Genomic DNA, 144,179 nt, shown 5'->3' on the forward strand with positions numbered 1-144,179 from the left:
AGCAGAACTGTAATCCCTTCCCTTCCCTTCCCTTCCCTTCCTTCCCTTCCCTTCCCTTCCCTTCCCTTCCCTTCCCTTCCCTTCCCTTCCCTTCCCTTCCTTCCCTTCCCTTCCCTTCCCTTCCCTTCCCTTCCCCCTTTATCCAGCAGCTGTTTGGTGCTTGTGTTTTAATCCCCAGAGAGTGAAGTGCAGCTCTGAGCTTCTCTCTGTGCAGCACTAAGGGGTCCATCTGACCAGTTCATGCAGCGCTTTTATTCTCCTCCAGCCCTGCCCACCTTTTTTTTTTTTTTAATTTATCACTCCTTTCCCCCTGTATTTGTCTCTAACAGTGAGAAGAGGCATCCCAGTCACCCAGAGAGCACCAAGCTTTCTGCTCCCAGGGTCTGGGGTTTGCTCCTTTGAAACAAAAGCATGAGAGGCAAAGCAAACTGTAAAACAAGTAGCTGTGGATTAGACTGGTTTTGATTGCACTGATGAAAGAGTTCAAAAACTTTATTGACCTATAACCTGATTAGAATATGCCAGATGAGAACCAAATATTGTACAGAAAGTTGTACAGAATTTTTTTTTACATAGAAAACTTTACATATCTGTACCATATACATTTTGTCCATCTGAAAAAAATTTCTACATCCATTGTAATACAGAATGCTTGACAATCTCGTCTGTTAACCATCAGAGCACAATTCACAGTATGAATACATTTCCAATAAATTTAACCATCCCCAAACCATGCCAGATTTGTTACTTGAATATATCCAACATTAAATTCTGTACATAAGAGTGAAATCTACATCAAACAAAAAACATCTGACAGCAGACACAACCTAGACTTGTTTGCAGTGATTCAAGTTCCAGTCCTTGAAGGATCATCATTTCAATGGCTCGTTATATTTCAAAGCCCTAAAACAAGTATATTACAGGTAGTTATGTCAGTCGTGATATTTCTACCGCTGTTCTTGACAAAAGTCGGCAACAATAACTTCTGGGCTACAATGAAACAAAACAAAACAAAAATAACAAAAAAGGAAGAAAAAAAAAATCACAACCCAAAAAAGAAACCCAAACTTCTAGTGCATTTGGTAAACAAGGAAGAGTTATGGGCTTTCAACAAATCAGTATTACAGAAATAAAATCATTTGGGAAGAACTGTATAGTGTTAAAGAGTTTATATTACAGATCTGCATCTCTGTACATTTTCACAGAAGGATGATTACCAATGTCTCAGACAGCCTGAGTGTGCAAAAATCTTAGAATATCAGACATAGTTGCTAAATATTTTTTTCCATGAACAATAATCTCCTTTTTCTTTTCACTATAAACATTTTATCCTTCAAAATACAGCTCTCCTGAGTTGTACTTCTCGCAGAAGCTCAAACCTTTACATATATATGTTTCTTTGGGTACACTTCACTTTCACACCCGCCATAAACATCTGTTGCTATGCTGCTGTCTAGGACAGTAAAGGACACTGCAGCCCGTGCTGACAAGGGGGACTGTGCTATAAACTGGCTCTGTGCTCAGCAGGAGCCAGGCAAGAGAAACCGATGGGAGAGAATCTGCCAGGAAAGAGAGGGACTGGAGTGCTGCAAGCCTTAATTACAGTTGGAAGCGTCTGTACCGTTAACCCTTGGATACACACTGCCAGAGAAAGAAACCATTTACATGGAGATCCAGACAGAATGGCCCAGCTACCTGGTCCTTTTATTTAGCTGAGGAATATAAACTTGGAAACAGAGCATCACTATCTGCTAATGCTTGCTTATCCCAGGCTCTTGTTCTGGTGGTTGGGATATCTGGAAAACCACCCCGATCCGCAGGAAAAACCTTCGCAACACAGCCCGGAGCTCAGGAATCAGGTCAAACTGCATGATTTCACACAGCAAAGGGTAGTAGAACGAGGCATGGGCCTTGAACTGAGGAGAAAACAAACAAAAAATGACTCTGTTATACATGAGTACACCTCAGAAAGCACACTGCAAAATCAGAATATTAAATACTCTCCCAAATGAGGGTGAGAAACCCAAAGTGACAAGTAGAAACACCTTTACAACTGATATTAGCAGAATTTCAGGGCTAGAACAAGGCTAAGACAGCTGTGATATACTCTGACAGATGCTCACCAGCTACACAAAGCTCCTTACTAATGCTTATTCTACAAGAGGAAATATTTTTCTATTATGAGCTTTTTTCTTGCAGTTGGCCTTTTTCATCACTTAATTATTTCAGCCAAGTGTTCTTAGAGGGAGATTAAACAGGGATTTATTTACTGCAGAACTGCTTTGGAGAAGGTCAAGATGTACGTGTACCTGCAGCACTGGCAGCAGAAACAAGAGTTAATTCTTTGAATAAAATATCATCACTAATTGTCTTCCTCAGCAGGAGAGGGGTAAAAAACAATTTAACACACACTTCTAAAGGATTCCAGCATCTTTAAACTTCTCTGGCACATTTTATTTTATCACTCATTGCACCTTCACACTGAATTATTAGTGTCAGTATCTGTCAAGTGCAGTTTGAATGTATATTCCCTCAGCACAAGAGTGGCTACAGAGCAGCAAGAGCTTTTAAAGTCAAGTCTGTAACTGTGTGTGATGAACCAGTCTGGAACTACTTCTTACCTGTACATGTCATCTGAAACATCACTGCAAACAGTTACCTACCCTTTCATCACTTATCTTCAGGACTTTAGTCAAAAATAAGAGCAAAAGGTTAGTCCAGGCTTCCCGATGGCTTTCTGATGTAAGAGTGAGGAAATAGCTCAGAGCCTCGCTGCAGACACTGGAGACAAAAGACACAAAAATATTGTAACTCACATTTCCTTCTGAGCTCTACTGCAGAAAGAGAGCTCTGGCTTTGCAAATTCTGGCAGTGTAAAGCCCTGGTGTAGAACAGCACTGCTTTATGAAAGCTGCTCTAAGCCTGCCTAATGACAGAAAGCAGTGACCTTGTTTAAGTCAAACCCAAAGTCCTTGGACTTCAGTAATAAATAAGCTGACAAAATGTGATTATGCTGTCTGTGAATGTATTTGAAATATATCAAGTGCTCTTTGAGAGGCATCTGACAAAGCATCATGTGGGCTTTAGGAATATCTCATGTTGAAGTAACAGGCAGCTTTCAGCTCTGCTTCCTAGTCTTCAAGTCTTAGCCTTAAGTGTTGCTGTTGAGGTTTAAAGCCCTCCCTTATTCTAACTGTTGCTTGAAAACTTTATAAACAAAAAACATTCAGATCAATAACCAAAGAGCCAAAGGCCTCTGTATGCTCACAAGGCTGCTAGAGCCCAGAGTCCATTTCTGAAAATGAGAACAAACAGTGCCAGCTGTCTAAAATACCTGAGGTCAGTGAAAGAAAAAACAGGGTTTAGGTGATAGCTGCTTTCCTTTTTAAAGAAGAGCCCCCACCTACCCACATGATACAAAACAAGGTGAAAAAAAATCTTTGTTCTCCCTGCAAAACATGCAATGGGAACAAAAAGGAGAGACAGCATCAGTAGCTGGAGGCCCAGCACTCTCCACAGAACATAAAACTCTTAACATTAGCAGTGACCACCACACACAGGTGTTGGCTCTAGAAATTTACTGCAAACAGAGATGGTCTGTCCTTTTAAATAACCCACCCCCTTTCTTTAACATGAGAAATAGCACCACAGGCTCAGCTCCACGGGCCTTACTTCAGCAGCCTCTGCTGGACCTCCTCCCAGGCGCTGGTGCGGCTCTCGTCCATGTACATGCGGAACAGGATGCGCAGCCCGCAGGCCAGGCTGCTCGTCTCCTGCTTCAGCAGGTTGGGCTTGGATTTCCCTTTGAAACCTACGGGAATTCCAAGCATCCACTGAGATTTTTGGTTCAGTTTATTACAGTCCCCCACTTCTCTTTTTTAGCATCTTCTGCACACAGACAGAAGAATCACCTCAGTTAATTATTTTCTCATAATATTTATTACAATGGAGCATTGCTAAAAATCAACCTATTTATACGTGCCAGAATTGTGTTTGGCACCCATTTTTAGTATCAGCTTATAACTGGCTGTGAAACCTGTGCTTGTGCCTGCAGTTTCCAAGCATGGGACTCACACCTACAGCCAAGAATCAGCTTGGCAGCTGTGCCTCAGTGAAACCTTAAATTTTCGGAAATCAGAGATATTTGCACCTCCACAGATTAGGTCTCCTCCCTTTATGAGTCCTACACTTATAGAGCCAAAGCTTCAACTTTTACATTTAGCATCAAAGTACTCCTGCCCTATTTTTGGGTCAATTCATACTGTCACAAAGTATTTCTTCAGGAGGACTGACTCACCTGCTTTCCAGAGAGCAGTTCTTTGTTCATTGTTTGAATTAAATGCTTTAGCAAATCTGTGAGATTCCAGCAGACAATCAAGAAGTTTGAAAAGCTGCTGTGATGTTAGGAAACGATACATCCCTTGATCCTGTGTATCCACATGGACATCAAAGTCTACTGCATCTCTCTATTGACAAAAGGGAAACAGGAAGAAAAAGATTTGAAGTAAAAATTCACACCTGTTTTCAGCAAGTTCCTGAGATAACTCAATCCTACCCTGTTTACATCTGCACTTGTACTTAAACTTAACACTGCATTAAAGGTGGTATCCACATCCCAGATATACAAATCCCTTTCAGCAATACATGTTTAAATCTCCACAGAGCTGCCCTGGCACAGCAAATGCAATGTAATGGAAGCTGTACAAGATCTCAACAGGCCAATGGAAATTCTAAAATGCATGTAAAAATTATAAATTAGCAGATGCTACAGGAGTTCGAGAAACTTAACACCTTTGGAAGAAAAGTTGCTAAAAAGAGAGGTACCTATCAGTTCCACTTACTTGTGCTGCTGCTAGATTCTCTGCATCCTCTTTTTTGCTAGTTGCTGGGAAGAACACAATGTTGTCGATCGTCTGAATGAGTTCCAGCTGCACAACACACTTGATCAAAAGAGCAGCAAATAACTTCTGTTCTGGAAATTCTTTAAAGGAAAGAAAGTTACTTGTTAACTAAAGAACTTTTCTGAGCTGTTTTGAGGGTATGTTGAAGAACAGTTTAACTTCAAGAACACGTGTAAAGCAAACCTGGAATCCACCTGCTGGAATTACTAACACCAGGAGAGATCACCATGTTACCAACTGGAACTTCTTAAAAAACTGTTTCCTGAAGTTGTCTGTGATACATTGGATCAACCTGGTTTAGTGTTAACTAAAAATCACCAAAATGAGTGACTTGGACCTCCAGTGCAATAGCAAGGGCCAGAGGCTGCTCCCAGGCAGGAGGAGGCTTAGCACAGCATTGGCACCATGCTTGTTTGCAGCTGTGGCAAGTACTAATGTACCACATGACCATTTTAAGCAATGAAACACAACTGCACAAGGATCTCAAATAAGGGTTTGATAAACTCTCCTCAAATCATAGACAGAATTCTTTTTCAGCTACTGCTTCTTTTGCATTTTGCACTGAAAAATCTCTGCTCCTAAGAAAAGAAATTTCACACAGCACTGTAAAGAAATTACTATTTTTAATATTTTGCTTTGGGTAAAAAGCCTAGAAGCTTGCAGTTGAACTCTAAGAGGCAAAAAATGTGGACCCACAGGAGTCGAAGAGAATTCTATCATACTACAAGAAGACAAAAATTTAAACAACGTGATTTCTTCCCATCATGTTTCTGAAATCACAGCTGGGGCTGTAACTAATACATCAAACATCCAGTTCATACTACACAGATAAAAATTCCAAACCCCTGCAGAGTACACACTTGCTGCTGGCCTGGCTTTAGTTGCTTCCTCTGCTACCGTGGCCCCTGTGCTGGGCTGAAATGGGCGTCCATCTGAAGGTCGAGGCTGGATGGAGTCATGGATATCTACTGACTTCTGGGAGATTGTATCCTGAAAAGAAAAAAAAGGAAAATTAAGTAATTAACTTACAGAAAACTTCTAGTAATTGGTAATAGTGCTGTGCTCTTCAGAGCTCAGGACATTTGCTGTTTCAACACTGCACTTTCATTCACTTGAGTCATATTTGCTATGAGCATTCATGAAAGCTGTACCAGAAAGATGAGCTACTAAGAAACAACTGAAAATTTAACAAGTAACAACTACTTAAGTACACAGAAAATGCAATGAGCAGCATTTTTCAGATAGGTTTTTGCACTCCCTCCAAGCATTTCTTCTGTCACTCAAGATTTACCAGATGAAGAGTAGGAGGTTTGCTGGCAGGTTCCTGTAAAGAACACCTCAGCTTCTCATATAAGCAGATAACCAAAGTTTTCATCTCTACTAAGTAAAAATATATATTTTAATAGGTATCACGTCTACTGATAGCAAAACACTCCATCATATTTGAGCAACCTAAACAAAAATGCAATGAAACAATCCAAAGCCCTAAGATTCTATCCTACTAAATGAGATAGCCAAAGTATTTTTCCTTTAGTATAATTTATTACACAAGTTCTGTTAATTCTGTTAATTTTTACACTGAAGACAAAAATATTTTTTAAAAACAATAATGTTAAACTATTTCAAAGGAAAAAGATCTTTCAATTTACTCAAGACTAAGACATTTATGCATGCTATTATATTTGACATAAATGGATCAAAAATATAGCCAATATGTTTAGATCAAACCACTATAAATGAGTCATGGTACAGAACAAAGGTACAATACCCATATACTGAGAACTGACCTTCACAAACATTTACTTTGTTTAAGTTGGTAACACTTCATAAAGATAAATGGAGGATGTCAGGCTCTCTTAGTAAAGCTCATCTGGACCATTAGCCTTGAGCAACTTGTATCAAGTGCTTCATTAATCTATAAAGAACTTTATGCAGCAATCTTGTGAGAATGTCCAAAAGCTAAACTAATTCTCATCAGTAGCAAAGCAGCTACAGGAGCTGTCACTTGCAGGCAAATCCAGACTTCACACCAGTTTCTTCAATCAACACTAAGAAATCTGGTGGTTATACATATTTTCTACTTTAAATTGATATTTAAGGTCTTATTACAAGAGAAAATTTGGAGGCAAAAAAAGTCAGTCTGCCAATCTATTCCTCTTCAGCAGTTTCTCTTCTTTCCAGTACAAAATGAAAGAAAACCATGACCCAAACCACAAAACAACTCAAAGCCCAAATACAGTATTAGAGAAACCTGCCAGTCACAGGACAGTACCTAAAACAAACACAGGTAACTACCTACAGCCAATTCATGGAAGTCAACTTTGCTGCAAACAAATACATACTTCTTTATCAATTAATTCCTGGCCATTTTAAAACATTAAATAGCACTTGAGCTGGAAAAAAAAAATCACATAAATCAAAACTGAAAAATGTATTTAAAGCAAGTATATTTTCATCTATTCTACATCACAACACATTTGTACCAAGCTCTTGCAATCTTAAATTATTGTTTTGTTTATTCCAGCAGCTTACCAGTTTTTCTTTTGCATCAGAAGCAGAGCCAGAGCAGAACTCCCCACCGACTGGTCTCCAAGTCAGCAGCCTTGAAAACACAACACCAGTCCCAAATTTACCAAGTTTCAAATATAAATCAGAACCAACACTCTAAAAACTCCCTTCAACATGATGTGGGGTTTTTGCATTAATTTCAATTCTAAGTGCACCTTATTTCTTCACACATTTGAAAGTGTAAGTACTGTGCTTGTTGAACTTCAACATTTCTGCCAACTACCTTGGATGGACAAGTAGACTATACTGAGGTGGATTAGCTTTTCTCAGAAATACTATATTTGTTTTGATGCAGAGTTTTAGTGCCATTAGTGGGCCTCTTCTCCCACACTGCCTTAAACTTGATCTAGAAGAAAGAATGAATCTACTCCAGAAGAAGCCTCATTAACATTTGAGATGTTTTGCATTCTCTGTCTGGGGTATATTCCAGGATAATGTTTCTATTTCCAATTAAAATTTCATCACTTCCACTCAGGATTCATTGCTGTTATGAGGTATCAAATCACTGACAATACTTCTGATCTCTTCCCTGCTGGTTTCCTATAAGACGCCGTTGTCTTGAGGACTTTAACCTTAGCACTGAAAAATTTCTACACCAATTGTAACTTACTGAGGATGTCTGTACCTGCCAAGAATTGAGGGAAATTGGATTAAATAACCTAAGCTGTCCCATCATTTCTTGTTCCATCCAATCTACTTCTGCAAAGTAAGATCAGAATTACTTGTCATTGTCATGGTCTCAAACTCTTTAGTCTCCATCTGTGCGAGGTAACACATATTGGACATTTGTGTCTGCATTTCCTAAGGGAAAGTTTTTACACCAAGTTAAGCTTCCTAAGTGAATGTACCACTGATCTCCAGAAAACTGAATACTGGATAACTAAAAAGACAAATAAGACAAAAACTTGAGGCATGTAATAAGGCAACAAATAGAATAGAGAACTGATTCCTGAAAGCTGCAAGAACATAAATTGAGGCATTGGGATAATGAGCCACTATGAGCTGGTGGAGGCTGGACCACCATAATCTGTGCAAGGAACCAATTCTAACTCTTGAGTTTTTTGAAGATAAGAGGGCACTCACACTGGATTTCTCAGCACCAGAAAGCCAAGACTCGCTCTTACGAAGCTTCAGAAAATTTAAATTAACAAAAATTATGAACAGAAGAGAAATTAAAGAGAAGTTAAACTAAAAGAAAAATTAAAGAAACCATTACAATAAGCAAAAATTGATAGGCTGGACGAGCAAAGAGGTGGACTGCAAACTGACTGAACAGCTAAGCCAAGAGGATGGTGATGAGGTGCCCAGAATCTAGCTGGAGGCCAGTGGTACCGTGGTCAATGCTGGGTACAATCTGTCCATCTTCATGGACACTTCAATGGACAATGTCCATCACCCAGATGGGGCAGAGAGCACTCTCAGGATGCTGGATGACACAAAGTAGGAGGAGTGGCTGATACACCAGAGGGTCATGCTGCCATCCAGAGGGACCTCCACAGGCTGGAGCATGGGCTGATGGGAACCCTGTGCAGTTCAGTGAGGGCAGAACAAAGTTCTCCACCTGGGGGGAGCAAGGCCAAAGACGCCAGGACGTGCTGGGGCTGCCCAGCTGGGGAGCAGCCTGGCCTGCAGAGAAGGCCCTGGGGATCCTGGCGGTCACCAGGCGGGATGTGAGTGAGCAGGGTGCCCTCGCTGCAGGGAAAGCCAATTCTAGGCTGGGCTGTGTGAGGAGAGCTGCCAGCAGGTGGGAAGGGGACCCTGCCCCTCTGCTCAGCACTGTGGCCAGTCCTGGGCTCCCCAGTTTGAGAGATGGACCTGCTGGAGAAAGTTCAGCAACAAGCCACAAAGGTGAAGAAGGAACCAGAGCATCTCTCCCATAAGGAGAGTCTGAGACAATGAGGACTGTCCAGCCTGGAGAAGAAAAGGCTCAGGACAACTTATCAACACACTATAAATATCTGAAATGTGGGGGCAAAGCAGAGCCAGGCTTTTTCCAGTGATTCCCAATGCCAGGACCAGAGGCAATGGTACAAACACAGGAAGTTCCCTAGGAGCATTAGGAAACAGTTTTTCACTGTGAGGGTGATCAAGCACAAGGCAGAGGTTGCTCAGAAAGGCTGTGGAGCTTCCCCCCTTGGAGGTATTAGAAAGTCAGGACATGGTGCTGGGAAAAGTGCTCTGGGGTGGCCATGCCTAAGCACAGGGGTTGGGCTACAAAACCTCCAGAGCCCCTTCCAACTTCAGCCATTCTGTGCCATTCTGTATGAGTATCTCCAGCTGTCAACACCTCAGTGACCTGCAGAAGCTTGGCAGCAGCATGGCCTGTGGTTTTCTAGTAACTGACCCTTGCAGAAATTGGTAGCTGAGTAAATAGTATAGTACATTTTCCAAACAAGGAAATATGATCAACTCTCTCTGCAAAAAGGTAACTTGCCAAGAACCAGCAGAGGCTGATACTGCAACTAAGAACTAATACTGCAGCCAATGTTGCAGCTCTTAAATTAGAGAAGCTGCACAACACCTGGAAGATGTTTCATATGAATGCTAAAAAAGAACAAATGAAACTCTACCTGATCAGACTAATAAGAACTTCTGCCAGAAGATACTTCACACTCCAGAGATTCACAGCCTCTGACTATTTGAAGACAACTGGCAATAAAGCACTTGCCCATAAAGTTTTCAAATATACCACTGTGTGATTTGTCTGTCTCCATTTCAACATTAACTACTGTGTTACTTCCAGGCATGGAAAAACAAAGGTAAAGAGATCATTTGCCTTCTCTAAGCATTGAGGCAGGCACCACAACAAGCTGAATATTAGAACTGGGTGGTTTTATTAAAACTGGTAAATTAAAACTGATAATTTTTTTGCATTGTCAAAAAAATAAAATAATAAAAACACTAAGGATGGGAGGGGAGAAAAAGTTCCATTGCAAAAGAAAAAAAGGATAATAGAGGGATTAGAAATAAAATACAAAATGTCAGCCAAACCAGGAGTCTCAGAAAAACAACCAGATGTCATAAAAAGAGAGGCAAAAAAGAAGTATCCTCCTAGGACCCAGAAAGAGAAGGAAAAAAAAAAAAAAAAAGATGTGTACCCTTACATAAAATCAAAATAAGACTACAAAAGTTGGGAACCTCCCAGAAATTTCAAAAGCAATAACATAATGAAGTTCTGAAAAGATGGTACAGAAAGATTAAAAGAGAAAGAAAGAGAAAGTTAAAGGAAGGAGTTGGATACTCTCCTAAGGAAAAGAACCCATTGGAGAAGCAGAAGGGCCTCAACATCAAAGTGAATAATACACATATTTCAAATTAGATATAACTAAAGGCAACAAGAGTATTTTTGAGTATGTCTAAATATTAAGATATTCAAAATGCTGCTCTAGAAAGGTTTCTAATATTCAATTATAAGAATACCCAGAAATGTAAGTTTTGACCATAAGCTGAAACCAAAGCAAATGTTCTGCTAGTGAATATTAACTTCAAAATCTTTCCAAGTACAGGCCCTAATAAATTAGGGTTAATTCAGCTGAACTTCCACATCCAGAGATGTGGCTTCCAATTTTATTTTTGGCAGTTACCAAAATACAGAAGTATCTTGCTAGCTCCCAAATATTTCAGCTTCATTTTAGACTTATTTATGGATGGAATTAATTTATACCTACTTACTTAAAAAAAAAAAAAAAAGTGAGCTAGTGACAGATTTTATCTTTTAATAGATGAATGAAGCTCTCTTACAGTGCTATCTGATATGCAACTCTAAAACTGGAGGAATTTTAGAGGAAAGGGAAAGACTGACATGCAGAAGGTTTCTTTTGCTTCAGTTTTCTACAGGCCTAAAGTAGGTCCCAGAAGCAAAGACTATGAACTGGATGAAACACAGCACTTGGAATGGTGCAGCCTTACTTACTCCAAGAAACCTCACATAGAGTTATCATACGAATGGAAAGAATTACCAAGCAGCCAAGAAAATTTTCACAAAAATATTAAGATTCATACAAACATATGATGAAAATTAACCATCAACCACACAGACTTAAATCTGTAGGACTGTTGCAGTATTTTAGTATTTTATGGCAAAAGCTCCACATGTAATTACAAACAGCAAAGCCGGCATCTTCTATTACCAAAAAAAAAAAAAACAAAAAAAACCAAAAACATCATATAGTACTTCTCCAAAAATCCAAAACCTTAAAACTGATTCATATTACATTCTGGAGGTTGTTGGACAGTTTTTTTGCTTATCTCCTATACAGTATTTTAGTTTTTAACACTTCATCATTAACAATACAGAATACCTACACCTAATTTACCACCACCTTGCAAGTAAGTCTGTTTCTCTTTAGTCCACACTTAACAGCTTTTTGTTCACCCCACCCATGAGATATCTAAGAGTTTGAAATGGGTAAATCATCTAGTTAAACTATTGCACAAAGTATTAATATTAACAGTTGTCTTACGCATGAGGGATTGTAGTTTTGAAAATATCCAGCATGCAAGTGCAAGTTTTATCCCAGATTTCTAGGGTGAACTTTTCACCATTAAGGATGACAACATTCTCCAAACAGTTTGTACCAGATCGTGCCAGTTGTTCATTGTCTGTAAGAGACAAACAGGGTATTTGTTCATTCACATTCAACAGTAAATGTTAACATTGTAAAGTGTTAACATTGTTTTAACATAATTTGTGCAGTTCCTACCTTGCTGCACACACCAGTAGAGCTGTGCAAATATATCATCCAAAAGAACATCACTAAGTACTTCTAAATACTGTGTAAATACATCACAGATTGCATAAAGTGCATGGTTACAAGTAGTTGTCATCCATTCAGCTTTCTAGGAGTCAAAAAAAAGAAGAGTTACAACCTGAAGGCGAAACTTCTGCATAAACATATTTGTATTCACTCAATTTGCTTTATAGTGACATGAAATTCATTTCCGTATCTCAAAACCTCAAAATCTGGAGCCTCAACTCCTGCTTTGCTAACAAGCAGGTTAAAAAGAACTACAGGAACAGATAAACCAACAGTCTTAGTGTCCAATCCTACTCAATGATTTAACACCAAGCTAAAGCCGTGTTTAAGCATTTTCCAGGGGGGAAAAAAAATTATTGAAGTGAGACATGTCCTACTACAAACAGCCAGACAAAGCCTCTCAAACAATTGACAATTTTGATCTAACTTCTAATACTAACAATTTACACATTAGTTACATTTTAAAGCCCATTTCAGTTGTTTTTCAGAGCAGTATCTGGTTCTGGTTTGGCAGATCAAAACCTGAATGGCTGGTCAAAAGTGTGCAATGACAGCACAGTGCTGTTTTGGGTGGTTTATGTTTGTCTGTGGGTTGGTTGTGGGGTGCTGTTTTGGTTTCACTTTGGCTGAGGGGGTTTTTTTTCTGCCTTGTCATCAAAAATTTTGAAGTAACAGAACTTATTTCTATTAATTGTGACTTCACTGCTGACTACAAGCCTCACTCAAATGAGCATGCTGTGCGTCTCATATTCCAAACATCATATGTAAAAGCTACAGCTCTGCTTACAAGCCCTAGAGACATTGCATTTTATGCTATTCTTCTGCTGTTCCCAGTGTAAACTACCAGGTATTTTACAACTATGGCTTTAAAAAAAATGAAAAAAGTGACAACACCTGCCAACAGAATGCCAATAAAACAAAACAAGGCTACTAGAACCACAGGTCCACCATCCAAGTTTTGAGGTTTACCCTACATTACTTGACTAAGTTATATTACAGGTTTTCTACTGTAAATGTAGTTCTCATGTAAATTATCTTCCTCCACTTTTATCACCTCAGTCTGCTGTTCTGGCAGTTTCATGTTGTCAAATATCCTGAAGACAATCCGAAACAAATCTTGCCACCAGTGTTTTTCATAAGTATGGCCATATGTCTTCATTATTTCAAACATTACTGTTAAGCCCCTGAAATGAAGAAAGAACAGCTTATACCAAGAGTTACAGAAAGACATGAGCAAGACCAAGTAAGTACAACTACAGCAGCAATAACAAACTCAAAAACTGTTTAGAAAAATATACATACACGAGTATCCAAAACATAAGTAGAAAATCAGCTTGTAAAAAAGCACTTTATAGTTGCAGGCAATAGCCAAAAATATTTTTGAGAGCTGTGGTAAATTGAAATTAAAATAGTAAATCAACTCCTTTACCAAGGGCCACAAAAATTAATAAACAAATATTTCCAGTTAAAAAGTACAAAAGTCTAGTTAACCTTCACCAGCTATAAAGGGAGTCCAGGTGCACAGCCCCATGCCAATGTGTAAATTTAAAGTTATTTGTGTACAACCCCTCATATTTCACATCAGAATTACAACTGAATATGCTTTACAAGGGAAAATCATATTCCAGAAAAATAAGCAAGTTTTACATGAAATCAGAGTACAGCTTTGCTTTTTTTAACCATTTCTGCAATCCTCAACCACTTAATGAACCATGGTATAAAACCAGTTTTAAAATCCCCACGGTAAGTGGGATGAGCCAGACAGAATGCAATCACAACTACATAACTTTGTTGCTTATTATAACAGAAAATAAAAATTTAAAATATACAGAACACAGACTTAATTGCTATATTCCAGTGTCTATTTAAAGGGTGTTTGTTGTTTCCACAGTGGTATCATCTGAATTAAATACATAAGTGATTTTACATTTACCAAGAGTTGTTTTTGTTTCAAAAGTACAAAGTAAGCCTTTTAAAATTTGAATTACAAATACTGATTGTTACCTGGTTCTTACATCTAATTTGCATCTATTGATGATACAGGACAACTCAAAGAGAATTGGGAACCATCCTCGCACCCACACTCTGTCTTCAGGAGCTACATTCATATCATCACTTGTGTATTCCTTGAATGCCTTTAGAAGAAAACAGAGTTAGACAGCCACAGAAGTTGGATACTTAAGAATAAAACACAATTTGGAGTGTAAGCAACAATCTCTGCTGCAAGAGTATTATACCCTGATAGCTCAGATGAGTTGGCAATTAAAACAGTAGCACTGGGAAACTGAAGTGTTTTTCAAACTAATGCTTAGAATATTATGATGAATGAATTTAAAAAATAAACAAGATTACATATTCAAGCACCAGTTTTTGCTTGCAGTTCAGTGTGAGTTTCTTGCTCTCGTTTTTTTATAGAGATAGCTCCTAAAGTGAGGACCTAACCATAACATTTTGAGGATATCAAACATTTTTGGTTATGGCATTATCCATTTCTTCACATTTCCCAGCAGAGAGCAGATCTTGAGATACACTGATTTCCAACAGCTCTCAGGAATGCAAGCTGAACTGGGTGGTAGGGAATGGGCAAAGGGGAATAAAAGAAGAATAGAAAAATCACTGATAACTTTCAAAGCCTGTGGCATTTTATACTCCTATTGTTTCTGAATAAAGTACATTTCTCATTAATCCATGAAACTTGAAGGGAAGCCAATAAGTTTAGCATAGCTATTTTTTCTTTAGCATAGCTATTTCTTCTCTTTTTCTTCTAATTTAGTTAACACAGACTATACCTGAGGCCTGTCAGACACATATTTTGCACAGTGGCGAATGAGGCGGATCGCTTCCATACTGGTATCTGGAAATGCTGCATTGCAGGCAAATTCAGACAAGCACTTCACTGCATCCTGGAAAGAATCTATGGTTGCTGGGAAGTGTTTCTCAAACACGATTGCTGAGAGGAAAGTGTGAAAAGGAGAAAAAAAAAAGTGTCATGCTTTAAAATTTATTAATTCTAATATGAACTGTCTGTAACAGAAGTCATGAGAGACTGGTTCATTGATTGCTGCTGTCAAATGCCTGAGTAGTAAGAAAAACTAAAGAAAAAAAAAGTAATATAAAAAAAAAATTACCCAGAGGGCATTTCATTTTGACAGCAAGTATTAAAAATAAATTAAAGTAGAACCTGGACTAAAGCAGGGAAATGTAATAGTTAAGCAAGACTAGAGAAATAGGCTGTTTAACACTAGTCTGTGTCCCCACAGCTTAGGAGGGACACATGAAGTATGGACTTCCATCTACTAATGGACCTCCTCGCCAGCAACATGATGCCTTGTTTATAAACAGCTGCTTTGGAAGAAAAAAAAAGTGCTTCATCGAAGATGAAACAGTTTTATAAACTTGCAGATGCTCAGACAGAATAGATCCCTTAAAGCCTGGGATCTAGATTAGAATACAGAGAGAAAAAATTATCTAGTGCCTCCCTATGTCAGCACTTCCTCCTAAATGGGCCTTACACAAGCACAATGCAGAATTACAGAAAAAGATAAGCAAACAACATATTAGTAAAATATGCACTTTTTTTCTTCCCTAGGGGAAACCCCAGAATATTTAATTTAAATAAAAATGTACACATTAAATCAGAATTATCTAAGGCCTGAGTTGTTTTACTACAGAATGCAACAAACAGACAAGTTTTTTTTAAAAGGCATAAAGAAAACCAGTTAACTCTACTCTTATTGAATGACTCTGGTAAGCATTTTCCCAGAGGACCAACTGGAAAGTGTAAATCATTGGTTCCAAGACATGAAGCAGGCTCTCATATGCAGGCTGTGAGTCCACAAAGCTTCTTGGGCTCTGGAGTGACACTCACTTCCATGATGTCTGAATATTGTCCATACTCACTGACAATGTGTCCTGTAGTCTGGAATGCCAGCTCCACTATACTTTCATCCTGATCTGAGGCTGCCAGATGAAACACTGAAAAAATGTTTTTCCAGCCAGAACGAATGTTAGCAGCCTGGGAATTCACCATCTGTGCAATACACCGTACAACCATGTCTCGAATAGTAGGAGACCTAAATTAGGATAATAAACAATAATTTTTGAAACTAAATTACATAATCAATTTGAATAGTATAATTCTCTAACGACTGATTTTACAAAAGCAATTTGAAAAATTAATTGCAGAAGTTGATGCTTGTGATGCCAGGCAATTCAGTTAATTGTATGTTATTACCTGTTTCTCTTCATGATATGTTCAAACGGTCTTAGGAAGTCCTTCTGGAATCGGAAATTAGCAAGTTCTCCTTTCTCCAAGAACTTCATTGACAATTGCCTTAATGAGTCTACTGCAAAAATAGCTACATCTTCATTGGGATTGCAGCCAACCTGAGAAGGTAGAATAGAAATGCAGAGTAAGCTTGCATCAGAATTTGTATGGATTCAGCACAAGCTGCCTTTATAGTTGATAACAGAGAACTAAGTAGTACTGAAAAATTAATGAAATTAAGCAGTAGTCAACTCTAGAAATCACACTGTTTATGCAATGCAATAATCCCTAATTCCAGCTATTTTCTATGTTAAATAACCTGGCATTTAAAACCTCGCAAAAATAAGCAAGCCATCTAAAAAAGACTTCAACAGCTGTATTAAAAATGCATGTCAAACATTCATTTGATAAAAAGTCAATTTAGACTTGAAGACAACCTCTTAAACCAAGCATCATGAAACACCCCCAAAAATTACAGCACAAAACTAACAGCAGCCAGTTCTAGACTGAGGTAATGATAAATAAGGTAATGTATACTTCTGGTTTTATATTTATTATACTGTGCCCCTCAGCCTTTTCACAGGTCTTTCCTGCTTTACAGTTTTTATTGGTTTAAGCTTACAGAGAAGGATAGAAAAACCCCTTTGATTCATATAAGCATGATTTTCCAAAGTTCAAAATAAAATAATCTGTATCAATAACTGAAGGAGTATGCACTATAAGCATTAAGAGGGATACCTTGTTAAAATGATCGCCAATAACTTCCCAGATCCTAGACCACTGTAACCTGATCCGGCCCATGTTGTAGTAAGAAATCTCTACTATCTTCTGCAGACTGAACATTCGAGGGTGGGTGGCAGACAGCAGCTCATCCATAGACACAGCACAAAGCCAGCGAACAAAGTCCACTGTTAAATGACCACAGGTTTTAATGCAATATTTTTCCAAAGTTTAGTTTACAGGGACGGGGAGGGGTAGGGAAGAGATGAAACTTACCAATAGCATTTCCATCCAACCTTGTAGATCCCGTAAATATTCTGTAAAGTGCAGTTAAATACATGGTTAAAGTTTCTTAAGAAAAGCACCTGTTAAATGTTTTCAAGCCTCCTTGTCTTATTTTTTAACAATATATAGACAGTCTCTGATTATTTTTATTTATTAAAAAACAATTAGTTTTTCACAACTGTAAAGACATAGTGAGAGTACTGTCAGCTTTTATCATTCCTGATTGAAATATAGAACTCAAATGTCTCCAGAGTGCATAATACTCATTTGCCATGAAAATTAGATATTTGAAACACTACCCATTAAGAAGCAGGGAGGGACACTGCAAACCTAAACAGCTATGGTGTGTTTGACACCAAGCTTCCAGTGCACTTGATGTGATTTTATTGCAAGACAACTTTTCATTGAACTGACATCGATCTTGCTGCCTGTACTTCAACCAGAGAAATGTTTGTAAGCCTTCAAAATGATACCTCTTCATCAATTTTGACAACCATTAAGAAAATTATATGTTCTGATTTCTTACATGCTGAGCAAGCAAGATCCATGAACACTTCAGTCTGATCACTACTGTATGATATAGACAGGGAATGTTCATAATATGTATTCTGCCTAGCCAAATCCAGTTAAAATAAATGTGATTCATAGAACGGAAGACTGGAATAATAATTTTGGTCATTTCAGAAAACATCTACATAACCTAGAGGAAAGCAGGGAGTCAGTAATTACATTTAGGAGAAAAAGAGTCTGACAATAATGCCCTCAGTACTAAGGCAAAATGAAATTTGCAATCTGTTACTATATACAGCAAATCAAGATTCAGCAGACACTACAGCAGACTCCATTCTGTAAGTCTTCTGCAGTAATGTTTTTATCAGTAAAAAAGCTTCTTGCCTAATCTTTGCCCTGCTCCTTCTTGCACAAACACCCATGATGCAAAAATAAATCCACCCTGCTCTAACTGAAACGCACTTCTCTATGGTAGTTTTTATATAGGCTTTTTCCAAATAAATTAGTAAGGTCCTTTTCTTAGCACAGGGTATTCAAATACTGCTTGAAAAACTTCAGGTGGCAACAAGAAATTTAATACAGTACCTGTCTACAGCAACAACAACACTCTGGGAGCTAGTTTCTCCAATGGATTCCTGAATACTTGCTATCTGCTTCCAATCCACGTTTCCACCAACTGCAGTGAGAAAAAATTGAAAAATGGGTAAAAAAGAATAGAGAATGAGTTGGGAAGAAAGAAGAATAAAAGTTGTGCCACTACCAGTATAATTAAATATATTTTTAATTCACAAAAAAAAGAAGCACATAATGAATTTCCCTTGCATGAGCTGGCCATCTCAGTGAACAGTTGCATGTTGGGGTAAGTCCTAATTATCCTGATTACCTAATTATTATGTCTCTATCCATGTATAAATTATATTAGTCCCTAAAAATTGTCCACATTTGGAGCAACAGATACAAGTGAAAAAAATAAAACCCACAAGAATCACCTTTTTCCTCAATTTTTCAATGAAACTTTGGTAACCTTGCCACTTAGAACACACAACATATGACTGACAATATAGCTTAGAGGAGAATTTTTCACACTTAATTAGCATCAAGTGAGTAAATCCATCCCAAAAGATTTCTCATCATTCAGAAAGAATAGCTTCCACCAAAATTCCATCTTTAAGCTACATCTCAATTACAGCAAAATTATCACCCCAAAATAGTGAGAAATATCTATAAATAAAACCAGCAATTATTTATTTTGGAGGCTTGAAACTGTAACCCACATCTGGGAAAGCTGGTATGAAGAAACTGTTAACTTTGCAGTGAGAAAAATTCTGAAATTTTTAGCAATCTCCAAAAAAAAAGCAATCACCATCAAAAAAAGCAGGAATCTTGCAATCACTTTGGTTAATTCCACATACTTTGTATGCAGGGCTTTTTTTAAAGCAATATAGAAAAGAATAGAAGACTGAAAGAAGGCAAGTAGTTCAGATCTCAGAGGTTTGCTGAGAGAAAAACTTCTCATGCTTCAGCCTGCCTCAGAGCCTTGTTCCATCCACAATAGGAGGTGGCTGGAGATGAGTGTCTGTCAAATCTATACAACCTTACCTACCTCAAGTACTTTTCTAGGGCATTTATGGAACAACTTTTCTGTACATACATATGTAACCTCATGCTGGTATCTCAGCAATGTAAAACACCACTGCGTTTAAGACTTCTCTTGTAAGCACACAAGCTGCCAGTGTCAATTAGCTTGAATGCTGGTAATGAGTGAGCTAAGAAATATCAAATGAGCAGCAGAGTGTGAAGAGAATCTGAAGGGCTATTTGCAAGGAGTCAGACCCGTAACTAACTTTACCAGCTTATGTGAGAATTCCTTGTTATCACAGGATTTGTAATTCGGTGCTTGAAAACCTGAACAAACAGCAGATTCACACTCTTAACAGTTGTGAAATCTTTTACAATCAAACACAGCAGTCAGCTAGGTAACTCTGCTTTACAGAAAAAGAGATTTCTCAGATTCCCCCTGCCCAAGGAGGATTTCTGGTTACGCAGGAGCCCACATACTTTGGCTATGACCTACTCACAGCAGCAAGTTTTGTCTTCCAACTTTGTGAACAGAAACTGACATAGGAGAAATGTGGATTTCACAATTACAGCTCCAAGTAAGGCAATATTCCTACCAAAGGAGCAATAGACTAGATGCTTATTCATTCCTTTACAACCCCCATGCTTGTGATGCTTTGAATTTCCAAGTACAACAACAAAAAAGGGCCACAACAGGAAGGTTGATAAAGACATTTGAGTGCAGATGCCTGAACAGCCACACCTGAATTCTTGCTGAGGCAGAAAATGAGCAAAGGAGCTTTTGGGTCTGGTTTTGTTCATCTTTGTTATTTCAGAAAACACATTAACTTCAGCAAGAAGAGTGAGTGCTGCCGCTTATCCACATCTGATTTTGCAAGCAGGTCTGAAAGATGGAGTTTCTGTTTCACCAAACTGCAACTTGACTCACTCTAAACAACTATTTTCCTGTAAAATATGTGTCTGTGTATATGGACATACACACTATGTGTTCTTCACAGGAATTTAGGTTTCTAGAAAGCTTGCTTGAAACCCATAGTTCCAATGCATACCTTGGAGTAATCATAGAAAATTAAACTATCTGCAAAAAAGGATTTGTGGAAAGACGTGAAATAACTAAAACAGTTGAGAAAACGTTCTAACAGCCCTTTAGTGCATAAAAACCAAGTTAAGCATTTTCCTATAAGATTGAAACAATGTTATTTAAAAAAAAAAAAAAAGAAGAAGAAAATGGTCAAGTTTCCATCTGTGCACTGTAATAAGCATTCCAGAAACTGAATTCAGAGAAAAACATTTTATGCATTTGGGCATAAACTGTTTTCCCTAGAAATGTAGCTGACAGCAGCAAAAGGTCTTTATGAGCTGAACCTATAGCAATGAGTGGCAAGTATGATTTAGGGACACCTGAATACCACTTGCATTCTTGAGTTATGAGGACTTAAAACTTTTAAAGGCCAGTCACTGCAGAATTGAGAAACTGCCCCACAGAAACTGCCAGGATTTGCAAGTAGCCAAGTTGCACAAGCCATCAGGGAATACTGAAGGATGTATATTGGAAGGGCAGGAAGAAGCTCAGTGTATGAGATGTTGGCAGACTTCACTGATTTCCAAGCCCAAATTTTCCCTTCATCAATGCTTGGCAAGGTGAGGGGAGTACAGAGAGGCAGGGAAAAGGGGAGCAGAAGGGAAAGAAAAGGAATGACTATAGAAGAAGAAAAACTCTCTGAGGAGAACACAAACCTGGATGATTAGGACTAGTTTGGGGTCTAAGATCAGGAAAAACAGAAAATTATCATTACTCCAAAAAAATTACATGAAAAACTGAGGGAAGACAAAAGCTTTTGTTTGGCTGTGAGTGAAGTTCAAAAGGCAAGAGATACTGAGCATCACACTATAACTGAAACTGCCTCATAGTCAAAAAGATTTACATATTCACTTTGATGCTTCCAGAGTTTTTAAATCCTCTACACCTATATATCTTTAACTGTGTTCCCACTTAAAACAAACAAATAAACAAAACTCCCAACATTCTAAAGATAAATTTAAGGTAAGTCTTATACTTTTCTAGGAAGATAAGAAACATAATCTCATTTTTGCAGTATATTTTGGTGCTCAAGCCTAAAAGAGGCACTTACTCAGTACCAAAGTAACCAGAAAAGGAAAGAAATGAAATTCCAGAATTTAAGCTAAATTAATCTCCCACTTGGTTTGAATTCTGTGTATTTCTCACAAAGCTCCACAACAGATGCTTAACCTACACATACTGACTTGCTTGCTTGGTAAAATACTTGGCACACTAATGTTGCAATATTATTAAACCTGGTCATACCATCTGCAATCCATTTTTAGTTGCAAAATGATATTTTAATAGAAGTGAACAACATATATAATCTTCTTACATTTTCCACCCTAACAATAATAACAGAGCAAACTAAATATTCCAGAAATTGGAGTAAGTCTATTCAAAGCGTAAGTTTTACAAGGACTACTTCATGGTCTTTTGTCAGAAATTCACATAAAAACACAGAACAAATTTAAATAGTTCTCTGAACAAAACCAGTTGAATGAAATACTTAATATCTGCATCACTTACCCAGTCCCAGCCCCACAAATTCATCAGGTGCCTGATCCTTTGTTCCAGTAAAAGAACCTTCCCTGCCACGCACTGTCCCTGAGATGTAGCGAGGTTTTACTCCAGTTCCTATTAACTGTGCCAGTTCAAGCTGACTGATGCATTTCAGAATCTATTGCAGAGAATAAAGAAGTTGTTTACTACCCAAAAGGAGTTTGAAATAGTAAAAAGCAAGTAAAGCTCCTTAGAAGGAAAAAATTCCAATACTTGAGGTCAAAAAAATCTGGGTTTTTTTCTAAAATGAATATAAATTTAAATAATACTGGATTAGTCTCTCTCAGTTTTATTTCTCACTTAGACACGTTTTGCTACTTTAAGAAGTATACATGCAGCACTTAGCTAAACCCCACTGTGTTTATGCACAGACAAGCACACTACTGTGTTGAGAACCAGTGAACATGCTTTGTTACAGTTCAAGTACAAATGACTTGTACCTCATGCCAGGAATTTCCTAAATAGTTTCCATCTGTATGAGCCACGGTGATGAGAGTTTTAATGGTGTCAATGTTCTTCTGCTTCATTTCAGTAATACCAGAACTCACTGTCAGCAAGGTAAATCTTGCTAATGCTTGAACATAGGCATCTCTTTCAAGCTGCAAATGGGAAGGAAAGAAACACAAGTCTCATAAATATTTTTGCCATTTCTTGTTCTTAGTACAATCTGTATGATTTAATCAACTATACCATTTAACTTTCTCTTCCTAGAACTGAATTTCCAAAGCATAGTGAAAATATCTCAAGTTCTTCACCAGTAAGAAATCAGGCTCCTTCTACTCAGGAACATGAAGTGTAATGTCTGACAGCATAGGACATCTAAGATGTGCTTACATTTCTGGTTTGGTCTTTTTTGGGGAAAAGAGGATGCTGCTTCAGAAGAAACATTGCTAATTAGCTAAGTTTTCAATATTCTTGTACCATACTCAGACCTACTCTGAAAATGCTGCCTTAAGCAGACTCCTTTAAAAAAATGCTAAATGCTTTAGCATTTTTTTGTCATAAAATCTAAAAAATGTATCTAAAAGGCAAGTTATGCCAATTCTATGGAATTGCTCAAAACCTATTTGATTTAATTTGCAGCATCTCAGAAGCTTCTGAAGAAGTGTCATGGGTAAACATCAAGTGACCAAAATCTAGACAGATCTCACAAAAGAAAATTCCACCCAGTTACCCAATTTTTATGTGTGTGGTATCTATAAGCAACAAAGGGAACTCCTCAGATTTCACATGAACCCATTACAATGGTAAAAAGGGGATTACAGTTGAGCCCACAAGTGCATTTTATTCCCCTGTTATGTATAAACTGAAGGCTGTAGAGAGAAATAGTTGTACACCAGATAAACAAATGACAATTATGAAATATATTTAACTGTTTGGATACTTAGGGCTATTTTTAAAGTAAAAAATCATTGAGCACAGAAAACAACCAAATATAAAATAAAAAAAAAAAACCCCAAGAAACAATGGGATTCCACAGAGAAAACACTAACACCACAATAGTGGGCTATGGTAGAAGGGACAGACTGCCACTGAGCAACTGACTGCAGAACAGCTGTCACATTCAAAGCCAACCATTACTGCAGGGTATGCTGGCAAAGGCAAAGAAAATGATGTAGAAGCACAGAAAAATGAAATCTCAAAGAAAGAGTACTAAGCAATGAAGCTTTAGACTCTACAAACTGCATATTTTCTGTAAAAACAAAACATTTTCAGTCCTACTCATTCATGCAGGTATTCCCCCCTCCCCCCTTTTTCTAAGCCACCACAGGAGAAGACAAACAACTAAATAATGTGTCCATCATCCAGAAATTGAAACTTGATGATATAAGTAGATTAGGTGCATCCTTCTGATGCATATCTTTTCTCAGATACTTGAAAACAAAAGTCAGACTGTGACAAGTCTAAGATTAAAAGTATAAATAATTAAAACCAGAATCTATAATTGAGGTTTTAGAGGTGAACATGCATAACTTAAACTATATTGTGCACTTTGGAAATTTTCTTAAAATGAAAGGAATCCAGGTCCCTCCATTATCTCTCAAGGTGTTTTGTTTACCAACAAAAAGCAGTTTGAAATATTAACTCTTAATAGACACCAATCTTCATTTCTGTACATTTACACAATGAAAATTGGAAAAGTTGCCATCACTGGTTAAGCACATAAGGAAAAACTTCATTCCAACAGACAAGATCCTTAAACCAGCACAAGCACAGACATACCAGTCTCCTTCACACCATCAGAGCTATCCGGTGTCTGCAGTCAGACAATATCCCACCTAACCAAGACCTTGTGAACTGGAATCATCCTCTAATACTGAAATTACCAACAAACCAGTACTGTTTTTAATTATATCAACAAAACAGAATTTCCACACAGAACCAAGTAGTAATGCTTATACTGAAAATGCAAAAGCAACACTTCCCGTTTTCTGAAATTTAAAAACTTGTTTTTGGAACACCTCTAGTTCAATCATGTCCCAAGCCAGTGGAAGGGTACAAATGAATCACAGGGATCTTGGAGCAAACATGTCCTTGCCCTCCCCAGCAAGGCTGACCGGTGCAGCACTGGGAGCTAAACTCTGCAGCTGCTGAAACTGGTATTGGTACCAGTTCCACTTCTGCAGCTTAGAAACAAAAGTAACTGGAGTGTGTTTCACTGAACATCTGCAGGCCCCAGGGAAGGCTTTGTTAATCAAATTTTTAAGTCTGCTGAGCTCAGGAACAGGTGGTCATACAGAAATTAGGTGGAAAAACAGAGGAAAGAAACCTCACATGATCTTAAATGGGCTTTTTTAAGCAGCTGTATCATAGGTCCCGATGTGCTTTTCCACATTAGTGGTAAATGTTATCTAACTTGCCAAATACAAATACAAGGGGAGAAGGAAGGAAAGCATTCCCTACTATATCATGGTTCAACATCTTCTATTTAGTTTTATACAGTCAGTTTCTGGGTTGGTTGTGTTCTCTTGGTAAGCATTTTCCACATACACAAGAAATAACACAAAGCCAAACATACGGATTTTGCCTGCCCCTCTCTTCAGCTATGTCTGTAACAGACTTATGGCAGACCAGTACTTCATTTATTAACTAATAATCTACAATAACATAATTGTACCTTCCCTACCAAATTGCTTCTAAATAGAAAAACAAAAGCCAAAAAAAGCCCCAGTTTAATCACCATGGCTCTCTGGAGCCAGAGAGTCTGCATTCTTGGCAATGCGCTTCATGCAAGATCCATTCATTCATTACATCAGGAATGCCATTTTCAGTGCCATAACTGTTAAAAGGGTACCCATTTAAAGACATCTTGGATTAATATAATCTCTCTGAAGTTGAGAACAATATTTCAAATCCAGTTCAGAGAGATACTATTTTACAGGATGGAGAGACTCATGTTATAAAACAACAAAACAAACCTAAACAGCTTTGTAACAATGCTAGAAATAAAATACTTTGACATAAAAGTAGTAAATTTCTAGGGAAACCAACATTCAGTGCAGAAGCAAGGAAGCACTTACCACAAAACACCAGGAAAAATAAAAGTCACCTCATGTACACTTCCAGTCAAATATCAGATGAAAGAGTAATGTCAGAAGCAGGCAGCCTCTATCTATTGCAGCGCACAGCTTCAGCAGCCAGGACACATAGAATCCCACTAACATCTTGCTGGTACATAAATCAAAGCATTGTGTCAATCTTACATTTTTTACCTGAATGTTGAAAATGCAAGCAATGCGGATTGCACATCGTATCCCCTCCAAACAGAGAGAGGCCACTTCGGTGTCATCGCAGTCCTGCAGACCCACGCTGAACGCAGCCAGGAACGGCGTCCATGCCAACTGCAATGCATGCAAAGCAAGTGTTATATCACCTGCAATTGAGCTACTTCAGAGCAATGTTATGGTTTCACCATCTTGCTGAAGTGTAAATTCCATTCTTAACTTACACAATCAACCTTGAAGCTGTCTTTTGACAAAAATGAAACAGAATATACAGACATGAAACATGTAATAGTAAAAAGTGTGGTTAGAAGAGACATGAGACACAAAATGAGGCAGAAGTAATGTAGAGTGAAGCTCCTCTCAAAGCACAAACACACAGCCATCTTCAGATAGCTGTAAAAACCAACTCCTAAAGCTATGTCAATTAGATGTCTGTTAGTTTTAGCATTCACAGGATGACTTTTATCTCTGCACATTGAAAAATAGAGTAAACAGTTCTTGTAACAACCAACACACCATATAACAGATTTATGACGAAAAGTACTTAAGTAAGACTAGCTTATCCTGATAACACCAGAAAAAACCAACAACAAAAAAGGAGGGTAGTAAAAATAAGGCAAACTTTATTAATCACACTAAAACTATAGTGTGCCAACAACAGCAACAGCAAAATACAGGACATGACTCTTGCCTTATCTCCCTACTACTAATTTTGTTGCCCTTTTCCCTCCATCTTTTTGTACCTAAGCCACAACTGATGTTTCCTGTTCCTTTTGCCTTAAGTGCCACTGAGTACTGCAAGACAGACCACACAGTCTTTCCCTTGTGGTCAAGTCTCCCTCTCCCAAAGGCAGAAAAACCAGTGAGAAGATGCAGAGGATCCTGCTGTAACTACACAGAGTTACAGAGAGGAAACACCGCGGAACCCAGAATGATTTTAGAAACAGTTTTACCTGAAGTCACCCCAGATGAAATACAGAGTCAATGGGCACAGCAAGGAGCAATAGATTTCACACATTCAATTTCATAATAAAATGATGTACCACAGAGCTTTGGTTTCATTTAAGGCAGCAGCTCTAAAAGCACTACCTTCAAAAAGCATTTAATGCTTGCACATACCAAACTGTAACTGGGGGACAGTATTAAAGGCATTGGATCAATTCATAGATTCAAGATTTAATTCCCTATTGTATCACCTTTAAAGGTCTGTTACAACCCAAACTATTCTATAATTTTATGTTAAGAAATGTATGTTTTTTCCCAATGCCTTCCTAATTTTCCCTGCTATTGTAACCAAAACTAATCTTAAAAAAATTACAAAACTGAAATAATTTCTTAAGAACTATCTAATGGTCTGTATAATGTGCTTTGTAACTAGATGTATGCTATTATTTGTAAGCTGTTTTGTTAATACAGGTGAAAATCAAGCCTCAAAACCAGACAATCAATTCTGGGCTGCTGAGATGGGTGGATAAAGTGAATTTTTGCTGTTTTAAAAATTCAGCCAATGTACCTGCAAACACAGTTACAATGATCAACTTTATGGGGACATCAATGGGTGAAATACACGGAAATTTGTAAATTTTTACTGAAAATTAAAGTCTAAATAAAAAAAGGGAAATTAGGTATTCAAATTCCACAGTTCTCACTTGTTTTTGAGAAGAGAGCCCTCTGGTCAATACATTACACTACTGTCCTCAGTACTTTATTAGTTCATGAACATCCTCAAGTAACTTCAAGTAAAAACTTTGTATTTTTTGTACCTTCAGGAAACATATTTAGGGTGGTAATTTAACCAGGGTGCTTCATATTTTGCTCTTTTGAAAATGAACTTTGAAAATACACTTTTCAGACAGTTAAGGGCAGGAAGTATTAGAACTGGTATCTTGAAGAAAATCACACTATGAATTTTACAGATGCCTGCATGTGAATTATTTAATTTCAGCCTTCAGCAAGTCAGCAGAGAGAAAGTATAGTACATCTCTTCCATGTGATACCTTGAACAGCCTAAAAGTAAATTTTTAACAAGGTCTGTGCTTAGTGTTCCTCTGTACAAATCAAATACTATGCTAGTTTTTTTAATAAGGTGACAAAGAACTCATAATTTTGCTTTATAGACTGCAATCTTACACAGAGAGCCTCAGTGTGCCCAGGTGGCCCAGAAGGCCAATGACATCCTGGCTTGTGCAGCAAGGGTGGCCCAGGAGCAGGGCAGTGCTCGGTGCTCAGCACTGGTGAGGCCACGCTTTGCATCCTGTGCTCAGCTCTGGGCTCTCACTGCCAGACAGGCATGGAGGAGCTGCAGTGAGTCCAGAGAAGGACAATGGAGCTGGGGAAAGAGGACAATGGAGCCAGTGAAAGAGGTGGGGGTAGATCTCTTCTCGCCAGTAACAAGGGAAAGGATGAGAGCAAGTGGCCTCAAGTTGCACCAGGAGAGGTTTAGACTGAATATTAGGAAAAATTCCTTCACAGATGCAGTTGACATAAGTTGAAACAAGTTGCCCAAGGAAGTAGTGCGGGCACCAACCCTGGCAGCATTTAACAGACATGTAAATGCAGCACTTCAGGTCATGGTTTAGTGGTGGACTTGGCAGCCCTGGGTTAACAGAAGAACTCAAAGCTTTTAAGAGTCTATTTCAGCCTAAATGTTTCTGAGTTTCTTGGGCCTGGAGCTCCATCTAACCTCACAGCACATCCCCCCAGGGAACCATTTGTTCATTCAGTGGGAGAGGTCTTTACTTCCCTGGAGCAGCTCACAAAGGGGTCATGTGAGCACCATGACTTGAACCAGGGCACAAACAAGAGCCCTAACAATTATCTCAAAGCCTTAACAATTTATCTCAATGGCAGATGACTGCTGTGAGTTAGGTATGCCAGAGACCACATCCAAGAGCACCCTACACTGCTGAACATACTCTGCCTATGAATCTGAATCACTGCTATGGAAAAAGCATTTGGGATGCAGACAGCTTTGCACTTACACAATAACAGAGAGGTGCTTAGAATAATAGCTTAATACAGGTCCAGCTTCCTCCCATACACTGGACCAGAGCCCCAGCTTTCTAAAGCATTAATTTGTAACAGACGACATTAGATAAAAGCTTTTCCTGATAACTTCTCCATTGCTTCTTGTACCAGCACAGAAACTTCTTAAATTCCAGGGTAAAGGAAACTAGATTAGAAGGCTCAAAATCCCCTCTTTCCTGAAGCAAGTTAAATAACTCAGAAAATAAGCAAAGCACAACAGATGCAAATCCTTAGTATTTTCAAGAAATCCTCTCAGTTAGCATTTTGTATTAAGAAACTGTGGTATTCTACATGATTATCTAAACAGGTATCTCACCTTAAACATGGGTCTCACATGCTCCAGGTGTGTTGCACTGGTAAAAGGGGCCTGAACGTGGCTCACTGCCTCCATAAGAGCTTTAGCTGTTTTAGCCATTTGTTCCATTTCCAAGTTATAGAGGAGTCTTCTCTGCTTCTCACTAGCAACACCTGCAAACACATTTTTCTCTCATTTGTGCATCTTTAGCAATGGTGTCTTTAGAAATATAATAATTTTACATTTTTCATTAAGTACAATATTCGGATGCATTTTTGTATTATCTTTCCTTTCTGAAAATATCACACCAGCCTTCTCATATTTATTTTACAGATAGATACAATTTAACTTCAGGCAAACTTGTATTCAAAATGCAAACTATTTTTAAACCTTTACAGAATTTTCAGAATTGAAAAACAGAGATTTCTTCTCCATCACCTCAACTGACAGCATAAATATCACACCCACAAAGTCAAATTGAAAATGAAGAGATATGTCATAGGAATCCATCAGCAGAGAAAATAACAATAAAAATAACTGGACATCCTTTTTCAGTGTGAGAACTACATTAAACCTTTTCATTTCCATAACAGAACCTCCATCTCATGAAGACAGTGAAACCCAAGTATCATGTAACAATCATCTTTTTAAAAGTGACAATAAAACATTATGTCAAATGAATGAACGCTGAAAATGAGAGTTGTTTTTTTTCAGATGCAAATTTCCTGCAAGCAATCTGTTCGTAAGGCTAACCTAGGACTTAAATGATATAAATATGCTGTGAAAAAGTTAAAGCTTTCAATGTTCTCTGTAGAAAAGCTAGAATGAGCAACATCTCAACATTCACAATAGGCAAAACAACAAAGGCTTTTCTATCTGAGAGAGGAAAAGATAATTAATAAGTGCACAAACTGGGGCCCTAGGAATCAAATATTACAAAATATTTGAAGACAGATTGGTTACTGAGGGAAATCACAAGTTACTTAAAAAAAAGAAGACACACACAGAGTGTGTGTGTTCTGCTCTGTACCTATTGGCTACCATGTAACTTCACAGAGCCCTCAGATTTCCCTGTGCTGCTGCTCAACAGCAACACCTGCCTCCTCCATGGTGAATGCACTGACTGCCAGGAATTCAGATGCAAAGGGAAGGGGAAAAAAGCAGTTGTATTTAATGCAGATTTGAGGTCAGCATCATGCATTTATGTTAAAAAGAAAAACACATGAAATTAGAAACTAGGACTCAGTGTGAGTTAAGTGAGTGGTGCTTGCTTCATTCAACTCCTGTTTTAAAAAGGAGAGCTTAATGAAACTGAAGAGCCAACCCTTGAAGAAATCTAAGAATACCACTACTTACTTTGTTTACTGGATTTTGTGGGTATTGTTAATTCTTTTGTTTCTTTCATTGAAATCTTCTTTCCAGCTATTTCATTATAGATAGCAGACAAATATTCTTCAGGGAGATCTTTACTGTCATTGATACCTCTATTCATTTTAATATACTGTTCTTTTGTCATTTTATTCTTAACCTGAAATGCAGAAAGTAGCTGTAAATACCAACACATGAGGCAAGCTTATAATTTACAATCTGCCTATAAAACTGTCCAGCCCACAAGAAGTTACCATCAGGGATAAACCTGCTGATTCAGAAGACTTTTTAAAGTATTCAACATATCTAAGACTACACTGTCAAATCTACAATATACCACAAAGCCATGAGGACATTCTAACACTCAAACATTTGGTGCGATCCACAGATCAAATGTATGTCAAATGTGATGTACATTAAAAAAAAAAAAAGAAAAAAAAGCTTTTTCTTGTCATACAGACCAAACTACCTATGAGGCAGAAAGCTACCTTACAGAAAGGCCTAACCAAAAAAACTTCAAAACCTCAACACCCATGAAACATAATACCGTTACTTAAAAAGATGCACTAATGTACACTACCTTACTTATTACACACATACTGATGTTAAATTGGATATCAAGCTCCAACTACATTGTCACAATGCCTGAAAGTTACATGCCTATGAATTACACAGATATTTATTCCAGCAACATACCTGTGGACTGTGAAGATCTGTTGTCAACATGATAATTGAGTAAGCTAAAACATATGCAGTATCTGCACTAGCAAAAAGAGTTTGCCTGAAGGCAAAAAGGAGAGAAAGAATAGCAAATTTAATTTATTAGGATTTTTTACTAATGACTCAGCTTTCCAAAGTTCTGAAAAAGAAGTGTATCTTACCCTTGGTTACATTCTAAATATCTAGCAGCAAATTTCTCCATTAAGCGATCAATTTTTTGAGCTTCTCCGGGCAGACGAAATCCTTCTAGAAACATGCGCAGAGCTGAAACGAAATCCTTTCCCGAAAAGTCGTGCTGGTCTACATATGCATACATGACTTCTTTGTTAAATTTATCATTGTCTCCCAGGAACTCCCCAACCTGAGTCTAAAATAAGAGTAGAAAAGATAAACTAGTGCATTTATATTTGAAAAATAAATACCAACAGTCAAGAGTTGTACAAAAAGAGGCGTGTATTGCAGTTAACTGAAACATATTCCTGCTTCTCCTCTGTTGTCTGAAGCAAAGTATTTTGGCCATTATTCCATCATAATGCTCTTACATGCTCACATGTATCTGCCTACATTCTTCCTTCTCTGCTTTTACTCACATGCCATTTGTTTGTTAGATGAATTCCACACGTGTACAAGACTAAGTTTGTATCACTAATGATTGTACTCTGCTGTAATGATGTTTGTAGTTAAGAAACTTATTAGAGGAATGAAAAGCTCACTAAACTTAACTTTTTTCCCTAGAGTACTGATCTCAAACAGATGCAAGGGATGCTCAAATAAAGATAGCTGGTACTCAAAATACATCTGAGTTGATCACTGTCAACACAACACAGTACAAGGAAAAAGAGCATGCATTCAGATAAAGATGCCTGGATATGTAAAACTGAGGTTAAAAAAATGTTTTCATGTCTGATTCTAAGCAGTAATATCGAAATTTGTGAATTCAGCCACAGATGCAAACATGGGCACCAATGAGTGTGGCCTTTGTGCATAATGGTGAAAACTGCTGTTTCAGAAAGTTAGGTATCTCATGACAATATTAACATGAGATATTCCCACCCATATTGCAGGACCCTTCCAAGTCCAGCAACAGCTGCTAGCTGCAAATAAAATCCAAGAGCTAATCTCAATTAACTAACTTTCCTCTGGGGGCAGAAAAAAGTGCTTTAATGATGTTGCACCACATTATTATTTTCACCATCTCTGAAGGACAGATACTTCTGTCAGTTCCTTACTAAAGTATATAGATTTACTAAGTTGCTTCAAGCTATAGTAGCAACTAAGTACAAGTTTTGAGTCAGCTCAAGCAGGTCAGTCTCTTGCTTTACAGGATGCTGAACCACAGGATGCATAGAGCACAGGGTAGAGCTCTACTGCACCCTCCAACTCAGATTCCTTGAACTTACAAATTTTAGAAGAGAGAAAGAAAGGTTTCCTTTTCTTCATTCCTCAATAATGTGATACACACTCTGAACACTATCAGCTGATTTGCAATTAGTAAAAACACATCAGTATAAGCACAGACAACCATCAGGAAAACAGTTTCCTTACTGAATCTAATCTTTCCTCTTGATGCAAGAATTGAGCAATATCTTCAGGGGTAGTGCCAAGCATTCCTTGCTCTTGCAGGTACTGAATCCCCCTCTTTGGTTTCTTGTTGAATCTGTACAATGAAAAGCAAGACGAAACGAGAGTTAATCCTTTTACTCATGCAAAATGTTGTACCAGCCTAAGTAAAGAAATTCAGACATTTCAGATAAGATGCTGAAAAATCTACATATTAAGTATTTTTCCTTTATCAAACTGCACATTAGAGAGGAATGAGCCATTTCCATTTACTCTGGCACTCATAAATAAAAAAATATTCCACAAAGACAGCAAAATCTTGAAAAGAACAATTATGCTGTTGATTTTTATCTTAATCTGTATGAAACAATCAACAAATCCATTAGTTGCCTGTAAAAATGGAAACATACAAAACATAGAACCAGGAAACTGAAAGAAACTGAAGCCCTGAAGGGCTAAGGCATATTTGTGCAGGGTCCCGGAACTGAGTGACAGGAAACTTTCATTTTTGCATAAAAATGACCTCACTGAGGAGATTAAGGTGATAAAGATAAAATCACATGGAAGATTCATATCAGACTTCACTGAGAAATTACACTATGCTCCAGTTCTAATTATGACAAGTTAATTAATCATAAGGACTCATCAGCATAAACATACAGGAATTTTCACCAGTAACATGTACATTAAAATGGGTCACATTCAAATGATCACGAGTTCAATGTTCTTTTTATCCAAATATAAAAACCTTATTTTTAGACAAGCAGGTCTGGAGAAAAAAGAACAAACATTCAGAGTACTCATCTTCTAGCTGTGAGGAATTAGGTTAACACAAAACACTGTTGACAGGCTCCAAAGGGGACACCATTCAGCACTCTTTCACCAGAGGAAGTGCTGTTACATCCAGAGTTTTTTTCCTAACACAAGATGAGTATCTATGAGGAGAAGGAAGAAAAACCCAGGAATCTTCATGGCTCCAAAAGAATCCACCCTCCCATGGGTGATAAAAGGGCACTCACAAGTCAATTCCTTGTTCTATTATTTCCTTTTGCTGCTTTAGGACTTCAAACTGCTCTGGGTTGTCAGTGCCAGACATCTGTGTGCTGTAACTGCCAATTCCTGATGAAGCAGTAGAATCCAAAGAATTTAAGCTTCCATATCTGTTAATTGTCTCAGGGTGTTTGGTTTCACTGCTGTCCTGTTCTGTGGGTTTTTCTTGGCCTATAAAGTGGAAAGGGTTACATATATCCAAAACACATCCAGTGAAAAAAAATAAAAATCATTACAACATATCAAGGAGAATTCTGTCAGTTCATCACATACTGAAATTTAAATCTTAAATTAAAACTATAATTTCAGGCACTTGGGAAAAAAAAACACGTCAGAAAACCAACTACAGCTTTTTTATTTTATTTTCAAATCCAATGTCTCTTTTAAGCTGGAGCAACTATTCTAAGGTTTAGAAACACAGTGTCTGAAAGAATTCAGGCATGACAAGGAGCTGGTGCTCTCAGTTCACAAAGACAGCCATGCTAACCACTCCTACAAAGTTTACTACTTCACCTACCAACTTTAAAATGCTTAATCTGAAAATTCTGGCATAACTTTAGGTTGGGTGAACACAAGATTAAAACAAGAAATTATTTAGTTACTTCATGGCTTACAACAGTCAAACTTCTACAACTATATAACGTATATGAAAGTATTCAGTAAGTAGGTAATTTTAAAAATAACCAGTAAATAAATAAAAAATGCTCTCTCTCTATTCAGCTTGCTTTAGCAGTTATTTAATCAATATGAAATTACATATAAATTAGGGGAGCTTCAAAGAAAGTTTTGAGGCACTTTTAAAATCAGAAATACAGAGAAAAACAGGATTTAGACATTTTTCAGTCCAGTAGCATTCCAGGAATTCATACAACTAAGAAAAGACAACTAAGACAACTTGTTTAAATGACACCAAACTTATCAATATTCCTACCAAAGGAAAAATAGTCTGGACATTAACGGCATCAGAATACTGGAAGAATACACTGAAGTCTTTTAGCACCTCATTACTGAAGGCAGAAGAAACACATCATATGTCTTACCAAGGGTTGTCTGGGAATTGGGATTTACATATTGATCCTTACTCCACTCCACCATGCATTTCAAGATCGATACTAAGCATTCCAATCCTTTTTTCCTCAAACTTAATTCCTAGAAAAGATTTCATAAACAATTAGTGGACTGGAGAGTTTAGTCTCAAGCTATCATGCCAAGAAACATGAAACTTCATAAAGTTTGGTGCAAATTTTACCTGAACATTGGACATGCCAAGTTCTTGGCTACCCCTTCCTTGAGCAATCTTTGATAAGTCATTAACCAGCCTTTCAAATATATTTGCTGCATTTAAGTCACAATCATAGTTCACGTAGATGTCCACCACACTCTGAGCATCTATAAATAAAGTGACATTGTCAACCTTGGAACAAAAAGTAAGTAATTTAATGAAAGGCAAGTACAGTTTTATTCTTTGACATAAAAAACAAAATCTAGAAAACAACAGTCCTTCATACCTGCACATATCCTTGTCAGTGTTTGTATAACCATCCACTTATGATCAAATGAGCTAGTAGAAGTTTCCAAGATATATAGGAAAATTTCTTTGAAGAAAACCTAAAAAATATTCCAGGAAGAGGGAGAAAAAAAATCTATTAAAAAACAGTTACTAACTTTGATGGTCAATTCTGAAAACAGCACTTTAGAAGTACAGGAAATAATGAAAAGTCAGAAAAAAAAAAAGGAGGAAAGGAAGAAATACAGCCTACAATTGATACATGCAAATTAGGAATTTGAATTATGTACTTATGTGCTTCTGCAGTGCTGCCCAGGTTTATTTTCTAAGCATTCAAAAGCAGAAGAATTTGGAATTATGTCAAATCCTGAAGGACAATTCAGCCTAAGAAGAAGCCTAAACTGCTGTTAAGAGTTTCTTTGGGATTTTGAAAGAAGAGGTATTATTACCTCATGACAAAAATACTTTATCTGCAAGATGATGACATTATGACACAAACTTGAAGTATTGGACTTTCATTAGAAGGGAAATGCCTTGACACGGAAGAATCACTCTACAATATCAGATTATTACTGGAAGAAGGGGAGTGATCAGACACAGCATGCAGCACCTCCATTAATAGGAAAGCTACTCTTCACTAGAATACAGATAAGTTTGCTCTGAAACTATTTTAGTATAGGTGCTGTTGTTTGGAACAGAAACTATTTTATCCCCTATCAATTAGCTCCTCCCCAGACTCATCAGCACCATAGGCTGACTAATTCAGCCAAGCTTGCTTAGCAGCTGAACTAAAGCTTCTTCTTGCTTCTTCCCTGGGCAGCAGCAACTGCTGTAACAGCACCTGAGCTCAAAAGTGAACAGGGCATTACATCACCGTTCTGTACTTCTGAGAGCCCAGCTCTTCACAGCCACCTGCGGATCCAAATCCACAACACAGTTTTACTGGACAACTGCTGAGAGTCTCAAGCCATTCAACTTCTCCAATAGCATCACACAAATATCCAAATATTTAACTACCCTCGTTTTAGCACTGACTGTTCCTTCATAACACAGATTTTTTACAGAGATTTTTATGCTATGAGCCAGGTAGAGAAAAACATAAGGCTGTCTCCACTTTAAGTCATACATCTGGGGAAAACCAGCAACACTGATTTTCAGGCAACTTTGGTGGTAAGCTACTTCCTCAAGCAAAATGTTCTAAAAATAGTTATATTTTACTAATCTCTTTAGAGAAATAGAGGCACACAGCACAATGTCAGCTAACTGTCTTAATAAGGAAAGCATCCCTATGAAACCTAAGGAGTTCAACACATAACAATTCCAAGACTTGCACACGCTTAAACGTGCTTAAGCGTACTAGACTGATTTCAGCCACAACTTCATGTAATCAGAGAAAGACAAAAATTTAATACATGACATGCTGTGAGTAACCCTCAGTTACACATTTGGTGTTTTCTGACTTTTATTGAAAGACATTTTATATTTCTCTGCAACTAGCAAAAGTATTTCTTTTCTGGTAGAAAATTTTAAAAAGAAGTCACTGATGAAGCAGAGAAAAGGTTTCAGGGGCAAAAACTAAACCCAAATCTAAGCTAGAAGAGAAAATAGCTGGAAGCACTGCATACTATCAAGGCACTTCAGATCTTTATGCCTCTGAGACCAAGACAATTTCTTGCTTCTGGTGTCACCTTTGGAAAAGCATATCCTGGAATGAAGAACTTCTCAAAACCATAGTTATAGTTTACATTTCAGCTACTTTAAAATGCTGTTTATCAGTTTATAACTTATGGCAATTCATATCACAGAGTTGAGACTTGATTCCTAACTTACTGAAAAGTAAACCACAAATTATTTATTATGTTTGGTCAACTGAAGTATGAGTTTTAAGGTATTCAGTTAGGAAAGGGTGGTAATGGTAAGCACAGCTAAATGACACCCCAACTCCTCTGATATCTAGGATTTGATTTGCTGCGAATATATTCATGAACCCCTTCAGAATTACTGTTACAATACAATTAAGGTACAAATCAAACTATTTTACTGTCAGAGGGCAGTGTTACCTAAATATGTAAGTCAAAAGGCCACGGGAGGGTGACTTTCAACAGAATCTGAAACTTTTCTTTTCAAACACGCCAGAAAATTCTTACACAGATGAAAAATGCAGCCTCAATCCCAAAATATAGAGATTTTGCATATTGTAAATCAGAGCATATGGCTCTCTTTACAGCTTCAAGACACAAACTGCATGTGAAGTTATCTACATTTCTACCCACATCTTCAGAATAACCTTTAGGATCAGTAGCTGAAAGAAGAATTCTTAGCTCACAATCAGGAAAAAGAAAGGAGTTTCTAGAAACTGCTGTACCATGTACTTTGTAAAAAATGGGCACTTCAGCAGTATCAAATTTTTGGGTTCGCTATTCACAAGGAGGAAATGTAGCCTTGATATGTGGTCATGGCCTTTAGCATACTCTAGGACCTGCTACATTAGTGCAAAGCATCCTATAACCAGTTTGCCTCATATGTCTTCATTTTCTATTAGGGATTTGTGAAAAGCTGGCAGTGATGGAAACCTATCAAATTTCTGTCAGGAAAGCCGACTGCAATGTGTTCTCCACCTACATGCTGACTTGTAAGCTCTCTGAACACAGCAAGTCCAACACTTTCTGGGAGGGAGGCTGTGGGACTGAGAACAGCTCCACCCAGTCTGTCTGATGTGCCAAACCCTGCACACACACCACAGTCTTGCTGAGCACACAGTTGGCCTTGAAGCTTTTCAAAATGCATCGTATTTTCAAAGCACATTCAATCATTTCTATCCAATCTATGCTCAACCATACACTGTAAATCTTACTGGTTTTCCCCCACAGAAGTATCAAACTGGTAAGTGATCACAACACAATTTTTTCACATGCTACTGTCAAAATGAGGTCCTTCCTCCAAAGCTGCCATAACACATCAGTTTATTCAATGACATTCACAGATGAAGTGAATTCCCTGAATTCAAGGTCCTTGTAACAGCAAGATTTATCAACATTTCTAAGCATCTCTTCACATACTTAAGCTCCACATGGATGGGGCAATCTGTCAGCTTCAGTATTCACACCTGAATCTCCAGACAAAAAATTACTAAAATAAACAGCAGGGACACACTGCACACAGCAATACTTTATTCACCACAGAATTAAGATCTTTAACACATGTGACACCACAAGAGGCTAACCTGTGGTTGAACAGAGTTGCTCTGAGAAGCTGCTTGTACCTCATGCGCAGAAAGCTGATCTCAAGAACAAACCCTCCACATACTGAATTATAGAATATTCTGAGCTGGATGGGATCTGCAAGAATCATTGAGTCCAACTCTTAAGGGAATGGCCTCTATGGGGATACATCTTCCTTTGCCCTATGACTTAGAGCCGATCCACTGAAAATCCACAATGCCTGCCAGGACTCAGAATTTACTGCAAAGAATATGGACTTCTCTCCATTTATAGTCCAAGGAGTTAAACTGCGTGCTCACATTCAGAGGAAATGAGATCTTATTCAGGACATATATTGACAGAGGCCCTGATAAGCAAAGGGAAGTGGCCACAATGATGGAATAGCTGGGACTTGCCCAGAGAAAGAAATCTGTTCAAGGGATCACAAAAAAAAAATCCACAATGCTCTTCATGGCATTAGTTTTTTATTCTAAAGATCTTTTGCAAAACCATATATTACACAGTCTTTTCCTCAGTGTTTTCATTTTCCTAATTTATAATATGCAGAGCTGGGCTAAAATTTCTTAATCACAATATTGAACAGTGGTTGAGCTTAGCCACAAACCTACTCAATTCTGAGTTTCAGCAACACTCTGCAATAGTACCATGCCACACCCAAAGGAAAACTTCAAAATAAGGAAAATCTGGCAAGTCTTACACAAAAGCTGTGAGTCACAAAGGAAAACAAATTTATTTAAGCAACACCAAGCTACACAAATATAAACATATGTTCACTTAACACCTCCCACACATTTAATTATAAATTAATGTAACATACCTCAATCTGCATCTTTAGATGAGTCTTAAAGTTTGACAGGAGGGTAAGAAATATGGAAAGTGAAAGTTCAAAAACTTCTGGAACTGATGAGACTCCATTTTTTGACAGTGCAACACAGAGGTACTGCTTTATAGCATTAATGAACATCTCATTTGTCCTGAAGACTGGTCCTGCATTTTGCAGAATGGACAGAAGCAGCTGCAATGAAAGAATCTTTGATCGCAGTTCATGAGATCTAGAACAAAACAACACAGCACATGAGCCCAGTGTAAGACATAAAAAATAAAAAACCATTCTCTTGAAAAGTCAGTACAAACCACAATGGTTTTGCAAGTGGAATATTAATGAGAGAAACTCAAATTTGACACAACCAGTTGCAGAAAGGGTCATAAAAAGATGTTTGGTCTTTTTTTGTTAAATTGTTCATTTTTCAACCAAGAATGCAGGCAAGACCTTTTCCAGAAAAGGAAAAATTACTATTGAACCACTCTCTCTTCTGCACCACAGAACAGCAGGACCAAGAGGCAATGCTGCCCTTTTAGCCAGAGGATGAAGGACCATTCTTTCCTGTAAACAGAGCTTTGGAAGATCCCATCTAAAATCCAGCCCATCTACCAAACCCTGTAGTAAAAGGTGGAAATTCCTTCTCCTCCCCTATTTCCACCAGCATGGAAAGAGAATTGAAGGACTGTAAACACAATACTTCCTGCCAACACTGACATCTCTCTGCTCAAACACAGCACTTATCAGTCACTGGGCCCATCCCACTCTGAGAGCAGTAAGACACAAAATGTGCCTCTCTGAAGCATGGCATCACCAAGTCAGGCAAGGGCAGTGTTGCCAAGTTCTCCACAATAACATTCTTACAGACTCATGTAAACCAGAATTCATGTCAGAAACAGGGCTACCTACTATTTCTGCTCCACAAACCCCAGAACAACAAACACAACAAAACAGCCAAAACCCACTGAAACCACATGAAAAAAGCATAAAGGAAACCTGCATCTATTATAATCCAATGCAATAAGTAACATTCCAGGTGAAACCATTCTCTCCTGAGACTCCTGATGCTCCTTCTCACTCCTGATCATTTCAAAAAAAGGCTGTATCTCTCCTGAAGAGTGGGTATAGACACAATTGGCTTTCCAACAGGACAGTCCCCAGCTTTCATTAAACAGCTACCCCTGACAGAGGACAGCTTTGAAACACAGGGAACAATGACAGGAAACTTTTCATGCAGTACAGCCCAGACACAGAAAGGAGTGCTTCAAGTCCATCTGCGACACACAGAGCAGCTGGATATTTGCTATATATTGCAAATATAAAAGCTTAATTAAAAGAAAAAGTAATTCCAGTCTAGCTAAAACAAAAAAAGCCAATTAGTATCAAGTATGTTGCAAATAAATAAACTCAGTGATTTCTGCCCAACAAAGTCAGATAGGGAAATCAATCTGCAAACATTTCAAACTCAAAATATAATTCCATCAGCAGACTTTTCTTCTGAAGATGCTTTTGAGAAGAAAAGAGCCAGTCAAACTGAGTGAGGAACTTGTCCCTCATATTTCTCCTAATGGGCTACAGGTCAAAGTCAATCCAAAACTGCTCTCTGTAAGAGTTCTTCAAGAAATACTTGATGCTGGCACTGCATGAACACTGCCATAACAATCTGTTTTGATGCAGAAGGCTTGGTTTTGTATCACATGGTACCAGATATGCAGATAGCACATGACCAGATTATACTTTGCTATGGAATATAAGATTTTAAATATGAGAAGAATTTCAGTAATAAGTAAAATATTAAATTTTGCCTACTTCCCACAAGTGCCAGCTCCCACCTGAAATCCTGACACACTGACCTTAAAAATTTTGTATGATGTGTAAAGCTCACTTAACTTAGAACAGGTTTAAGGTGAAAACAAAAACCAGCAAGCAAACTTTTGAGCTGTATTTCACCCCTATCTTATTTTATTCCAGAAACAAAGGAAACAAAGACATTAACCAGGTTCCCAGAAAGCAAAATGCTGATCTTAAGTCCCAGACTTGCGATTTTAAGCTAAAGCTTCAAGTTCAGTTACCTAAAATCTAAAAATACTTTCATTACAGACTTCGTAACAAACTTCATTGAAAGTAAGATTTTTAAAGAGGCAGATAAGACTTTTGAAATGCCATAGATATCCTATGCCTCCTCTTCCAATTACAGCATGTTTGTAATAGTTCAAAAGCCAGCAATGCCTCAGAACCATTGATAAATTCCAGGCACTTCTCCAAATATGGCATATCTTCAAATGTATTGGAGTGAATTTTGGTTGCCCTAAATGCCTTTTTCTCCAATTTGTTTTTGCATGAAGAGCTTTGCCAGTCCTAATATGAATGTCAAGGACTCCATGGATTCAGATGAGATTCTCCAAGTGCCTCAATAGCTATTACTGCTCTTGCAAGGCAGTTAATCCACTAAAACCGTTAATAAATGGGCTGCTTTAGGCTCAGAGTACTAACTAAAACCACAGGATTTTCAAGGCATTTCCTGGAAGACAATTCTCAGCAAGAGTGAGGAAAAACCCTCATGCCCCAGTCTTCATTCTCTAATGTCCTGACTTTTCAAAATACATTGCTAGATAATTTTAAAAGGTTCCTAGATTAAATCTTCAAACCCTTTTGACTACATCATATCTTTTCAACTTATTAAATCCACATCACTGATGTAACTAAACTGTCTTAAAGTTACCTCCTTTAAAAGCTAGACTCAGACCAGTAAAGCTGATTTTAATTTGAAGAATACCAGGCCTTTCACTGTCATTTGAAATCATATTATAGTTTCAATTTGAGCTCTTAACACTCCTTAGAACAAAAAAGCACTCCTCTTGAAAATTATCAGCAACTGTTCCTAATGTGCAGATCAAATGTATATAAATTATATGCATATAAATCCAAGATCAGAAAGCAAACCTTTCTGCTGACACTCAGAATTTAATACTGGCACCCATCTACAGAGGAGATTCTGTATTTGCTTTATAATCAACAGTTCTATAAATGAAACTGAAGACATCTTCAGTCAGAAGAAACAGCCACATAAAATCTTTGTTATCAAACATTTATGTTTTGATTAAGTAGGCTGACAGAAGTGTGCGACCTGAACAAAAGCATGGAACACTTCTTCATGAATTTATCATAACGAGTTATCAGCTCCAGGTGAGGAGTTGATATTAAGTAGAGCTGAGGATGTGTACTGGACACACAAATGTGCTGGTTTCAGCTGGGGTAGAGTTAATTTTCTTCCCAGTGGCCAGCACAGAGCTATATTTTGGATGGAGAGCACTATGCAGAGATAAAAGAAATTCTGGGGCACAACCAGCAATGGTTACAAACCTAGAAGGTACCAAAAGCAGAGTAGTGTGTGCAAGACCAGAAATACCTGATAATCTTCTATACAGACTCTTCTCAAATGCATTATAAACAGCAACTAGGAAGAACATGTTCTACTTATAAAAGGACAGGTGTTAAGAAACTTCTGAACAGGTATACAGAAGATGCATTAAAACATAAAGTATCTTTCCAAAGTTTCTACATTCTTTTAACTATACTGTTAGTTTCTCGTTAACAGGACTCACAAAAATATTTATATAATTTTTTTTATATAATATATATTTTTATTGTTAGATTCATTAGGAAAACTTTTAAATTCTACTTACTTTGGATCTGGTGGTCCATCTGACAGGGGCTTCATGGAGAGTTTACACAGTGACCTGAATACAAGGAAGGCATCCTTTTGTAAAATGTGGGAAAACTTAGCACCAGGGGTAGGTCCTGAAGAATTTCCAGATTCCTAAGGAAGTTAACATATTTCAGTATACCATTTTGCATTAGCAGGGCATGCAGGGAAATCCCCACCTCTGAGCAATAAAAGGTTAATATATTATACAATTATAACCAACTCACTTTAGCTATATGGTCTCAAGATTAAAAAACAGAAACATTCTACAGTCCAACTGAAATAAAAATCACTACTGAAAATGCCCTACTCAGAAAGAAGTCAGAATTAATTAAAGAGCATAATGAAATTAGGTAGGTCAAGTTTAAGTAGGGTAATTTGCAGTGAATTGCTGCCAGGCACTTTCAGTAGATAGTTTAAACTAGTTTAAAAACACCCAAACACCAGACATATTAACAGATTATGAATAGTTACCTATCTGCTGCCAGATACATTTGATAAAATGCCTATGGTACAATAAACACGCCTATTACTAATTTCTTGCAATTCTGTATTATTGTTCCATACATAGGTAACAGGTTTAATGTTAAGTCTTCTATTTGTATGGCTACATGACTGTAACTTTTTGAACTTTAAAATTATTATTCTCAAACCTAATTACTCAGTACACTCTGACAGCAAATATTCTTGGTCAGCTGACAAGTGTACACATATCTCATACAAGAGAGGGAGTGTATTTTCACACCTATTTTGTTAATGAAAATCAAATCCTCTCAGACATGAAACTCTTCATCTGAAATCACTGCATTAAGATCATGCCATCAGCTTGAAATTTCTATTTCTTGCTTGAAAAGAGCACACTAAAATTACACGGGCAAGTGTATTATTGGCTGCATGTTTCACTATATATATTGAATACTAGTTTTACAGTTTCTCAGAAACACTTCACGAAACAGGAAAATGAGTTTTCTTGAACAGTAACTCCATGGGACAACTAAAAACATGCTGGGATAAAAAAGACATCACATGCCAAATTTATTCCAAAAAATTTCATTTAAGTAATGAATTGAAGTAAAGCAACATGACTTAATTCTTGAAATTCATCTCAGTAACCTATTTTATGGAATTATACTAATCACTCTGCACAAGCATTGGGCAACATTTAAAACTTAATACTTTTTTTCAGTATTTCCCAATTATATCTGCTTGTACCTGAGTATCATTGGAAGAGACAGATAATCTGTCATCAGGTAAAGATGGTGTATAAGCAACAGAAATTGGAGTTCCTGGAATTCCATTTGCCTGAATGTTTTCACTGTCACTGCCATCCTCTAATGATACAGTTGTGCCATCACCACCTGCAGTCCCTTCCACATCTATCAGAAAAGATGCAAAAATAATTAACAAGCATTATATGAGATTAAAAATAGCTTTTAAAGCCAACATTTAAATACAAAAAAAATCATAAGGAGGAGCTTAAGACAGAATTTACATGGCACTACAGAACTATAAAAATTGCAAATATTCTTAATTCCAAATAATGAAAATTACAGTAAGAAATTTGATTATAACTAAACTTGTCAGGGTCACCACTCTACCAAGTTTCCAAGAATATTGGTATGGGACATCACCCATTAGTCTGATAAACAATTTACAACGAACTGAAAAGTACAGTGAGACACTGCTACTGGAGAGAGGGACCATTTCTGAAGAGTGCTTATACAGAAACAAAATAAAATAATAATTAAAAAAACAAAACCAAATTTGTATTTTAAAAGAACATTAATTCTCCAATATCAAGTGTAAATCCATATATGAAATCCTGTCCATTTTACTGTTAAATAATGCACTGCTGAAGTCTGACAGCACAACTGTCTTCTTCAGCATGCAAGTCATATTTAAATGATGATAAATTTTAGTTAAATATTTGAAAGTGGTAAAATAATTCTTAAGGTCAAGAACCAGACCGCAGTTGACTTGATAGATATTAATATAATACCTCCAACTACTATGTTCACCATTTCCTGCACAATACTTTCTACAATTTCTTGTGCCTTCTCTTCACACTCATTGCTTTCACCATCGTAAGTTCCTCCATCAGCTTTAGAAAGATCTTTAAAAAGAAAAACAAACACAAACAAGGATTAATGAGAAACTCTGAAATTAAGATGGTACTTTGCTTGCACTTAATATTTCAGAATAAATGTTTGGATGCTTCAAAAATAGGTATTTGCAGAATGCAAGAACTCCAGTGGTTAACCTGAAATGTTAATTATTTGCCATTGTAAATGGCAATTAATCTACAGGCCTGTGCCAACAAAACACATCAATTTTGTATCTTCATATACATTAAAACATGGAAAACTTGAGGGTTTTGAGATGTTCTCAAAAACTTTCACAATATTACACAGAAGCAAAAAGTAATTTTTGATTCAGACCTATAGAGTGCAGGACTTGAGTATGCTCTTGAAGGACAGTGGTAACAAGGACAAATGGGCATTTTGCATTACTCAACTATCTGAAAACTTATGCCTGTATTACTCCAGATTTGGGATAGAAAAAAAAGACAGTCCTCAAGCCTTTGTTTTAACAGACCTTTTCCCTCCCTCCATGAAACAGAAATACACACTGATTACTTTCTGCTGCTGTGGCTTGGTCAGCTTCTGTCTGTTCATTTTCAGCACTAGAAATGTCAGATCCATTTTCTGCCTCAATATCTTCTTGAAGGCTCTTGTCCACATCGTTTGTGCTGTGGTCAAGCTCTCTCTCATGGTCTTTGGACAGCTGATCAGCCTGTGCTGGAATATGTCTCAAATGAGGTGATTCAGGCTCATGATGGCTTACTGGAGACTGTTGGAGATGGTGTTGCTGTCTGTGTCTCTCCTTTTCCATCTGTTTGGCTTCCTGAAGCTACAAAAGCATTGCAAACACAGAAGAAATTCACTATCAAAATAAAACAATAAGATATATGCATTATTTTATAGAGAAGAGATATCTATTGTCTCTGCTTACACAGTAGCAGTGTAAGAAAATGCATCTTTGTTTAATTATAAATAACTTCAGTATGGTGGGTTAATCCATTGCAAGAGGGATGCTTCCCGACTATGCATGTAGCTCACACCTTCGCTATCAAAGAAGGGATGACCACACTACATAAACCATAGAGCCAAGAGTTGTCTGCCTGCCCTATTAGGAAGCTCAGGGAGTAGATGTGACAATAAACAAGGTGTGTTTGGAAAAACATCAAGGCAAACTCTTTTTTGTGCTCCCTTGTTCTGGAATCCCCAGAAAGGGAAGAATTTCTGTGACTTCTGTACACCACCCCCACCCCAAACTTCATAGTTTCCACCTATTTCAGAGGGCAAAACACAAGAAGAAAAATATCAGATACCAGATTCTTTTTTCTCCCCAAAGTACCCAAGTTAGAAAAGCCAAAAAGCCTTAATAATGATGAAACAAATGTCTCAAGCTGGTTTGCTTTCAAGAGGTAGTTTCTAAATAAAGACACTGAGATACTCACTGCTTGATTTTCCATACGTGCAAAAATGACATTCAGCATTTGTGTTAGAGTGGCCTTGGCTGTAGTTTGATTGATAAGATTTTTGCTCGCTAGGTAGATATTGTAACATGTTCTTACAGCCTGTAGTACTGTTCCTTCGTGGATTTCTATGTGTTGAGATGTTACTGCAGTGAGCAAAGCCTAAATAAACACACATAGATACATTTACCAGTCAAAACATTTATCAGTCAAAAAGTTTACAAATTAATAAATACCAAAACTGGACTACTTCTAAAATATATATAAATAAATATTTTGAATACAATTTAATTATGTTTTCCTCCATACTCTTGTACCTATATTGGAAAATCATACCAGTTATATTAAACTGAGTGTTTTTCATCAACATATCAAAGTATTACATGTTTCATAGCACGTAACAGCATGAAGCAACCAAAGGAACCATCAGAGAGGTAGCTAATAGAAGTCATCCTCAAATTTTCTAAACACAAAACAGGAACAGACTACCCATTAAAGCCTGGAAGGGAAGCCAAAGGGTCCAAAAGTTGTTTTAGAAATAAATGTAAATGTGATGAACAAAAATTGAGTATGAGGTTAGACAGCTATACTCAGATAACTGCCTTTTACAACAAGCTCTTTTTGGTAGATGCCAGAAAATTGTGTTGGCCCCTCTGTAGAAATTTGGTTATTTCTTCCTGATCCTGGTTAGCTCTGCCTCTCTTCAAAAAAATAAAAGCACGTAAGCCTGTGGAAGATCAGATAACACAGAAGTAAGGAACAAATTAGCTTTATGTGAGGCAGAGGCAGGCTGGATTAATAAAGGGCAGAAATAGAGGCACATAAAATCTGAGGACAGGGTTTGAAAACATTGTCAGGGATGTGTGTAGGAGAGTGGAAGGAAAGGGGGAGAGCCTGGTTTGCAACAGTTTGTATCCATCACTGTAGTCCAGTAGAAGGAATGAGGGAATTTTGAGCATTAAAAACTTTGACAGTTACCATTCAATGGGATGTTTGGGGTAAGAAAGAAAGAACTGGAAGCACTGGAAAGCTCCTATTTTTTAAAATTTGTCACAGTTAAAAAAGATAGCTCAGGTTGGATAATTTACTCGTCAAACCACACCTCGCATCTCTTACTGACATTGTCAGAACTTCTATACACCCAAGGCACCAAGAAGTGGAGAAATAGTACCCATCTCTCACTCAAACCCCTTAAAAAGTAACATCAGTCACTCTTGAAAACAAGCTGAACAGCTATTTTTTCCAAACCACTACCGTCTGGACCCAACACAGTACATATTTAGTTAATATTTCTTTCACTCAGTTACAAATTATATCACTGATATATGTACACACACATACTCAATAATACAGTAGTTTAGGAACCACCTACAGCTCTTCACCTGGAAGACAAGGTCTCTTGCAGCCTAGCACTAGGGACACTAATGAAAGGTGCAGGGGGCTCCAGTCTCCATCTCTGGTTCTGGTGATATCATTCATAAAGTTAATGTCATCTTTGTGTCATCTTCTGTCTCCTGCTTATATTTGGATGAGTAAGAAGCTGATATTTGAAAAGTCAATTTTAACTTCCACCTCAGTTCAGCAAAATCTTATGATGTTTTTTCACCCAACTTTTAATAATAGAAAGTGGAGCCAGCTATTAGAGAAAGGTGACAAGGCTACAGATAGATTATGTGCTCTTTTGTTTTAATTGGCTTAACAGCTTCAATTTCCTAACTTTTTTCAGTATGCTTGTTATGAATAGCAGAGCCTGGTTCTTTTCACACCACCTGATTAGAGGTGTGGAAGCAAAGAAATGCTTCAAACACACACTGAGACATACCTCCTTAACATCTTAATCCAAATTCACTGAATAATATTTTCTGTGCAGCCTGAGGAATCAGGGTTTCTACAGGGCATCTCCCTGCAGATATCAAACTACCAAGAGTTTACAGAGCTCTTGATAGTCACTTCTTTGGGTTTCTTTCCTTCCCAGGCACTAGATACAAATCTTAATGACTACCATGCACATTTGCAAACTGATAAGCATTTTTAGCTTTGATCTTTTGCTAATATCTTCCATCCTCCTTACAATTTAGAGTCATCCTCAGGCTATTAGTTATTCTAATTTCACATTTCTCTTCTGCTAGTATGCCAGACCAGTAGAAATATGAAAACAAACGCAAGACAGAAAGAATTTTACAATCACTTTCTGAACATCCTTCCCTCTTGACAGTTTCCATTTAGGGCTCAATTTGATGATATGCCCTAGACAACATCACTTGATTCTCTATCATAGAAGAGTGTATCATTATCACAATGGCATGACAGCTAACTCTGAGAAACCACACGTTATGAGCAGTAGCAGTATTGCTCCTCTGAAACCCTTGTGAACTCACATGTTAGAAAAATAAATCCTTCCTTTCTCATTTTAGTACTTTTCTTCAAGTTACTCCCCCTTACTCTGTGACCAAGCAACTACTATGTTCAACACAAGGAAGAAGAGAGGGGTGACAGATGAGTAGAGGACAATTACCTTAGCTCCCAGAAAAGCAGGAATACTCAAAATCCAAAACTGCTACAAAACACAGGTCCTTGAGAGATGGAGTAACAAAAGCTCTGCTTTCCTCCCAGCCACACTCTTACTCTTATTTTGCAACAGGTACAGAGAATGAAGCCACTTGTACTATTTTAACAGCAACTCATCAATACAAGTAAAAATCATCGAAAACAAAAAGCACCCTCAGGTGGTTCTCTGGTGTTTAGTTTTGGGGTTTTGTTTGTTTTGAAAGTGGCTTCAGTACATGCAGAGTATTAAATGCTTGCTAGGACAAGGGATGGGGTAAGGGAAAAGTCTGGGAGCAAAGCCTGGACAGACAAATGGCTCCCTGCAGAGGTGAGAACAGCAAGCTACTCCTATGGAGTCACAGCATTACATTGCTCTTTTTTACCATGTAAAATTTTGCTCTTCAAGGCTTTTTGCAATTGAGTTCCCACTCCTTCTGGTCAGACTTAGCTCATCTGCTCCCACAGTATCCTCACTGTGAGCTAATAAGCAAACGAAAGGAAAAAAAAGCGTACTTTATTTACTCCTCCCCTTTGCTGCCCTTTAGAAACAGAAGGAAACCTTTGTGAAAGGTTAGAGCCGCCTCATTCTCCTTCAGGTCCTTCCAAGGAAGCTTTCTTTGTCACAAAACTTGCAAAAATACCAACAGCCACCAAGCCCTCTTTGCCCTGAAACTACTGGCGACGATTCCGACTGTGAGTTTGTTTCCTTATGCTTTCCCTCCAGTCCTTCATACTTACTGGTCTGTGTTTGGGAAAGACCTTACAGTTCTGTGCTGCCACCTACTTACTATAAATAAGGCTTATTAATTTTTATAAACAACCATTGGATGGCTTTGGGAAAGGAGAAAAATCCCCAGGATAACTTCCTGAGTTACAGATTATCATATCTTTGTGTGACACTCACAGTATTTTTTTCTTTTAGCCTGAAGCACATTTTCCAAGTGAATTTTCTATTATTTAAAACAAATGGATTAGAACAGTTCAGGAAGTATCCTGCTTTGTGAGGCAAAACAAATGTAATTTTAAAAGTAAACTAAATTAACAGTAATCTTCTACTAAAAACACCCAGCATCCATCTATAACTCTACACTTTTGATTCCTCTCACACTGAATATTCTATAAGAACAGCATGGTTACAGCAAAATAATGTGACTACAACCAGGAGAAAAATTTTCAACTCAGGGTCAGTTTTTTCTTCCTCTCAGCCAACTCTGATCATCTTATCTTTGGAAGATTTATGACACAGTACAGCTGTCATCTGATCAGCACGGGCCTACTTTGTCTTGATTTCGTAATTCAGTTGCTTGGAAACTCCTGAGTACTTGGAACAGCACATAAAACACAGTCGCCCTAGCTCCTCTCTCTAGTGTGAATTAGCTACTAGAATCACATAATTCTGTTTCCTTTGAGAGCATCTACAGAGTTATTTTCAATTTTTTTTTTAAGTTAACTTGCAGTCCAAACACTTACTTATCACAGAGTAATGCGTTAGCATGGATCGACTTTTGAAAAACACAGGAAACTGAACTCCTTAAGTCAAAGCTCCTTAAATCAAATAACCTGCATAGATATATAATTTTTAAGTGACACTAAAAATAGTCACTAAATAACATTCAACTTTTCAGACTACAGCCATCAAGTACACACAAACATAAGTTAAGCTGTAAAAGTACCTATATACTTTCCATATGGCAAACCAAGGAAAGAAAACACATGAGTGTAAACAGTTGATATCATATTAAATACTCCCTCCTCATCCTTATTCATTCCCTATAAATTAAAAAAAAAAAAAAGAAAAAAAAAGAAGAAAAAAAGACAAGTTTTGCCATAGTTTTAGTTCTGCAGGCACCAAAAGGCCAGAAGACACATAAACAGAACTTCAAGACCTCTGCAACTGTCAGTGCAAGTCTGCACTCACCCACCACAAATGCCACAGCAGCCTTAGGAAAGCAAGCCTGGAGGCAGAAAGATTCAATCAAGGGATGTTATTTCACACAATTTGAATAAACCTCTTTTAATTGCATGAGCAGACTAATTACTTGCATTATTTCTGCCACAACAATCCCCACCACAACAACTACACAAGAAAGCTGTGTGGCTTCATATCAGAATTACACCCGAACAAACTAAACTACAAGGGAAATGAAGGAAAAGGCCAGTTTCCCATTCTGGTTCATCACAGAGTCTGTAGATGAAGAACAAGAGCATCACAGCAGAGAAGAGAACACGTGAGCGATAGGAGCAGAAAAGTTAAACTGGTGTCTCTTGTTGCAGGACATGACTCTAAAGCTTAGATAGCTAAAAAAAGACAAAATGCACTTGTCTGTGTCAGCAAGAAGATTATTTCCTTGGTAGTCAGCAGAAAGGTCTTTTCAGAATGTCTGAGCAGCTCTGGCAGTTGGGAACTGGCTGAAGATGACTCCACCCCGGAAAGGCACCACGCAAGTAGGAAACCTGCAGTGCCTGTTGGCTCTTGCCCCATGATGGCTCCCAGATCCCAGAGTGAGGGCAGCACGCTACCCAAGGGCCGCCCATCCTGCATGCAGAACCAAGACAACCCTCCAGAGAGGAAGGCGTCCAAGTGATCAAAGTTCTCAGCTTTCACTGTGGTGTTGGTGAAGCAGCTGCCCTGTGGGAGTGCTGCTTATGTTGAGGGTAACAGCCTGGGAACACCAGCAAAAAAAAAGCAGGAGATCCAGGTCTGCTGCCTTCTATCCCCCTGATGGAATTAAGGTTCTTCAGACAACATACTAACCACCAGAACCACGGAAGAGTCTAAGAAGATCATCCTTCAAATCATACTGGAGAAGCAGGGTCCACATTCATCTCCGAATTGAAGTGTTAGGAGGCCTAAGAGAGTATGACTGACTTAGAAGTTTCATTATTCTCTCAAAGTCAAAAGTTCTGGTCTTTGCCAAGGTTATTTAAAATTTTCAAGCTTTTTATGGTGTTCTGTGTGTTGGACAAAGATGGAGTCATCTTTGTCAAAACAGCACTCTCAACTTTCCCAGTTACTCTAACATGGCAATTAGCTACACAAAAACAATAAAAGAAATTAAGGCACTAAAAGAGTGTACACACTTAATGCACTTTGCAATTGTTGAAGAACTGACTTTCTCAAATTTTCTCCTGAACAGCAGGAATATTAGCTCTTAAAGCCTCTTCAGGCAGGGAGGATTGGAATAAGAAAGCATTCAAACAGACAGTATTACAATGCGAGAGAGTTATAATAGTTTCAGCCACTGAAAGTTTAAATCAATAAAAACTTCCCTTTGCAGGATGGAAAACATCTTAAAGACATGAGCAAAACAACACAAAAAATCTAGAAAACAGCAGCATGAACCAACATTTGTAACAACCATCTGCAGAAGTGGAGTGCAAAAAAGAACAGGGAAGGTTTGAGCTATGAAAAGGAGAAGAACAAAGTACATTCTTTGCATTAATACAAGTAAGTACAATCTGCAAGAAATGTCAATGCCTCACGATACATATACACAAGATTATGAGGTAACAAATACTCAATTTTGCTTAACTAACTTCAAATGTATTCTTCACTCCTGTTCACCATCACAGTTATTTAAAGACTGCTGTTACAGGAACAGGGTACAGCATTTCCACTAAGCAGCCAAATTCTAGTACTTGGCATAGTAATTTCCTGAAACAAATACCCATAATTAATGGCTGCAATCAGAAATAGGTTCCCCAGAAACATCTGTACAAACTCCACATGCAACATTTATATAAGCTGTGGAAACAAACCCTGGACCTCCTTCAAGCAAAAGTGTATGACACAGCAGTACAAAGCTACCATGGTAATGTCCAACTGCCGGGTCTAATTGCATTTCATCAACAAATTCCAAAATGGATTTTAAGATCTGCTGCTTAATTACCATTTCTCCCACTGGGAGTGCAGGATTGTTTGACAGTAATTCCTCACAATTAGAGGCTCCACAGGTCTGCTGTGAATGAATTTCACCCAGTGGTCTATGTACCAGACTTAAGTCCACAACCATGAGTTCACCCAAAATGCAGTGGAAGAAATTAGGGGAAGGGCAAAGAATAGGGAGTTTCCATCTCCAAGAAACAGGATAAAGAAAATATTTTAACACTACCATGACATTTACAAATTAAGCACTTCTGGTTTTGAACTCTGAGGTCAAGAATGTCTTCCTGCTGCCACCACTATAAATACAGGAAGTATTAAACATGTTACCTTTATTATTTGTAGCTGAACCCCTTCGTCTGTTTGAGGGCCTTGAAAACAGCCACATATTGTCTCGATAATTCTATCAATTAGTTTTTTTCCTGGAGCTGTACTGTCTGGAGCATTCCCTGTCAAGTGCCCATATGCTATAAGTTTCTGGAGAGAGGAAAAAAACTCATGTAAATAAGAGCTTTAAAAAATTAAGCCAGCTTTTTGTTATAAATAAATTCACTTGATAGTTCTAACTCGCACAGAATAAATAAAACAGCACCTTTTACCCCATGTATCATAAAACATCAAGGATTTTTTATATATCCTCCAGATTTATTCAATTTTCAGTCAGCAACTGCTATACAAAGTTTGTCAGCAAGTTTAAAGTTTTGTTCAGCAGTTAATGTTCTAAACCAAACAGGATTCCAAAAATTACATCACAGAAGTCTTTATATATAGTCAATATGCAAATGCTTTTTATACCAGATAAACCATCTGCAAACGCTCTCTATTTGAGCTACTAGCTGGTGTTCTATTTTTTAGAGTTTTTTCTGGGGTTTGGTTTTCTAGTATCCTTTGCTTTCCCTAGGTCTTCAATAGTTAGAAGTGAAATTAATTACAAAATTAGTAAAATCCTCTTCTGAACACTTTAGGCACAAGAGTACTTGTAAATCCCCATGCTACACAGAGTAGCATCATGGCACAAGAGCAGGCCAGGCACACATGTGCCTGTGACTGTAAACTGAGTTCACTGTTGGGCTGCTCTGGAGGAGTGAATGGCTAAATACAATGTTGTAGAATTTCTTCTGAAAACATTACAGGAACCTCGAGAGTTTTGAGAGACTAGACATCTTAAATTGTAAATATTTTGCTGCAATTATAAATAGTATAAAATGAATTTCTAATGCTATACCTGCTGTGTTTGTTCAACACACATTTAAACACATGAAAATAGGTTGCTGTACATAATAACCCAACCAGGAAACCCTGGTAAAACACACAAAGAAAAACACACATACGCTACACAATAAATCAGGCATACATTCATCCTTTGTGACAAACACATTCTGTAAAGTAAAATAATAAAAACCCCATGACATTATTTATTTCATATAACTACTCCCCCTCCAAAGCATCAGGATTTTACAGTTGATAGTAAAAACTCATCTTCATACAGACCTGTAAACAATCTAGAGATGTACTGACAATCCTGGGGCACTTGGACTGGCAGGCCAATTCAAATGGTAGGAAGTATTTGTCCGCTTCAATGAAGCTTGTCTTTGATTTCACAGGTGGAAGAGTGCTTGAACCAGACTTTGCTTCTCCATGAGGGGGACTAAACAGAATGACTGTATTAGAATACTGTAAAGTGATCACACAAATTGTTCTCACCACCACAATGTTTATGAATGAAATAAAATATCAAAAAAATTAACATTAGGAAAGACAAACTTCTAACAATAGTAACCCATGAAGTATTCTTAACACCTTTTATACTTCACGGCTCCTTTGTGGACCAGGCAAATTGACCCACTTGCCCACTAAGGGGCTATCCAGTGGTACCTGCTGGTATGGAAGCAGAAAGACTTGCTTCCTCTCAAATACCAAAGGACTCCCCTTACTAGACTGGCAAAAGCACCAAACTAACAGAACAAAATGAGCAGAACCTTTATCTCAATCTCTGCTTCAGGTAACATCACTTAATTTAACAGTCGAGTGGTTACCAACATATCTCACTTGGGTAAATTATCTGAAAATACTAACTGTACAAAAGCAAGAAAATTCTGAGCTGTTGAAGTTTTATTGATTACAGCACCTTTAGAAAGGTCATGATCATTAATATCACAAAAGGATAATTAGGAATGGGTCATTTTTCACTAATTTGAGTGCATCAATGCAGTTTCGCTTTGGCTCAAAGCAAGATGTTTAGATTTTTCATTTCATAGAATAACTCATCACCTTTATATAAAGCATTCCCAACCTTTTTTTTGCACTCATAGGTACCTTTAGATAAAAGGTAAACAACACTGGCTTGAAAAGCAGTATTAAAAAAAGTGCAAAGTGTCACATTCTGTAGTGAAGGCTCACAGAATTCTTGCAGTAATTCAAATAGATCTTGGTAGAACAACTGCACTGAAACACAGCATGCACGTTGCTAATTAAAACAGATGCTTCAAGGAATGCACTCAATTTCATGTTCCCAAAGTAGAAGAATGGACTGCTAAGAGTTCATTATAAATCCACAGCATGTCTGCAGTCTCACACATTATAGAGTGGGCCTTAAACTAATCAATACAAATTAGTTTCAGCTTTTCAAGGAGCAGGCTGGATTGTCCTTCAGATTATATCTGTCACCACATTCAAATAGATCTTGTTTAGGTTGCTTAAAAAGGGCACCCAAATTCAAGACTTAAGAGTGAGTAATTAGTATTAAGATGCTACTTTTTACTGGCTACATCTCTTTTGAAGGTTTAAGAATTTATCCCTATACATTTTTTTCCTGAAAGAAAAAAAAGAAACCTCTGAAGAAGGCCAGAGTTGTTTTGGGTTTTTTGGGGTTTTTTTTGTTGGATGCATAACTTTATTTATTGCCCTGTATTTTTCTGCTGGAAGCAGAGCTCTTTTGAACAACACGCTAATCAGATAAGCTGCAGAGGAAGTATTCTTGATTCATGATTCTTCTATGTTCCTGAATCTCTGTGATACTCCCTATAAAAGCTTTACTCTGAGGAATGAAAGGGCAGTTATCTGTTGCTTGTGTCTTATGACAAGACCGTACCTCATCTAGCGATTATGCCCATTGAAATCATCTAAGTTAAAAAGACCACTCTGAAAATAAACCCAGAATTGTTCAAAACAAGGAGCAGGCCATGGTGAGATTCCAAAAATTAAGAACTCATGCCACAGCAAGCTGCTACATTAGCCTGGAGCATCTCCTATTCTCTGAATTGAAAGCTATTTTAAAATGGGCAAGATATTAAATATGGAAGATGATGCACATTTGTCTCTGGAAAAGCAACTCAGTAAAGCTCTTCACACTGCTGGGAATGCAAGGGAAGGGGATAGCAGAGACAGGAGAAGAGAAACTCAGAAGGAATTCTTAATGTCAGTGAATGGCTTCTTAACCCAGCAACGATTCCCAACACCTTCTTCCCCCAAGGCATCTACAAAGCATGGGAATTATGAAATATGCTGGTATTTATGTATTAGCCATAGAGAAAGGCTAAGGTATGTATCAAATAATGGATTTGGAAATTTATTTTGGCAGCATTTGCTGCGTAATGGTTACATAAATCAGCTTGTACTTTTTTATTCCCTTCCCCTGCACCCCACTACCAAATACCAGTCCTGTTTAAAAAATAAATAGCAGAACAAAATGAGCTGTTTTCCATGCAAAATTTCTGGAAAGTGGAAATTATCTACTCTTCAGTTCATTCTAGGTTAACTGAGATCAGTTACCTTGAACAGGGACTGGAAAAATTTAAACACTCACCATTAAAAATCCCTTATTAGGACATTTGAATCTCAATTACAGAAGTAAGATCCTGAAAATAATTTAATAGACTATGAAGTCTCTCTATTCTAGGGCCTAGAAAAACAGTATTTTCTACTGCACCTAAACAATTTAACTCTACACTAAGAATAGAGAAGTCCATTCACAATTTCCAAGACCAGCAAAGCCTTCACAGTAGCAAAAGGTTACTGTCAAAATAACGACAGCACCAAAGAAACCAAAATCTATTTAGAAAATGGCTATAGGAAGATAAGACATACCAATTCTACTCCCAAAAAGATCCCAACTTCAGATATTGATAGGGCAGAAATTATGCACTGGAAGTTCAGAAATGGCTCAACCACATTTGTATAAATTATTTTAATTCTGTGGTCTCATTAGTTTTAGCACGGTATTTAACTACAGGATATTACTTTTCCTTATTCAGTGCCCAGAACAAATATCTCTCACTGAATATTTAACATAAAGCATTTTTTCTTATCATGCTTCACAATGTGGACTTCTGCTTTATTTATACCACTCTAAGAAAAACCTATTATAAATTCCTATTATTACTTTCTGTCTGAGACAATCTTGTAGTGCTGGATGCAATGTTTTCTAAACGCTATATAAATATGAAATTTATTTTTACAATCTTACTATGAGCTCATTGTATTGACTTCATCCTGCTGGGGGAAAGCAAAGCACAATTTCAATCAGATGCACCCTTTAAGTTTTACAAGCCCAATTTTATAAGCTGCAAGACTAAATTTTTCAGCATATTTGATTTTATTAAGTTTTCTTTTACATCTTCTTAAACAAAGTTCCCACTGACTTAATTACTGCTGGAAGTGATTCTATTTTCCAAACCAAAACTGTAAATTTCTGCTCAAATATCCAGGAGATGAAGCAGAAATCCTTAGCATCCAACTTTGACAGCTGTGGTTTTAATGATTTGCCCAATACTGAAATCCAGTTACAGGGCAGAATAGAGATCCCTAAGCAGCACCCAGCTGCCTAAGAACATTTTCATCCTCAGTTTCACCCACTGATCCAATTCTCTCAACAAGTGGTATGAACAGTCTTCACCTCCCAGTCCTGACTCAGAGTTAGGAACACTGGATGAGGAAGACAACCCTGTGGAACATGTAATGAAATGCCAATAACAGATCCCACAGCTCAGCAACACTTAGAAGTTTGCTGACAGCAAAAGACTGCTGAATGCCAATTTTTGGTTTTACCACCACTTGTAGAAGAATTGCCTTCACAAATCTATTCCCTAACAAGGTCCTTTCCAGACACTACCTTTGCCAGTTACATTACTTTTTTCTGCTCACTCCCACTTCCTCGCCCCAACCTCCTCCCTCTGATCACTCCAAGTATTTTACCTGCATTCTTCCCCCTTCTCTGAATCTACTTCAAGGCTCTTCCAGCAATACATTGAAATAAATTTCTGTGCCATCCACGAAGACCTTTTCCAACTCTGATCCCTATTTCCTACGCTCCCAGGCCAGAGAATGCCACCCTGCTCCCTTCTAAGCCCTGTGCCCTGCACCAGAACAGCCAGACACATAAAGCAGCACTATCTGTACATTTCCAGACACCACCAACCACCCAAAATACGCTGAAAATGTTTTTCAGAGAGAGTCCATACTCCCCATGCAGAATAAGTATGGTACACATTTTAAGATGTTAAAAGCACTATCACTTAATACAATGAACTATCACATACCTTTGCTTTTCTGTTTCAGCCTTTATTTCCTCTGTAAAATGAAACAAAGGCATAGTTATAGAAATGGCATCATAAGCACATTTACAAAATTAAATAACAGAAAACTACTGGATAGCAAAACTATTTAGGCAAACATTTGAAACCAGGATTATTATAAAATAGAAAATACATGTTTACAGTTTCATAAGTACCTGTACTCTCCACCTGCACTGACTGCAAACTGTATCATAATTACTTTGTTAATCTGTATTCAAAATTGGATGCTTAAATTTGCATCCAGTCATGCCAGCTAAACATCATGTCCCTGAAATGCTTCTGTGAAGACACTGGCCAGCTCTTTTCACAGCTGATGTATATAGAAATAATAAGGAAAACACAAATATTATTCAAACTATTAATTTACCCATAAAGAATATAAAACATATACTGCTTGATAAATAAATATTATACAGAAACACAACCAAACAATCCACTGCTAGTTCTTAGATGAAATCTGAATGACCAGTTATCACCCCTGGTTTTAAACAGTGTGAGATACCACAGTAATGACTAAGGGAGAGGAAAAAAGTCTGTAGCACGTCTATTTCACATTATTTTAAAATATATTATAACAGAAGGATGAATAGTTGGCAAACATTTTCAGCAATTTTTTAACTATACATTTTCAAAATAATTGTAGATTACTCCAACTAATTTTAGGAAACATCTTTGAGTCAAGACTAGTCTTGTCTATTCTCTAGTCATTTTGCATGCTTAAATCACAGGGAACTTCATAAAGCCTAGGTTATCCAGTGCTGAAGCAATACATACTTAAAATAAACTGTACAGGATCAAGAATGAAAGAGTGTGTGTGTTTTTAAAGGAATCTCAGGAGATCTATTCCAGTATCAAGTCCTGCTCAAACATGCAAAGCCATAATCAACTAAACCAAACACTACCACTTTGATTTTTGTGTATAGGCCTTGAACTAGCGGCACGAATTGATTCTGACAAAAACCACACCAACTTAATCTTTCTAACCAAGCTCCCATGCAGCAAAAGCACACTTTGTCTGCCTCCTGCCCTTCATTTGCCATTTCACATGGTCATACTGATTCACTTACCAACACAGGCTCTCATGCTTGGTATTTTATCACAAATCACTTGTAGCAAATACGTTTACTAACTCACTTTCTCAACATCCAGAGAACTGAACATATGGAATGCACATCACCTAAAATCTGTATCTTACTTCTGGTAAGACTGATGGTCATATTTACACTGAGAGGTTAGCAGGTCACTGGTTCATCCCAGAAACAGCTACTCCAGAAGTTGATCAAATCTGGGCTACCCAGGACTAGACAAAACATAAAAATAATTCCATATTCTAGGCACTAAGTAAGTAGCAATAATAAGACTCATGGTCTGCAATGTTTCAGTAAAGTATACCTTCCTCCCAGATTATGACATTACAACTTTTACTCACTTGGAGACAAATTCCTGACCAACAGAAAGGAGAAGAAACTCTCTTCCTCCCTTCCACAATCTCCATACCTTCCATTATTTTACCTCCCACCTTAGCATTCACATCCAGGAACCCTGCTCCCTGAGATATGCTGAAGTCTGTCCATCAAACAACATTATCAACCAACAGATAAAACTGAACGACTTCCAAGTTTACAGTTTCCAACAAAACTGACCAGAGGTAAAAAGCTTTTACAAGTATCATTCTAATTAAATTACTACCATTTCAAGCAGCATTGCCTAAGTCTATTCATGTGAAACCACTGATTTTATAACATATGTTAAATAAAAAGAAAGGTTCTTACAGTGGCTGATATCAATTATTTTTACAAGACTAGAATATTTGTAATTGCAGAGAAGCATGATATAATACTATTAGTATGAACAAGGTAAAACAGCAAACTTGAACTTTACTTTTACCCTTGAGAATAGAGAAAATCTTATTTCTTTCACTGTCTGATTGCTGCCTCTGCTCTCAGAACACAAGTTAATCACAGCACAATTTCACGGTCACGTATCAACTACATTCAGTAGGAAGCATACAAAAATTCAAGAAGCATTATCACCAGAAAACCAGATTATAATAAAGGTAACTAACAATTCTCATGTGAGGTAACTAATCTGTTAAAGACAGATGAACCAGAACAGTTACTGATGCATTCTTTTCAATGGGAAAAAGTAATCCCTGCAGAACTAAAAATTAGCTGGAAAGATGAAGCCAGGCTTGACAACACTCCTTAATTTGCTCTCCCTCTCTCCAAACACACAACCAAAACTGCAACAGAGAGGATCTCAGAGCCAGAAAAGCTTATTATCTCAGAATTACCATTCATTCTGGGAGAGAAGAAATAAAGAGAATGTAAGATGCAAGAACAGGGGATGAAAACTGTAGGGAAGGACAACACCTTCCTCTGTATTTTTTGTGATGTAAACACAGAATTACTATGAAAACCAGCTCAGATTACTCTATGGTACTGAAACAATCCCGTGCCCTAAAATGGAACTAGTTATCATTATTTAAAAGTGCGGCAGAAATGACAAAATAAACCCCTTCTGAATCTCCCCTTCACACACAGCTCCAGAAGACCTCTTTACAGAATTCTGTGACCTCTATGACAGAATTAATGGAAATACACAAAGCTTTTGCACACTGAAGCTAGAGCTGATCAAAGAAATATATTATTTTGCAGTTTTACAATGGCACGTATCAACCGTTTCCCCAAACAGGCAAAATGAGTCATGTCCATGAGTTGCAACATAATTTTCCATTTCATCTACACTTTTACAGACCATCATCATTTCAAAGAAATCTCTGAAAACAACTAAGACCTTTGTTGTTGGTTTTGGTTGGGTTTGAGTAATTTTCTTCACAGCAGGTTGTAGATGGTGCTGTTTTTTGTGCTGGAAACACTGTTGATAACTCAGGAATGCTTTAGCTAAGCAGTGCTGACAGAGAGTCAAGGGTTTTTTTCAGTTTCTCACTCCACCCCATCAGTGAGTAGGCTGGGGCTGCCCACCACAACAGCCAACTTCTACAGACCCCAGGGGTATTCCATTCCCCAGGGTGTCACACTCAGCAATAAAAAACTGGGGCAAGAGGCAGGGGGTGTGTGTGCAGTTTGCCTGTGCTGCTTGGAGGCTCGCTGATAATTGCACCACTTGCAGTGGTGAGCTACTGAAATTTTTGCATCACACGTTTCTTGTGTTTGATTTTCCTTGTCATTTCTCCCTATTTTCCTTTTTTTAAATTAATCTGTCTTTATCTGAATCCAAAGTTTTTGCCCTTTTACCCTTCCAACTCTCTGATATAAGCCAGTTAGTTGCTGGCCAGAGATAAACAGCAACAGGCATCCATAATTTCATTCTCACCTCTCCAGCTTTAATTCACTACTTTTATTATGACATTTGAACACTTTTCCTTACTCTCTTCAGACTGCTTACAGTTTTCAGTATAAAAAACCTCAAACTAGTTTCCAGTTTTCCCTCTTTTCCTTTAACACCTTATAACCAACTAATCTCATGTGCAACTATGAAATCAACAAATTTCTCTGTAATGACTAACACCAAACAGCAATATCAAAATGTCTAAGCAGGTCAAGTAGGTGCTGTGGGCAGTACTGGATTGTAACACTGAACAAAACTCCAATTTAAGAATAATTAACTGTTTACCTCCTATATCCAATTCAAAGTGTGATTTAAACCTTTAAAAGCATTTCGAATAACCTAAATTTCAAATGGGTATCTTTAGGTACTATTTCCTTCTGGTTACCTAAACATGCTGTCATAGTAAGTGAAGTAAAAATATTCTAGAGTGATACTTTGGCAGAAGTCAAGGATAACAGTCTCATCAAGTAAGGAATAACTAAAATGTTATCTTCAGGATTGCTACACAGAGCTAAATTCTACGATATCATCATCAAACTGTACATTAGATTACAGGAAAAAGAATTCTTATAGAACTTGCACTTGGGAAAAATGCAAACTACCATGAAGTGGAAAAATACTTTACAAGTTCATTATAAAATATGATGGTAGGTAAACCCCACACATCTAAAAGTACTTAATACATCTCATTCTATTTTTCCATTCTTGCATCAGAATTGTATTCAAGAACAAGTATATATTACATTCCCACAATACTGTATTCTAAACAACTGCCAGAGAAGCACATGCATAATTCTTAATTCCACAAGAATCTGCACATCTAAAGCCTAATTCTCACTGTAAGTATCTGAATAAAAGCTTATTAAATATAGAATGAATTCAAGACAGAAAGCAGTGGCATTTTAAAGAACTGTAACATCTTAGGTAATCAGAAGGCAGAACTATCCAAAGCAGCACAGGCTGCAATAATTCAAGGAAACAAGTCAATGTTTGGAGTTCACATGACTTCTACCATAGAAAACTACTGTGAGAAGGAAGCAATTTGCATTCAATTCTTTCAAGTCAAAGCAGGTGGATAAGATCCAAGGAACAAGCAGTGAAGATGAATTTAAATTACACCGCTATCTATATTAAAAAAGGTGAAATCAAATTAAAGCATTAAAGCTTTGCTTGAATTGACTTTGCTTGCATTCTTCCATCCAAGTATTCTAGTGACTGTCTCCAGTATCATACAAAATATTGTGGCAAATAAATGATTTAAAGACTCCACATTTTCCCTCATTAACAATACAGAAAATACTTCTCCATTTCAAGGTACACAAAAACTCTGTAATATAAGCCTAGAAATTCCTTATTTATTTGAAAATAACTTCAATTAACTACACTCCTAACTATGAAATAAGATTATTACACATATGGTAACAGTTTAATTTTAAAAAAGTACCAAGTTTGAACTTACAGTAGTAAAGCCATATAACTATGACAGGGACAAAAATACCAATTTCCCCTTCAAAGAGAAGAAATTCCAAACAGATAATGCTGAGTATGTTCTTTCCTGAACTGGGTTATTAGAATTTATTTCTGAGGAAACATCTCAAACTTACTTCATTTCTGCACATCTGTTAGCTTCAAGCAGTGTTGAAAAATCTCATCTATTCAGCTAAAGTACTAAGACCCAAAAGGCACTAACAGACTCCAGGGAAAAACCTAAAATAATTACATCTAAGGAGCCCAAATAATGTAACTGGAGAAACATACAGCTGTTTTTAACTCAAATTCCACTATCCTAAAAAAATTATAATCCAGAGATGCCCTCTGTGGGCAATTTTTGCTAAGTCAGTACATTTAAGAAAAAACAGTAAGTTTATGTCAAAATACATGCTGCAAATTTAGCACTTGCTTTCACCCAAACATTATCCTTAACATCTAAGCCACTTACAGATCATCCACAAAGCTGAAGATTTGCCAAGAGACAGTGTCCAGAGCACACACACAGACTACTGAGGCTTCCAGCTGACCACTCTTCTTGCTCCCACAGAGCCTCTGTGCCACTGCCTCTGAACTACCCCAGTTTCAGTCTGTTTCCTTACCAGAAAGGAATGAAAGGAAACATACTAAGGAGGTATGGAGAATGTCCAACCCAGATTATGGTATTTTCCTGTCCTATTTGATTTTTAACTGTAGCAGTTAAATTAACTACTAAGAGGTGTAATTAACTTCATGAACTTTTAATACATCTATCTGCAATGTCAATGGTGTATCAGTGTATGCAATAGCAAACAGACAAAAAAAAGAAAGCTTTATAAAAAGCCCCATTGGGATCTCAAAGCAGCACAGAATAATTAAACAGTTTAGTTTAACACTGTACTAATCTCTTCCCCTAGATTATCAAATCAGGTTGACCTGCCTAATACTGGTAATAGTGCAATGAAAATTCATTACAGGAAGACAGTACTGAAATGATTTGTATTTTGGGTTGCCTGCAAAACAAATCACTCATTATGTAAGCTGAAATTGTTTCTTAAATGGAATTCTCAAGATACATATCACAGCACTATGTCTTCCTCTAAATCCTATAAATAGCTTTTTCTGTCATATCTTCCAGGAAGAACAGAGATCTCCCCTCCCTTCCCTCAAACCCCCTTCAACACAGTCTCTAGAAAAGGTGGACAAAAACCTCTTATTTTTGGGAGTCCAAGAACAGGCTGATAATGGCACTAGGGTGCAGCTTTTCTTCTGTTTTAATCCAGCTAATCTAAAGAAAAATGGGATTGGAAGAAATGCAGATGCAAGTACAAGCACAATATAGCATCAAAGTGTGAATTTTAACTGTGTACATCCTCTTCATTGTATAATATCATGAGTGTTCCATCCCTTTAAAAATTCCTGAGCTCAGACTTTAGCACAGGCCTTCAGTGAGAGTTTATTCACACATCTGTACAACTGCTAGTTCTTGCTCGGGTTCCTTACACCTTTTCAGTATACTTAGTTTCCTCTGTCTGTAAAATTATAGCTCACACAGCAATGGCACAGGGACAGAAAACAGCAAAGTTCTGTACATTTTTAAGAAAATCACTGCTGTGGTCTCATTTAGCACGTATATAACAGAAAATAATTCTTGTACAGACAAATAAAAGAATCTCAGGAGTATATTTGAACACTTCCACTTGCTTTCCATTCCAACATATTACACTGTTGCAATTTCATGTTTACAGGTATCCAAGCAGTAACCAAGGAAGCAGGTTAATTTAAGAAGCAGCATTCCAAACAAACAGCAGTTATATTTTGAGTCTGATAACTGTTGATGAAATTCTGTATAAATCCTCCTCGTTGTGCTCTACAAAATCTTGAAATCCTCTAATCAAGAGAAATGCTTCCTTGGTATGAGAAGTCATATCTCATTATCTTTGAAAAACATGGAGGAATAACCTTTGAATCATGTAGAGAAATATTTACATATACATACACACAAAGTCAAAACTCAGAAGTCACAAACACTGACTTAGGTAGCATGCTTCAACTTTAGATGACACTACCTCCTTTGAAGAGTGCTAATACAGGAAAGGAACAATATCTGTTGTTACTTCCCATGCCCTATTTTCTGATATGCTACAGATTCACAGCAAATCCTGTCCAAGTGTTTCTCTACTTTTACATCTGCACTTCAAAAGCTGTTATGTCTCATGCTCCTTATTGTTTTGGGTATTTTTAAATCTTTGAAGCAATCTTCTCCTTTATTCTCAGTTTTCTTTTTAGCCATTTTTAGATGGCACTAATACTAGAACTACAGGCTCTCCCCAGCCCTGCTCACAATATACCATTCAGGAATATGCAACTCTGCTGTAAATTTAGAAACCTGAATGCACAGCCTGTCTTGGTTCAGTCAAACTTAGAACCTGCTCCTTCAGTTTATTACATATGACATTTTCAAACACAGAATCACTGGCAAATTATACAAAAACAGAAACTACTCTAGTGGCCTTATTCTGCTTAAAATTAATTCAGAATAATTCAGTCCACAGGGGTTTTATAACTGGATTTTCTGTAATAATCCTTCTATTTGCTAAACCAAGTTGAGACTACTGTCAAGCTGCTTCTCTACTTGAGGAGCAGTGACACACATATAGGTCACACACTGCCAGGGATAACTGAACACTGGTCATTCTTAATAGTATTTATTTTCTAACATGTGGCTGAAAAGCTCACTTCCTACAGCAGTAAATCCTCTGCTTCCCCTCATTACTATATGGGTCATCCTTTATTAAATCTACAGCAAACTCCCAGCCACACCCAAATGTGTGGCTTTTTCTTAGATAAATATAAAAGAAGAGAAACAGTTAAAGAGGTCAGCCATGCAGATTTAGTTTAATCAAGATGGGCATACTTTTCAAATACCTTGTGCCACCCTTTGGCACCTCTTCCCACAATCTCTGTGAGTAAGTTCCATGCTCAGAACTGGTGGTACAAGTTGCTGAAAAGGTCCATTAACATACAAGCAGCTTGGTTGCTTACCAAACAGTCACTTAACCAGACTGGAAAAAGGATCTTGCCAAGAGAGACAGTTTTCCAGTGTGCTTTAATCCAGTCTATCTGAGGGTGGCCACCAAAAAAGCATTTCCTCCTATTCCACTGTCTGTGCATATCTGCACTGTCCTTAGACAATAGCTACTAAGGCACTGCATTTAAATAGCCTGACAATATTAGTTTTCATTAGGTCAGAGAGCTATTTCAACTCACTGGAGATCTACATGACCCTGAGTTGCCATACCTCATGTGCATCTCATGTTTTGGGAAGGAAAAGCTGGAACAGAATTGCCCATTGCAGTGTACACCAAAAAATGCATTGGAATAAATACACTGCAAAAGGTCTATAAAGTCTACCCACTATGTCTCATCAAGAACAGTGCTATTTTTATAAAATGAAGTAAAGTTTTGACAGGACAATAATGTTTCTTTATCACATAATGGGGAGAAAGCCTGCAGCTGTATATTCTTCTTCACATTCACAATGTGTATAGTTTTTCTTACTCTTCCTTCTCACGTCACATATTAAAACACTTGTGAGCTGTGTAAATTCTGCTTCTGTAGCCTACAATTCCAGCAACACAGCAACAACTATTCAAATGGAGACAGGCAGCACATTTTGAAAACAGCATAAACTTCATGTGGATATTTTTATTACTTTTTCGTAATTCTTGCTGCTTAAAGAAAGAAGGTAGCACACGTGTGCTATGTACACAAATGAGTCAGCTACAACTCAGAACAAAGAAAGACTATTCAGCAAGAAAAATTTACAATGATGTTCAATGTCTGAACAGCAAAAAATAAGTTACTACTTAACATCTCTTTCCTCCTGCCTGCATCATCTATCTATATTAAGTCAGTACAACCGTCTTGCACTCCTGCAATAGAACTGCAGATGGATTTTACTAGTTAAAATGTAACAAAGTAAAACCAGATTAAGAACATAAATTTTGATATTTTAACTTAAATTTTAAAAGACTTTTTCAAAAAAATCCCACAACATAAATGAGTTCCTACACCTGTTTTTACCATGTGGTCAAGGATAGGATGGGGAAGAAAACAAATGCTTTACTCAGTATTACTGCTACTGCTGGGGAAGTACAGGTTTGTAAGTTACAACCAACTGGAATAACTGAACAGAAAATGAAATTCAACATGGAAACATGAAAATGTGCATTGAGGAAGGTCATTTATTTCTTTAGTAAAGAATATGAGGGGAAAAAATTTTGCAGAGAAACACCAAAATAAGACAGATCTCCTACAAGAGTTTGATCAAAGGCCACACTACAACTGTTCAGGTCCAAATTACTACAACTTAAAGAAAAAGCCATTTCACTAAGTGCAACAGTATACAAAAAGATTCTTACCAGTATCTCTCACAAAAATAGCACATGCTGGACTAAGAAAAGCAAGAATTCCAAGTCTTTGGAGATGAACAGACAAAACAAAACCTAAACAAACCATAAAAACCAGCTTCTCTGCCTCAGGAATTGATTTTTCAAATATTCTTGCAAAGAAGCGTAACTGACATTTAAGCAGCGCATAACAAGGTAAATGAATCTGACTACCAATGATAAATTCTGTAACATAGTGATTATAATCAGCATAATTCTTGTCAGAAGCCAGACTTTATTTACATCACCTCTGTCAATGCAGCCCAACATTACAAAGCACTCTGTGTGAATTCCTGCAAACACTTGTAACCCCCCTAAATAGAGTTGGGAATCTACTAATTGAATTAAGTTTCAAATTTAAGGGAGAGGGCAAGGTTAAGCCACAAAGGATGACAGAATTTAATAGTCTGAAGTAATATATAACTCCAGCAGTCTCTATAGAATAGTTCATGCAAGATAAGGGGACTCAACTCAACTCTTGTTTACCTGAATCAACTGATGGCACACATTATTTTGTCAGCATATTCATCAAAGAGAAAACAGAGTAAAAAATCAGGACAGACAGAAATTCTCAACAGTGTATCCTGCAGAGAGACTCAGTACATCCAGTCCTGCTATCAATTTTCTCAAGCATTCATTACTTCACTTGATTGAGTATTTGCTCCAGTCAGAAGAGCTGCAGCTTGTGCTGCATGCCAGAGCAGGGCTGCAGACACTCTGGGCATGGTGGGTTTATGCTTCCTCCAAACCACAAGGAAACCGACAGCTCTGTTGTTTGAAATGGTGAAGCATGTTTGCCTATTTCTAGAGAATGTGAGTCATCAATAACTCTTGATTTGCCACAGCAGATTGATATGTTGCCCTGTGAAATTTTGAAAAGTCAAAAGCAAGCCTCAGTTCTTCTGCAAACTTAAAATAATATAACTGACTACGTATGACATTTCTGGTGAAAGCCATCAGACAGGAAATGTAGTATCATGTCCTACAGAGAAAAGCTTGTGATAATGCAAGCTTGTGACTTTTCCATATCAAGTTTGGCTTCCCCTCTTTCCATTCCTTTAACTGCATAGCTTGGCTTCCCTCACTATTAGAATCAGAAACTCAAACACATTGCTTTGCTTGGAAAAGTGTGGGTTTCTGTCAAAAATAATAATAATAATAATTTAAAAAAATAACATAAATATATGTAGATGTATGTCAGAGGTGGAAACAAACTTTGCAGACAGAAGATTACATTTGAAGTAGGGACAGCATTTTTAATCAATTTATTTTCATGTGTCTGATAAAGCTTATCTGAAATGAAATACATCTACAACAAAACCCCGTGATTTGTATCTCATCTGAAGGGACACAACGAGCTTCTCTCTCATTTTTAAGTTTGACCTTTAAGTTCAAAGCAGGCAAACATGAGCAGTCTAACTAAAAAAAAAATCAATCAAAGATCTGATAGTGTGAAATAGTCTCACCCTCTGCAATGTAATTGCTGGATTCTTCCACCATATCCATCCCTGTAAGAGAGAAATTTCTGCACACTCACTTGAAGTCAAGCAATGCAATAAATGGAAGGCTTAACAGAAACATGTCTCTTAAGTACCTAACTCTTAAAGTGTAACTAGCATTTTAATTGTTTGCATTTACAACTGGCAAAGTATCCCAAACATTCATCAGAACCTACATTTACAAACACAAAATGCTGCATTCCAGCTAGGATTCAGTTTGCTATATACGATGTTTCTTCCTGCATGTTTTCATGCATGCTGTCTGCCCGATCTCTAGTACATGCCAAGTTGTCACTGCAACAGGGAGCTGAGGAAGCTGAGGTGCGGATGGACCAGGATGTTGGCTTCAGAATTTGCCCAAGCATTATCCACAGCCAGAGAGCTGAACAATAATCATGAAATACAGGAGATCAGATACACATAAAGGCCTCTAATCTTAAGCATCTCACTCTTTAACCGTCCCCTGCTTCAAGAGGTTATGCTCTCATGACAGCATGAAAAACATTGTAACAGAAGTAGTAAAAACCACGAATTCAAGTCACAAAGTCAGTTTCTCAATTTCTCCTCAGCACAAATACCCTCATATTTTAATGACAGTATTGCAGTTACATACATAAAGTGATGCAGTTACATAAACTCAGAGAAACTAAAAGAAACAAAAACCATTTTCACTTACATACTTGGGTTCTTAGTGAACCAACATTTTAAGGCCTAACCAAACCTAACTTGCAAAGAATCAAGCTACAGTATATTCTGCAACAGTCGAGCTCTCCCTGCGTTATACAAGCATTCTGTTCTTCCTGCTTCAGATGTAACACAGCTTTTTACACCTACATGCAAAGTTTAATTCTAGAATGAGTGTATCTTCAGTTTATAATGCCATTCCCAGAACATAAGTATTTTCAATCATCATTCCATGTCACAAGTCAAGCATTTGTATGCAGTAACTCCAGTCCATTTAATTAAGAAGAATTTTTTTTCTTTGTAGCTAACCATGCATTTTCATACATAAATTAAAAAAAATAATATAGTTTCGAACTTTTGTACTACCCAGATCAAAAGCTATTTCACCATAAAGTACAGACATAGTAGAAAAATAAACTTCAAACAAGAGGAATGAAGGTATCTAATACAGTTTGATGGACAATGAATGTTTCATGAAGTACATAAGCAAATCAGAATCCAAAGATGCAAATAAAAACAGATCAACCCTATACCAGATTTTCAATTAAAGTTAATGAAAGCTTTTAGAACTGGGGAACAAACCCAGAAATTAAATCTAAAAATAGTTGACTGTATCGGACAGAAAGATACAAGAACAGCAAGTTTTTCTTAAACCCTTGATATCCAGCCTTCATTTTGCTTCCAGGAATGGCCAACAGCATATGCTCAAGTAAATGCAGATTACAAAAGCAGGGCAGGAATGCTGCAATAGTTCCCTCCTACCAGTATTTAGCCATCTGTGGCTTACGCTCTTCCTGTGCGGAGACTGTTCCTGCAGGTTTGACAACCCTTGTTAAATCTTCACTTAATCACTTTTCAAACAATTTTAACTTTTGGGAATGAATGCAATTACAAGCTTCAGGAAAGAATTTTTTTTTTGCTTTACTTAAATAAACTGGGTTCTTTACAAGCCCTCTGTATCTGCATTATGAGAAATTACAATGAATTACTCTCTCTTCATGTCTATGCCACTCACAATTTTACAAACTTTACCAATTTTTTTCCCTTCAGGGAACAAGAAGCACAGTCTGCTTGATCACCTCTGCAAGACATTCCACACTTCCAATTATCTTTGCTGACTTCTGTATCAAGAAGGCAGCAGACAGCAAAATTGCACATGGAACATGTGGTATCTTTATAAAGCAGCCTAAAAGCTTCATTTTTTTCTCTATTGTTTTCATATTTGTCTTTTTGACAAAGGAATCAATATTCTGACGGAATCAGTCACAATAATTTAATGCCATGCACCCTCGTAACAGATGTAAGTCCTATTTAGAGCCCATATTTGTGCACCCACAGTTCTGACCAGTTTCCCCCTCCACACAGGTCAGTTTGCATTTAGCAGCACCCTTTGATCAAGGAGTGGGTCAGTACAGCACAAGTGCTGCCTTTGGCAGGTTGTTTCCACTCTGTTAAGTATTTTCCTTAACTAACCTTTGTAACCTCACCACTCACCCCCAAACACCACAAGCCTCTCCAGAACTGAAATACCTCTTTGGAGGGAAAACAGGCTATGTCATCCTTGAGAGCTCAGAACCTTCAGGAGCCGTGGATGAGCAAGCTGGTTGAGGCTCACTGTTAAACTGTACTACCTGACACATATCCATACACTCAATGGGTCTGCAGATCTGGGATGGCAGGTGTCCCCTCAGAAAAGCCCACACTGATTCCTCCTCACCACAGCACTCATCCATTCTGTTCTCCACAAGCTTTATTCTTTGCTACAGGCCAGACTTGCCAGACTGAAGCGCTCAAAATTTCTTCATCCCTTATATCCTTGGCACCTTTTTAAAGAAAAATAAAACCAACCACTGGCTCTAGTCACATTTAGTACCTCCCATTCCTTTGTTAGCAACTAATGAAATTTAAATCTTACATGTTCTATTACACAATCCAACAGTTTCAGATTTGAGGCCCTTTAAAAACTCCTAATCCTAGCAAGTTAATAGGAGCTTTAGTTTAGACTTCAAATTGAGATTTTTTTTCCCCAAGTCATTAATTATAATTCCTCTATAGGAAACTTCCTCAGCTTCCACAAACAGCAAAAAGCTATGTTTTCATCTACCTCAGTACCTTTGTAATCCCCAAATAATTTTGTGATACTGTTATCACTTACAAGCAATATGGATATGGGTGTGTTTTCTCTGCTATTAGCTCGTACTGGCTTTATCACAAAGCTTGGAGGAGCTTTTATCAATAGCTGATATGCACTAACTGTTAACAAAATACGTGACAAACAATCAGCTCTAAGATTCTGCTCCCCATTTTGATCCCTCCATCTTGTGTTAGTCTTTTTGACATAAAAAACCCACAGTCTTTAATGAGCTTTTTCATTACTGCTATAAAGCTGATTTTGAGACTATGTTTGAGCATACAATGATGGAATTGCTCACAGTTACAGGTGAGCTCTTCAATTGCTACATCTTAAACCAATTCCTGGGTACTTATCTAGAAGGACACAAGAGCTGCTCAGTACATCTTAACTCAGTGTTACCTGTCAATGCAGTTGAATTTATTTACCTACCCTGACTAAGCTTTCTGTCAATTACACATTCCTACCTTCATAATTAATGCTATGGAATTAAGAACTTTCCACAAATTATCCCTTCCTGGGATTCCTTAGGCATTCCTGGCCTAAGACAGCAGCCTCATTTTAAAACCACTGATACCTTCTCAGCTGACTATTTTTAAAGACTTCTGGCATTCATACATAAGCAAGCATACATTCCTTTTTGACAGAGCTACCTATTGATAAAACTATTTCTTGAGACTTCTGTTATTTTCTACTGTGCTCTATTTGACTTTTGCTTGGTTGGTGACAAATGAAGACTGAAATAAATGTTTTATTAATGCTTTGTATTTATTCTGGCAAAGACAGGCTGCTGCAGAACAAGGCTGTCATTATGTTTCTCAGCCTTGTTTCTGGATCATTTGGCAGCATGAACAAAAGCTACATGTCCCCTCTTCACACAGCCCACCTCTTCAGTAGACTTTGTCATGTAACATGATGCTTTGAACATTCCTTATTCATTTTTTTTCAGCAGTAAGCACACACACAAAGCAGTGATAATGCATCCTTATTCCATACTTTTTTAGAGTATAGCCAGCTACCACAAACTGCTATCATATACAATTTTCACAGATCACCCAAGGCAATAAAAGTAATTACACCTCTGCTGTGCCCTCCATAAGCACAAGTATACAACATATTAAATAGTTGTAATTTACATACAGAACAGACTCATGGAATAAAAGAAATCCTGGAATAAATGATTATTCTATGCCAGTAACCTGAGCATCTTCATCTCAAAACAGGCATTTATTTTGACTGCTGGAATATTTTTAAAATAAAACTCAGATTTAAAGCTGATCAAACTATGGGTAGTAATCCTTCCTACATGCTGCAAAAAGGGAAGGCTTTTTAATTATCCTCCTGACAACATGGACAATCATTTGCTGTATCATTTTTCAATATGGGTAAGCTCTGTTTCTCTTCTGTGAAATGACCAGAACCATGATTTGCCAAAAACAAGATACAACCAAGTACAGTAAAGTCTTGTGTGGTGTCAAGGTTTATGAATCAAATTAAAAGATCCCTTCATAATATGGGGGAAATCTACATTTTATTTTTAACCTTGCTGTAGATATTTGAGTGTAATTATTTTTTTCTCTTTTGGAAATGTGTAGTTTAAATGGTAATTTAAAAGTTGAAGATTACTAACCTTTATTTCAGACTTTAACAGAAGGTAATTTTAAGCCCATGATACCGAGAGAAATTGCAACAAAAACCCCAAACAAACCCCCAACATATTCCCATTAAGCAGCCTGCTCACTACAATAACTTCAAAAGCAACAAAACACATGACACTGCAAGACTCTTATTCATTTCAGATACTAAAACTTTAAAATGTCACATGTAAGTCTATACATGAATTATACTACTGGTAACCTTCTAATTAAAAGAGCACTAAACCATTTCCCTCCTACTGTAGCTCTAAATTATAAGAAAATCATTATCTTTTCCAGCTACAAGATGATGGCCAGAAGACTACAATTTAATGATTGTTTACAAAATTCACAACTCATAGTTATATTTGATAGAGGAAACAAAAAAGGACGACAATAAAGTATGGACTTAAGTTTATTTTTTGTCTGTGGTATGCCCCCCAAAAAGGTTACAACCATATCAAGACGGTAATTTACACCCAAACAAAAATTTGAACTTGTATTAGAAAGCTCCAACTTGAAATCAGAAGTCCTGACATGAGCTCTTTTAAACAAAGCATTCAAGGTGACCATACTGTTACCGAAGTCCTGATTTCTTCATGAAGTGCTGATATAGGATTATTGAAAGCTCCAGTGTGACTGCCTTCGGTACAATATATATACATTCGTTATTAATACAATTAAATCTTAATTTTCCACGTTCTTTACATTTATTTACAATTTATTTTTCATCCAGTAATGTTTTTAGAAGTTCAGACTGCATATATTAAGACAATTACCCATATGACAAGTATTCTTCCTTTTCTCAGATGCCCATAATGCAGCAAGTGGAAGGCTACTTAAAACACCACCACTACACACTATTATTAGCTCTACTCAAGTATTATTAACCCTAACTCATGTTGCCAACCATGCTACAAGAAGAAAGTGCTTCTTTTACCACTGCTTACCAAATTGTGAAAAATTTCAGGCATTCAGTTCCATATTTACTGGATCCACTGCATCCATAGTTCTAAATACAGTATTATGAAAAAATGTATTTGCATTGATTATGCAAATTCTTTTTATTTAACAATACAGCTAAATTTACAGTTCTTTAACAACATGTCCTAAAGTGCTCCTAAAGAACAAGTGGGAAAGGCACAAGATCAGTGAAGGAGAAAGAAAAAGTAATTACTATTAAATAAAAACTGTTACAAACTACAGCAGTCAGTCAAAGAAATTGCCACCTGCCTCAAGCTCATCACTGAAAGGCCTAGAGAGCAATCAAGCAGACAGCAGCTTCAGCTTTCATGTGATAAGAAGATGGACAAGGAAAGAATGGTGCAAGTGCTGCCTTTCCTTCAATATAAAAGGATGTTAATAATTTGAACATTTGGATTTTGTTCTGAGCAAGACTCTGGGATGGAGGTCAAACTTAGGTGCAAGAGAGGAAGAGAAAAGGAGCTAAGATACAAACCTGAAGCTTCTCCAAACATCACTAACTACCACAGACTATAGTGGTAGGTATAATTTTAAAGAAGCAAACTATTTCTCTTTACTGCAAAATTTCTAAGCTTTTAACATCTATTTATATGCACAATCACACAAAATCAGGTTTCATGTCTTAAATCACAAGTGGAGAACAGCCAAGTGTCTAATTTTGATGCAGGTGAAGAAAATTTGAATCACACTTCTCAGACACTCAGTTTTTATCCAGCTTTCAAACTTTCATGCAAATGTAGCTGCTCTATTCTAGCAATTTTACTTAAGGTCATAAAGCCCAGTCTCAATTTCAGAATAATAGAAACAAAGGTTAATTTATTCCTATCCACTTTCCTACACTCCACACAAGACCCCTGCCAATATTCTTGCACACATCACAGTCCATCAGCCAAATTAAGCAAGCCAAGTTAGGACTCTGCCTTTTCCAGCTTTCCTGAGCTGCAGAAAGAGCTCTGTGAGTTTCTGTTGGCTGCTGCACTCTCAGTCCAGGTCACAGTCCCACCCAGATCTTCATACACACTGTTAACAAGGTCACTGCCCAGGCATGCAGCAGTGTGTCACTTTCACACACAACAGAACCACACCTTTCCAAAAAATATCTCCACTTGGTATTCCCCTTATTCTTACAACCTGCATTAAAATGTACAATGCTCTGTGCAAGTACATCTGCATCAATTCATAGAACAGTTTGAAAACCAAAATAGGGTGGGAAGCTACCAAAGAAATCATACCAGTAGCACACTTATTTTTAATTTACAGATTTGAAACTCTGAAAGTCTACCCCATACTATTCTCAACTGGACAGCTTAGACTATAGTGCAAAATGCTGTCTAATATCTTCAGTAAACCTCAACAGTTTTATCACAATTTCAAAGCCTAAAAATATCTCCTCCCTCATTTCTCTCAAACTGCAAAGCTGCACATTTCAATGTGAAGGATATTGGTCATTCAAACCAACTGCAGTGCAAACTGACACCTGGGGGTAACTTCAAGTGAAATAAAAAAAAGGAGTAAATCACTCTTGGATCCAGCACTGGCTAAAATATCTTCATGTAAAATATTTACCAATGTAATTACACTTTTATTTTTAACTGAAAAGTAGGAATAACATAACAAACCCTGTTGAGATTATTAGAACAGCAAGTGCTAAAGGCAGTATGTGCAGAACTGCTGTTATTAATTTTCTTGAAATTTATCTCCCTCTGTGTTTGAGTAGACAAAAAAAGAGAGCTTGAATAAACCCATTTATCTCAAGCGCAAGTAACTTCAATTCTGTTTAAAATCTAATTTTTCTCACATAAGAAATACATGAAATGAAAAAAACCTGAAGAGCACTGAACAGCAGACATAAACCATTTGAACAAAAACAAATAATACACAGCATAACACCAATAACTATGCCATCTTATACCTGGTGAGTATATATGATACAGTATCAGAAACAGCGGGACAGTGGGAAAAAAAATAATCAAACCTTCTGAAAGTCATTAATAAAAAAAAAGTCCAGAGCAATCATGCCCTAAATGTCCTATTAAGATACCTTTGGTTTTGGTTTTGGAAAAATGTAGCTATGCTATTAAACTGTTTATACAATTCTAAAATAAAAAGCGTGGACTTAAAAGAAAGCCATCCATGCATGACAAAAGAGCTCTAAGTTGTGTATGGTACAAAGTTAGTACAACATCCACGTTCCCCATCCCAGCTTTTAAGCTGTTCTTGACCACAGCACCATAACAAGAGCTCAGCCTCCCTCAGGACTTCAAATTCTTTTAAAAGTTCATGCCTCCCAACTAAAATCTCATAATCTACTAATACACTTAAACTTCAAATTAAAGAAAACCAGCAAACACCACCAAATCCAGAAACCCCTGAAGAAACCCAAGCAAAATCTCCAACACCAAAAAGAATACCTAAAAGCTAAGACCAAGGGTAGACTAGAAAGAAGCAACATGAAAAACAGGGTGGAGGAAAATACCAAACCAAACTAACCAACCAAAAATCACAAAATAACCCCTCACACCAAAATCTGTTAGTATTTATCAATGCAAATGAAATGTTATCAATAATTTTTTTACCAGTTTGGTAATTTTTACTTCTAATCATTTTAAGTTAAGAATTGAAGAACATAAGAGTTACAGAAGAATAACAAGTGGTGAAAATGCCTTATAACCTACCCCCAAACTTTAAAACTGGTAGATGACCTGCCTTTTTTGAAAACTATTTTTAAATCTTTCTCAAATCCTTACTGGTTGCCAATTTTGTTCTCACTGACATTGTATCAGTCACTCCAGTACTTTGCCTGGGATCAACCTTAAGCCAATACACCAGTAATTACCTAGGTCATCCTTGTAACCATGCTGGCACAGTAGCAGATGTCTTCCAGTCCTTTGGAATTTTCTGAGCATCCCAAGACTGATTAGAAATCAATAAGGGAATTGTGCCAGGTATTTCAAACTCTTGGGGTTTGACAGACCTATTTTTAGTGTCTCTCTACATTTATACTGAAAATGGAAATCATCCAATAACAAGTATCATCTACCTTATCTCTCAAAAGGGATTTTTTTTAACACCCCCCTGCATTCCATTACAGATTCTATAAATTATGAGCTGGGTGGTAGTGTTTGGTAGGTTTGGGGTTTTGTGTTTTCTTCTTCATTTTTGGTTACCACATTAAGTGCTTTTCATAGAAACACCAGCTACTATTTGCCCAATTATCCTTGTACAATATTCTCTTTCTATAAAATCCCACAGAAGCATTTTAAGTTCTCCCTGGTTGTTTGGAGACTTCTTGTATGTCATTCTTCTTAAAGGTCTGTTTTGCCTAGGTATAACTTACAGTTTCTTCTTCTAGGTACTTACAGGAAAGAAGTACAGGCTAACTGGACTATGTCTGTATGCATCTAACTAGCACAGCTACTACACACTATTTCTGTCTTTTAAACACACACAGTAAAGATCTGCCTCCTTTACAGATAAAAATTATCAAACTTCTTACTCAGCTTATTCCCACGATATCTCCTTCCTTCCTTGAAATCTGCAGAGCTGTTTCCCAAGTCCCTTCAGCCTATAAAGCTCAACTGGCAGTAGCTGTCATTCACAGACCAGAATATTTTCTCCCTGCAAATCATCAATTTACACATCATACAGGAAAGCTTTCCAACTGGATATATAAAACCCAAAACTCTTTTCCCCTGCCTCTTCAAGTCACTGATCACTAGCTGTTGCAGAATAGAATAAGTAATGAACAAGTTTCCAGGTCTTGCTTCCCAAGCTCCTGGCAGCATTCATTTAAAGTACAAATTAATCAGCAACCTGATAAAAGTATCAACACCAATAAAACCCCCAAACTGAAAGCTGGGTGCCCCCACAAAAAGACAAGCCTTACTTACCTTTGTAAGTCCATGATTTCATCTAGGATGTTTGCCAAGAACAGGAGAGACTGACTAGAACACCAATGGTTGATGCCTCCCTCTTTATAAACACCCATAAACACCAAAATCCTTCCTGACAACTGCACAAGTTTACAGATTTAGAAAATCTTATCAAAATGTTATCTCCACACTGACTGCTTTCTGAAGGATTCTAGAAGAATTCTGCAATGTACAACTGATGTCAACAGTTTTTCTTTCATTTGTATATGAAGAAGACACATAAGAACAGACACAGTTGTCATCCTGAATGAATGACACAGCGGTTAGCTGGAAACAAGAACCAAGAGAAAAAGGAAAATATTACAGTCACAACAGTTATACACTAGAAAATAGTACAGGAAGAAAAATCAACTAGACCAAAGTCCCACAAGACAGTAAAGGTAGTTCTTATGAGAAACAGATGCATTCTGGTCACAAGGCAACAACTTCCCACTTTAAGCTTCAAAATTCTAATTAGGGCTCTAAAACATGCAGCACAATACAGGTATTTAAAAGCTGTGTCACAAAGATATGTTGAAGTCTTTCAAGATCAAATTTTAAAAGATAGAGAAAATCAATGTTCAAAGTTTCAAAATATGAAAGGCTTTAACTGAACACATATTTCAGGATAAAGTCAAAGTTACCTAAAAGAAATACCATTTTTAGCTTCCAAGACAAAACTCAAGTATTTGATATTCACTCTCCATTAACATTTTTCTGACCTAGATAAAATCCACCATGTTTTCTAGAAAAGTGTTTTTACATATATCCTGCCAACCACCCCTTTCTCAAAAGAGATTAAATCTCATCAGCACTGTCATTCTGCACAGCCAAGATCTGATAACATCTGAAACAACAGAACAGCTAAACACACACAACTTTCCTTAAATTAGCTCTACACAAACAGCACTTTACATATCAAATGCAGAAGGCAACTTGCAAAACAGTTTATAGGGCCAACTAATCCTTATTGTTACCAAGCCAAGTTTTAAATCTTTGCAAAAGTAGACGAGATTTTAACCACACTGCAAGTCTGCTAGTTAAAGTCCAAGTTCAGTAAAGCAAGCAAAAGGAGGGAAGGGCAGCTGTAGTTTTCAGGGCTTTTGGTTTTTAAAAAAACCCACATACATCTTGGTTTTTACTAGCATGAAATTTCAATTTATCCTTCTTGCTTACAAACAAGTGTTTCAGAAGGACAGCTACAACCAGAAAAAAATTTTTATGGACAATAGTGACTTGTAAATTCTGAAATAAATGCCTATAGCACACGAAGACAAGACAGAATACTGCAACACCAATCTCTTTGTATCCAGAAAGAAAAAACTCCAAAAATTCTGACCTTCAGTTTCTACAAAAGGACAACTAGTTTTCATGAAAAAAAGAAGGTAGCCTACCAAGAACAGCACTATCCAAAATACAGACAGGAATGCATTTTTAACTGTTTATTATAGTGTAGGAAGGTATTTTCCAATGCTCCCAGAGTTCCCTAGACATACACGGTATCTACTAACCACACTCATTCTTATGTATCACAATTGCTTGCATATGCAAAGGACACAAGATGAAACTGGGAAAGGTAAAAAGGGAGACAGAAAAACTTAAGTAGATGAGATGTCATTTGCAGACCTGCACAGGTAAGGACAGATGAACCTTCACACCTCTAGGTTAGTTCTGCTCCAAGCATTATCTGTTTCCAGAGAAACTGTTTATCTATAGCCCACTGCTCCATCATCCTGCACACACACATAGAGGCAGCACAAACTGAACAGAGATCCCACTTCCACATGCATGAGATCTACATCATTCAGCAGGATCCCTGCATGACAGACTGAAATAAACAATACAAGGAGCACTAAAGAACCTTCTGGAACTAAGTTTTGGCTCTCTTCAGGTGGTAGCTCCAGAACTTCAGGCAGCATATGCATAATTTTCTTTAAAGTAATACTAGGGACATATCTGTATCATTTTACATCACCTGTGGCTTGGAGTTTTATGGAAGAGTTGCTTGACTCCTGATCTGCAGTTGAACTAGCAGAATTTATACAATCAGGGCATTCTGGTGTGCCCAGCTTAGTGCTCTGAAACCTCCTTTTCAGGCAGACAAATCCATCTTCCAGATTTTGACATGAAGCACTGACAATTTTTTTTCAGTCTATTAAAAATTGTACGTTCAGATGAGGATTTTTTTCCCCCAAGACCTTTCACTGTTTATGCAAACACAGTGTTTATACAGTAAGGTTTCCTAGACTGTAGCATAGCTGAAAAGCAATACAGAAACAGCAGTGGAGGTAACTCAGTGGAAAAGGAGCTTCTAAATCCAATAATCCTTCTGACAGCTGGCTGGCTCCTGCCTTCTGCAAGTGGACAATTTCAAGGATAAACTCATTCCTTACACAGATAAGAGTTGTTGCTATGAAAGTGAACAATACAAAGCTCTAAATTAACTCTACTTCATTAGGTGACTAAAGAAATCTTATGTTTTCCACATAGAGAGAAAACATCTCAGAAAGGACAAAGTTAAATGAAACTCAAGTGTTCTGTATAAACCCAGACACAACCTGGTGAATCATCAAATACAGGATGCTACAAGTATCAGGCTTAATTTCATCCCTGTTAAAAAGCTAAAGGACATCTATAATTCAGGTTGTTACTTAATTAATGTTTTGTTTTCTTATCTTCTAATCACTAGAAAAATGGTCATACTAGAAGGACCTCATCTTAACACCTGTTCAGAGGTCAAACTACCACAGTCTGGAATGTTGCAAGGTTTTTCTCCCTAAGACTCACAAATTAAAAATAGATTATGTATAATCTTAATGGAATGCAACAGATTTATAAGAAAATATATGGGGATTAAAAATGACAAAGGGAGGGCATTAAAGATTCTTAAAATACTGCTTGCTAAATTCAGTCTAAAAAACAGAGCTATTAGTTTGTCTGTTGTACAGGGATACTGTATTTCTGATCATTTTTTACTAAATACTTCAAGAGCAGATAATTTTATACAAATAATATAAAACAATGTAAATAGTAGCTTTAGAGAATGGAATAAAAAGCCTGAATTAGTAACAACTACTAGTTAGAATATCTGACCTATTATTGTTATTACCACCTAGCAGTAAATAAAAAGCAACATTTTACTACAGTCAGGCAGCTGGGAAAAATGTCTTAATGGAGCACACAGATAACTTCAGTGACAACTAATCAAATATTCACACTGGAAAAAAAAGTTGTTGATTTGGAAGATATGGACTTACTGCCATGATTTTTAAAAGCTACTTTTTATTTAACTACCATTTTAAAAAATCCAATAAAACCCAAAGCTTGGCTTTGCCAGACTTCGCACCAAATTAAATTCAACTCTAAATTACAATTTTACTGATGTTTTATCATTAATGGTGCTGCTCTTCAAAATAAAGCAGTAAGAAGTCTGTACTCCTTGCTTAAGGTAGCAAAGAAGCATCCAGCTGTAGTCTGAACAGATGAGGAGCTAAAGGAACAGAGCACAACACGTGCATCCTATTTCACACACTGCTACAAAAATCATAGCTCAGCTTTAACAGCTAACTGTACTCTGGGTGAAACATGGATGATATGTACTTTTGTCCAAAAATTTTCTTATAGATAGACATGAGCACTACTCAGGACAGAGTAATCAAGAGTAACCAGACAATAGACCATGCTAAATTTACAATCACCAACTATATTTTGTTGTGCTGCAACTAAAAAACAACAAAAAAAATTCAATAAGCCTCTGCAGTAGTTAGAGGCTTTTCTACCAAAAAATACCATGCCTGTTATTTTTCAAGCTCATGAAGCCTCTGTATATACGTAAGGCAGTACGCACAACCTTCCATTTCTTCTTTCCTGCCTTAATGATTTTTATACCCACATCACATTGTTTTCCTGTTTAAGCCCCAACCAGATCCACAGGAGAAGCATTCAATGAAGCTGTAGGATAGAAACCACTGGGATGTGTGCTTGAGGGTCTCCTCCAACAAATCAATTTCCATGACACAAGAGGCAGACTGTACAGTCTAGAGGGCTTGCTTTGTAATCTGTGAAACACAATGGAGCCATGCTTGGAGGGATCTGGATGATACTTAAGATAAATCAAGCTACTGAAATAAAGTATGGCAGAAACACAAGATTAATACCAGTGTCTAATTCTATGGATGACACACAGACTGGATAGAAATTCAGTTTAAAAATAAAAAAACATTTCTCTGTTTTATTTCTAACTTGAATGCACAGTCTAAAGTCAACAGAAGGGCCAAAGGGTTATCAATTTAATTTCATCTGCATAAATCATAAGATTATTGTTATCCAGTCTAGTGATATATGAAAAATGTAATAATTAAAATCGATGCGAAACAAGTTTTTTAAGAAGAAATAAACAGCTGAAGTATGGTTATTTCTGCCCCTCCCTTTGTCAGGATCTTTCATAGACAAAGAAATCAAGAAAAGGATGGGGTTTTTTTATTAAAAAAAAGTAAGCACTAACATACAAATTAATAGAATGACAAGGGAACAACTTCAAATTACTTATACTCATTTTTAAAACAAGCAAGTTTCAATTTAACATTATCTCATCAAACAAATCCATTTAATCGGATATTACTGTACAAAATCAAGATAATTATCTCCAAAACAGAAACAATTACACTACAAAGGCAGGGACATAATCCATTTAACGTATTACTTAAATGAAACAGGTTTTTCTCTAGAAGTCTTTCAGTAAGTATGTCAGTATTTTGCCACATAGGGTCAAGGCCCGGCTGTGCTCATCATGTCAGAATCTGAAGCCCAAGTTGTCCTTTTAAGCCGCCTGTAACTGGATGCCTGCCTGCGCTTTGTGCTATCCAGCCCCGGTACTTCCCTCACGCTTCCAGCCGAGGCGGCGCTGACACAGCTGCACCACAAACCCAACACCCTTCCTTCGGCCCGAAGTGAACGTTCCCACATATCGGGAATCCAACAACATGGGGGTTGGACTAGGTGATCTCCAGGGGTGCCTTCCAACCCTAACAACTCTGTGGTTCTGTTATCATCCTGGCCGCTCCAGCTCTGCCATGCATGAAGGAAGCTCTTCCCCATCAGCTGCGTCTCCACCAGGAACGACTCGCCTAAGGCCGTCCCTCGCACATCTCCCGGACCATGCTCTCCCTCTGCAGCCCTCCTCCCGGCTCCGAGGAGCCACCAGCTCCAGACATGGCCCGATGTCATTGTCTCTCGCTCTCCGCCACCCCCTCTTCCTCACCCGTCCCTCCGCCCTCACCGCTGCCTGTCACCTGCTCCCTCCCCGCCGGCCGTCTGCTTCCAGGTCAGCTCAGCTCAGCTCCGTGTCTGCCTATTCATCCTGCGAGCGGGGAGGAGGAGGAGGGAAGGAGGAGGAGGAGAAGAGCCCGGCGGGCGCCGCAGCGCCCTCGCCGCTGCTGTCAGCAAGGGGCCGCTCCCGGCGAGGGGCGATGCTCGCCCGCAGCCAGGGCGCCCACACCTCCGGTGGGCTGTGCTGCACGACCCGAACCTGTGCCACGGCTCAGCCCGCAACCGCACCGCCCCCGGCCCTTCCCTGCCGGGCTGCTCCTCTGCCTCGTTCCCTCAGAGACCGCACAGCCCCCCCGCAGCACAAACACACACAGGCAAAGCGGGCCCCGAAGCGCACCCCGACCTCTGGCCGCCCCTTCCCTTCCCTTCCCACCCGGGCTGCGCCTCACCTAGTGCCACCTCGCAGGCTTTGCGCAGCTGGGAGTGATGCGCCTTCTTCACCTCCTTGTCGGCCAGGATCTTCTCCAGGGCCCGGGTCAGAAACATGTTTTTCGTCTTCTTCCCTTCATACATGGGCGCGATCGAGCCGTGAGAGGAGGAGAAGGGTGGAGCGGGGAAGTGAGAGCGGGGCAGGCACCGGTCTCTCCCACCGGGAGCGCTGCCAGGGGCCGCGGCGGCCGCGGGGGAAGGGCTCCCTCGCAGGGCGTCCCGACACCCGCTCGGCGGCTCCCCCGGGGGAGGCTGGGGTGGGCCCGGGCGGCGCCGACAGCCAACCCCCGCGGCTGAGGGAAGACGAAGCCTTCTCCTCCCTTCTCCTCCCGCCCCCGATGCGTGTGTGCGCGGACGGCGCCCGTCAGTCCCCGAGCCGCCCCCGGCCCGCGCCCGCCTCCATCAGCACCGGCGGCGGCGGCCGCAGCAACAACCTGCCCTCGCCATGTTGGAAGGAAGCGACGTCAGGGCCGCAGCCGGAGCGGGAGGAAGCGGCGGCCGTGTCCCGGGAGGCAGGGCGGGCGGAGGGAAGCGGGAGGGCGGGGGGCAGTCGCCTTCTGCCCGCCCCGCGGCCGCGCTACAGGTGGAGCGGAGCCGCGGGAGGCACCGAGCAGGGACGCACGGAGATGGCCGCTGCCACCTGGGAGCTGGATGAGGAGGAGGGGCAGGGCTTCCCTTCCGGGCCACCAGCGCTACGAGGTGGAGGAGGAGACGGAGGAGGAGGAAGGCTCTCCCGGGATGCGCCACCTGCTCCTAAAGGGCGGGCTTCGCCGGGGCTGGGGCAAGGGGTCTCCCTGGGGGAGGAGCTGCCCTTCTTTCACGGTCGCCCTCCCTAATGAGAAACGCCCGGGGCTCCGGCTCACGGGGAGCGAGCGGAGAGCAGCCCCCTGCACCCAGGAGAAAGGACGGGAGAAGCGCATTGGGGTGTGGGAGGTGTCCGGGCTCCCTGGGGCAGTTCCTCAGCCCCTCCCCGCCTGTAGCACCTGCAGGTTCGCGTAGTGCCCTTCCTTTATCTCCTGCATCCTCTAACTAAAGCGCTGCCGTCCCGCGTTTCTTCCCACTGCACGTGCTCTAGGAGTATAGAGCACTGAAAAAAGTAATAAAAAGCTCAGATCGACCGTGCCTAGCTGGTAAGCGGCGAAAACATAACAGGACCACCTTTTGCACTCAGAAGTACTAGTGTACATATATTTAAAAGTCGAATTTGGCGCTAACTGAAAGCAGGTCTGGTTTAGAAAATTTTTACCTGGTTAAAAAAAAATCTTAGACATTAATCTGGAAATGAAAGAGCCGAAGTTCTAGATGTACCTTTGAAGCAGAGTGGGACAAGGCTATAGATAGCATCAGTGTGCGGAAAGGAGGGATGGTTGTGGAAACCAGGGGGCTCCTCTGACCTCGGAGGACAGAGCCAGCACACCACAAAGAGGTTATCCCCAGCAAGCCTTTTCAGTCTGTCCTCCGTTCCTGTGCTTCTCGTGGATCAGTCAGGAGCACAACCTTTGGAAGTTAATCCTGACACCTTCCTCATTCAGCAAACCTTCCCAGTCTTTTCTTTATTCCTGTGGTCCTGCTGTATCAGTCAGGAACACAACCTTTGGAAGTTAATCCCAATGCTCCTCATGGAGCATTTAAGAGAGTTTGCCCAGGCTGCCATGCCAGTGCTAAGGCCTCATAAGGAATTTATTTGAGCACCTGTTTCCTTATGTACAACAGAGCCATTGTAGCTGCATTAGTAAAGGTACAGTGCTGTCAGCTTCCCAATGCACAGGCAGCTAATGCTACCCAGGTTGCATAACCCAAATGAGAAATTATGTGTGCCAAAGTGACTTGATGCCTTTCAGATACCTCTATTTGACTTTTTAAGGAACACCCTGGACCAGGAATCCTGCTAAAGCTAGAGGTGAATGCAAGACTTATCTGTTTGAGCAAAACACTTGTTCTGCTGAAATTACTGTATTTATTGCAGTGGCTTTTTCTGGTTCCTGGCTATTTTACCACCCAACTGATAAACAATACAGAAAATAGTAAGAGGGTGCATCTGATTTTAGCATCATGACAGCTTTATGAGAGAGTTAGCAGTCAGATCACCAAGCACATTGATTCCTGAAAAAAGACCATATTCAGATTGTGTTGATTTATTCAAAAGACCGTGTCTTCAGCAGCAAAATTGCTAGCATACTTGAATTATTTCTAGTAATTTATTTAGGGAGAACCATTTGCCTATCGACTAAATATTTTTTTATTATTATTTTTATGCATAGGTGCAAGTTCAAAAATGCAGATGTCAAAATTACTTTGGTCTTTCAAAGCTGCCTGCCAGTGACCACATGGCAGAAGTTAAGAATTTCCATGGAGTTCTTGCTGGTAGGTTTGCCCAAATCATTTGAGTCCAGATTCCCTTAGCCAAGTCAGGGCTTACAAGTTATTTAGCAAATGGAGTTTACAATTGATTTTCACAGTCCATTTAGCAGAAATAGACTTGCAATATGAAGGAAAAGAGTATCTGCATGTAAAGAGCACTGCAGTTATCTGTTTTGTTCATATTAATGTCTATTTCATATTCTGCACACAAGATAATTTTACATGTGAAATGTGCTTTAGTTGAGCATATAGAATTACTGCTGAAGCATCTGGAGAAAAAGACCTGTCAAAAAGAGACTCAGCTCCATGTCTTTCATTCCTGCTCTAATATGAATACTTGTTTTGGTTTGGGTGTTTTTCAATGTCGTTTGAATCTTCAAATTCTGTTCTCAGTTTCAAACAACTGCTCTGTTGACTCAATTTGTAACTTGGCACAGCTGGTAATCTACTACATCTACATTCCAGTCACAAGAAAACACTACCTAAACTCTGCCACAGTGTAGAGCCTGCTTCTGAAGTTGCACAGGGAGATCTTATTGTAAATCCCCTGACCTGTGGGTTAACATTCAGTTTCCTTCCCAAAGCTGAGTCAATAAGGATGGAAATCCCAGGGGGAATATTACATATGTATTGGAGAGAAAAAGTCCCATGCATCAATTTAGGGAGGAGATATGAATGGTGATCACCTTGTGTGCTGGGTCCCAGAGCTTTGAATAAAGTTAGTTGTCATAACAGCTTAATTTAGCAGGTGAGCCAGCTACTAAAATAATGTTTGGTCGATTATAAAAAAAGTTATGGAGTTTGAGGAAGCATTTTGAGGGGAGATTTTGTTACAGAGACTACAGGAACGTGTTTAACTCTTTGCTGATTACTTTTAAAGCTAGTGGTTTATCTCTAGTGAAAGGAGAATAAGAAAACTCATGAGAATGAAAAGGTGAAGATTTAGAGTATTTGTCTTACATGGATCCCTAACTAGAATCATTTAAGTTGGGAAAGACCTTTAAGGTCATTGAACCTAACTGTAAAGCCAGCACTGCCAAGTCCACCACTGAACTGTCCTTAAGTGCCACATCTACATGCCTTTTAAATGCCTTCAGGAATGGTGCCTTAACGATTTCCCTGGGAGGGCTCTTCCAAAGCTTGACAACCTTTTTGGTGAAGAAATTTCTATTTCTATCCAAGCAACCTGTGGTCGTTTCCTCTTGTCCTATCACTTGTTACTTGGGGAAAAGCCTGACACCTACCTGGCTACAGTTTCCTTTCAGATATTTGTAGAGAGTGATAAGGGCCTTGCTGAGCCTCCTTTTCTCCAGGCTGAACAACCCCAGCTCTCTCAGCTGCTCCTCACAAGACCTGTGCTCCAGACCCTTCACCAGCTCTCTTGCCCTTCTCTGGACATGCTCCAGCAGGTACCCCTCTGCCTTTCTCTCTAGAGAGGGGCTCAGAACTGAGCACAGGGTTCAAGGTGTGGCCTCCCCACTGCCGAGTACAAGGGGACAATCACTGCCTGGTCCTGTTGGCCACACTATGCCAGTGACCTTCCTGGCCACCCAGGCAGATGCTGGCTCGAGTTCAGCTGCTGTCCACCAGCTCCCCCAGGGTCCTTTTCCAGTGGGCATCTTTCTAGCCATGCTTCCCCACCCCTGTAGCACTGCATGGGATTGTTGTGGCCCAAGGGCAGGACCTGGCAATTGACCTTTTTGCCTTGTTAAACCTCATAAAGCTCACTTTGGCCCATCGATTCAGCCTGTCCAGAGCTGCAGAGCCTTCCTGCCCTGCAGGTGATCAACACTCCCACCCAGCTCAGTGTCTTCTGCAAAGTGACTGAGGGTACACTCAATCTCCTTGTCCAGATTGTTGATAAAGTTATTAAACAAGACTGGGCCCACTACAGAGCCCTGAGGAACAGATTGTGCTGTAGGGCAGCAGTGCCTTGCAAAGAAATCCAAAATGCTTGTTGTGTACAGATTCTAATGCCTGAATTGTTTTGGTTTCAGCATGCAGATCTTTGCTTTGCTAGTAGATGTCTGACCGAAGAGCTGTAATCCTCATAGCTGTGGAGATTCCTATTTAGTTGCTGAAGTCCTGAAGATATGGGAAAGGACTGTTTATTGCTTTTTCTGCTCAAACTGCTAAGCCTGCTGGCAACATGATGTATGAAATGTTATAGTTGTCCAATCAAACCTGAGAAATGTTTTCTGCCCAACCTAAAAGAAGCATGCAGTATGTATGCCCTAAAGCACAAAACCATCACTGTTTTTGTGGAGCCTTAACATTTAAAGATAGAGCAACACAAGAGAAAAAAATTGTATTTGTGAAACTCTGCAAAAATTACTATCTAGTACATTTTTATTTGGAGGTTAATTGGAATATTCTAGAAGCTATTTATATTGTTTCACATATTTAAACTGTTTTGAGTGAGCATTAGATACTTGTTTAGTAAAAAACTGTAGAGAACTTTCCATGTGAGAGGGAACAATTGGCACCTGCTTCTGCTGGCTTTATGTACCACAGTTGTATGTAGTGCTTGTTTAAAAATGCTGATAAGTAGGACTAGAAGCCTTTGCTTAAAAGTCAGATGAGCAGTAAAAGGGAATAGTAAAAGTGCAATTTCATGCTTAGAAAAATCTAATGATTTTCAGCTGTTCTGCCTCCCAGAGGGAACTCTCAGCTCCCATCCACTTTCTTGTGTTGGTCCAGCTATGTAACTGTGCCATCAGTTATTTCACCTGTGGTTCAGCCAAAAATCGATTTTACAAGAAAGTTAGTTTTCAGTGGGATCAGTGAATTGATCAGACTTACCTGCATGTTCAGTAAATCTTACACAAGAAAGGAAGTGGGGACGGTGGTTGATGAGGAGGACTGCTGCTTGTGGTGGCACTGTCTTCTTAAATCATCTTGATGAGCTTTGAAACAGCACAGTGATAATTAGACTGATCACTTTAAGCTTGAATAAAACAGAACTGCTACTAGAAGATGCAATCCTTCCTGCTTCTACCTAAATGTTTCCTACTTTCTTTGTCAGTGTAAGCATTTGCATTGCTGTGTGGTGAATTATGTGCTGAATTATAGTCAGAATTTAATTAGATTGAAATTAACTTGACGAGGAATAGACTATTTTGAATACACATATATTTCATATCCCAATTTAACAGGCAACCTCACAGATGTTTGTGTTAGGGGCATGGATAACACAAGAGCAGGAACACAAAAATAGGTAAGAAGAGGTCAGGCTTGGGGTTTTTTTGTTTTGCAGGGTTTTTTTGTTTGTTTGGGGTTTCTTTTTGTATGGTCTTTTTGTTGTTGTTTTTTGGGGTTATTTTGTTTGTGTTTTTTTTGCTTTTTAATTGCAACAGTATCAGTGTATGCCAGCTTAAAGTATGGTTTAAACTACTACTTTTAATATAAGTTTTCTTGATTGTTTCTATAGTGCAAGAGAGCCCTCACTCTGTATGTAATCCCATATATAGGATGTTACTCTCTGTGTGTAGCCCCATATGTAGAATGGGTAGGTCCATAGACAGGACTAGTGCATTCCTGCCCCTGCAATTGAACCTTTAATTGTGGTGGCTCACTTGTCACCTTCTTTAGCTCCTGCATAGGACTTTGCATCTGCTCCCATCCTGTTTTCATGTACCAGATGCAGGTAATCAGTGCGTAATGGATCAGAGTCCAGATGGATCTGACAGATGGGAACCTGGAACAGGAGGGAAGCTGTGATCATGTTCTCAACTGCAGGGACCTTGGTGGAGAAGTGTCCAAGATTTTTACTGAGTGCATAAGATTTAACAGGTCTGCTGGTGGTGCTTGGTTGTGTAATACTGAGGTACAAACCAAGCATTCCTTTCAGTCCCTTTATGCACTCATAGGGCTGCCACCCTTTTAAAGTTAGGTGAAGCATAATCCAGAATGTTCAGTGTATCTGTTATGCAAAGGATCACAGTCTGTCAACCAAACTGCAAGAGGTACACTCACCATAAATGTACTTCAATGTTTTAAGAGTTTTTATGCTGTTTTGGGCTTTCTTTGCATAAATTCTGGAACTGAAGAGGTCAGTTTGTTCATTGAGTGAGTATTCTAACAGGTTGCAGTATATCCGGTCTTGCACTGAATGAGAAAAAAACCAAGTGTTTGTTAGCAGAGGGAATATGCACCAGTAGGTAGTTTTTTCCAAATATTTGTAGAAAAGCATATAACACCCTGGAGTGACCAGTAAGGAAATAAACATCCATCACTGTGAGGAGGCTCTTTCAAGGTGACAAATTCATACCTTAAAGCTAAAAAGTACAGACTCTTGCTGTATTGAAATACATTCCTGATACTACAGCTCAGTGACGAAACATACTCCTAGCAAAACATGTAGGAAAAGAAATACTCCTAGAAAAACATGTTGGAGAGCAATGAAGAAAAAAATTTCACCACTTGTGGTTGATGAAATAAAGTTTTGAATTGTGGCTGAAAACTGTGAGAAGATATCAAAGGCCCCTGGCTGTAGCTTGAATTTAGGTACTGGAAGTTACACCAGTGTGTTTGATGGAGTATGATTGATTCCTTTTTCTAGTTCTTTTTCTGCAGGAATACCTTTTCTTCTAGCCTACCTATAGGAGTTTTCAACTTGTTGTTCTGCATGTTGCTCCTGATAACAGATGAATAGTTCAGTTCCCAGCTTCCATGGCACCTCAGCATTCTGTTCCTTAGTACTGTGAATGAAGGAGTGTAAGTATCCATCTTACCGACAGAAGGAAATACAGTCACAAAAAAGGTCATTCAGAGTTTTAAAAAAGTTTCTTCAGTAGTTTTTCTAACTTAAGGGCCTGATTATGTTTGTACCAGCCCTAACTGGTGATTTTCTGGGACACTGTTTAAGAGGGTGCTTTTTGGGGAACATAGTCATGAATAGCCCAAATTCACCCCGAACTATGAAGCTACTGTACAGTTATTGTTGTATGTGAGACTGTGCAAAAGTAAGTTCAAGCCAGTATATTTGCCTTCATGATGGCAAATATTTCTGTCTCTAAATGGCAAGAATATAAAGCTCTGGCAATTTCCTGAGAACTTTTGCACTGCAAAAGAAGACATTTGGAGAATGTATGGAGAATCTAGCAATAAGATCCCCTGATTTATTGCATCTCCCAGCCAACTCCAGAAGATAAAATTGCTAAGGAACTATTATTGGAGTCTAAGGAGATACTATTGAAGAGGAGGAAGCCACAACAGGATTGCCCTTTTTCTTGGGAGATGTTGTCACTACCATTATGGATTTCCTGGATTACTCTGTGGGTGAGCCTGGTTAATTAGTTACCACCTCAAACACCTGTAATAGGAAGGACTATTATAGTATATAGCTTGTCCCACATTCCTAATCTTCAGTGTTAGTTGAAGAATCGGGAATAATCTGACAAATGAGAAAAGTGACAAATTTACTGAAAATGATAACTGTTCCACCTTTATATCCTAGCTTCAGTCTCTTGAAGGTCTTTGTGACTGTTGTGACATGATCAGTGTAAAGCATGCTGAGTTTTCCTACAGATTAGTAATTAAATAGCCTAGATATAGAGTGCATGAAGTATTAGTCTGAATCTAATTTTTATATGCTGGATGCCTCTTTTCCCCTTGATCTGAGGTGAATTTTCACTGTAGCACTTTAAAACTTGAGTGTTTTCAAAGGTTTATGCAGATGTCTTTCAATGAGCTGTTAGTAAAGAAAAGTTGAAATGGAAGTTGAAAAAAACAGTTGAAAATGGAAATCAGCTGAGAAAAGTTGAATGGAATTCAGCTGGAGAAAAATATCCCTTAAATCTCTAGGCAGGGTAAGTCAAATGAATAACAAGGGTGGTTTCCAAGTATTTTAATATCTGTGTTGAAACACTTAGATAAAGAGGTCATAAAAGTTATGTGAATTAAGGTGCAAAAGAATGAGACTGAAGCAGTAGCCACTTTTAAATGCCACAAAATGAGTTTTGAATCTGCCTGATTGTTTCCTCCAGCAACTGCAGTGGGTCATTTCCTGTCAAAAATGCAGCAACTGATGTTTGAGCATATACTCTACCAATTGTGGTCTTCATGACATGAATGAAAGATTTTTAATATGAATAGCTTGAAAGATAAAATTGAATGGAAGTTATAGGTACTTTTGCCTAAAAGAAAGATATTAAAGAAACACTGCAGTGATTCATTCTAATATGTCAGTTAGCTAACTGTTTGCTAGGCGTGTACTCAAATATTTTTACAAGACATTTTGAAACACCTGCAATAATTTTGATTAGGCTCCCATTATGTTTCTAGCTTGAAGTCAAATGTCACAGCCCATGTGCAATCTGGATCAGGAAAAACTAAAGTGGCTGCTTCACAGTATGTACAATGGGTGGTTTTTCATGACATTGAAAGCTGCTGCTGTCTGGGTTTTGATCCAGGTAGATCTGGAGTGTTAAATTTTGGTATTTGAAGGTTTATATTCTGCGCTGTTTCTTTGTTTTATAATTCTAAGTCTTTCCATACAGAAGTATGGACAGTGGCTATCAGAGAATTTTGTTGAGCCAGTGGTACTGTTGAAATTCAGTTTATAATTTTTGTAGCTAAGAAAGTGAAACAAACATTGTTAGGCTGGTACAAATCTCATTTATCGTAGTTTGTGAGACATGCTGCAGATAGTTTTATAGGGCCTTTGTAACAGATACATATTATCATAACAATAACAAATCAATGCTACTCATAGTCCTTATGGTGTTTTATACATACCTGGACCAAACTTACTTCCTTGGCTAGCTCTGGGACTAGATACGTTTAGCAATAAAAGTTGCTTAATTTAATAGCAGGTTATAGCATGGAGCTTGAATTGGTCTGCATGGGATGAGGGTCATGCCTCTGAATTACTGCAGGTGTCATCCTTAAAATCCTCCCTTGACAAGCCACTTCTGTTCATTAGTTTCTGCTTCCTGAACTTTTCCTGGTTTAAACTCTTGTCAGCACATTGCTTCTCTTTTGCTCACCATTCTAGAAGAGAAATAATGTATTATTGTGCAGAAGGATATAATAACAAGGATATTAATGTGCACAAATGGCTTGAAAACATATATAAGAAGGATGCAATATGGTGCAGTTTTTCAAAATGAGGCATGCTGGCAGTGAGCTCTCTCACATTCATGAAGTCAGTCCTGGTGTGGACACTTAGAAACCAGAAGATTCAGCATGGGCACCTGGAATTTCTGGGTTTTTTGGTGCAGCAGTATGTATGGTACCTTCAAGATAGCTGCCTTAATCCTAAGGCATAATAGTTCATGGAGAAATATTTAAAGGAGGGTACACAATCATGCATTACTTTATAATAGCAAATTGAGGTACTCATGTCACATAAATGAGACCCCATCAGAATTTTCCCTGAGTTTGTGGAGGTTTAACTTCCTGTTTTCACTTTTTACTGTGGTGCTGTATCAAAGGTAAAAGACTAAAATGCAAATTTGCTTTAAATTCACGGTGTACTGTATAAGAATGAGGCTGTGTCCTTTGAAATAGGTGTGAGCCCTCTATGGAAGCTGTCTGTGCTCTGGTTTAAAAATCCAAGAGATAACAGCTATGTTTTATAGGCAAGCTTTGCAAATTTGAGCACATTTGATAAATGTGGTCACTCTGTGAAATATAGTGTTAAACCAGTCTGGTGCATATGCAAACAATAAATTTTATTGCAAAACATTAATTAAAAAAAATCACAAGACAAAAATCTGTAGTCACTAGTTCTGTGCATAAATTCTGAGGCTGCTTTTACTACACCTTTTACTACAAAGTATTTATTTCATACATGCAAATCTGTTTTACCATCAACCTGTGACTGCATTTTATTTTACTTGCTCAGAAAAAATATCGGAATGAGTTTTCTTTCTAATGAAGGTATTGAATTTTACAAGAAAAAGATTGGTTTTGCAGTGGGAAGCTTAAGAGGTTATAGCTTACTTTGAATATTTGTTTACTAGTCTCCATTACTAATAATTTGCATCAAACGTGGAGTTCTTATACATTCTTACAAAATTAAAATAACATTTTCACTTTAAACTCAGTATCCTTTAAATATCATAAACAAGGAAAAGAGAGAATTAGCAGAGGAGACTGACTGTTTACAGGGGCATTTACTACGGATTCAGCAGGCAGCTGACAGCCAGGCAGCTGCTGGAGCTGCTGGGGTAAAATCCACAAGGTCTTAACAACCCTGGAAATTTCTGTTTTCAGTGACAGGTTTGGAACTGCCCCATGACAGAATCTGAATACTCTGCATTGTTTGATTATTCATGTACTTGTATACTGTGTGTCTTTGGTATTTTCTGTATTCTGTATAGTAGGGTTTGTTTGACTTCTAAAAAGTCTGTCCAGGAAAAAAAAATAAGAAGAATTCACCAAGCAGCTAACTCATTTGATTCGTGTTAGGTGGCTAATTGTTATTTATGGAGCCTCTTATTGTTATTTTTGGCTCTCTCTCCAGCAAAATAAAAGGAAGAAATGAAATGTGAATGTAGAGTAACAAAAATAGCAGGCGGGATTAAAAGGGACCTGAGAGACAGAAAAGGAGAGATGTCTATGGTCCACAGCACCTGAAAGATGCCAGGCTTCACTTGTGGTGGCTGAAGAAATTAGGCCTGCCTGAGTTAAAGTTGTGCAACAGAAATACAGATAGACAGTTTGCTGATTATGTGGACATTATTTTTTGTTAGAAAAATATTTAGAGCCGAAGTAAATAACATTTATTTTGAAGACTCATAGGCTGACTCTGGCTATGCAAAAAGACTGACATCTAATGAGTAACTCAGGCAGTACTGATGGCACCAAGTCTAAGGTAGATGTGGCCTGTCATCCACTACATCCTTTCTTTTTCTCTACCAACTAGAGGGAACCAAGTCAATTTAGTTTAGATAAATAGCTTTGACACAAAAGTCAGATGAGTTAAATCCCACCTTCAGAGCAGAAAGACCATGAAATTTTTTTCCCAGACAGGTGAAAGTTGAGGCCTGCCACCCCAGAGAATGAATAGAGAAAAACAGAAAGTGAAAGGCAGCATTGGTAAGCTATAACTCTAACACCTCTTTGTTCTTTAGTACCTTGCATTACCATGCCCCAGCAGAAGGTACAAGGGTGCCTGTTTTTTTTATCCAACATGTTAAGAATGGGTAGATTTATTAGGATATCTCAGAAATCTGAAGTAAAGCTTTTGGCTGTAGGATTATTGCCAATTTTTTGTCAATATACTGAACTGTACTGACTGTGCTGTTAAAGGTTTGGATCTTTTTTATGGTGGTGTATGTAATTGTCAGGGAACACCTAATGTGAAGTACAGTGAGAGTTCATGATTTAAGTGTGTGAGCCCTGATATGTTATAATCTTTTGTATAACAAATTTGCAGAATTTAAGGATTATTTATTGATAGTTCCTTTTTAAAATAAATATATATTAGGCAAATGGACTGACCCTGGCTGTGTTAAAATAATTTCCCACACTGAATGGCAAGTAAAATGATACATATCCAATAGTTTTCACATTACTTGCAGCCTTGACTTCTGTACTCCAGTGAATCTGAGCATGAAGTGTGATTTAAATAGATACACATTGTTGAGATTTGGGGAAGCCTAAGAAAGGCTTCCTTAGAAATAGTCCTGTGTAAATCTCATCTCCTGGGTTGCAATGCTGCTTTTTGCTTGGAATTTATTATGTCTTTAGTTTCATACTGTATATTGGTTGTGTTGCAATTTTATCCTATTCAGCTGTGGTATCAATCTGTTCTTGAAAAACTGTTTACTTATGAAAGTGCATTGAAATGCAGGAGAATTGAGAATAATCATTGCTGCATGGCATTATGGGTGTTTAAAGAAACGTGGAAGAAGAAATGCACTTCTACTTTGCAGTGCGATCAATATTTTGATGAATTCTATTGCAAGCAAGACTTTCCATAGAGGAAGCTAATTTAACCCTCTTTCAGTTTCTAGTGCCCTATAGGAGCTCCATGATTCTTTTAATACTTACGCATGTTCTCTTGTGGAAATGCCCCTTGAATATAATGCAGACAACTTCTGCTGCTTCTGTATGGAATCCACTGCTCTGCTGCTTCACACGGCAGCTTCCAGCCTGGCTTGGCTGTGTTAGGCTTTATCCACATGTACAGCTGGAGAGGTAAAGTGCAAACTTACATGGAGGGGGAAACACTGGTATTGCCAAGTAAGGTAGTAAGCAATACTAGAGAGATACCTTTTACCTCTTTCTAATATCCACAAACACCCAAAATTAATATGTCACAAGAACACTGAATATTAATCAACACTGTCCTCATAGGTGTACTCAAAAGGCAGGTAATTTTATAGATAAAAGAAGCTTCATTATGGCCTTTGACACCATAAGATGAACAAAGAAGTGATTTCTCTTCATTTTAGTGTCTTCTTCTTCTGTGCTTGCTACTTTTAAAAATAATCCTGGCAGTATCAGTTTACTTTACTTTTTCAGGATGAAGTTATTTTTATCCTCCTCACAGAGTGTCATTCAATCTAAAATGATTAATCTTTGCTTGTTTGCCAAATTTTTTCTAAGTTTTGTTCTTCCACCTGTTTGTTTGGTGACTGATAGCTGTTCACTCTCCCAGTGTGTCATCTGACCCAGCAGCTCTGGATTTTTCAAGTATCAGCATTATTCAACATTATTTTATTTCATCTTTCCAAAGAATTGCTGCTTCAGTGATTTTATTCCTGGTTAAAAATAAAAATGCTTTTTTATACAGCAGTTAATTTCTGCTGCTCTTAGGGCATAGTCTTGCTACTTAATTTGGACCTTTCCTCTATTCTGTGTTATAAACTTCTTTCCTTTGCCCTTATTTTTAGTCCTGATACCAAATGAAAATAGAAAACATACTCCCAATGTCCCACCTTTCCTCTGTGCATTCAGAATTAGGCCATGAAGATGATACATACTGTACTTGGTTTAGTTTTGGATAAAACTTTCCATTAATCTTTTGTCTTTTGGGATTATTATTTCCCTCATGTACATACAAACTGTTAGTTTTCAACAAAATGGAAATTGCTGAATCCAAAAAGGAATTTTACGGAAGCACCTTTTTGTATGACCTTCAACAGACTCCTAAAGGAGAGAGAGTTATTCTTGTGCATATTTAGGCTTTAGCACCGATGGGTTGTTTATGATTTTCATAAAGGCAAAAGAAAAACAAGACAGAGATCCCATCAATTTCAAACAACCCTGTTTCTGATGGGCTGGGTGCCAGTGGATCTGCAGCCAGGCACAGCAGCAAAGGAGCCCTTCCCTGGTGCTGTGCAGAGGAGCGTGAAATGAATGGGGACCTTCCTTCCTCTGTTAAAACTCTGACACAGACTAATGTTTTTTTGAAAAGTGCAGTCCTGACAGCTGTGAAAATGTGGTGTTCCTACTCTCAGCTCCAGAGGCAAGTGTTGTAGAAAAGCTTCCCAACATTCATTAGCCAGTCTGCATCAAAACTGCTGTCTGAGGAATATCCTGGTCTTCAGACATGTTTGCAGCAAGGTCTCTGCAGAGGCCTCTGCTGAAGGTTGCACTTATTATCTGTGGTGTTGGGAAGTGTGTATTTGACAGGCAGTGGGCTGCATCCATTGGCTCTCTAAACAGCCTTCACATGACAGCAACTTCTTATTATTTCTACCTCAGCTTCTCTCAAGAGACTTAATTTCTCAAAAAATAAACCTCATTAAAATAACTACAAAAACTTCAAAGGAAAATTTTGTATGTGTGTAAGATAAAGGGTTTTTTGGTCTCAAGTTACTATTTTAAAAATGTAATCCTGAAAATGGTTAATGTATAGAAGAATTGTTCATGGGCTGAAGCAGTTTCAAAAATCCTGGGGGCAGTTAGTATGGGCCTGTAGGCACTCCAGTGTTCTCCTTAACACTTCCAAACTTTCCAGGCACAATCTCAGCACCCCTTTGTTCACTCTGGGCAATGGTATGGGACCTTCTTCATTACACACAAGGTAACAAAAGCTTTCTGGTTCAGGGATGCAATCTACATTTGGAGTAGGGGCATAACACCCTCTGACAGCCTCTGCCCTAATGTTCATAGTAGCAAAAGCTGACCTCTGAGCTCTGTGGGGTGCAGCACACAGCGTGTGCCATGAGGGGAGCTTGTAGATGGTGTGTTTGTCAGCAGTTGGGGCAGGTAACCCACAGAGACACACTGCAGAAGTGAGAACTTCCTGTGTTGCAGCAGTGAGATAGTGTGAAATGGCTTTTAGGGAACTGGCCACATGAGCTGAACTAATGTGTGCTTCCAGCAGGCAGAGGAGAGATGCTGAACACATGCTACCTGCCATCAGCAGCCCTCTGGTTGCCAAGAATTGCAGCTATACCATTACATAAACCATCACACAGTACACACTGTGCAGCCACACAAAGTGTTTGTGTGTGAATGGTTCTGCGTAGGTGTGTGGGGAAGTTCGCACATGTTAACAGGTTTATGTTTTAAATTTAGTGCCAAAAGTTAGGGTCTTTTATAGCTTGAACTCATCACCAGCAGACAGTATTTATGGTTTTTTTTAATGGAGAGATAAAAATGGAGGTGCACGTAGCACGATAGAGTAAATTTGTCCTGTTAGAGAAGGCTCAGGTACAGATTCTGTGCTATAAAGGCCAAAAAGCAACTCTGTTCTCCCACAACACTCTTAGGCATGTCACTATTTTAACTCTTAGAAAACTGGCTGGCTCACAACAAAATAACAATAGATCTTCCCAAACCATCTCTGTGAGTGTGATAATCTAATTCAAACAACGTAAAGCAATTAGTCTGTAAAGAACTTAAAATAGACAAAGCTACTTTTTTGTTTTTAAAGTAGCTATTTCTACCTCATTAGGCACAGAAAAATCCTTTACACTCAGCTTTTTGACTGCACTCCATCAATTCAGCCCTATCAACAGATTTTCTCAATCTAGAAACAAAGCAAAATGAAACAAGGGAAATTAAATAGTGAATAGATCAGTCATCTCTGCTCAGCTTTTGAGGCTGCTATAAATGTTTTTTTTCAGTTATGACATGCTGAAAACAATGAGCCACCTGAAAACTATGGCTGTGATTTTAACAGCTGCATTATTTTCAAGAAAATTGAAATTCCTGTTTTTAAAATACAACTTTATCCAACTCTTTTGTATGTATTTTCAGGTCTAACTTGCTGTTCTGCTCAGAATTGGGGTAAAATGTTTCATTAATTGGTTAAAAAAGAGACACGCCTCCCATTATTGATCCGTCCTGGTATGCGGAGGAATAGCCTGGCACATTATAGTCAGCAAAAAAGACTAAAACACCTGCTCCCAGTCATACCACAATATTTATTTCAGAAGCTGTTATATATTATTTTACATAAAATATATGCTCCTACAGGCCTGGGGGTAGTTTAAAATATTTCATTGTTATGGCTATTCTGCCACATGTCTTTTTCAAAAAGGCCAAGCAGTGCTAAAGTGACTGGACTTTCTGAGCAGGCAGGACTGATGGAATATATTACCCCACATTTTTATGGCAAGGGATGGATTTTCCTTGTCACAGGCAAAGTATGCTTTCTACATGGCTGGGGATAGTGGCAGATTTTTTTAATTAACGTTTGAATCTATTATTTATGAGTGCATTCCCTGATGTCTGAATCCAAGGGCAAACCCTGCTGTGCTTGATGTGGTCTCTCACAAGAGGGCTTGAAAGGGCCTCCACCTTACGAGTGGAGAGACCTGAGACTTTCTGCCTGACTGACTGCTCCTGCCTGTCAGGCAAGGACAAGCATTCAGGGACTAAAGATTTCCCTGTTCTCAATGTCCTTGCCCCAAACATAATTTTCTAAGGAGAATCGTGTTAGCTCACTGCTAGTTCCCAAACTTGCAGATGTTAACAGAAGACCTTGTTGTTAAGGCAGGCCCTTTTGACACCAGGAGCAGCCTAAGGCTGAATTTCTGACAAGCTGCTCAACCAGCACGTCATGCTTAGGGTGACAGGCACGTTCAGCCAAGAAAAGTGAAAACCACTCTGGAGTTGTTCCACTTCCTCCAAGACAGACCCACCAACAACATCAGTTGGTGCTGCTGTCAGGGCTGGAAAATCTATCAATGCAGTCACTCAGAAGGCAGCTCTTTTTCATCCTGAATAATTATGAGAGTCAGGCATACATTAAGCACATGGCAAATAATCTACATTTTCTTTGGACAGAAGACTTTTAAATTTCCAACAAATTTACAAATTATTTTGTGTTGCGAGCATTTAAAAAGTGTTTTCAGGTAGCATAACTAATGCCACAGTGTTTATATTTAAAAAGTCTTTCTGTAATTTTTTAAAATTTCTGTTCTCATTGTGTTTTCTACAGCAGAGCAATAGTTATATCTCTCTGCATCTGAGATATTCTGGTGTTTTACCATCACTGAAGAACTGCTTGAAGTTGGTAATATGTGGCTTTTAGGCACAGCATTCAAAAACACTAATGCATGTGTGACACTGAATGTGACTGATACAAAACAGTGAGCTATGGAAATGATGTAGTAGTTTTGCACAACCAAAGGAAAGGTCAAAGTGCTTACAAAAATACTTATTACCCTACCCATGCTACCAAGTATCTTATTCTTTAATTGCCATTAAAATGACTGTAAATATAAAAAGTGAAGGGATTGTTTAACAGAAATAAACTGGAGCAGTTGAAGATTAACTTATTTTTCATAGGAAATACAAAAGTTTCTTCCCAACCTTAAGAATTAGACACAGTCTTGTCCACCAATGGATATTTTTTGCAGTCCTGGAGTAGGCAGCTCAATCTGCAGAATGCTGTTTCCTATAAACAAGCAGACTGGCTCTGCATATAAATGCATGTTGACATTCAAGGTCATTTGGACTCTTCCATTCAGATTTCAGAAAAGGTATTGCAAAGGTATTTCAGAAAGGAATTGCAGTTTTCCATAGGCTTTATATGTTACAAGTGACTGAATACACTGACCTTTCTGAAGCAACTTCTGGAAAATACACAAGGAGCTTCACCCATCTGCAGTGGTCTTTATTCAAGGTTTGCAACAAAGCTCAATACTTTTTTTATCTCTAAAGGCATTTTTTAAAATCAATTTATGAATGATGATTTAATGTAATAAATCATTTGTGATACTTGTTTTTGGGGAGGGTGACTGAAGAGGCATGGACCTGCTGGGTTACTAAAACAGTGTTTTGCTGTTCATGTACTTTTTATTGTGCTAAATGATAAACTGTACCTATGATCAGAAAATAAATTCACTTTTCTTAAAACCAGCTTTCAATTCTGTTGTCCTGTAGTCAATAAAATTTGCTGAAAAGTACAAAGGGAAGAGAAGCAAGCAATTATAGAGATAAAGAAGAGCTGTTCTTGACAGGTAACATTATAAGTCACAAAAGCTATATGATTTCCTATCCAAATAGCTGGTTGCCGTTAGTCTTTTCCTTAGGGTAAAGTACTCCATTTAGAATCACTCTTTTGATGAAAAATTATCTTACAAATCTTTTAATTCAGGAAACAGAGTTTGTTCTTTCCTAGTGACTGTCTTTCCACTGGCTTTAATGACCCTGAAATTAAAGGGCTCAGAGACTGTTTACACTTGTATTCAGCTATGGGGCATTAAATTACCCTGCACAGGTCTTAGCTCAGAGTTCTCAGTTGCATGTCATAGATAGTATTCAAGGAGAGTCCATCCATATACTAGTGTGTAGCTTTATTCATAGAAAGAGTTTGATATCAAGTACTTCTTAATGTCAAAGCGTCTGAGATAAATCTAAGAATACTTACAGTTATTCCTGTCCAAGAAGGTCAAGTAGGTCTAAAATGTTAGGTCTTTTTGGTACCTAAAGGATATTTGTTTGTTTCCCTTCCTTGTTTCAAGAGTTCAATTGCTTTTCATTGCCAGTGCAGTTGTAATGGTATGAAGACAAAGCTGAAATATTTCACATGTTGAGCTATTGGACTGTGAGCAGGAGTCAAACCATCACATAAGAATCTGGCTGCTCCTGGTCCAGGCTTGTAGTGTAGCAATTCAGAGGTAAACCTGCCTCATGCTAATTAGACATCCCTCATTCATTCTCTTCTTCAGTCTGTTATATCTTTGTAGTAAGTTCAATCTTGTCACCTAAATTCAGAACAACACATAAGGACTGGTGCTAATCATTTATACTGCTGTTAAGGTCATTGGTCAGGAATGTGTGCATAGCAAAAGACAGTTATTGCTGTGTTCAAAATATTTAATGGTTATGGACATAAGCAATTGGAAATTACTATTTTGAGGGCTTCTGTCCCCAAAACATTTAATAAACCAGAATAGAAACTTAGGTTACTCAAACAGGACTGAATTAAACAAATGTGAACAAACCTACAGAAACTTGTGTAAAATAAACACATTTATTAACAAAATGTTAGACAAATAGAATGCAATTCTGTCATCTTTGTTCGCTGTTTGCCTTTTGCAGTCCTCAAAACAATGATATGTTTAATTAAATACAGTACTTCAAAGATTTATAAAGATTGCCCATTTGCTAAGTTCAAGTGCTTATTTAGAGAGGACTCAGGTTTTTTCTTTAATTCCCCATCCTTAGCATCAGGAATGTTTTACAGACAGGTAAAATTGCTACATACTTGAACTAAAGTTTTAACACTTAAGTAAAATATGAAGACTACTTCAAAAGTCTTTGACCATTTTATTAACAAATATGTTTTTATTAATATGTAGTGGCATAAGATTAAATTCAAAAATCATTAAGTAAAATATATGCTTCTGCAGATATAATAAGATAAAAAAACTGTATTACTAAAAATCCCTCAAAATGTTATCTTCTCTGTACTTTCATTATTCTTTCAGCATGGTGCTTATTCACTTTATTTCATCTGTAAGGCTTCTACCTTCACCTCTGTGTCACTTAAGAATCCATTAAAAATTTATTAATTCCTTTAAAACATGCAAAACAATACAGCTTCCAGGAAGAAGAGCCACATAGCCAAAGAGCCACAGAACTCACTGCAAGAATATTGATAAATAAAACATCAGTTAATTACAGTTTAAGGCTAAATCCTTGGCTGGTGGAAATAGGCAGTCACTATCTGCAGCAGAGATCCAAGTCATGGCAAGTTGCTTTGTCTCTTCATAAAGCAGAACATTGTCTAGCTCAATAGTATTATAATTCTTACACATCACTAGGAAAGTTACATTTTCAATGACAGTATGTTGATTTTGAGTCCACACCAATTATATACATTTGAAAGTAGATTTCTCTGAACAGTTAAAAGAAGCCTTGGTTCAAATTATTGCATAATATGAATTCAAAAAATCACAAAAGTGCATATATATATGTATGTATGTATGTATGTATGTATACACGCAGAAGGAAGCCACACTGCCACTTGCAGTGCAGCCAGCTACCACTATAAGGCATTTATTGCTGTAGATACAGGCCTGTGCTGGGTCACAGGGTATATTTACATGAATGTAAACTTTGTCCCTTGGTTCGAGAGACCCCCTGAGAGGTCTTCATATTAGGGAAAGGCGTAAGGCCTGGAACTGCCTGGCAGTGGCACTTTATTTTAGAACTGGCCTCACTGAAATTGCAGAATAAAGGTTTTATTGCAAAAATGTTCTGCGCCAAACTGGTAACTAAGTTAGTATATCAGCTTTATGGACTTTAAAAGAGCAGATATTGAATGATTTTTTTTTTTCCATTTTCCTCTAAGTTAATTTGGCAGAAACAATATCACATTTCCTTCCCATTAGCTTCTGGAATTCTGAAGTGGCCAAACTTAGAATGGCAACTGAACACACTGAAAGGCAACAACACTAGGAGTAAAATGTTTACTTCCAGCTCCTAGAAATCCATCTCAATGACATTTCTTCAGCAAGTGAAGAGTTATATTTTTAACTGCAAGCATGGTCTCTGTGCAGGTTGGTTTGATCAGCATTTCAGGAAGCAAAAATCCGAAATGGCCAGTGTCACGCAGCTCGAATGCAAATGCATATGGGATGCCATTTTTGTAAGCCCAGTCCATAGAGCTGCCAGAACTCACATCTGAAAGAGGAAATTCAGAGAAAGCATTAAAAATGTTAAATGCAGATCATGCTGAAATCACCAGAGGGTTCTTGTGGCATTTTGTCTCTGGGACTCAGTGAGTATTCTTGCAACTCCAGCTGTTGCTTGCCCTGATCGTGAACACCCTTCAGAGAATCACTCAGCACCTGGTGAAATGTGCTCAGCACAATATGGATTAGTCCCTTCATTTTCATAGGAAAAAATTATTATAACTGTTTTGTGTCAAGCAAAACTTTAATAAAAGTGAATATCTAGAACAAAGCCTCAAAGTGTTCCTGTCTCCATCTGAACACAGTCTGATGCTTTCTTTCCACAAAGATCTCCCAGCTGGACTGGAGAGTTCTGCTGCTCCTAGCTTTAAATTGGGTTTTTTAGGTAATTCATTTGCAGTGAGAAGGAGGAAAGTTGGTAAAGTAATCTGCCATCTTCTCTTTAAAATGCTTTTAAAATAATTTTCATTTGTCTTATTTTCTCACCATTTCCCCACAGCATGTGAGCATTTGCATAGGTGATGTCTGATATTAAAAAACCTTCCTGAGGAAGTGTGCTACTTATGTTTTTGTTGTCTCCATATGTTGATTATCCAAGACACACTTTTTTATATCGATAAATCTCTCATATGCTGTAATCTGTGCAATTCTGGCATCAATTCCCACAGCTTTTCCTTTGACACAGTGACTGACTGCAGTGTAATGAGCACAAGATGATGACTATGCTGTGAGATGGAAGCCCATGATAAGTGGAACTGTAGCTAAAACACAGCAATGGCAGAGGAGATGCAGGAGGTTACTGAGAAAAGTCTTTAGCTTTTCACTTTTCTCAATGTCTGTTATCCTTAGCCACAGCATTCAGACCTCAAGTTTTCAGTAAAGAAAAAAGTGTCTTGTTAAAACCTGTTGAACTTCTTTTTGTTTTACCTCTGTACAGAAAGCTTGCCTGACATATGCTGTTACAACTTAGTAGTGCATTTGCAGTATCTGATAAAGATATGGTTTTTAAGACCTTAGTTTTTATTTTTTAAAAAACCCACAGTTCTATATGATATGAATATATTATTTGCTGGCTTTTGACTCTCAAGTGCATTTTAATCTCTTTTATTGCATCAGTTGAGTTAATCTTACTGCAATCAACTGACTGAATCACTTGCAAAACTTTCTTTTGCCTTCCTCACAACCCAAAACCAGAACAAAGTTCACTTTAAATACTGTTTGCATTCTTTGCTATAATAAGGGTTTTCTCTTTCTTACTGTAGGAAGGTCAAAGTCACAAACCTGCAGAGGGAACTTACACAAAGTGCTGGATGCAGGGCCATATCTGTATCTTACACCATAGGCTGACTGGAGAGCATTAACAGCATTATAGGCTGCTGATTCCTGGGGAGAAGAAAAAAAATCAAATACATAAATTAGATATTGAATTAAATACTGTATTGTGATTGGAACCTGAGTCAATGGATCATTGACCTGTGGCACAATGCTGTGTTCCACAAGTCTGTGGCAGCTAAGTTAAAATGATTGTAAAGGACAAATGCATTATTTATTTTTAATGACAGCAATTCCCTGGAAAACTTGTTTTTGTATTATATAAAAGAGCTCACTGCACCATGAATGATCAGACGTTAAGTGTTTGTAATTATAGGTATGTATGTCAATTTAGCAACACAACAAATTTAGATGACATGTAAGACCATGAGATGAAATAATCTCTTTTTTATGCCATTTAAAAGTCGTGCATGCATTTTCTGAACGTGAATTTCCCAGTTCACTAAACCTTGTCTCTGCTGGGCTTGTGAAGGAGAAATGATGTCTTGTTGGCACTCACAGTGGTTCAGTGAGCAGAGTGGGAACAAGGAAGGAGACAAGTTCCACTCCTGAATCTCTGATCAGCAGGTAAATGTTCACTGCTGGTCTAACTTTCTCTGGGGCCTGATGATGTAGTCTTAGAGAGCTCTTTGCACTATTTCAGATATGTGATTTCAGTCCTGTAGAGGTAAAATCAGTGCCTATATTGCAGCAGCTTGCAGCTGAAAGGCTGTTTAGGAGGTTCATGGTTTGTCCTGTGAAACTGTGTGCAAAAGGCCTGGCCCATGGAAAATTCTGAGTCACATATGGATAGTGCATCGAAACACACAGAAAGGAAAAGGAATATTACCCCAAAGAAAAGGATATAGGCAAATATACAGTGAAGGCTGGGAAAACACAGTCATCTCTCTGTTGAGAACAGGAAATTATTATCTTTGGAGCTAGAAGCTCTGGACTTTGAACCACTGCATGAAGCTGCAATAGTTGTTTTAGTTTTATTTCCTTGAACAGGTTTGATTGGTTTATGTGAGTTTTCACGAACTCAGTCCTTACCTTGTTATTCACCAGGCACTAATTGAATACACTGGAGAAGGATTACCCTCTAATTGCCTTCCATTGATATGTTTCTCCTAACCTTCCACTAGTTTGCCCTTGTCAGGAGTTGGGATTCTGACTTAATCCTTGGTCTGACTCTGGCTTCTCTACTTGGACAGAGGCTTTCTCTGTCCAAGTAGAGAAGCCAGAGTAAACTGCTTTAAATGTCATTCCAGAAACAAAAATAAGTTCATTTTCACTTCCTGATGTGCTGGTAGGGCTTTGATGAGTTTATTTTACACAGTAACTCCTCTTAGCAAATGAAAGAGAACATTTTTATTCCATTACAAACATTTGTTAGGCAAAAGCAGAGTTTTTGGTTTTTTAGCAGAAGGACGATGGTGCGGGAGACTCTGCCCTTTTCAGCTTGACTTCTTTCCACCTCCACTGGAGAGTGTGTGGAGGCAAGGACTGCTTAACTCAGTGTTGCTGAAACTTCAGCAGGGCTGGGATGTGGTTGCCAGCCAGTGTAAGGGGCAACCTACGACTCACCCTAACACCAGAGATGAGAAGCACCTGTCCTGTGCGAGAGGATGGAAGTGCTGTCACTTGGCACTCTTCCTCCAGATGCCTTGACTTCTGAGTTGTGACACACAAGACCCATGATGGGATTGGAGTTGCTGGACCCTGTGAGGGTGGTGGGGTGGCAGTGTGAGGTCACCATGGTGGCTGTGGCTGCACAGGGCCTGGGAAGGGGAACTCCAGCTGCAGCCAGGAGCTGTTGTCTGGTGCCTGCACTGTCCCAATTACGAGACTCTGCTGCTCAACCAAAATCTGCAAGCAGCTGTGCTTACCATCCCAGGGTCTTGGTGAGGAGCTGGGATGGCCTGACAAGAGGCCTGATGCCAAGGGAGCAGGAGACAGGGCTCAGTTGGGAGAGCTGAGAAAGCTGGAGATCAAAGTCCTGATAAATGCACCATGGCAAGTAGAACATAGCCACAAATGAGAAGACTCCCTGTGCATGAGTTACTCATTGTACAGCAATGAGACAACAGATAATCCTGTTGAAATCTTTCAAAGAAATAGATTGGCAATGCACATTTAAAATCAGCGCAACAGTAACGGGTTCTGTGCACAGGCAGAAGCTATCTGGAGGTCAGACCAGGAGCACCCCAAGTCCAAGTTCATCCTGGGCATCCCTGGGCACTGTGAACTTTAAGCTCTTAGCCTTGAAGAATGCAGCTGGCTTCCACTGTTAGACCCATGTGGCCCAACAAGGGACATTTCTCAACTGCATCATACTGTGCAGGTTGGATCCTGAATAAATCCAGGCAACCAGTCTTTGAACACCCTCAAGGAGAAAATGCCACATAAAATTACCAGATTTTTGCAGAGATGTACACAAACTCAGTCATGCCATATAAGTTCACTGCAAACACTAAGGCAAATGACAGTACAGAAAGAAAAAGGATGAAAATCAGGTGAAATTTAAAACTCTTGAGATGGATGTGTGTTTCTGCTGGTGTTTTTTTCAATCTAAGAGAGTACTTTCATTTTAAGCATCTTAAAAGAGCAGATTTCAGGAGAGTGCTAATAAGAGAGTTGTGCCTAAATTAGAACAGAATATGCATGTTGTGATCAGTACACAGCTCTCCAGTTTCAAAGCAGCTCTGAATAATTGAACACTTTAATTGAAATGGTAACTGACAGCTCACTAGAATGATCTGACCCAGACAGAAACAGCCTTTCTTCTGCTCAAAATTAATCATAGCCCACTGTTAGCACCAAAAGCTATTTATCTGCTATGCATGTGGGGTCTTACTGTTTTCCACTGCACACCGCCCACATAGACCAGCAATACTTGTTCCATCAGTGGCAGGAAACAGAGATCTATCACTTTCCAGCTGATTGCAATTTCCAAGAGAACTGGAGAATCCAAAAGCTCAGCCTAAGTCATCACTTTTGGGACTTAAAAACCATATATTTGTGAGCCACCAGGTGATGGAGCCTTTGGCTGTAGGCAAGTATTAAAACACACAAATAAATAAGCAACAAGTATTCCTTAATTTTCACTATGATCCCTATAATGAGCTTTATAAATAACAGGAAATTACTTCAGTTTCCTATTTCAGCCTCCCTCTTGTTTTTGACCAACCACAATGAAAAGAGGTATGAAGTTCAAATACTGACAAGATATTTAGAATTGGTATTTGGTTTTCATTTGTCCATGGGGAATTGTTTAAAATAGTGTCTTTTTTTTGTTCTCTTAGGTCTGTGCTCCAATCCCTCTGATGAGAAGCCTGATCTAAGGTCTTGCAAACCTCAGGAGCACCTTCTAAACATCAAAAATTAGGATCCTTTGGTCTAAAAGCAGTGGGTGGAAAGGCAGAATGTGTACGAGCTGAGGGGCAGTTATGTCCCATCTCAGAATGGAATTATCCCTTAAGCAACAAGAACAACAAAATATACTGGTGTGCATGAAAACTCTCAGATAAATCTTCCTTCTCATTACAATGAATTTCCCATCTATAGCATCTGCTATTGCCTTGTATTACTCTGGACCTTTTAGTCAGGCACCCAATAATCATATACTTGCAGAGAAGCTGCTTATTCTTCTTCACACTACATCTTCACCTTCTTCTCTGTTGTTTGTTCCTAAAAAAAAACATACTTGCACCTGCTTAGCTTCAAAGGAATGAGAACCTCTGATTTTAAATTCCCAGTCTGTTTTTTTGCTAACTAAATAGTCATCAATTCACTTGGGAAATTCCTTTCTCCTTGTCATTACCCAAAAGAATGTGAAGGTAGAATAAAAAAAAATAAAAATCATAAATTTACCCACTGTCATTACAGGGTTTGGTGATCAGTCCCCACAAGTCTCATATTTTTAGCTCCTCTGGCTGCTTAGTTAACTTCTAATTTTCTCTGTTTCACAGGAAAGGCATCAGACAGAAGAATGTTTAATAGCTACTGAAATTCAGTGTCTCAACAGAAATAAACCTACAAAGAGAGTTTAGTTTGTGGAGTCCTGGCTGCTCAGCCTCCTGAGGGAACAGCTGAGTGAAACTTCAGTGAAGCCCCAGGGACTGACAACATCACTCATTCTGCACAGGATAAATCTAAGGTGCAGCTAAGCTCCTTTGGAGAAAACTAGCTTAAACCAGCAAGTTAAAATCATTGCAACTTTCAAGGTCAAAATGGGAGATAAATGGAATATGAAAATTTTACTCAGGACTGAGGGTGAAAGAAAGAGGCTTGGGACTGGTGGGTGCAATGTGGGTCTGTGAGCAGGAGCAAACAGAGAGCAAAGTTTAGCCATGTGTCCCTCAGAGAATAAGCCAAAAGGGGGGTTTGATGAACAGGAGGTTGGCTAAAACAGACCTCAGACTGCAAGCAGAGGGAATAGTTCTGCATTTGGATGAGCATGGAATACATGAAATGTACTCATCTGTGAATCAAGAGGCTTACATCAAAAAGTCTACTATTTTTAATTTATTTTTCTAATATAGAGATATGATATATTATATAGAGGTATAGAGATATAATATATTTCTAATATATTTTTCTAATATGGTTTTAATTACCTGCTTGTCTGAAAGAGTTAAAAACACTGTGTCTGACCTGAATGATACAGAGAGCAATTGAAGCTCTAATTTTGATGAAATCTAAGAGATTCCTCCTTGAACTGATAAATATAAAGAGTTTCAATTTTATTTTGTTCATAAAATTGAAGATGATCTTCTTTGTGCTCCTAGTGTTTAAGTTCTGAGCATGAAGCGACAGAATTTCAGCTAGATGCCCAAGGACCTAACTACGTAATTCCCATTACTGTTAATTAAATAAAATTATAATAACTATAATTAAAATTAGGGATTTATCCTAGAAAGTAATTTAAAGGGGCTGATGGATGAAAGGCATGATACCATTTTAATCAAATCACCACTGATTCATGGTGAGTGAAGGTTATATAACCAGAAATGTGATTGCAAGTGGATCCAGAATAAATACCGCTCAATATTATATATGTCCAAAGTACTGAAGAATTGAGTCTCCTTTCAAGACAAAATGTGGCAAAAATATACAGAGGAGCCCATTTTCCAAGCTTTAATGTACTTACCACACAGTTGAAGTTTGGAATGGTTGCATATTTGTAGGAGTAAGGGTACAGCAGCATCTGTGCATAGGCATGGAAGGACAAATAGGCTTTTATTTGTTTCCGGTGTTTGCGGAGAAAGTGAGCAACAGCCTTGACTTCAGGCTCAGACTCGGGGAAAGGACCACAGTAAGTGTCATCACATGGGTGCAGTGAAGCTCCTTCATCTAGAGGTTGAAAGAGAAAGTTGGTGGTGAACAATCACAGAGAAATTCCAAGGGTCAGCTTCTGGCTGCTCAGCCTCTTTTGGCCCATGTGCAAAAGCGTGAAAAGCAATAAACAAATTAAATTGCTTTCTTGTGCCTGATAGGCATGAGCCTGGGGGACCTCAGTGCAGCAATCTTCTTGTTCATCTCATAGGCACACCAAGCTCCCAGTAAGCCAACTACAGGTGATTCTCCCCAGAGAATACATCCTTTCCAAATGGAAAGGAGAACCTGACTTCACTGCATTTTCTTCCTGGATTTTCACATCAGCATTGCAGTCTTAAAACTATTGATGGGTCTCAGTTGGTCTATTTGAAATCAGAGAGCTATACCTCTTTCATTAGTCACTCCCAGGACAGCTTTTAATATATTCCCTATGACAGTGGTGGTTACAATGATAGGTAGACAACCTCAACAGGGATTATCTTAAATACGTGATAATAGCTCCTGACTACTGCCCATTTTCACCCATGCAAACCTAAAAAAAAAAAAAAAAAGAAGTCACATGGGATGACTGCTCAGTAAGCTAAAAAATAGAAATCACCTCAGTTTAATCACCTCAGTTTGCACAGGGCCTAACTTTACTTCAAGTTTGGGGCAGGGGTTCACTTTTGAGGATATCTTTGTGTCAGCCTGCTCAGGCGGCAGCAAGCTGCACAAGAGTAGCCTACCTATATTATGCCATGAGGTACTGAAAGATGAAACTTAGGAAAGGAGATGTGGTGGTGGCTCCTTTATAATTTAGCAATTCTGGATCTAAGCCATTGTCTCATTTACAGCTTAGGGCCTGGGCCTAAAAGAACAATATTTATGCAAATCTACTATGCTCTTTTATCTGCTGCAATTTCAAAATACCACACGTTTTACATTGACCTGCAGAATAATAATAGTTTGCTTGCAAACTTCCCTGGAGCCATCAGTGACTTACAACAACAGTGTTTTATTAGCTTTCCTTTGTATAGTAAGTACTGCCACCTCCAATTAATATGAAAAGAGCTGTGTGTGAGAAGGCATAATGCTATCAACTAAAACAGGGTTATGCAATCAACCTAATGCCAAAAAAAGAGAGAAAGAAATGGAAGAATTTCATGCTGCAGTTTAATTTGTAAGATGAAAATTGAGGCTACCATTCAATGGCCACAGGTTGGGATTTCAAAGGTATTAGTGCTTGGATTGCAGTGGATATGGAAGGGTCATAGAGAGGGCAGATGGTCTTCTCCATGCAGAACAGATGGCCACCAAGTCATCCAAATCCCAAGAGCACTCTGCCTCAATTTCTTATCAGGTAATATAGCTGCAGGAGAGCTACTGAACGGTCTCCAGAGCCTTTGCCTTTTCTTCTTCTTTTTTTTTTTTTTTTAAATGGGTACTTCATCTCCTGTTTCAGTGTTGCATAGTAAATCATGGCAATGGATAACACTGTTAATAAACAGTGGATCCCTACAAACTAATGATAAAGTGACCAATGGTAAAATATGGCTCAGTTTAGAGACTTCCAGGGAAGGAAAAAGCCTCTCTAAACTATGGTGAGCCATGTACCATCCCAGAGGTAGTTAATGCTTTAGCTTAGGTGAAGCTAGCTGGTGATAAAAAGAGGAGGTTTCCATGGTGGCCTTGGATAATGTAAGGGTATGCTCAATTTTCATACTGGAAGTTCTTTAAGTAACTCAAGAATGAAAAGAGAGTTGGACAATTCTAAGTTACAGTCATGAGATGCAAATGAAAATGTGTAAAATGTTACCATGCTCTCTTGTTTTTGTACCTGATAGCATACCAGGGGAGGACAAGGATCCTCTAATATGCATCATGAGACCCAATGAACAGAGGAAATGTGTGCCAAGAATGATAAAACCAGTGCTCTGGTATAGAAGAAAGACTAAGAGGATGAATGAGCTGGAGCATGGTTTTCAAACTTCCTTGCACCCACTTCTGCCAGTATGGGATATTGTCCTCAATGAGCAGTGGGGTGCACGGGAAATTGGGATGTGCTGGAAATTTTAACTCCTACTATTGCGCTCTTGGGGATTTGGATGCAACCACTTTAACTAGATTTGGCCTATTACTTAAATTAATTCTAAGTACCTGATTATTTCCTTTAAAGTTGCTATTATTTTGTTATCATTAAACCATTGTACTAGTTATTGCACATATATGTGCATTGCAAGGAGCGTTTCTATCCAGAGTTCGTGCTGCCAGTATTCCTGTGGGTCTGTGTGTAATTTGTGTGCACTATTTGAGCACAGGTTGGTGCAACATGAAATCTAGCAGTGCTATGGCCTTTGGCTTGGTCCCTAGAGAGTCATAAAGCTTACATCAAAGTCCTACACTAGAAAGGAAGAGGAAAGCAGATGGGATGCTGTGTTATCAGCACTGACTAGCTCACTGCTAACATTTGGTGGCTTTGCTGAGGCCAGAGTCTGCCACTGCACACCTGCCTGGAAGCCCCGCTGTGAAGTTCAAGCCTGTCTGAAAACTCTTAAGTGCAACTGAACTGAATGGAAAGGTTTTTACAAGCATGGGCAGTTTTAAATGTTAAACTCACCATGATTACACAAGCCTCAAAGTGTGATATGATCCAGATTCTTCTCTGAGTCATCTAATATCAGGTATTAATGGGAATGCCAGGTGACTGGTTAGGGTCATCTGAGTACCAGTCAGCTCAGTTCATGAAAGACCTTTTTAGTCTCCATTAAAACAGACAGTTATACAGACCTGGAGGTCCAAAGCAGGAAGCTGAGCATGTGCTTTTTGGGATGAGAAGCAGACTTGAAAGAATTTTTGTTTTTTCAACTTGAGGTGGGGACCAGTCTTTCATGTCAGTGCAGGGGAGAAATGCAACAAGTAGAGGATTACAGCACACAACACATGTGAGTATTGTCACAGTTTCACTAAGCCTAGAAAAAAAAACTTTTTTGTATGAAAAACTAAGCAAATATTTTTAAGACTGAATAAAAAATGTGTTTTGATACAGCGACTAGGGAGCAGGAAGAGGGAGGAGGAACCAAAGAAAAATTAATTAGAATTAGAAAGAAAATGCACTCCGTATTAATTTTGCACTGATAGGTACCTAACATCTCTCAACACATTATAAGAGAACTGATCGTTCCAGTTATACCAGTAGCTGTTTTCTGAACAGTAAATGGGTGTCCTCAAAAAATACCTTATGGCTTAGGCACTTAAGTAAACAATGGTGACAGTGATGCAGGACTTATTCATTTTTATGTTATTTTTGCAGCATAAATTGCCTTAAAGATTGTGATAGCAGCCCTGGGCCTGTCTTCTGTAAAGAGGGTTTCTCAAATGACACAGGCTTTCTGTAAATGCTTCTATCTTAGTCCTCTCCTTAGAGCAGGAAGAATTGAAAACAATTTGAAGCAAATTTCACAGGTCCATACTGGATTGGATGTATGTATCTGTCCACACTCACTTTTATCTTTACAATTTTCAAAGCCCTACTTCAAAAATCCAGCTGCTTCAAGCCAGAGTGTACAGTGCTCACCCCTACTGCAAGAGTATTGTGGAAACATCTAGAGGAAGAGGGATGGGTTGAAGGCTGGGCCCTTGCACTACACAAACACAGTTCTTGTCTTTACAAGCTTGTAATATAAATAAGGAAGGTGGGCTAATGCTGGCGGAGGCAACAGCTGCACAGAGAGCTAAAGGAAGTGCCTTAAGGTGGGACAGCAGGTCAGCAGGTTTATATTGCTGTATTAAGTGCTCTTTCTTCCTTACACTAGAACCTTTAGGGGCTGCTTACCTCTGTGTGAATTGCACAATCTTTAGGTAAGATTTAAGAAAATACCAATTTTTCTTGGTGTATCCATTCTAAATCTTCTGGCAGTTATTTCATTACCACTGCGTTCTCTATGCAAAATTCAGGCAATTTTTATGAAGTACTTACAGAACTGCTGGGAGTTTAAAATTGTATCTCCATGCATTTAGAAGCACCTTCTTTCTTTATTAACTCACTGATAATAATGGCCTTAAGGACACTGAGGCCAGCAAAGTCAGTCTGACATTTCCAAAGTTAAATAATTTCAGAGAAATGGCAAATTGACTAAAATGAAGGTGAAATGTTTCCTGAAGCTACAGTTAAAAATTAAGATTTACAGGTAAATCTAGAAAAGTCATGGTTCATTCTCAATGCTATGCTTCAAATTATTTATATGATTGCCAAAATACAGAATAGGTGTATGTGTGATTTTAAAAAAATTGCCACATTCTCCATGGCAAGTTTTTACTGATTATAAGGTCTATTTTTCCAAGTTTGATAACTTTTATTTTTCAGAAGTTAGTAGGAAGATTTGAGCCTTGGCTTACGGTTTTATGGGAAAAAAAATCTTCAGCTTCAACTATGGAAAAGAGAACACTTCACAACAGATGTGATCTAACCTACCTGGATAATTACCTCTGCTGAATAAGTAAACACAGGGTAATCTGAACTGGGGGACCAAAGCATCTCCATACTTACCACACCATTTCACTTTCCAGTTGCGATTAGCATCAACACCATGGCAGTGAAACCTCATGTTCTTTGATCTTGTTTTTCTCCAAAATCGATCCTAGCATAAGTTACAAAATATTTAAATAGTATCATTACTCTATTTTGGCAAAAATCTATTTGTACACATAACAAATCAACCCTGGTAAACATATTCAGCATTCTGTTTTAAATGGAATCATTTATTTCCAAGGCACAAAGTGATGGACCAGATTTATGCAGAGTCACTTTTGAATAATGTAATAACTATTTGATCTTGTCTGAATAATTTTTCAAATAATACTACTGCCATTACTTACATTTGTCCAGCTGAAATGATATCCATCCACATTAAATACAGGCATGATATAGAAATACAGCTGAGTTAGCATCTTTTTCATGTCAGGATCAGTCTGGTATGTCTGAAGAGCCTAAAGCAGAAAAGCCAAAGAAAATAATTTCCATAATAAAAATAATTTCCCCATTAAGTATTGTGATGGTCTGTGACAGTAACGAGGCATTTGGCAGTACAGAGGTCTGCTCTCATGGCAGCACAGGCATCCTTCCAGCTGTGCCCAAAAGGCTGACATCTTCCTGTAAATGTGATTCAGACAGTGTGTGAACATGTGAAAAAGGTGTTCTAAAGACTCTATTCTCTCTGCTTCTCAGTTGCTTTCAATACTCAAGAAAATGCAACTCATATTACAAAGAAGAAAATGCATGCGAAGTTTTTCTTGAGCTAAGACCTGAAAGTCAGTGGAATAGATTCTTAGTTGAAGAAATGAGTTTAGCTCCTGTAAGACAGTGCAGCCCTGTTGTTTCCACTAGGTGATTTGATAAGGTCTTGAAGCATTTAAGGCTCAGATTAACAACACAGCTTTTGTTTGTGTTCAAAGTCGCTTACTGTATGCACAATTATCAATAGATGCAGTTTATTCCCTTACAATTTAGACACCTCTCTATTTTTGGAGAATCTTTAGAAGTCTAGGTAGGGAAAATGTTTTGGTTTTTTATCCATTCTGCATCTTAGAAAAAAGGAGCAAAACCAGAGGCTACTCAGCAGTTCTATTTGCTAGGGCCAGAGATACTCCTTTACCAGTTCCAGGAAGCTTATACTCTACATTCTCTTGCAAATACTGTCCCTTGACATAGCTGGGCATCAAATCTGCATCCTTCAAAGTTTAATTCTTGATTTTATAAGGAATCCAGTGCTTCATGTAGCAGGTGGAAAGCATATCACACTGATGCTGGGTTCAGAGGGATGCCAGAGCCTGGCTCCTCTCCTCCTGCTACTGTGATTACAGCCTTCTGCTCTGCAGTATTTCTGGCCCTTCAGATCTGAAGAGTAGCATGTGTTTGGGGAGCAAAGGGAAACATTTGCTCTGAAATAAACTAAGCTAAATGCTTTTCAATTGACAAATGCTTGGGAGCAGTGTGAAGTACAGGAATTCAATACTTCTGGGCTCCTGACGATGCAGCTGTTTGAATTACTGAAGCTGCCATGGGAGCTGATGGATGCTTTGTGTGGAATATCTGTAAGAAATAACCATATATTTGGACAAGTCTGGGGCTGAAATTTACTCATGGAGGACTATGACTTTTTTTTTCTTTACTGAGGGGATTAGTGGGACTTGTAAATACTTCTTCTATGTGGTTCATTAACCGTCCCTCTGTAGTGCAGCGCTTTCTCCTTGCTCAGCTTCATCTCACCCTCCCAAAGTGTTCTGCAGGTGCAAGTCCTTCAGCCCCACTGCCAGATCCAAAGCAGCACATATCCTTGTGGAAAGCCAAGTCACTCAGTGATACTCACACCCAGCTCCTCTGCTCCAGCCAGGCAAGAGGGGGGGACAGTGAGAAACACAAGGCAAGGCAAAGCACAGAATGAAATGGGACAGGGTGGTGTGGAGCACTGCACCTTAGGGTCAGATCCTGAAAGAGATCTTGTTTGGAGGGGAGAACAGAATGACGGTGTGCTTTTGAAGGGAATCTTGATGGGCTGCCCAGGAGAAAGCCCCAGCCAATGTGGAGGTCATGGTCCCTGGTCCATTTGCCCGAAATTCCCAAAAAATTCATAGCTGGTCTTGCATTTAAATTAGATTTACTTGTATTAAAAAGTCATATCAAGTACTCAGATAGGTTTGGATAAAAAAAATTTGTGTTAAGGGAACTGCAAAAAAATTAGTAACCACTGATTTCTCAAATCAATGGTTACTCAAAAACAATGACCATGAAAATAAGGACTGTGTGTTATTGCTATTTCACATGCAGGTGACATGTATTGAAGTAAACAGGGCTACTGTGTGCATTAGACTGGCCCTGCACTTAAATCTGGACAGGATTAAGAGCCTATGTGGTGAGTATGGATGTTAAACTGGTAAAATTGTTCTTACAGCTGGAAACAGAACCAATCCATGCTCCAAAATGTGGGTTAAAGAAAATGAACATTATTATCTTGGTTATTTCAGAAGTAGTAGTAGGGAGAAGTAGTTTAGCTGAGGAGGAAATAAAGCATCACACGCCACTTCCTTGATTTTTCATTGCTTTTCTATTTTTAGACAGCATTAGCAAATTAAGCTCAGGTTGTGTACCCATGGTTGGTATTTACATGCCAGTGATGAGGAAATTGGTATATGTGTTTGTATCTGTATTTTGTGTGCTGTCAGTTACATTGGTAATTATGCATTTTGTTACACTGGGCTATATGCTATGTTTTAAATTGCAATGCTGTAAGACTAAACTCTTTAAAACACTTTTAAAATCATCTCCTTAAAATAACTACAGATAATTAATTAATGTAAGGTAATACACTGCTTAAAATTGCATGAATTAATTTTGCATATTTTTCAGAAGCTTTCCAAATTTGCAAAAAGTGGCATAATGAAAATATTTGAATTAAGACTTTTTAATATACAATATGTTTTAAATCCCGTGAAGAATATATTTTCCTTGCTAGGTGAAAGCACCACTATTTGGAAACCTAAACAAAATATAGGCAGCAAAATGTCAAGTTTTATAGTGACTTTGTGTTATTTTAATGCCTGTTGTTATTGACAAAATACTAGAAGAGACTTTGGAAAGCATTATAGTCCCAGTAATAATCCTCAAAATTGAAAGTATTAGCATTGGTTTAGAGCCAAATATGTCATTCAATTCAGTTCTTTAAAGAATATATGGGGTTTAAAAACAACTTTGTTACCCTTTTAGAGTAGTATTTCATTAAAAATATAGTGGATCTAGAGTGGCTTTCTTTGAAAGCAAGCAGATAGCGTGAGATCATATTCACTCTTTCTGCTGAAAAGACTTCATCTTTCATACTGCTTTTATCTGGTATTTTTATTTGATGTATGTAATCAGGCAGCACAGCCAGTGTAATCTTTGGCAATGAGCCTCACAGTTCCCAAGGTGTGTCCTTGCTGGAGCAAAGCCCACAACTTGCTTTTTGTGACGTGACTCTCGAGTCCTCCCAACAGGGGTCATGGGAGCCCCCTCCCCACCCTCCCCGGCCATGCTGAAAGGATTTCTCTCTACTATGACATGAGCAAGGTGAATAGGAACCATTAGTAAATTAACTGCATTGTGGTTGGCAGAGAGCTCTCAGAATATGGGTTGGTTCTGCTTCCCCATCGTGCAATCAATAGCAGCTTTGCTGCTGCATGTGCAGGGAGCCAGAGCAGCCCAATAAACGCTGAATCGTGTTATTAGTGAGCAAACAGATGATAGAGGGATGCTGCCAACGCCGTGCAAGCAATCTGCCTGGGGGTGGGGAGAGCACCAGGGATTAACAGGATGGGGCTCCATCATCTGGATCAGCTGGGTGATGGTTGCTGATGGAGCTACAGCAGCTTAGGCTGGCTGAGGATATGGTCCCGAGGAAATTTAATTTAGGAGATGAGGTAAACAAAAGAGCTATATTGTAAACTGCCAAGGCAATAAAGGCAAGAGTGCAAAATGGATTTAGGATGCAGTTAGGCTTTTTATAAAATCAGGGGATTGAGTGAGAAGGACAAAGCAAGGAGACAGGGTTGGGAGAAACTATGAAATCCCAATTGAGCTTAATAAGGATTTGCTATCCCACAATTAATTATTATTAAATTTAAGGTAACAATCAGCTTTGGCTCTTTCTGATTTTGAATTAAACAATCATACTGAATTAAACAGTTACTATTTTAGCCCGTAGAACTGACTCCATTTACTGCTCTGCCAGAAATTGCACAAAACTGCTTCTCGCAAAACAGGATTAACTCTTCCGTGCCATTATTAAGATATCAGTTAAAACACCTTTTCTGACAGTAGTACACAATATTTTACTTTTATCTGGACATGTTACACTTTAGCAGGCTGACACTATGATCTGCCATTCTGGCCTTCATTGCCACTTTATCAGTTTGGCAAGTTAGTAATTAGCTCTGTCTCTGCTCTTGGAAGCAGTGCAGCTTTTTATCTCTGTTTTCCCTTTTACTGCTAGTGTCCTGCTTTGGCATTCAGATCACAAGCAGAGTGGTAAGCCCATTATTAATGCTAAGATACAGCTGAGTATTTAAAAACAAATGGCTTAAAACAAAGAGTCAAATTTTCAAGGCTGAAGCTTGAACTGTGTCTGATCTATCCTTTTTGTTCAATACAATGCAAAACCTTCCTTCCTCTTTGAAGCCATTTACCACAGGAGAAACCCAGAAACAACTCAGAAAGAGGAATGTGCTGCAACTACTCCTCAACACCCATAAAAAGAGTCTGACAAGAAGGATCTGCAGAACCCCAAAGACTTGACTGTGTAGCTCCTTAAGGATGCAAATGGAAAAGACACTGAAGCAGAGAAGAGGCAGAGGGATGATGGTGGGATGGACATGTTAGAGAAGCAAAGAGCCATTCCAGGAATCTTGTGCAAGGCTGGGACCACTCAAGCAAGGGCAGGATCTTGTGGGAAAGAAGATGCATAATGACACAGTAGAAACTGGAGAGACAACTTCTTGGTTCCACTCAGAGAGGTGGTAGAAGAGGAAAAAAGAAAAACCTCTTAGATACCAAACAAGTCAAGGGCTGCCTATCTGGGAAATAAAAGGCCTGAGTTGTTCTGAAGCACTGTGAATGCTTTGAAAGGAGCAACACAGATTTCTTTACTAGTAATTGTATGAAATTAGTGCCCACCAAGATATAGGCCTCTGAAAAATGTAATTATTGAATTTTGCATCCTAATTGTTTTGCTCCATGGTAGTACATATTTTTGAGGGAAACATACTCAAGTGAGTTCAAGAGAACGCACATATTAATTGAATACGTGCTTTAATTAAATTTTTGAGACACAATTAAATACTTAAGATACAAACAATTGCTTGTAATTCCATTTCTGGAACAAATGAATTGTCCAACATATGGAATTTTCTTTCACAGTCCTTTTTCATGCTCAGTAGTGTTGCTGCATAACTGCAGTTTTACTGAGGTCCTAATTACTCAGTACCATCATACAGGAATGGACTGCTAAAATACAGAGCAGAATTTCTTCCTCAGGGCAACTAATGTGTTGGAACAACAATGTGAATTCTTTTCATGTCTTGAAAAAGAACATACCCAACAGCCTAAAAGCCTTCAGGGGGTAGAATCTGAATGTCCTAGTGATGAATACTTAAATAAGAATTTACAGGAGCAAGTGTCATTGAGGAATTCCTATTACAGGCACAACACAGCTGCAGTGTTACTTTTCTTTTATCAAGATCTACTTACATTGTAAAAAATTCATAGCTGCAAGCAAAATTAAAGCACTTTTTACCTTCTTAAGGTCATGGGTAGGCAGAAAGATGCAGCTGAGTAGCTGTCAGTGCACACAAAAAAGAATGCAGTACTTCCTTTTGGAAAACTGAAAACAAATTTTGGCTGTTTTTTTATTTGTTATCATCAAGGTGTGGCAGCAAAGGAAAGATCCTTCCGTAAACTGTCTTATTGTTGAATAAAACCTGGGAAATTCCACCACGGGTCAAAAGAGACAGATATACTTCACAGCATAAAAATGGTTTGCCACAGTTGCCTTTAAAACAATGCATCACATGCCTCGTTGTGGTGATACCATGGTACTGCACTCCATCTTTTTGGCATTGGCTTAGATTTTATCCAAAAAAAAAAAAAAAGGTATCACAGCCGAGGCCCCAGATCAGGAAACTCTTGTTGATAGTGTTCCCTGCTACTTTAGTTTCCTTACCCTCAGAATTGGTGCAGACTTTCAGTAGCAAGCATGTGCTAGAGAGATGCAGATACTCAGAGAGAAGTGGTGTATAGGATGGCTGCCAAGAAAAGGGAGCACATTCAGAACTGAAACAGCTGTGGAATGGCAGGGAGACGTTAAGTAGAAGCAGAAACTACTACACGTAGGTGTGAACACTGCACATGAACTTCAAAAGGCAGGAACAGCATTTGCAGGATGGAAAAAAATCATGAGGATGAAACAAATTCTGCATTGGTACCAGTGCCTCTTGCTGCTGAAAGGCTGATGAATGAAGTGCTGAGTGAAGAGGCTGGAAGAGGTGATCTCTCTGATGGAGAAAAAACAAACAGTGTTTCAGGCAGAAGCTCCTGACAGGGAAGGATGAATTAGGTAAAGACAAGTAAGGCTGAGTGTTTCAAATATAGATATGGCAGGATGAAACAGATGGATTTTTTCCTCCAGGTAATGAATATACAGGGAACACTCAGAGAAGTCCAATTTTTTTTCCCCCTGAAATTAGGCAGCTAAAAAGACAGCTGGGGAGACTGGAATCTGGTAAACAATAAAAATTAAGCTCCAATGATTGTATTGTGTTTACTGAAAGAACTGCAGGCATTTGTGGAGAGATTGTCAGCAGATGACTGGTCCTGCAATGTGAAAAAAGCCCGGTTTTTGTGGTGCCATCACCACTGGCACCTGTGAAGAAGGCTGCAGGGGGGTAAAACAGCCCTGGGAAGTTTCTGCCTCTCCTAAACCAAGGGTAAACTAAAAATCAACTAGAGGAAAACCCAGATAGGAAAAATTCACAGATTAAGAAGATGCAATTATTCAAAGAGCAACAAATATTTCACATCAAACCAACATCAGCTAAAGAGCTTTAGCTGAAGGGAACAGATTTTGGAAAGAAAGAACATCCAGCTAAAGGGTGAAAGGAAAAAGCTACAGGTATAATGTTTGTTTTGGCCTTGCATACCTCTCATTCACTTTGGAATATTTCAACCTTTTTCAAAAGCTCTTCAGATTTTTGAGGACCGTCAGTCAAAGACACTTTAGGAACCGTAGCATTCCTGTACCCTGGAAAGGACTGGCACAAATGCCTGATTTATATGGAGAGGCAGTAAGGTCCTTGCTTTCTTTCCTCTATGGTTCAAAATTTCCACTTGGAGAACTCCAAAAAATGGAGATGGAAAGCCTATCACAGTGGGTGGAATATATTGTCTCAAAGAATAACTAAATTTAGGTGTAATGAGCATCATTTGAATTAATCTCAGTCTGAACCCCTGGGATGTGGGAACACAGCATTTCAGTTGTACCTGTTCAAAAGACTTTAGTTGGTTGACAAGTGATAGATCAAGTGTATAATCTTTAGGAAACATTATTGTGTTGCTTCACATAACTATCTTGCACACCCCCAAGATCAGACGATTTCTGAAGTGGATGAAAAAACTGATATCTGAATTTGATAATTAGGCAGTATTTCAAGGCTCTGGTAGTTACAGATAACACAGGGAAAGAAATTTTCTAAATCCTAGAGGACTACTGGTTTTGATGGAGCTCAGCAAGATCCAGCAATGATCCAGAATGTGAAGCTGTTTTCCTGACAGTGTGGGCTTCATCACTGGAATGAATGACTGAGTGCTGCTCTGACTGTCGATGCAGGATACTGCAGATGTTTTGTCCATCAGGACATGGACTGTGGAATTTTGTAGAATAAGTGCTACACTGGCTTTCAGCAGTTCTTAAAGTAAGAATACTTACAGCTTTATTGCCTTCTGAGCACATGGCCTGAGCAGTGCAGGAGCAGAGCCAATACTTTTTAGCACTGTCTGTGTCTCCTGCTTGGCCCTGCATCTGAGTGCCCTGCTGTCCTGACTGAGCTCTGCCTCCGTGCTGCTCCTCTAGCTGGCTGCACTCAAACACTTCATAAACATTCTTGGGGAAGAATCTGAGGTCTTGAACGCTGCAAAATTCCTGGTAAAGACTGCTCTCTGGGGCCTGGTCCACAAGCCTAATGGCTGGCTAATTGGCAGTATGCATCCCAGATGCATCCCACGAGGTGACTCATAAATCAGTCTCAGGCTGGGAATAGAGGGGGCAGATGTTGCCACTTTGCTTCTTACACAGTCTGTGTCTCTCTTGGCTCATTATTATGGAGTGAAAAGATGAGTTTCTAGCCTGGTTTTGGAATAAATCAATACTAATGTCAGCATGGAAAAAAAAAACCCCAACAAACAACAAAATACCTCTGAGAACTGCTCTCAACCTTTAATTTCTTTTTCTGGGGCTGCATGTTTGCTCCCTGGGAGCATGACGACGTCCAAATGCATTATCTTGAATAATTTGGGAACTCAAATAATTGTGACCATTGTTGAGGATGGGAGAAGAAGGTGGTGAAGGTCACTGCATTTCCAAAGTGTGAGACTATTTTCACCTTCATTTGAGGCCCTGATGAGGTCACTTCTTTAGGGAGATGCATTTGATCTTAATAGACATTACAGGTGACACTGGATTCTTAAAACATTTTGTCAAGAAGAACAATCAGTGCATGCTTCTTGAAGATTTTTAATTACATTTCTTGAATTTTCTAATCTTGAAATACAAATTCCTGCATCAGAAATAAAGAACAACACAACTCAAAGTCACATCTCAGCTATGCTGTGTTCTGAAAATATTGTATGAAAGACATCTCAAGGTTATACATCATTGAAATGGATCAAATGGCAGCGTTTATTAGAGGGAAGAAAGTCAAACCAGATGTAATGGGAATCCTCATCTGCTTTCACTAAAATTGAAACAGAATCTAGTTTTGATGTTAATTTGAATAGCAGCCTGTGAACCATATTTCAGATTTTTAAAGAAATGGTAAAATCCTAAATTTGAGGTCAGGATGATTTGATAGATGAATTCTACTTCTCCTCTCACAATGAATAGGAGTTAAATGTTCTTACTTGACGTACATATATAATTGTATTTTTGCAAAATGGCTATAGGTATTATGTCTTTATTTCTGTGAGGGCTATTTAATTTTGGATGAATACATTATATATCTGAATTTTGTTTCTAAAGTCTACGGCTTTCAAAAAAGTAGTTACACATATTAGAATATCTTTCAGTTCATAATATTTACTAACATATATTAATGTATTAGATCCCATGCACTCTTTTAAAAATTCTAGGCTAATGAACCTTTTTTTTTTACCCCTCTGAATCTCTTGCTGTGGACACAAGTTCTAGGTTCATTTATCTTTGCAGGTTGCCTTCAAAGCAGCCGACATGTAATCAGTTCTGTTTCCTTTTACAGTTTGTCTTGCTTCCCTACTCCACCACAGGTCTTGTCATGTTTCCACTTTCAGAGCCCCTTTTCCATCATCTTCCAGCTGAGTAAGGCTTGAATTGGGTGGAATTCTACTGTGCCCTGATGGCTATTTCTCTGCAGTACAGGTGCAGACCCTTCTCTGTGGCTCATTAGCAGGTACCTAAAACTCTGGTCCTGTGTGTGCAGGGTGTCCTCTTTCTTGACTTGAAGTTCAATGACAATGAGGTGGGGTTTGCCAGAGGCCAGCAGTACAGCTAATCCTGACAGAACATCTGATTATCTTTAGCTGAGACACTACAGACTTTTAGGGGCGCCTTCCACAGAAACAAACAGTGATGTTGTTATTAACATCAGCCCTATGGAACACAGAGCCAAGCCTAGAGCTCATTCTGGAGTAGATTATAAGAAACAAAAACCCAAAACAACACACAGAAAACTAAACAAAACCCACAACTCCCCAAACCATTGTCTTTCCTATCCTTTTGTTTGTCTCAAAATGTGAGTAGGCTGCTTTTGTACTTTGAAATATATTATCACATAATATCCTGTGCATTCTTTTTCTCTTTTAAATAGGTAACTTCTCTATAAATTTTGCTCTAGTTATTATTTTCTTTTTTTTAATTATTGTAATTGCCCGAATACAGAACAAGCCTGCACAGCAGGCAGCCTCTTTCCTTCCCATGCTCCAGCCTTACCTCCCCACTTCCCAAGTCTGATCTGCTTTAGTCTGTTTTGCATTTCTGAGTAGGTGGGAGCCAGGTCCAGTTTAGCTGAACAATTCCAGATTCCTGTAGACAGCAGGGAGCTGCTGCCATGCCCAGGAAAAACACATGAGCCGCTGCTCAGTGGCACCTCCACGCTTTGGAGGTGCCCTCCTGTTGTTTGCAGCAAATCCACTGTCACCCAGAAACTGCCACTCCTCGAGGTGCAAACCAGATACTGAGAGTTCCCAAATTGAATTGGAGTATTTGGTTAAATTTGAGGCACTCAGTCTGAGGCCTGAATGTTAAGTGACATTCATGCATATAGGGTTTTCTTCCTAAGCTAAATTGCCTGAAAAGGCTTCTTGTACACAGGAACATGGATATACTTCAATAAAAATAAGTGTCAGAGATTACAGGGCGAAGTGAAAGCTTGCTAAGGCATTTCAGGCTGCCTGCATAGTAAAGGAATGCATGTATACTTTTCCTGCTAGAAAAGAAGCCAACAGCATGTAAATCCAGCACTACTTCTTGCTTGCCTTAAATCAATGGACTTCTGGTGCTTTTCCTTAGAATGGACAAACATGCCAGGAAAAATCTGTTTCCAAGCTGAGAGCCCTTTCTCAGAACTGCCCATAAGTACCAGGGAGGATGGAAAACTGGGCTGCCAGGCTGCAGAGGTGCTCAAGGGAGGAGTTTGCCAGGAAAGAGAATTGCAGAGTTTGAAGCACAGAAAGACCTTCAACTTTCCCTGAGTTCTTACTAAAAATTTCTAATTCATACAGTGAGAAAAGTAATATCCTAAACCAAGCAATCTAATCATCTCCTCTCTCCTCCTTAGCCAGTTGTTTCTAATATGATGATGGACATCATGAACATAATGTATTCTGTTCCTGATGCTTTTTGCTCTAATGCTGGCTTGAAATACTGCTCTGAGAAGGGATGGGCAGACAAAGGTGGTACATTCTTGTAGTCTGAAGGAGCTCTGTGGAGACTACTTTTAATCCAGGAAAATGTTTTTACATAATTAGAGAAGCAGCCTTACAAGCTACTCTGAAGATCTCAAATAACAACCAGAAGGTTTTTATATACACACCCATAGCCTACATTGAGCTATAAGGTCTGCAGAGAAGTCTTGTGACTTTTTACCCCATTGCCACATTGTGCTGCTTTATGGGGAAGCTTTGGTAAGGAAGAGGAATTTAAACAATAGGCTTCCCACCAGTGCCTTTCTGCCCCAGCTTCCCTCCTTACAGCAGCATGTCCTCCTGGCTAGGAAGGCTGCTCAGAAATTGCAAGTTAGTTCAGCTTCACATTAACAGAAGTCCTGTTGATGACACACAATTGCTGCACAAAAAAATTTAGAGAACAGCTCCTGAATCTCATTTAGCCAATTTTTGGTGACAGGCTCATCCAAACTGTAGTGGCCTCATTATTTCTGTACCTTTCCTATGCACTGTTGGGATTCCCAAGGGAAGGCCACACATGCTTATATGACCATCTCAGCATTAGGGTGTTGATGATACAGAAGTCTACTCTTACAAAATCAGAGGAGGTATTAATACATTGTAGAATTACACTGAGATGGGTGGGAATAAAAATGAGAAAACTATGTGCTTATAGGAAGAAGCTTGTAAAAGTGTACTGCAACCCTTATTTTGTGCAAAAATATGGCATGCAAAGTACTCAAAGCACACCTGTGGGGGTATTTTAAGACACTTTTGACTTCTGCCAATTATATTGCAAGGTAGTCTCCATTGTGCAGCTAATGTCTCATCTTGAACAAAAGTTTGTTGGCTAGGGGAAATAGCAAAATCCTGTAAACATATAATGTATCTGTAATGAATCCCAAATTAGAAGAGTTTAAGTGCTGATATAAAAAAAAAAAAGGAAACAAATGAAAAACAAAACAAAACAAACCCCAGAAAACCAACAAACCAGAACCAAAACAGAACCAGAAAATTTGGAAGCAAAATTCCAATTCCATTTGATTTCACCTTTCATTTGGAAACTGCAAATGGATAAGTATGGAGACTAAACACTAGACATCAAAAATAAAGGGAGAATAAACCAAATAAGGTAGAATCAAATAAACATTGGAATCACTTGCTTTTCAGATAATAGGAAATTCATCATTTCAGGTGAAATCCATCTATGAAGAAGAACAGCCAGCAGATCAATCTCTGGCTCCAAGACTGATGCCACTGGCAGAATTTTGGAGGTTTTGACCATGGGTTGATTTACACAACAGCAGGCTTCCCCGTGTGATAGGGTGTACCTGTCTCAAAGTGGAAAAACAATCTTTGATCATAAGTTAAGAAGTCTCATTGAAAGAGCTTTAAACTGGATTTGAAGACGGAAGAGGTCAAAACCAGGCTTGATAAACCTGGGAGCACCACACGGATGTTTGAGGGATGTTGTTCTAGACAGGTCCTTCAGTGTGCCATCACAGTGGAGGCTGGGGATGGAGATCCAGGTGGCAGCAAAGACAGAAGGGTATTGATGTGTTAGAAACCACAGAAGTGCCTAAAACTGGTTGTGTAGGAATTAGGGCTTCTTCCCTGCAGAGGGCATTTGGATCAGCACATCTACACCAATACACACAGGATGGGCAACAAACAGGAGCTGGAAGCCATTGCACAGCAGAAAAACTGTGACAATTGCCATCATGGAAGCATAGTAGATGAATTCTTGACAGATTGAGACTGACTGTTCAGAAAGGCCAAGTGCCAGATCCTGCACTTGAGTCACAGAGACCCCATGCAGTGCTACCTGCTGGTGGAAGAGTGGTTGGAAAGATGCCCATTGGGAAAAGAGCTGGGGGTGCTGTTTGACACCAGCTGAACATGGCCAAGAAGGCCAATGGCACCTGGCTGGTTTCAGCAATAGTGTGGCCATCAGGACCAGGGCAGTGATTGTCCCCCTGTACTCAGTGGTGAGGCCACACCTTGAATCCTGCTTTCAGTTTTGGGCCCCTCACTACAAAAAAGGCTTTGAAGTTCTGGAGTGAGTCCAGAGAAGGGAACTGAAGCCAGTGAAGGTCTGGAGAACAAATGTGATCAGGAGCAGCTGAGGGATCTGAGGGTCTTTAGAGAAAAGGAGGCTCAGGAGGGTGCTTATTGCTCTCTACAACTACCTGAGAGGAGGCTGTAGCCAGGTGGGACCCAGCCTCTCATCTCAAGTAATAAGTGATAGGACAAGAGAAAATGGCCTTAAGTTGAACCAGGGGAGGCTTGGATACTGGGAAAAAATTTCTTCAGCACTGTCAAATACTGGAACAGGCTGTCCAGTGAAATGCTTGTCACCGTCCCTGGGGGTATTTAAAAGATGTGTAGATGTGGCACTTGGGGTGACAGCTCAGAGGTGGACCTGGCAGTGTTAGCTTAACAGTTGGACTTGATGATCTTTAAGGTCTTTCCAAACCTAAACAATTCTGTGATTCTAATTTGTGATTCTGTGACTTTGGCTTTCTATTCCTATGGAATTACACAAAAGAGAAATGTCTCTTCTAAACTAAGTCCTTAAAACAAAGATACTGCTGAACTGATCTGAAACAGTACACACTGGCACTGATTTACCTGGGCAATTACCAAAATTACTGAAAACTTTCACACTTTTAGGTCTTGGAATAAAATCCTACTTCACATCTCTGCCAGTATGTGTCTGGAATATTTTTGTCCTGTGCCTAGCTGTGTCTGACTGTCACTAACAAGTTTGTTTATTAGGCACTTAAGTATTCCACAAATAATTTTAGAAAAGAGAGGTATAATAGCTAGTTACTATCCATATTAGTAGTGTGTTAGATTTGCTACAGCAAAAATGCAAAGTTTACTTAACAGAAAGAACTGTATGACTGTAAATTTCAAACACTTACTTCTTTCACAAACCACTGGCAAAAGGCTGGGCCAATCCACTCTCTTGCATGAATCCCACAGTCTATCCAGACAGCTTTCTTGTAGGGCCGTGATCTTTTACCTATCTTGAAGTGTGAATATTCACAAAACACCAAGAGTGAAACACTTGAGTGAAAACACAACAATGAGAAAATAATAGAATATGAGAGAGGCTAAATAATTTTGAATTTCCTCATATAAGGGAACACAAATTTACTGTTTTAAAAGGTATGGCCAAGATAATGTTAGGTAGGTGTGCCATGATAATGAGGCTGATTTATGGGAAAAAACTGTAGCAGAAGTGAGATCTGTAAGTTCCTCTTTATGAGGAATGATTATTACGTGGAGTAGGGTGAGGAACAATGACACTACATGAATTGCATGATAGTGAATCAAATTTTCAGAACTCTTCAAGATGAAAAGAAAATACATTGAAAGTAAGATTTTTTGCACCTTGCTGACGCACTCTAATTTGTGGTCCCCATAATGTGAGTTGAGAGTACACAACCCTGAAATTTTGTCAGTAGGTAAAGAAGCAGCATTTGTGGCATATGCTGAGAAGGGCTCCACAGTCCTCTGGGATCCCTCTCCAGCATAACTGCTCTCCTAGCTGTCTATAAACAAAAAGCTTTCCAATCCCCTTAAATCCAAATCCTGGTAATTGAATGTGTTCTGTTATCTTTCTCCATGCATATCCAATCCAGGTAAATAGGATTTGGCTATTAATTTTCCAGTCTTTTTCCCAGTTTTCATTAAAGATGACATTCAGAGAGATACTTAGATTTTAGCAACTCATCCTTAGGAAACACTGTTAAGCTGTGTCTCTGGTGTATATGCTGTAACATAAATAGAAGTATCTGTCCCTGATTCCAGATTTTAGTCTCATTAATGACTGTTTAATCTTTACCTTGAGTACATACAGTGGTCTCCCTTCATAGGATTTTCCAACAGAGAACATCTGAACAAGATCTGAATAAGTTCTATTCAGATAATGCATCCAGTCCTCAATCTGCAAACACAAAAATAAGATCATTGCTTTAATCTTTGCATTTCATGGGGAGAAACTGCAATACATTTATTTGGCTCAGCTCTCGGTCCTCTCTCTATTTTTTCATTTTCCTATAGTTTTTATTTTTGTCTTGTTTGTTTTTTGTTTTCACACTTTAACCACACTTTTATTTGGCACTCATAGGTCTGTAGCCAGAGGCTGGATGCAGCCTTCACATGGGATTTTTTTTTCCATTTCATTGTTGGGTATTACTGGAATACATAAACTCTCCATTGAAAATATGGGGATGTGGCTAATCCACCATTGCCACTAAATATTAATGGCATGAAGAAAGAAGGTCCATGTTTCTTCCTGCCAGAACACATTGGCAAACAGATTTCCATGCAGGACGCAGTGCTACCTGCAGTATTTGTTTAGTGGGTACCAGATCCTGTGATGCAGTGCTCTCCATGCTCAGCCTAGTGACTTTGTTTAGGGGCAGACTGAAACTGTGTGGGTGAGCACACTAAAACCAGGAATTATTTACCCAGGCATCATCCAGGATAGTATTCTTCATAAATTAGTTTTTATCTAAGTGTTTTTATGTATTTGTACCTCCTGTGCAAGTGCTTAAGCATTTACTTGTATTGCTTAATTAAATGACTTAGTGTGATCATTAACTCATTGAAATACCTTATTCAACCAGAGTAAAAGACCTACTTTAAAAACAGAACTCAGATGCTCTGAAAGACAGTTACAAGTAAAGATAAGCCTTGAATACAAATAGCAAATATATTTTTTTTTCAAGGAAGTGCCTATTTTTGAAGAAGAAACACTTAGAGCATTCTTGATGATGGACGGGTAACCGGAACTTGTAGGGAGAATGAAACCTTAGCCTTACTAAACATAACATTGTAGTAGATAAGAGGCACAATATGAATTGTAATTCACCTCTTCCAGGGAGTGGTAGACTTCATAGTTATACCCAGGGAGGGACCTTCGACTCCTATGGGACCTCCCTGCAGTTTGGTTTTCTATTGCTTGCTGTAGGTCTGATATGAGAATCCTAAAAAAAGATAGTGGTATTATTGAAAAACTAGAAGAACACATAAGCTAAATCAGAACAACAATCACGTTTAGAAGAAATATAGCAGAAGTTAAACCATCCTGACTTTACTTCATCTGTTACATTTTGACAATAGAGTGCTTCAGGCTCACTTGAATAAAAGCTGCCAAATAAATACTCCAGCTGCTTTGAAATGTAACAGTGCCTTCAAAAACACAATAAGCTTGTTAAAAGACTGAACCAGAATGATGTAAATAATGTAGCCAATATGAAGAAGCGCCCACTTTCATTTGTTTATGAATGGGGCAACATTTACTGTCTTCTTTTATAATCCAATTATACGATGTGATCATGGATCTTCAAAAACTGATTTCAAACAATTTCAAAAATCTTTGTAAGCTTAGGAAAACATGGACACGCTTTCTCTTGGGTGTGTCATGGAACATTACATATATCTACAAGTTGTAGAGGCAAAAAAAGATTAAAAACTTGGAAACATTATCACTCTGTCTGAAACAAGAAGAAACAGCAAGCAAAAAATCTGAAGTGGGCTTTGTTGTTTACATTATTTACTCTGCTATAGTTGTTTGCCAGTTTTGTTAAAATAACTCAGGAAAAATATGAAAAATGCTAAGTGAAATTTAACATAAAAAGTGAGAGCTTCTTTGCATTAGGACTAAAATGCAGGAAGAGTTGTGTAAGCTGAAACTTTTCTGTTTTATGACAAAAATAAAAAATAACACAAATACAAAATTATAATATAGAAAACATCTAAAAATAATTATAATGAAGAAGCTGAAGCATGCATCCATCCCACCAGAGAGTAGCAGAAGCTGGGAATACTGTCACAGATATCTGTAACAACATTACTGTAAAACTGAGTCATCCTTGTATGTCCTCTTCTCCTAAAGCATGGCAATGTGTAATCACCATGCCACTAATTCACCATTCCCATAAAAAGACAGTCACATTCAACCTTTTACATTTTTATAGGCATTAGCTTCTGTGATTGGAAAAAGATGGAAAGAAATGGCATTTACTCTGCTCCTAACTCAGCTGTGCAGCAGACGCCTCAAAGGTAATAGGTCTATCTGCATAGAGAATCAAAGTAAAGGTTATTCCCATCTTCCAATGTAGGAGTGAAGTAGTTGTATAATTAGGAATTTCATTGTTCTACATCAGCAATATTCATTAAGCAAACTAAAGGATTATAGTCTTGACTAGCAAGGTGCTGAGTATGCTATAAGACCAGTACTGTAAAGCTGATTAAAGGAGTGATTTTATTCAAGCCATTAGGGCATCTAATAGTTAAAAAAAAAATGCTGGACTGCTTCTCAGAATTCTGATTAGTGTAAGCACCTACCAGAATCAAGCTCATTCTGTTAACTTATGCATCTGTACTCTAAATGAGATTTAATAATTTTTCTTTACTTTTAAATGGCTATGTACTGTGTATGCTTATAACAAAGGCTCTTAAGTCCCTCAGGTCTGACTGCAACGTAAGTGGCTTCTTTACCAAAAAAACTTACAACTGAGGCATCTTGGTGCAGGGAGTTTATCTGATGCCTGGCTTGTTTTCATAGCCATCTTGTCAGGAAGCCAAACCCTGAGAGAGATAAGCCTGTTTTACAGGCAAGGGCTGGTCATTATTAGGGATGTTGAAATGCTTCCTGATTTTGTAAATGTGTCATAATTCAGGTAAGCATCACTGCATCAAGCTGAAATTTTACCTGGAGTTTGGCTCAGACTTTTCCACTTCCAAAAGGGATGTGGAAATTTGACTCCATTGTGTGTGTGGGGAAAAAATTATTTTTAGAAAAATTGAAAATCAGCTGTGTGAAAAGGAGCTGTACAAAATCTTGGCTGTGGAGCTGCACTTCAGCTCAGGGCTGTGGTCCCCACCCCAGCTGTGCTGTGGGCACGGCTGTGCTTGGGCAGCCTGCTCCTGCTGCTCCCTTGCCATGGCTGTTATTGCTCTCGTGGTGAATCCTCCTGGCTTTTGTGGAGTTACAGATCTCAGGAGGCTTGTCAGGACAAGCACATGCTTCGCAGGGTTTTGTTCCTAATGGCTGGGACCATCCAAAACAGGCAGCGGGGAGAATAAGAGGGAAAGCAAAGGACAAGTCTGGACCGGGTAAAATCCGGCTCAGCTTCCTTCCAAGTGCACATAACTTGTGTGCCAAAAGTCAGAGAGATTTTCTCTGTGGAAGATTAATCCAGTGTTTGCAGCATGTTTTTTGAGGTAAACTGCAGAGACCTCTTGCTCTGGCAGATCTTGTGCTTGCACATTGCTTTGCAACCCAAGCAGAGGTCTTCAAGTACAGAGAGTGTTTATAACACATATAAAATGTCCTTCTGTCATTTCATTGAAGGTGATTACTGTGAGCAGGAACAGCAGCAGACATGAACACAACTGCTGGGTCACAGTAATTAGGGAACATTTTTTTATAAGCACAGGAAAACAATTAGAAAAAGCCCCATCTCAGTTTTAAACATAAACAAAACCAAAGCAGTGCTGAACCACATGAAAGTCACTCTGAACTGCAGCTATGGAGCTTGTGTACTTAATTTCCTTATGTTTGTTTCTGTATTTTTAGAGCAACTGATTTAGAAGAGTGCATTGTTATAAAAAAAATGGTATTGTGGTGAGTACTATACATACGTATACATAAATACATCTACATTATTATTTACACAGTCCTTTTATCACTGAGAAATAAGTATAAATAACCTAATGTAGGTGTTAATTCTCAAATGTTTGACAACTCATGAGCTGATTATTCAGATGATTAGGCATGCCATTGAGAAGGCTTTAAAACAAGATCATTACTCTTATCCAGTACATTATATGGTTAAATATGAAAGGATAAGTATACTCCAAAATTACCTTGAAGTTTTTTAAGGACCATTATAAATAATATGTGAAACTAAATGTACTGCATTTGTTCTGTATGACTTGCACTGGTCACTAGGAATGGAGAATAATAAAAGTAGTTCCTGTATAATTGATGCAGAAGTTTTGCCTCTGCATTTGCAGCTCACTGGTAAATAAACCTTGCTTGTGCTAAATAAAGAAAGAGCCAGAGCAGGCTGCAGAATTAGTAATTACCAACCCTCTCTTAACAGATGTGATTTCACATATATTGAAAACACTTCAGGTTGACTCCAAAGGAGGACATTTAATTAAAGCTGCTGCCTGTGGGAGATTTGCTGCTCTGCCATTAAAGCGGTTGTTTTCTGGGCAATGCCGTGCCGTCTGCCAGCCTAATTGCTCTGATGTGGAAGGTATTTTCGAGCACTCTTGGCTGTGGTAGGTGCACACCTGCCCCAAGGCCAGCTCTCGGGAGTGAGGCAGGGAAGTGGAGCTGGGCTTACGTGTACGGGATGTTTGCTTGCTGGAGGAAGGGCAGCAGGCTCCGCGTCGCGTTCTGCGGGACTCGCACGTCAGCGACGGCGCCTTCGACGATGTGGAAGGGGCTGCTGGGCTGCCACAAGTCCACCTGTAGTGCAGGAACCAACCTGTAATTCACATGCATTCAGTGTAGGTGGGGAAGCACAGGAGAAGGAGCGTGCTTGAAGGTAGAGCCAACCCTCTAGGCATGGTGGAGACAGCAGAGCTGCATGGGCTGGTCCAGCCCGACAGCTGGGCTAACGGAGCAGATTTTGAGGGTGATTGTGTCCAGCTTACCACAACTCTCCTGGGAGATTTGCCAGTGGGAACAGAGAACAGTCTTCAGAATATGCCTCCTCAAACAGATCAAAATGAAAGCTACTTCTAGCTTCATGCACCTCCTCAGACTACTATACATTCCCAACTCCTGTACAGTCCATGAGTCTTTTTTTATTTTGCAAGGAATTTTCTGTGTTCACTAAAGCAACAAAAGATGCTAAAGAGATATAAAAAGCGTAGCACATACCAGTGTTGTTTGGAAAATATACTCTAGCTTTATTCTTGATAATAAGCTGATCAGAGGTCAATAGCAGGCCACCAAGACAATGAGTACACAATAATTTTATACTAAATGTCAAAATAACAGGACTAAGATAATCAAATTATTACAATCTTGTAAAAAATGATAGCTACTGAACCACTATTGTTATTGTGTTATCTGTATCTGCACATATGTAAGGGATGTTTCTTGTCCATTTTTACTTCCTTTTGTTGCCAAATCTGAAATACGCTTGGAAATTTTAGGGCATGAATTTTCAAGAAAGAGAGAAAATTTGCAAATTCCTTCTTCAAAGGTGTTTGAAACTCAGTGTTCTGTACCCTGTAATAAAATGCTGTACTAGCACATACTCTTCAACAGAGGTGAGCACAGCTCCTCCTCAGCCAGGGTGAGGACAGTGGAAAGAACACAAGTCAACAAAATTCTCTCCAGAGCTTCTGGATATTCATAGGAGATTAAAAATGGGAGTTTCAGCAACAATCTCCGTATCAACATGACAGAGAGGCATGCCAAGATCCACAGGCCTCAAAAATACATTTGTGAGCTGAATACAAGGAAGGAAACTGATACCGACTATGTGTCCACACATTTCTTAAAGAGAATCTAAAAAGGATTAATGCTTGATAAATATATTTTGGTTTTTTGTCTTGTCTTTTCTGTTTTGTTGCAATCAGCTGTGCCAGGCTGCACTAATGAACCTGTTGATACAACTCATGAGTGCCCACTGATTTCCAGGTATCTTAAAAGATTTTTATAGTTTATGCTTTAAAATCTTCTCACTTCTTTTATGCCATGGAAGATATTTGAAAATATCAAATATATTTACCTGGTCTTGCTATGGACCTCATTTGCAAGAGGAGTAGTCTTGCAACAGGGAGATTTCAGGGGAACAGGTTTAGTTCTCACCATTTCTCAAATGACCCTGAGTAAGAATATCCTAGGAGGGCATCTGATGCTGAACCTGGTGCTACCTCTTCAAGCAATGGTGACCTCAGCTCAGTTAATCCAATTAAATGCCTGCTACTTTGGAAGGAGCAGAACTGAAACACAGGGCCAGCCTCTTCTTGTTCTTGCCAAAACCACTCTTTGTTCCATGCTGCCACAATATGGTCTCTGGATCCAAGTCACACTGGTGGCTGGGTGCAGCATCTTTTGAAGTCTAACACAGGACTGGCAAAGTTCACGAGGCTTGTGAAGCTGACAGCAGCTATGACAGATGGTCAGTAGAAGCCAAAGACATGAATTAAATGGTGCTAAATGCTGCTTACAAATAAAGATCATCTCACTGCACTAACACCCTATGTTTGTTAGTTTATCTGGCTTTCATATTTTGATTAATTATAGGCACCCAGTGAAATTCCCCCCTATTTCAACATGGGTAATTTCACTCATGGTTAATATGTGTGTTTGACTTTTACAAAGAGCATGCCATATGTGTATTTGACTTTTAAGATTTATTCCTAAAAAAATATACATCAGAAAGGGTAATTTTGTTGCTCCTAGAGTAACAGTCTATCAATCAGCTCAGCTTGAGCCATCTTCATAAAAATGAAAACAAATTGTTACATACAAGCTAAGAACAACTGAAGTGTCTCCTGGCCAACTGCAATTTCTAAGCACATGAAACTGAAATAGAAAAAAAACCCCAACAAATCACAACTGATATACACCTGAAATATGTCTTTGTTCTTGACAGTAACTCAGGATTTATCATGGTGAAACTCTCCATCACCATGGAGGTGATAAACCAACCAATATTCACACTGATAGTTATAACATCACCAGACTTTTTAACATCTGAGGTATTCTAATGGTCCCTCACATTACTGCCTGTAAGTGAATATCAAAAGCAGAAGCGATCTTCTTTTAACTAATGAAATCTGTGGCATATTGCCACTATCCTCCTTTGGTGAAAATGCAATATTTCACTCCTGGCATTGTCCTGGAAGTGAGACAAAAAAATCCCATATTTAGAGTGCAAGTCATTCTGCTTCATCTCGGTTCCCTGTTTGGGTAATTTGGCTCCTTTGACTCCCACTTCTCATCCTTTCCAATGTAAACAGAGCAGCCAGTGATTCTCTGGGAGATGTTACCTGGGCTGTCCAGAATACCACTCCAGTTACTGGCTGGATTTTGCCTTACAAAGCATTTAACAAGGAACATGTCTCTCCAGCAGACATTTTATATATATTGCCGCTGTCAGCTTGTCCTTGGTGTGACAAGCACATAAAAACTGACAAACAGAAGATGGATTTCAGAGCAGGCATATTTGGACTAAGCAAGCGCAACTATCTTCTACTCATTGTCATCTTCAGGGCACTTCATCATTGCATCTCCCATGGATACTGAGGGTCTTATTGAAGTCATCACTCTTATTTCAACATCATTTCTCTCACAAATATGCCTTGGATTTCCATGCTGGGCTCTGCTGGTTAGTGAGTGGCAGTGAAATATATTGCTGTCCTGTCCTCTGCCCTCTCTGTGATGGGGTATTGTTACCCCCACACACCACACATGAGCCTTTATACAGTATTATAGAGTACCAGTCAGTGCCAAAAGATTTCTATTTGCTGTATGGCTGGTAGGATTTGCTGGGTGGAATGAAGATTCTCCAGCTACACAAAAAACTGATGCAGAAATCCTACAAAACTCCCTGAGTGTACAGCCAAATACCGGACCCTCAAAATTCACCTGGTATCTTGAGGCTAGAGGAAAAGCAATATGCTTTAGAGCATGTCTGCAAACCTAAATATTCTAATTTCCTCTACAGAACACTCTTATTTGCACATCTTTTCTTGTCTTTCAAGCAGCAGGTTGCCTTTAAAAGGTGTTGGGATGTTTAAAGCCTCTGGATAATAAGCAGAGCCCAGGCAAGATTTTTCAGCAAGTTCAGAGTTGGGACCAGGAGAGCAATTACTCAGCATCTGCCACTCAAGTGTGACCATGAGTACACATGAGTGTTCTCAGGGACAGTGGTGGCTCCCCAGATGCACAGGGAATGCTCTTTCCCAGAATCTCACTGGAAGCATGAGCATCCTGTTGCTTTCTATGAGGAAAAAAATTTTATGCAAGAGCACACAGGCAGGTCTCTTTTTCCAAAGCATTTAAACACATTATTGCTTTATTTAACAAAGACTGTGCTAGAGATTATTAACTTTAACTACATAAAAAGTAGTATTTTTTAACTGCCTGTTCTTTTTTCAACATCACTTGTCCCATTTAAGTCTCTGTGGTTCAATATTTTCTTAGGAAAGCCAAGTTTCTTTGTAGGCAGTTTCTCTTTAAACTGAGGTGTTAAAGACAGCTCAAATAAATCTATCAGCTCTTACCTGGACACCTTCCAAGGTATAGCAACCCTGAACTCATTACTCATGTCTCTAGGTTTTGGTCAGTACAGTGAGGAAAAGTCAGCACAAAGCAAAAAAGGACAAATATTTTAAATAGATTTGGGCGCTTAACTAATAGGATTCAGAATTTCTTCCAAAGTTAAAATCATGCAAATAATTTTCCAAGAATACAAACACTTTCACAAATGGTGTACTGAAAACTCTTTCGCTCTGCCAAGACAGAAAACAGAGCAGGAAGATTTTTATTCACTAGTTCAGTTTTCCTCCAGCTCATTCCATGCCCATGGAAAGGAAGCCTGGGAAGAAAAGAGTCTCACTGTTTTTCCCCACAAACACTCTCATGGCTGCACAAATCCCACAGTCTTTTTCTTTTTTTCAATACAAGTCACTGAAATAAATCCCCAGCTTTTTTAACCCATGGGGTTTAGGCTGGTCTTTGAAATTAAAGCCATTTTCTTGGGCAGTAGCCTCCAGCTGTCCCTCACTACCTTTTCATAAGCAGATGTTTAATTTCTTCTTCCATTTAGCCTGAAAGGAAGATGCTTAGTGCTCTCATCAGGTCTGCAATTATGTATCAATCAAAAGAGATGATTGAGGTTTGTCATGAAAATAACTACAATATGTTTGCCATAACTTACATTTAGTATCTGGAGAAAATAGTTTCTGATTTATCTGTGCTGTTCCCCATGAAGACAGTAATTTTGTTATATGTTTTATTACCTAGCAATTCCAGTTTTTATTCCTACTGAATTGTGTCCAGCAATACATCTGCTAAAGATATCCTTGATATCACCATGTCCTTGATATCACCATGAATGGATTTCTTTGAGAAATGCTGTCAACTGTAAAGTTCAGAATATAATTATTGTTATGGTGCTGTCAGTTGAAATGGCTTGGCATTTCTGAGTCTCTTGTAAAAAGGAACTTGCAGTCAATAATGAAAACAGGGGTGCTCTTTGCTCATGGGCTCTTTCAGGAAATGTGGGTTTCCCATTTATATCCATACACTCATGTATAGGTGCATAAAAACCCTAAGCAGTCATGAAAGCCATTAATTATGTTTTCAATTATAAATCCAATTGTAGAAGGCAGAGAGTAGAAGTAGAAACTGTTTTAGTCTTACTGGTATCATCAGAGGTCTGACCACCTGAGTTTTTATCCCATAATACATGGGAAGCACAGCCACTTACATGTATGCACACAAACACCCCTTGCACATGTGTACAGTGTGCAACAGAATTTTAAATTTCTGTTGGTACATCTGAAAAGAAAGAAGCATGCAGGAATGACTCCTGTTCACTCTGCCACTGCTGCATAATTCCAGCAGTGCTGTGGTTCACCTGGAAAGTGCAGAGCTGCTCCTCTCAAATGTCTTCACCCTTGCAAATGTTTTCAGGACCAGGGCTGATTTCATCCTCACTTTCTCCTGCCAATTAAAGAACTTAATTGACAGTTCTGATTGCCAATCAGCTTCAGCTTCCTTTATGTGCTGCAAAATGGTCCAGTGGCAATCCAGTGTGGAATTCCCTGGGCTTTCTAAAAGGAGTTACAAGGCAATCCCAGTGCACAGTAATTTAGGTTTCTGATTGAGTGCACTAGACATTTTACTGGCTCTAACTTTTCAGTATTTATTTGCTTTTCAGTGAGGCTGGTAAGAGTAATTGTGCCAATAAATTGGGAATGATTCATGGGATTGCAGCAACCATAACACTGGCAGGAACAGAACATGAACAATGCACAGATTGAAGTTTAGAGTTTTGCAAATCTTTGTGGAACTAGAATGAAGTAATGGTCTTCCCACTCTATTTACACTGGTATAATTTTACATAGGGCTCTACATTGAAAAGAACCTGTAGGCTATTCCTCAAGAGAGTCACTGAGATAAAACTTATACCCAATTATATAGTAACTGAGTATCTGTTCTTACAAGTACAGATGCCACAGGGCTAAGTATATTTGAAAGATGTGAAAAAGTCTTTAACAGACTCATTAAAAAAATGGCCAAACCCTTCTTTTGTTTATTGTTAAGCTATTTATAGCTTAGTTCACATTGCAGTTATTGCTGCACTGCCTGGGAAATGGAACAGTAAGCCCTGGATTTGATTCTGCTTCCACTGGGAATGTGCTGATGCCTTTGTTGAGCTCAGGCTCAGGCTTCCTTAGAGGAAGCAGATTCCTTCCATGTCAGAAAGCCCATGCTTTCTGTGTCTTGTGAGAACAAGGCTTTCACTACCTGGGCTATTCTTCTCTATCTTGTATTTTCACAATAAATTTTTTCTGCAACGACATTTTCCTTCTGAGCCTGGCAAGTGGTTTCCAAACATGTATTTTGATATATCAATGAATACCTTCTGTTGTCACCTGATGTTCCTTGTGTATCTGAAATATTCTAATATCTGACTGGAACCCTAACCATGAACTAGGGCAAAATCTAGACTGAAAACTAAAGTATCTAAAGCATCATTTGCTGTAGGTGCAAAGTAAAATGCAGGCAGCCCTGGCTGCTGAGCTAGTTCTTTCCTTTTGCAAACTGGGCTTTCCACTTGGGCTGACAAGCTTACTGCATTTTCAAATAGGCTTTTGTCCTCTGAAGCCTTTTAAAGCATTTTCCTATGGAGGTGTAAACTATCAGATTTATAGCCAAGTGATCCTTTTCCTCTATGAGACATTTTTTCTGATTCCCTGAACTGCAATGACAGGATCAATTCAGGGATTACAATGGATAAGCAGCTGCTGTACGGGCTAGAAAACAAACAAAAGGGAATGGAGTTCTGGCTTCAAGGCCTGCTAGGCTGGCTCCTCCCAAATTGAAGAAGTGCCTGGCTGTGCCCAGGAATTTCTTTTATAAAAACCACTGAAGAATGAGTGGTCTAACTCTATTATGCCAGGAATGTTCACAGAGCAGTTGCTTCTTAGCTACCTATGCAAACAGTCCCGATCCCAGTCAGGCGTTATGTGATAAAAAGTGCTTGTAGACCACTGATGGAGTAGAAGTTATCCCTCAAGGCTCAAATGAAGTGCTACTTCAAAAATAATGCTTACAATGGAAAATTCCAGAGCAGATAAACAGAATCTGCTGCATCTGAGGACCCAAGAAAATCCCCATTTCTTTTCAAAGCACTTGGGAATGTGACATTTGTTTCTGTCATTCAGGTTCAACAGAATTAAAACCATGAAATGGCTCATAAATCAGCAACAGGCTCCTCAAATTGTCTTCTGAACAAGAAAGAGCAGGAGAAAATAGGCAGTCATTGGAGAGGTGTACAAAGCAGAGGAACAGCACATGGACAAGAGGAGTCCTGGGGAACAGAGAATGGGCAGTAATATTCATGTTACTGTGGTGCTATCATCCTACCTGTTTCTCTTTCATTTTTTGAATACTGTAATAATTTGGAAATTATTACAGTGGAACAGTGAACCTGTAAAAATATATTTCTGGTATTAAATACTAAGAATTAAAGATTTGTACCATATATATAAAAAAAGAAATTATTTGTAACAGTGCAGACCCCAACAGAATATGTTAAATTCAAGACTGCTACCTGTGATGGCATTAGAGCAGCAGCCAATCTAAAAGCTGGGCAGTGATGTACAGCTAGGAAAAAAAATAATTACCTGATTTTGCACTTGTATTGTCAAAGTATTTGCTGCATTTTAGTCCATCACAGCCCTATGAAAATGTTCCTCAGCACTGCTATGCCACATACTTGTCATACATGTATAGGATACTTGCATACTATACATCTTGCATGAAAGCCAAGGCAGGAGCTCCAGCAACATTTACCCCTGTCATACTCACTGTCACATCTACCCCAGTGGGCTTTGGGATGAGGTCTGTGCCAAATGTGTCTAAGGATGTGGGTGCTGCTGCTGGTAGGAAGCCCAGTTACCAGAGTCTTATTTTTCTTCCCCACAGAGACTGAAAGAAATTATGTAGGAACATGCTGGAGACCAGAGATCCTGCTGTACACATACTGATGGCATCTGCCAGCTGCTACTACCTCTGTCACTCAGTGAAAACCAGAAACTGCCATCTCCTGCCTCAAAAAAGAGCATGGCTCTGTGTTCCCCATCTCCTCATTTCTTCTGACCTCAGACACATATTGCCCTAAGAAATAATTGCATACCCAGCAGTGCATGATGCACTAGAGTTTCTGAGAACTTGTTCTGGAGAGATGTAGTCCTACAGTGGGGAGGCACAGGGAACCCTACTCAGCCTGGGTGAGACATGAGTGGTCTGCCCCAGAGCCCCCTCCTTCTGCTTTGAGCTGATCTGACTCATTATATTTAGGCTTCTATATTTATTCTTTACTGTAGCTGAGTTTATTGGTTGAATACATGCACGTTCAGGCAATTTTTACAGAACTTACAGCAGAAAAATTTTTATCCATACAGCTGGCTATTTTTACTGGCAGTGCAGATCTACGTGCTATGTTCACCCCACCAGGGAAAAAAAAGCAATATTCTGTCACCTCAACGTTAACAGAACCAGCCTATGAAGGAAT

At 38.5% G+C, this 144,179-nt stretch overlaps 2 protein-coding genes and 1 long non-coding RNA gene across 3 annotated transcripts in view; 1 reads left to right on the forward strand and 2 right to left on the reverse strand.

The window, feature by feature from the left end:
* Positions 1-477: 477 nt before the first annotated feature.
* ARFGEF1 (ADP ribosylation factor guanine nucleotide exchange factor 1) lies at positions 478-85,452 on the reverse strand. Its single transcript, XM_064706192.1, has 39 exons — positions 84,579-85,452; positions 58,714-58,744; positions 54,668-54,824; positions 53,507-53,653; positions 46,729-46,908; positions 45,845-46,118; positions 45,208-45,321; positions 44,421-44,584; positions 43,189-43,322; positions 39,500-39,734; positions 35,463-35,562; positions 35,204-35,343; positions 34,995-35,103; positions 33,924-34,125; positions 32,890-33,001; positions 31,506-31,711; positions 31,321-31,405; positions 30,613-30,784; positions 29,278-29,429; positions 25,923-26,051; positions 22,650-22,808; positions 22,177-22,327; positions 18,594-18,684; positions 17,490-17,530; positions 17,232-17,401; positions 16,461-16,612; positions 16,127-16,299; positions 15,016-15,176; positions 14,231-14,361; positions 13,281-13,410; positions 12,173-12,308; positions 11,933-12,071; positions 7,434-7,503; positions 5,762-5,891; positions 4,842-4,981; positions 4,298-4,466; positions 3,673-3,811; positions 2,664-2,781; positions 478-1,916 (listed from the first exon to the last, which is right to left on the reverse strand). Exons 1-39 carry the CDS (start codon positions 84,700-84,702, stop codon positions 1,752-1,754), a joined length of 5,532 nt encoding a protein of 1,843 aa, XP_064562262.1. The 5' UTR covers positions 84,703-85,452; the 3' UTR covers positions 478-1,751.
* Positions 85,453-103,804: 18,352 nt separating this feature from the next.
* The window catches only part of CPA6 (carboxypeptidase A6), an 81,461-nt gene continuing 41,086 nt past the window's right edge, over positions 103,805-144,179 (reverse strand). The window contains exons 3-11 of the mRNA XM_064703539.1: positions 135,753-135,877; positions 132,263-132,377; positions 131,231-131,332; positions 130,305-130,409; positions 116,541-116,651; positions 116,212-116,302; positions 111,499-111,701; positions 106,334-106,418; positions 103,805-105,024 (exon numbers count right to left, since the gene is read on the reverse strand). Coding sequence (XP_064559609.1) covers positions 104,837-105,024; positions 106,334-106,418; positions 111,499-111,701; positions 116,212-116,302; positions 116,541-116,651; positions 130,305-130,409; positions 131,231-131,332; positions 132,263-132,377; positions 135,753-135,877 — 1,125 coding nt within the window. The 3' untranslated portion in view covers positions 103,805-104,836. The remainder of the gene's footprint in view (positions 105,025-106,333; positions 106,419-111,498; positions 111,702-116,211; positions 116,303-116,540; positions 116,652-130,304; positions 130,410-131,230; positions 131,333-132,262; positions 132,378-135,752; positions 135,878-144,179) is intronic.
* LOC135443325 (uncharacterized) lies at positions 118,002-122,339 on the forward strand. Its single transcript, XR_010438964.1, has 3 exons — positions 118,002-118,084; positions 118,489-118,573; positions 120,871-122,339. It is a non-coding gene; the product is annotated as an uncharacterized LOC135443325 (long non-coding RNA).

The sequence above is a fragment of the Zonotrichia leucophrys genome, chromosome 2 (genome assembly GCF_028769735.1).
Source record: "Zonotrichia leucophrys gambelii isolate GWCS_2022_RI chromosome 2, RI_Zleu_2.0, whole genome shotgun sequence".
Classification (NCBI taxonomy): domain Eukaryota; kingdom Metazoa; phylum Chordata; class Aves; order Passeriformes; family Passerellidae; genus Zonotrichia; species Zonotrichia leucophrys.

Coding starts and splice junctions, on each gene's coding strand:
- ARFGEF1 (XM_064706192.1), bottom strand. CDS start 84,702: ATGTATGAAGGGAAGAAGACGAAAAACATGTTTCTGACCCGGGCCCTG. Junction 46,909..53,506: donor TTCAGCTACAAATAATAAAG/GTAACATGTTTA, acceptor GTGTTTATTTAG/GCTTTGCTCACTGCAGTAAC. Junction 35,344..35,462: donor ACTGACAAGGATATGTGCAG/GTATGAAGGACT, acceptor CTTTATTTATAG/ATGCTCAGAGTGTGGTGGAC.